Here is a 144,179-nt window from a genome sequence, read left to right as displayed (position 1 = left end):
TGATAAAAATACTTGTTATATTTTTCTTTCATCACATCGCCATTGCTCTTTCATGTCCTGAAAACTGCTCGCACAGTACACAGGGTCTGTAATGCTGGTAATTGTGGTTGTCTGATTTAATTAGGAGAGGCTAATGTTCAGTTAAACAGTGTCTTTGTTTTCTACACCCCTGTCCTTCTTCTGCTCTCATCCGCCTACTGTATCGCTGTCTCTCTTGTGCATTTCACCATGGTTACACTCGGTAATGCCCTTGTACCTCCTGTCTGACATTTTATACTCCTCCATCACCCTTTGCCATCCGCCTTTCCATCTCGCCACACAGGAATTACCCTGATTATGATTATAGCTGTGATGATAATGATAACCACTGCAAAATTGCACTCTTTCGCTCACATCCAACACCCAGGAGATTATGATTGACTGAAAGGCTGCCTGCAAAATGTTTCTCCCACCTCATCTTTTTTCTGCTCTCTGCAATCTCTCTTTGTTTCTTTCTTTCTTCCTTCTTTCTTTCTTGTTGTGTTTTATTTGGCTTTTTTTTTTTTCTTAGTTTCCTTCCTCTGTCCACTCACTGCCCACTCCCTTTCCAGCTCACCTTTTGTCTCTCTTCAGTCTTTTTCAATTTTCTGGCAGTCTTTCATCTCTGTTGTTGTGCTCCTTTCAACCTTTCCTGGTCCATCTTACCTCTGCCACTTGTCCCCAGCTCTCTCTCTCCCTCTCTCTCTCTCTTTCAGCCCTTATTTGTTCTCATCTCCCTCTCACTACCCCTCTGCTCTCCTGCCTGCATTTTCTTCTCCCACAAAGGACCAAGATAAATGTGCTTTTTAGCCAGATTGCATTCAGGAAATAATTATAGAGTTGCCTTGCTTCTTGAAAATGTGAAGTGGGCAACATGAAACAGCTCTGTTAGTGTCCTTTGTCTCTTTTAGTTTTATGTTCTTTCTTGTGCTTTTTCTGCATTCATATATATATATATATATACATATATATGTTGCATGTTGCAAAATGTGATCAGATGCAGGTTCTCCCCACATTCAAAGGTCCAACATCCACCGAGCCGCAATCAGCCCAAAGCTTTGCAGGTTTAAGGAGGAGAAATCTGTGGAAGACTGAAAACTGCATCGCGCTGCCTCCCACTTCTCTGAGATAATCGACCTTTTTAACCTCAGTGATAGTGAATCACAAGCAAACATGAATGATGATGGGTTAGATCAAATTAAATTTGTAACAAAGAAGGTGCCTTAAAAATTGAGTCAGAGTAATTAGAGTAATTCTGTCTGACATGTTTGATTTTTTTCAGCCCTGAACTTTAACAGAAAAATACCACTGATGATAGTATTTTTCAAAATAATTTTAGCTGCAGTCTGCCTACGTCTACAAAGATACTGCTTTACACTTGTAGCATTGCACTTTACATAATATTAACTTTGAATAATTATCCTTCTTTGCTTGCAATGTCACATTCAGCGGACCAGCTGTAGCTCTTTTTCTTTAGATTGTGAAGTGCTACCATAATGTATTAAACTGAAAGAGGAAAAAAATATTTCATTCTGAAAACACAAGCAAATAAAGCAAAGTTTTCTTTTATTTTGAAAGGAAAACCATGAAAACTCACGAGCATACAAACAAACACCAGGGGAACACAGGGAGCTGGGGCAGGACTACAGTAACAGAACTATAACAGGACATGACAGAGAACTACAACGAGGCAAGGACACACAGCTGGGACTAAGCGGGAAAACTAGACAGGGAAGCAAAACTAAATACAATGCACACAACAAGAGACTACCAAAATAAAACAGTAGGAACTAAACAAAGGGAACATGAATGATGGAGACTTGGGAGCACCGGGGAGGCAGGGTACACTGAAATGAGGAATATCGTAAAGCAGTAACTAGAACAAAGATACACTCAGAGGTCCAAAAACACAGAATGCTGGGCCTAAACCTAAAGACCACAGCAAAAAGTAGCAATGTTCAATGTTTTGTCTTTTTATGCCCTTAAAATAGTATTTATTGATAATTTCAATAATACAGGATACATTTAGTTTACCAGATACACACTTGGGTCTCTGAGCAATGACAACTTTTGTCATTTTCTTTATTATTTTATTGTGCTTATTAGGTAGGTACAGTGAAGACTGACAGGAAAGAGGAGGGAGGGGAGGACATGCGGCAAAGGGCCACGGGTCAGACTCGAGCCCGGGCCAGCTGCTCTCAGCCATACGGTTGCCTGCTCAGCCCTGTGAGTTAAACCGGTGCAGACAGCCATGTCTGCACACAGTCTCTGCATTTTCAGAGGCTCAAAAATAATTACACAAACTTAGATTGTTTGAAATGTAAGGACGTTTATTGGTTGGTTGGTTGGTTGATTTTTTGTAATACCCAGTCAGTCACAGGCTGAAGATCTCCTGGATATCACCAAATTCTGTTTTGCATTTAATCTCTGTAAAGCATGCTCTGTTGGGTTGAGATCAGCTGGATGATGTCAACCCATCAGAGCAGAATATCCCACGTTTGCAGTATGTTTTCAGTCATTATCCATTTGAAGCACAATGGGATCAGTTGTTTAGAGTTGATTTTATATATTTCAGTTGCTATTACTACTCCATGTTTACAGAGGGTGAAGCTCATGTGTTGCTTAAAGCTCAGCTGCACGTGTAGTCCTTGTGTGGAGGCTACGGACTACAATATTCTCTCTTTCTCAATCCACCTGTCTCACTGCTCCTTCCACTCGCTTGTCCCTCCAGACTGGTGATACTGTCAGCTGAAAAAGTATCAGTACTTTATCAGCAGCCCCTTTTATCACTACTTGTAATCTCCAACCTTCTCCTTATCATGTAGCAGTACAATAACACAGGCATTGCGAAATCAGCACGATTCAATGGAGTATTTACATATAATAGTGTTGTCAAGCAGCATTAGGTATTCCGTTTTATGGCTATTTTTTATGGCTGATTCACTGAATAATTAGTTTTATTGCATAGCTATTCAGTTTTATCCATAATCACACACTGCATCACTGACTTTATGCGCTATAATTAGTGTACTAATGTTAATTTGTGTTTTTATTTGTTTAAAGGCCTACTAGTTAGATTTTAGGTTGCTTTTTTTTCTCAGTATCCAAAATTCAGAATGAATGAATGTGTGTTATCCTCTCTGTAGCTCTGCTTCCTTGTATTCGAGTGCCCAGTATGAACCGAGTGAGATGCAGACATTTGAAATTCCTCACCGCAGGCCTTACCATATTAATTGTACATTTACTGCTGCAATGGTTTTGTTTGTATTTCTTAGTTTACCTTTTCCCAAACCTTAGATGAAGCTGGGGTTAACTCAGCTCATAACATTAGCGTGTCTGGGCAGTATGCGTCACGTGATAGAGCGGCTGTGGCGTGCCAGACCTCTCCGTGGTCTGGTTGAGCATTTGGAGCCTCGCTACCAAACCGGCATTTCAGCTCCGCAAAAGTTATCCCAGAGAGAAGTAAAGCAAGTGTGTAAGTTCATCTCTGAATGTTTGTAAAGCATTCCCACGTTGAGCTTAACAACCGATATATGGAACGACTGCCTCTCATTCTCTCTCCCTCCCTCTCCTGCTGCTACTTCAATCCTGAAACTGCTAATCAATTGATCGGCTTTTCTGTCGCGAGTCCGTCTCTCTTGTTTGTTTTTGGCCCACTTTGCACCAAAAAGAGGAAACCAGCGGCTGAACAACAGCAGCACGTTTAAGCTTGTAGTTAGAATTTATTTAATATTACTTTCTACACCAGGATCCTTTTCTACGTAGCTGACGGCTGGTAACTGTGCAGGGGCGGGTCTAGCAAAGTTTAGCCAGGGGGCCAGGTAGGGCATTAACAGGGAAAAGGGGGGCACAAAAAATACTTTTCTTTCTTATTCTCATGTCTAGTTTAAAAAAAAATTATCTGAATCTTACAACCAAAGTTTTCATCTGATGTAAAATGTATAGAAATCCATTATTGTATATAGTAACTATTAAGTCTAATATATACCCCAGTAAGCTATAGTACTTTTTCCTTTGGGAAGGTACCATCTGTGCAGTCTACAATTCTGTTGAAGAAAGATGTTGAATCTATTTAATTATTGTAGAAAAATTATTGATTTCTGTGCATTCTTTTTACATGTGCATTAAATTAAAGTCGATTACATGGTTCCCTATTGTTTTTTTGCTGGGAGTTTGCAACCCTATTAGTTAGGTTGTTTAATACTGAGTGGCACTCTGTAAACTTCTCACTGGCAGTAATTGCCGTCTTGGTTATATGTAGGAGAAGGACTGGAGGCACCAAGCAGGGGGGATATTTTTTGATAAATGCAAATGGTGATTCCAATTGCATGGTCATAGACACCCTCCAGGTCGCCTAGCAACCCCAACCCAAATAGTGTTAAGGACTGCATTCTCTACCTGCTCAGCTGCATCTGCATCCACCTGCACAAGCCAGTGAGCACTGCGAGAGTTTTTTTACTTCTCCAGTGCCTTCAGCATCATCAGGCCACTTCAGCTCGGTGAGCTGACAGCGATGCAGGTGGATGCCTCCCTAGTGACCTTGATAGTTGGCTACCCGACTGTAAGACCACTGTCAGTGTGCGCCTGCAGCACTGTGCTTCAGACAGTGTGGTCAGCAACACCAGAGCCTCTCTGGGGACCACCCCCTCTCTCTTTCTCTCCACCCCCTACACCACAGACTTTGAGTATTGCACAGAGACCTGCTACCTTCAGAGGTCTTCTGATGACTCGGCAGTAATAGGATGTGTCAGAGACGTGTTTTTTCCTTAATATCTGCTGTATGATGTTCAGGATGTTTCTATGGTGCCTGGAGTTTGACTCTCATGTGTAACACTCTCACACCCTCTCCATGACATGCTAGACAGTCACAGGATTATGATCAGCAAAAGATTCCTTCGTCCAGAGAGCGCCAAAGTAAATCATTCCTACCTGTGGCCATCATACGTCACAATTCCTCCCCAGAACACGTGGACTATTTTCACATGCTATATTGTGTAGATTTTGGACATAGTATCATTAAACTTTGGAGTATTTGTTTTAAGACGTTGTACTTTGAAAGGAGTGCCTTATCTTTACTCGTTTTGAAGAATAGGCATTGCATTTTTCATATTTATATTTTAATTGAGTTTCTGTAATGAAGCACTTTCCCCCGTGGGATTAATAAAGAAACCTGATTCTGATTCTCATTGTGAAATTGTCATTTCACTGTGCACAGACAGATGTGTTTCATGCGGGTGTTTTTGTCTTTTCCTTGATTATCCTGTGTATCAGTATTCCTGGTTTGATCTTATAATATTAGTACCTCTCCTTTCGTGGTATTTCTCTTTTTGTCTTATTTTTTTCCTCGAGTTTCCTTTTTGCATGTCTGCGTTTCATTATTAAAGCTCTTCTTTTCCTGTTTCCTTTGCGCTTCCCTCTTTTGATTTTCTGCATTTGTGTCCTCATTTCGATGAAATCATAAAAGCTGCATTTAAATACAGCACCGACTGTTATTTTCACAGAGGCTGAGAGCACCGTCCTGTTATTAACTAGATGATAATCATTCTTTGTAAATGTCAGATTGTTTTGCAAGCTGCAGCACGAATGTTTTCCATCCTCAAGTGTGTTCTTCTCGCTTATTAGGATCTCAACCCATCAAATAACATTTGCTGTGTTGTTTCGAAACCAGACAAATTGTTGAATAGGTGCTTGGCAAGCTGGACGAAATTTTGCAATCACTCATATGGTCATTTTTTTCAAAATTGTTATAGCTTCTTAATGGATACTGTTTGAAAGTCGTTGATAGTCGTTTGGTTTTGGTAGGTACCGGGACGGCAGCGGTACTGCCTCCTGATTTGTCGTTGTTTGTGTCGAAGCGTAAAGCTGATATAATCTTCTTAGGCTCTTTTCATTTATGCTTATGGCGTGCCATTGATTGGATCTGCTTTACTCTCATATATGCATACGGGTTTTTTATCATTCCAGCTACGTGTTAATGTTGTGCAAATAAACTTCAGGCTGTACTTGGCAAGATCTTAATGCAAAAATAAACCCACTTTATCAGCCTAAATCAGAAACAGGGCTGCAACAGAGAAGAACATCCTTTTCTCTAATTAAAATGCCCCGCTTTCACCCCGACTGCTAAAATGAAATTCTGCTGTCAGGTTTGTTTCGCTGCGTAGGTGGAGATGATTTTTGACTGGTGTACAAAGTAAAACACACAGTCTGAAAGTAATTCCCACGCAGCGACAACTGATCACACTCAGTAAACCTTATTGTACTGTGTACTTTCCTGATTACATGATTCAAGATTTGGGAGGTTTCTAAACTTGAATAATTCACTTATGTCTTGTAGACGTGTGTAACCCTGGTTAACATAGTTGTCAATAAACAAAAGCCTGTTAGTAAAAACAGTCATAAGAAACATATTACAGGTGATAAATAGTCAATAAATAGAACATAATGGTTAGAAAATTCATTAAAAACATCAGCAATGATATAATTCATGGTATAGGATTTCATTTGTGTTTAAACATATGTTAAAAGGTTAAAAAACTTGCTAATTTATGGTGTTTTTATGTTAATTCAGGTAAAATGGCTAAAATATGTGTTCAGACTCTTATTGTGAAAGGGTACGCTGTAGCGTGACTCCTGTGATAGCCACACCCAATCGGGTTGTTCCTTTTTTTTGAAGCTGGAGAGGGAGAAATGCAGACAGTCCTTGTGGAGCTGCTGCCTAAACGAGTGAAAAAATATAAAAAAAAACAAGCCAGAAGTCTACATAAATCCATTTTTGTACTCTGGAGAATATATTTTTGTTTTTCCGACCTGTCTTTGCCTTAGTGACGTTGTGAACGTAACCGAACGGGACTTGGCCATTAAGGTTTGGATCGGGAAATGCCGAGCTAGAATCGGAGTTTGATCCGCTGAGCGAGAAACAAGATGGCGAGCCACCCAGAGACCCATTGAACTGTACCGAGCAGGAAAAAGGAAAACCGCCCCCTGCTGGACGTTGAACTCTTTCACTAAAAAACTGGTAGGATTAATCCATACACCTCTGCAAAAGAACAGTGGACTTTCAAAGCACTGGATAATCATTCAGAGCAATTCCAGGATTTATAGTTAAAGGACACAGAGACAATTTTCTTTTGTTTATTTGTTCGTTTAAGGGATTTGTTCAGCCTTTTGCTGAATTGTTTTCAGTTTTTACATGTTTTTGTAATTTATTTTGGACAACCAATTTTAATGCTGTAATGGTGTTATTGGAGATGTAAATAATTTTGTTGGGTTAAAACAAAATAAGGAATGGTTGAAATTTAAAGGTTGAACTTAGACCAAGATTAAATTAAATCTTGGGCTAAAAGAACTAAACTTGATTTAAAATAACACAGTGTTAATGACAATAGATCAAAAGATAAACTTGAACTTAGAACTTGGAATAAATAAAACAATAGCCTAGGTTGAAATTAACATCCCTTTAAAGCCAAATAAAAGGTTTTGAAATAAATAGGATAAATTAACAGAAATTACTGAACTAAAAAGGGGAAAGAAAATATCTTGTCTTCCTTAAATGTGAATTTGAATGTTTTATGTAATGTGTCTATAACTGTCTTTTCTCTGTCTTTTTCAAAATAACAAGCCGGCAATTTAAACGTATTTTCTGGTCTGTGGTCTTTATCACACACTACACTCATTACTACTCTAGTAGTCGAACCTAACTGGTCCTAGCATACTGTAACGACTCCAGAAGTGTTACAGAAGTGGCGAGCCAGCCAGGAGTAGTAATTGATTCCTCAAGGTTGTTTTCCTGACCCAGACCTCAAAAATAGGCCAAGTCCGGCAAAATGGAAATAGTTGACAGAGAGAATGTTAAAATCCCAAACTCAGTTATTGTTAGTGGGATTACAGGCACAGACGCTGATGAAGCTTTAAAAGACTTTTTAAACAGATATGGTCGAACAGCAAGAACCCTTAAGATAGATGATCCCAAGTCTTCTTACCACAAAAATGTTATTGTGGAGTATGAGAGTGGAGCTGCTCTGTCAACACTTGAACCCTTACTACCTTACACACTTGAATGTCCGAATGAAGTCACTTATCAGATACGAGCCCTGTCACCTGAGTACATCGCAGCTGTTACCAACGTCGCCACCAACAGTTTTTTCAATGAACTGCAAAGCATTGCTAAACTTAGTGGCAAATCTTTTGAAGCTGTTTTACATGAACACTTTTCCCAATGTGCTCAATCAGTCACACACAGCACAGAAGCTCCTACCCCAGACGCACAAAGTGAACCAACAACCCAGGTACGGGCAAGTGACCAACCAATCCAGAGTGAAACTCCAGAACCAATCAAAGCTAACGAACGCATCAGCGATTCTGAGTCAGTCAACCAGACACAACCAGATCTACAAACTACCATTCCACAGAGCTTTATGACACACCCTGAGGTGCAAAAGGTTGTAGTAGAGCACATTGTGCGAAGTGAAGCTCTTGTCTCACCAGTGAATGCCTCTTTCCGCCTCAGAAATTTTTCAGGTAAACTACCCTGTCCTAGTCATGAGGTGGACTTTGATACATGGCGCCACAGTGTAGAGCTCCTACTTCAAGATCCCAATCTGTCTGACTTGCAACGCTCGCGGAAAATCTTAGACAGTCTTGTACCGCCTGCTGCCAACGTGGTGAAACCTCTGGGCCCTGAAGCTTTGCCTTCAGCTTATCTTGAACTACTCCATTCAGCTTTTGGCACTGTGGAGGATGGCGATGAGCTTTTCGCCAAATTTCTCAACACATTGCAAGATGCAGGTGAAAAGCCTTCACACTACCTCCATCGCTTGCAAACAGCTCTCTCAGAAGCTCTGAAAAGAGGTGGTGTCTTAGCTGGTGAAGCAGACCGACACCTTCTGCGTCAATTCTGTCGGGGGTGTTGGGATAATGCCTTGTTAACAGATCTTCAGCTCGAAAGGAAAAAAGACAAACCCCCCTCATTCACCGAGCTGCTGCTACAGTTGAGAGTGGAAGAGGACAAGCATATTGCAAAAGAAAGCCGAATGAAAAAACATTTTGCTGCCACCAGACCAAAAGTAGCCTCTCACTCTATTGCTGCAAATGCTGACATTCCTGCGCTCAACATGCAAAATGATCTCACTGAAATGCGAACACAAATAACTGCGCTGCAGAGTGAACTGACAAGATTGAAACCCCAGAGAGTAGACCCACCAGTAGATGCTCAAAAAGATCTGGTCACAGAACTAAAGACACAAATCAGTCAGCTTCAAAGCCATCTTGCAACATTAACCCCGAACCCTCCTAGGAAAAAGTCCAACCCTTCAAAAGCTAATGCCAAGACCAACTCTAAAGTATCAGAACGAACCTCCTTGACATCCCAAGCTGCGAAGAGTAGGCCCAAGCCTGGATACTGCTTCCAGTGTGGCGAAGACGGCCATATTGCCTCTGTGTGCCCAAATGACCCAAACCCGTCTTTAGTCACTGACAAAAGGAAACAGTTGAAAGAAAAACAGTTACAGTGGGATAGACAAAACAAGCAAACACAGCCTTTAAACTAAAGGGAGCCCTCATTGCGGGACAAATGGGTGCTACGGATAAAACCAGTCCCACCGAACCTTCAGATAAGCCCAAAAACCGATTCTCAAACAGTAAATCAGCCACTGTGAAACTACCCAAAGGTCTAATTGGAGCTAAGTACACTGCTCAAGTAAAAATCAATGCTCAAGCTTGCAACTGCCTTCTTGATACCGGATCGCAAGTGACCACAGTGTCCCGGTCGTTCTATGAAAAGAATCTTGCAGACCTTGAAATCCATCCAATACAGGACCTGCTAGAAGTCAAAGCTGCAAATGGTCAGAATGTCCCATATTCAGGCTATATTTGTGTCGACATTACCTTTCCAAAGAGCTGTTTTGGTACTGAACTTACCGTGTCCTCTCTTGCATTAATTGTTCCAGACACACGCTCTAGTGTTCAGTCTTCTCTCTTAATTGGCACTAACACTCTTGACCTTGTCTTTGAAAGCCTCTCCCTGGCTGATACAAACCTCAGTATTCTGCCCTATGGTTATAGAGTAGTGCTGAGCGTGTTACAACAAAGACACAAGCAAAAAGAGGACGACAGCCTTGGTCTTGTCACTCTGTCAGGGAAAGAGCCTGAAGTCATTCCTGCAGGCCAAAGTCGAGTCTTAGAGGGTTTAGTCCACGCAAAAACTGAACCCTCAGGCAGGTGGGTAGTGGTCGAGACCCCCTCTGCATCGTCCTTGCCAGGTGGTGTCTTGGTCACCAACTGTCTACTTACCCTTGCTGAGAAACCCTCACAAAAGCTTCCAGTGATCCTGCGAAATGAAAGTAAGCATGACATAGTTATCCCTGCGAAAAGTGTCATTGCTGAAATGCATGCTATTCAAGAGATCATACCAAACAGTCAGATCACAGAGCAGTCTAAACAGACTCCCAGCTCAAACCCTGCTGAGCTTAATCTTAACTTTGCTGATTCTCCAGTCCCTGCTGAGTGGAAAGAACGAATCATACAAAAGTTAAGTGCTATGTCGGAGGTTTTCGCACTACACGATACAGACTTTGGTTGCACTAACAAAGTAAAGCACCAAATCAAACTGAGCGATGAAACCCCCTTTAAACACAGACCTCGCCCCGTACGACCACAAGATCTTGACGCTGTACGGAGGCATTTGCAGGAGCTAAGCGATGCAGGTGTCATTCGCGAATCCGAGTCGCCATTTTCCTCACCGATAGTAGTGGTAAGGAAGAAAAACGGAGACGTAAGACTTTGTGTAGATTACCGCAAGTTGAATCTGAACACCATCAAAGACGCCTACGCACTTCCTAATTTGGAAGAAGCGTTCTCCGCCTTGACAGGATCGAAGTGGTTCTCGGTCCTTGACCTCAAAAGCGGGTACTACCAGATCGAGGTCGATGAGACAGATAAGCACAAAACAGCCTTCGTATGTCCGATGGGGTTCTTTGAGTTCAACCGGATGCCCCAAGGCATAACAAACGCTCCCAGCACGTTTCAAAGGCTGATGGAGAAATGTATGGGCGACATCAACCTTAAGGAAGTCCTGGTCTATCTAGACGACCTTATAGTTTACTCCGAGACCCTCGAACAACATGAGACCCGCCTTCTCCACGTGCTTAATCGTCTCAAAGAATACGGTCTGAAGCTATCGCCTGAAAAATGTATGTTTTTTCAGACGTCAGTTCGGTACTTAGGGCACATTGTCTCCCAAAACGGTGTAGAAACAGACCCTGAAAAAGTAGCAGCATTAAAAACATGGCCAAGTCCCAAGAACTTGAAAGAACTCCGCTCCTTCTTAGGGTTTGCGGGGTATTACAGGCGGTTTATTAAGGACTTTTCTAAGATCGTAAAACCCCTTACCAACCTAACTGCCGGATACCCCCCATTGCGGAAGAGCAATGGCTCTAAGTCCAACCATGTCCAATACTTTCAACCAAAAGCTCCTTTTGGGGAGAGATGGACAGAGAGTTGTCAGAAAGCGTTTGAGGCGATTATAGACAAACTGACTTCTGCCCCAATTTTAGGCTTTGCCAACCCCAAGTTGCCTTATGTATTACACACAGATGCAAGCACAACTGGGTTAGGGGCAGCTCTTTATCAAGAGCAGGAGGGAGAGTTGCGAGTAATTGCATACGCAAGTAGAGGACTATCGAAAAGCGAAAGCCGTTATCCTGCTCATAAGCTTGAGTTTCTTGCCCTCAAATGGGCTGTAACGGAAAAGTTTTGCGATTACTTGTATGGCAGTCCTTTCACAGTAATAACTGACAGTAACCCTCTAACTTACATTTTGACCACCGCTAAGTTAGACGCGACGAGCTATCGCTGGTTGTCCGCCCTGTCCTCTTTCGAGTTCCAGCTTAGGTACAGAGCAGGCAAACAAAACATGGACGCAGATGGCTTGTCTCGTCGTCCGCATCTCGAGCCATTAAATGACCTTGTCTCCCTGAAGGAACAGGAGCGGATCCGTCAGTTTGTGCAACACCACTTGCCTGGCACCGATCCTTTCACTCACGTTCCCACTCAAGCTGTCAGTGCAATCTGTGAGAAACATCTAGTCCTTCAGTCTCTTGACACAGACCATGCTCTTGCCTGCCCACTCGTGACATCTCTGTCTATGTCCGTTGATGCTGTTCCCGACAGTTTCGACCAGTGTGATGCTTTTCCTGTCATTCCAAGCTTGTCAGAAGAAGAGTTAAGACAAAGTCAAAGAAACGATCCTGCTATCAGTGAAATCATACACCAGCTTGAAACAGGTGAAACATCTCCTCCTACTGTACGCAACGAGATCCCACAACTTAGCATCCTTCTGCGTGAACTAAACAAACTTGAGTTGCAGAAAGGGATTTTGTACAGAAAAAGGCAAGTAGATGAAGAGGCCCAGTACCAGCTGGTTCTTCCTGAAAGTCTAAGACCTATGGTGTTCAAAAGCCTTCATGATGACATGGGTCATTTTGGTCTTGACCGGACCCTTGATTTAGCCAGAACCAGATTTTTCTGGCCAAAAATGGCCTCAGACATAGAGCAAAAGATCAAAAGCTGCAGCAGGTGTGTTTGCAGAAAGACCCTGCCAGAGAGGGCGGCGCCCCTAGTAAACATTCAAGTCACCAGACCTCTAGAGTTGGTGTGTATTGATTTCTTGACAATTGAACCAGATCGCAGCAACACTAAAGATGTCTTAGTTATTACAGATTTCTTTACGAAGTATGCTGTAGCAATGACTACTCCCAACCAAAAGGCTAAAACTGTAGCCAAGGCCCTGTGGGAAAACTTTATAATCCACTACGGTTTTCCCGAGAAGTTGCATAGCGATCAGGGAGCAGACTTTGAGTCAAAAACTATCAAAGAGTTATGCGACCTAGCTGGGATTCAAAAAGTCAGAACTTCACCCTACCATCCCAGGGGAAACCCTGTGGAGAGGTTCAATAGAACCTTGCTAAACATGCTAGGTACACTCAAAGACGAAGACAAGAAACATTGGCGTGACTTTGTTAAGCCACTCGTTCACGCGTATAACTGCACCAAACATGAAAGTACAGGGTTTACGCCGTACGAGTTAATGTTTGGCAGGCAGCCTAGGTTACCCATTGATCTTGCCTTCAATGTCCCCCTGAACCATCGCCAGCAGCAATCTCACTCACAGTATGTTAAAGCCCTCAAATCTCACCTTCAGGAGAGCTACCAACTGGCTACCAAAAATGTTAGCAAAGTTGCTGAACGTAACAAAGCTAGATATGACAAACATGTAACCGAATCTGTCCTAGGTGTTGGAGATCGCGTGCTTGTAAGGAATGTTCGGATTAGGGGAAAACACAAATTGGCCGATAAGTGGGAGTCCATCGTCCACGTGGTTGTAAGTCAAAAAGACAACCTCCCAGTATACACAGTCAAACCCGCATCACCATGGTCCCACTAGAACTCTCCACAGAGACCTTTTGTTACCTTGTGGGTTCTTGCCAACGGCCCCTGGAGATCCTCCAGCAGTCCAAGTAAAGCCTCATCGGCCAAGCACACGTCAACACCCAACAACTGATCCTGATGAACCTGAACTTGAATACCACTCTGAGGAGGATAACTACCCTCTGTATTACCCTCCACCTCCTCCCAAGGAGATCTCAAGGTCGATTGAGGAATACAAAGTAGTCTTTCCTCCCAAGGCTAAGTCAAACTATGCTAATGAGCAACCCAAATCAGACAATTCTCAAGTCTCAGAACATGTGACAGTGCCTGATATTGCTCAAGAGCACATGGACATGACGGAAACTGTACACTTACCTGAAAATGACAAAATACCTGAAATGGAGAAACCACCTGAAATGGAAAACGTGCCTGAACCTGCAAAGGAAACAGCTCAAATGACTCAACAAAATGAAATGGACGATGCATCGGATTCAGCGAAAACTAATGATGAGGAAGCAACTCAAACTCAGGTGAATGGAACTGAACCTGTAAACAATGAAACTGAAAGAAATGACCCTGAAGCAGAGCAATTGGTCAGAAGATCATCCCGAGAGAGAACAAAGCCCAAGCACTTAACATACCCTCAATTAGGCAACCCTCTTGTTGGCATAGTTCAATCTTTGTTCCAAAGCTTAAGTGAAGCTGTGACAGGCTCTATTGAAATCCATGATATCCAGGTAGTCTGATCTATGCATTATGCAAAGGGGCTTGCATACATTTAAGAGGGGAGGGTGTAACCCTGGTTAACATAGTTGTCAATAAACAAAAGCCTGTTAGTAAAAACAGTCATAAGAAACATATTACAGGTGATAAATAGTCAATAAATAGAACATAATGGTTAGAAAATTCATTAAAAACATCAGCAATGATATAATTCATGGTATAGGATTTCATTTGTGTTTAAACATATGTTAAAAGGTTAAAAAACTTGCTAATTTATGGTGTTTTTATGTTAATTCAGGTAAAATGGCTAAAATATGTGTTCAGACTCTTATTGTGAAAGGGTACGCTGTAGCGTGACTCCTGTGATAGCCACACCCAATCGGGTTGTTCCTTTTTTTTGAAGCTGGAGAGGGAGAAATGCAGACAGTCCTTGTGGAGCTGCTGCCTAAACGAGTGAAAAAATATAAAAAAAAACAAGCCAGAAGTCTACATAAATCCATTTTTGTACTCTGGAGAATATATTTTTGTTTTTCCGACCTGTCTTTGCCTTGGTGACGTTGTGAACGTAACCGAACGGGACTTGGCCATTAAGGTTTGGATCGGGAAATGCCGAGCTAGAATCGGAGTTTGATCCGCTGAGCGAGAAACAAGATGGCGAGCCACCCAGAGACCCATTGAACTGTACCGAGCAGGAAAAAGGAAAACCGCCCCCTGCTGGACGTTGAACTCTTTCACTAAAAAACTGGTAGGATTAATCCATACACCTCTGCAAAAGAACAGTGGACTTTCAAAGCACTGGATAATCATTCAGAGCAATTCCAGGATTTATAGTTAAAGGACACAGAGACAATTTTCTTTTGTTTATTTGTTCGTTTAAGGGATTTGTTCAGCCTTTTGCTGAATTGTTTTCAGTTTTTACATGTTTTTGTAATTTATTTTGGACAACCAATTTTAATGCTGTAATGGTGTTATTGGAGATGTAAATAATTTTGTTGGGTTAAAACAAAATAAGGAATGGTTGAAATTTAAAGGTTGAACTTAGACCAAGATTAAATTAAATCTTGGGCTAAAAGAACTAAACTTGATTTAAAATAACACAGTGTTAATGACAATAGATCAAAAGATAAACTTGAACTTAGAACTTGGAATAAATAAAACAATAGCCTAGGTTGAAATTAACATCCCTTTAAAGCCAAATAAAAGGTTTTGAAATAAATAGGATAAATTAACAGAAATTACTGAACTAAAAAGGGGAAAGAAAATATCTTGTCTTCCTTAAATGTGAATTTGAATGTTTTATGTAATGTGTCTATAACTGTCTTTTCTCTGTCTTTTTCAAAATAACAAGCCGGCAATTTAAACGTATTTTCTGGTCTGTGGTCTTTATCACACACTACACTCATTACTACTCTAGTAGTCGAACCTAACTGGTCCTAGCATACTGTAACGACTCCAGAAGTGTTACACGTGCAAAGCCAGACACGTCGTTTATCTGAAGGGGGTTTATGATAGGTCGTGAATTTTAATAATGTGGATCAAGTTAGAGAAGCAAGGTTGAGATGAGCCTGTCTTTACTGTATGATCTGTAAATATATAAATTAGAATACTGTTTTATAGTGACTGTCATGTTTTTTACTTATAGCTTATAGCACATTTAAGCAAGAGAAGTGTTTTAAAGATAGATTTACATGCCAGGGCTCCAAAAATACCAGTTTCAAAATGCATGAAAAGCTGAAAGGTATGTTTTGTTGTTTTTTTAATAAGTATTGTGGGAAGTAAAGATCACAGTGATCTAGTGATCATCAAATTGTGTTCAGAATATGCCAAAATGATGATGATTCATCTCATAAATCATGACACTTCTTGGCCTTAGACATGCAAAGGATTGCTGTGATAGAAGAGAAGGAAGGATGCCCTGTCTAAAGCAGGGTTTTGTGGGTTTGTTCTCCTTCATGTTGAAAATAACACACACTTTGCATTAAAATGCAGCAACAAAAGGCTCCTCAGCAACTGTCAGTATGTGACGAGCCGGGACTGAGAATGGGTGTACATGCATGCAGCGGATTATCCTTGTTTTCATTGGTAGTTGTAGTTTTGTCGTTGATACATTATTTGGTACATTTATTGCAGTGATGGCCTCACAGACAGGATGATGGATTGGACGATGGACTGCGATTTAATAAGCGGTTGAAGTCGATCGATTGTAATATCTTAACTGACAGATTGATGAATACGGCAGGATGTGTATATGGATGTGTTTATGTGTGTTTGTGTCTCTGCGTGTAGGTGAGGTGAACTCACGTGTGATTTTTGTGCACGTAAAGACCTGCTGGAGGGAGACACATGGCTTAGTGCCCATGAGCTTGGTTTTCCTCCAAGATGCTGTATAACTCAACACTCATACATGCATGAATGTATTTGAAACACATGCCTGTGTTTTCTTGTCTTTTCCCCCGATACATGGTGCAGCAGATTCCCCTGACACAACATCAATTCCACGCTGAACATTCAAGTCCAGTCAATCCAGTACATTACCAAAATCAATAGAAGAGGTCCTCATGTGCTCTGCTCTGATGTGTCTTCGCTGCATTTGCTGTTTCCCAGTTTTATGAATCAGGCCCAGTTTGAAACCCCTTTGAAAGCACACAGCATGTGGTGCAGCTAAAAGCCACCCTGTAGAGGAAAGAAAGAGGGCCTCTCAGCACCAAACTCTACGCTCTGCACACTGCTGTCAGTGTGCCACTTTACCACATGCTACCACGAATCAATACCAGTGCATTACTATAGAAACAACATGGATCAACACTCTCTTGATGGCTTTTGTGTACAGTGCATTTCTTTCTTTACCGCATAAATGGCCTTCCATTAATGCTGAAGGCATTCACTCAAACAGTAGAGAATCTCTGAACCGATTCTGAAGACTGCAGACAGTTCCGCTGATTAGGGCGAAATGAACGAATTGCAAAATTAATTAGGTTTTATTCCAGACAACCTCTGAGAATTTTAAATGAGGAGACCAAGAACCAAGAAAAAGGGACCAAATTAAGCAAGATCAGATCAAACCTTGGGTTAGGTGTAGGCAACAGGTGGGTGATACAAACCATGGCTTTACGCTGCTCTTTTACTGACCCCATGCAAACCTAAAGTGAAACTTTCAAAAATATTATAAAGGGAAACTGTCGTGGCTCAGACTGTGCTGGAGAAGTTTGTTTTGCACATAATTGCAGTGAATTATGTTGCCGTGACGCTCTGAACATTAAATATTAACTGTCTCAGACTGTCGTCCTTATGTTGCTTATCTTCACTAAATGAAGCACTTTACACAGATGCCATTTGTCACAGTTATTTGCTGTCAGTTCATATTTAGCCCCCCTGCGCAAGGTAGCTCCCGTCTGCACCTCTGTTCAAGCCTCTAATGTCAACAAAGTGGAATTTTGAATGAGAGGACAGACGTATTTCTCATGTATTAATCTTTATGAGATAATCACATTGTTTTTGTTTTCCTTTAATGTTTTTGTCATCCAGCAAACATTCCTGCCGTACACAAGTATGTGGCTTCCAATCTCATTCACAGTAGAGACCTACCTCACAACAGCAGGAGAGACTATGCAAATGTTTAAGGTGCTGGCTGTCTAGCCCAAAGGCCCAAATATGTATATATTTTTTCTGTAATCTAAAAGATCCCTGGAAGACCTGCTCGGAAGACAATGGACACAATTTGCAGTTAATGACTTGTTCATTTCTTCTGTGAAAAACAAGATAAAGACATTTGGATTCAGGCATTCATTACCATTTTGATTAATTACCTCTACTTATCTGCCTTGGTACAGTTAGTTTCTCTCATCTTTTTCAGAGACCCACATGGAAAACAACTAGAAAACCTTACAGCTGATATCTATGTTTAAGATATACAGAAATGTGAAAAACATAATGCACTCTCACTGCCTCAGTAGGAAACAAGAGGGTAAGAAGTAGCCAGGTACTCAGTTAAGTCTCAGTTAACATATTGAATGTTAAAGTTCATGGCAATGCAGTTAGAGCAAGACTGAATAAGCATGGCTTGTTTGGAACGTTTGCAGGAGAAAGCTTCTTCTCTTTAGTAGGCTTGATTACTGTAACAGCATCTTTACAGGTCTACCTAAAAAATCAATCAGACAACTACAGCTCATTCAGAACTCTGCTGCTCGAGTCCTCACTAAGACCAAAAAAGTGGACCACATCAGTCCAGCTCTGAGGTCTTTACACTAGCTGCCTGTCCGTCAGAGGATAGACTTTAAAGTTCTGATGCTGGTCTATAAAGCTCTGAATGGTTTAGGACCAAAATACATCAGTGACCTCCTGACCCAGTATGAACCTTCCAGATCCCTCAGGTCATCTGGATCCGGTTTTTTATCAGTTCCCAGAGTCAGAACCAAACACGGAGAAGCTGCATTCAGCTTTTATGCTCCATATATCTGGAACAAACTCCCAGAAAGCCTCAGATCAGCTGAAACACTCAGTTTATTTAAATCCAGGTTGAAGACTCACCTATTCTCAGCTGCATTTGAATAAAGCACCAAATCCACACTTTTAAGCTTAAATTTCAAAACTTACATTTTAACTACTGATTTTATCTACTGTTCCTTTTTTTTTAAATCATACTTTTTATTTGTTTTTGTTTTTTAATGTCTCTGTAAAGCACTTTGAATCACCTTGTTGTTGAATTGTGCTATATAAATAAAGTTGCCTTGCCTTCTCTTGCCTAAAAAGAACATCCTAAGTTTGCAAATTTGCAAGTGAACAAATCCCAAGGCTTTCTGTAACAATGTCCTTTGGAGAGATAAGACCACAGTGGAGATGTTTGGCCAAAATACAGTTCCAGAAAACCAAACACAGCATATTAGCACAAACACCTCAAACCAACTGTCAAGCCTGGTGTTGGAGGGGTGATGATGTGGGCTTGAGTCATTGAGTCGAGCATGAACTCCTCTCTATATGAAAGCATTCTAGAGTCAAATGTGAGACCATCTGTCTGACAGCTAAAGTTTGGCCCAGACTGGGTCATGCAACAGTACAACGATCACGAGCGCACCAGAGTTCACAGAATCTACAACATAATGTCTGAAAACGAAAAAAACCAGTGTGTTTAAATGAACCAGAGCTGTGCACAAACTAATGTCTGCAAACCTCAATGAACTGAAGCAACTTTGTAAAGAAGAATGGAACAAATACTCCTCCACAACAATGTGTCTGACTCATTAAGTCACAGAAGGGCGTTCTACAAGCCACTGATGGGCTGTACTTAGCATTTAAAGGACTGAGCGTATTTAAGACCTACTGAGTCACTGCCAACTTTAGCCTGTTCTGAAACATGTTTAAGAGAGGTAACCTGTAAAACAAGTACACATAGTGTTGTTTGAGAAAACAAAAACGGGGGCACTATGAGAATAATTAATGTCATACACTTTATTTATCTCAGATTTGGAAAAATTATATTATAGTAATTTAAAAAGTAAATTAAACACAAACATACACTTAAAAAAGTAGAACGACTGATGAAATAAAATACAACGTGACAATAAAAATCACTCTATAAGATAAAAAATGAATTTGAAATTTAAAAAACAAAGTAAAATAGGAATTTAATTAAAATATATTAAGTAAAAGTGCATTTTTCAAAGTCAACAAAGCAAAAATAGCTCACTAAATATAGCAAAAGCAGCAGTGGCTCAGAATAACAGTGTAATAGTGCAGTGCAGCCTTTGTGTGTGTGTGTTGTAAGAGTGTTGTGTTGAAATAAAATGTTAAAGTTAGACAGCAGATGTATTTCACTGCAGAGAGTTCTTGCATGTATGAAAGGTTTTCTGAATCGGCGTGTTAGCGAAGGAGCTCCGCAGCAGGTCCGCCGAGCGGTGCAGAAGGTGGTCGGCATGATCCGTAATGGATAACAGTGTGTTCTGTGACCTCCTCTCCACCACAGCTGCCACAGCTGTGTCTGGTTTGCAACCAATCACAGAGCCAGCGTTTCTGATCGGTTTAGTCAGTCTGTCAGCGTCTCTGTCTCTGATGCTGCTCCCCCAGCAGACCACAGGAAAGTACACTGAACTCGCCACAGCTGATTGATAGCAAATCTTCATCATTTTCTGCAGACACTGAAGGATCCCAGCGTGTTTAGGAAACAGAGCCGGCTCATCCTCTTTGTGCAACACAGTCTCCGTGTTGGTTTTAGTTGAGCCTGTTGCCCAGGTACTCGTACCCCTTTTCAAATATCCTGCCCCAGCATAGACATATTTCTATAGCACATTTAAAACCAAAGTTCTTTACATTAAAATAAAACAGAATAAAGAAATTCTTTTAAAACATGCTGGCACACACATTCTCAGTGTTTACATTAAACAACTCAACACTGATCAATCTTCCAGAAGTCAACAGTTTCCAACAACTTGACAGAAAAAGGTTTGTCTTCAGCCCGGATTTCAAATAATAGCTTGTCTGAGGTCACCCAGGAGGTCATTCCAGGGTTTTAGTGCAAAAACAGCAAAGGGACGAGCTCCTTTTCAACAAGCTTTGACTGTGGGGTCATCGGGAGTGACTGAGAAGCAGACATTAACGATCTAAAACAGCGGTCCTCAAACCGACAATATTTTCACAGACCGGCCTTTAAGGTGTTGCGGATAAATACAACAAAATAAAACCAGTACCGGTACCAAAAAAAGAAGACTTATTCATAACAGACAGGAAAAGACCCAGGGAAACCGAGTTAACGATAAAAACGATTAAAAAAAATAACGATAAAACCCTGAAAACCATAAATTTCACACCCGTGCCCTTAACTCTGGCGGCCCGCTACCAACCGACTCATGGACCGATACCGGTCCGTGGCCCGGGGGTTGTGGAAGGCTGATCTAAAGGAGCATAGGGACGTATGGCGGTACAAGACCGTGTAAGGCTTTAAATACAAGCAGTGGCACATTACACTGGATTCTGTAATGCAGAGAGAGAGAGAGCACTGGAGTAATGTGATCTCTCTTTTTTTTATGAATTTTAAAAGAGAAAGCTATAATAGACTAACTTCAGTATATTTTTACAGTAGTCCACTTTAGATGCAAGACCAGACTTTTTTGTTCTGAGCTGGAAGAAACTGCTCTTCAGCACTGCATTTGTTTCTCTGTCAAATTAATGTCAGAGCTTATCGCAATGTTGTTAATCTGTGTTTTAGTGAATGGAGTTTTAAAAGCCCGGGGTATGCGTCAGCCTCTCAGTTAATAGCGGAGAGACAAACAGTATGACCTTCTTTAACTGTAAAATCCAGTTGTTTTGTCTCAAAAATACACTCATTGAGCCTTCTTATTTTTTCTGAGATTTAAAGGTAAACAAATAAAAAGATGCGTTAGGACAGAGAAGAAGCACACACAAGGAACAGGTTGCTGTAGCCGCTCTCTTCCTCCTAAAGCTTATCACCGTCTCTCTGCTCTTATTCACATTCAGACGCCGATGCTTCTCCCAGAGCACTCCACAATATCATCCACTAGCGCTCTGTACTCCTCCTCCTCCTCCTCGTGCACATTACATATACATCCAACCACTGCAGAATGGTCAGTCTATTTCTGTAGGTGGCATGACCTGGAGTTGTACTGAAAGTCAGAGGTTTGCAAGGTGAACAGGAACAAGTATTTGAAACAAACCTCGGTGGGAAATTCCTTTAAGTTTTTGTGCTTCTTTTTCAAAAGGAAGATTTTTTTGTTTCCTGAACCTTCGACATAACTAATTTCTTTATTCAGTTTTCCTGACCTGGAACAGTGTTTATGGATGTCAGGACCCAGGGTTTCAAGGTTGAACAGTTAATTCTAGTGCTGATTTAAATCTGTTGACCTTTGCATGAGTGACTCTCCAAGTCTGAATTCTGATTTCTTGTAACCTCAGAACAGCTGGGTTGTCGCTTAGTAGCACGATTATTACTGGATTCAGTTTTGTGTTTCAATGAATGCTGACAGCCAGAGAGGGAAACCACACAAATACACAGTACGGGAACTTAGTTGTTACTCGTTTCAGACTGTCTGCTTTCTGAACGAATGGACGTCTTCTGCAACCACTTTGAATTTGTTTCATGTAGCCTTTATTTAAATTTAGCTGTTTACCCAGAAGGCCATAAATGAAAAAGAATTAAGCATGCTAAGAGCTAAAAATTAATAGAGACAGGTGTGACTCATCTTAATGCACCTAGCTACTTATTACTGGGTAAAACGGCTTGCTGTTTAGTATTATACATGGCATATGCTGCATTTTTTTCCTGCTTTTAGCTCCATTAGTGCAGCGAGTGTGTGGGAGCCAGGGGCAGTTCAGTGTATTAATTGACTGAGGGCCTGACACTTGACTGTTTTGGAAAGATTCATTCATTTTGATTCATATAACTGTTGTCTGCTTACTTGTAGGCATACTTTGCTCTGTCAGAATCTGCAAGAAACAACAATGTGGTGGAGAAAGTTGCTCAGCTACCTGACAGAGCGAGTCAGGAACAATCTGCACATCGCTGTCCATGTGAATCTAGCGGGGAAACACGTCAGGTAGCTTCTGCTTCTTGCCGCAAACTACATCCGATATCAGCTGATGCACCGTATTTTCCTGTCTCCTCTTTTTAGCCTTCCCTCTCTCATCTTCTCTGTGTTGTTTCTTGTTTCACCCTATTCTGACCTGTATCCCTCAATGAGTGCGTTAACACAGATGAATAACCCTACGTGTGCAACGGCAATTAGAGCGGAAAATTTCATCTACTAATGTGTTTGGCTAGGTACTCACTGTGAACATACACCCGCTTTCAAGGCTTCGCTGCCACAGGTTTATGAGAAGGAGCTCTCTGTGATTCACACCGCAGTCCATCTAGACTGACGAGGGCTCGGTGCTTAATGGCACACCTTCTCTGCAGCAGCTCTATTTGTGGGGGCAATTTAATCATCTAATAAAAACTTTCCTTGAAAGTAAACATCTCAGCTGCAGCCTTATTTATTTACTATGTAGCGCACTGTAAATGGAAAAGTAGTCAAACAAAGTGGTTTACAGACTGTAGGACAGGCAATTTCAAAAATAGATGCAAAGTCACGAGACAAAAAGAGGATATAAATGTGTAATATTAATGTAATATGTAAAAAGCTAAACACATGTAACAAAAGCAAGACAGAACAACGCATACAAATAAGATATAATACAAAGAAACTCCAATCATTAGACACCCCCCTATAAGCAAGCGACAGTGGAAAAGAAAAACTCCCTTTTAACAGGAAGAAACCTTCTTGATGCATTCTCAATCATCCAGGAAAGTAAATCTCCAAAAGTTGATTCTGTTAGTCACTTGGATGAGTGACGAAACGTTTCTCCCACAAAACGCTACGTCCAGATGAACAGAATCAACTTTTGGAGAGGAAGAAACCTTCAAAAGAACCAGGCTAATTGAGGGGCAGCGATCTGCACAACTAGCTGAGGGGTCTAGAAAGGGAGACAGGACAAACAGCACATGATCACAAAAGCAACCAAAGCTCTTTGAAAACCTATACATTCTATTTCTTAAAAGTGTGAGAGGAAACATTTCATTGTGGAAGGAAGACTATCCGGTCTTTAAGCCTGACGTCCAATCTCTGCTTCAGGTCCCAAAGTCAAACGAACACGGCAGCATCACTGAGAGTTACAAACTGTCTAAATTCTATAATTTTTTATTAAAACAATCAGTGTGACCGCTCTACCAGGTGTAACAATTAAGTTTAACATCCAGGCATCCGTGAAAACAGAATTTATTAAATGTGTTATTAAATGAGTTAGAAGTTAGCAGCTAAACATAATATAGCATGTTCTGACTGACATCTATGCTATCACTTCTCACATAAATGAAGACAGGAAACTAAACAGCAGTGACTTTTGTGGGGTTACTTAAGTTGGGCTAGCTGGTATATAAAGACATGCTATGTTGTGGTTAGCTACACAGCTATGGTTAGCATAATATAAACACATTAGCATAGTGAAGCTGGAGGATGAACGCTAACTTTTTTGCACTTGATGAAAGTTAACATGAGTGGTTAGGGACAAATGCAATTGCATGGCAGGATGCTGTAAACAGTCCAAACTTCAGTCAAGAGAAAAACTGAGATAATCCATCCACAATACCAGGTTAGTCATTAATATACTGCTGCATGGGGTGGGCTGTAATAACAATGTAAGGTTTTAAAAACTGAGCTTTAAAATGAATAGTGGTAATAAAAACCGAGAGAGGCCGACAGTGATCACTGACTGTTTTTAGGGGCTTGTTTGGATGAAATAGAACAAGATACAAAGCATTAAAACATGTTAAAAACACAACAGCCTTAATAAATGCAGAGTAGTTTGGACCCAGAAGCAGGGTTCATACGTCATCACTTAAAGACCAGATTCCAGATTTTTTTGGAGCACTGTCTTCAATTGTTGAACAGGTACTGCAGCGGCAGATGTTCAACAGTCCAGCATGTCAAGGACTGCTTAGAGGGAAAAACTGCTCACAAATGCAAACACACACACAAACACCTTTTAAGAATTTTTCTCTTTTAAGCTGTGAAAGGGTTGAACAGACTAATGCACCACATGTCGTTCTAGTTGTTGAGAGTAAAAATCGGAACTGCAAAGAAATTTTAAAAGAAATAGTCATTGTACATTTAAAAAAGGTGAAACCGAATCCACGAGATGGAACCTTCTTTCTAAGAAAAGATGACATGATGGAAAATTGTGTGTGTGTGTGTGTGTGTGTGTGTGTATAAATTCAATTTTAATAAACCAAGCCACGGTTGCCTTTGTCAGCAGGGATGCACTACATCCCTACATGCACTACATGTGATCATTTTTTTTAAGTTAAAAGGCCTCGAGGTGCATAGCACAACAAAAAGATACACACAACAACATTCAGGAAAACATGACATGACATTTCAGAAATATTTTAAGAGAAAATATTCAGAATTAGGGCTTCAAAACTTTAGACTGTTAGGGCCTGATTCACTAGTCCCTGCACAAGTTGGGTTTTGGTAGGTAAGTACTGTCTGTATTTACAAAGAGAACGCAGAGGTGTGAACTGTTTTCTACCTGTTTCTGGGAGTTCCTTTCTCAATGTGCAAATTATAGAGAGTAGAGTAATTAAATTTAATAACTCTTTGGACCCAGCTTCCTGCTAACTGCTAATGATATATAGCCCCACCTCCAGAAACAGACATCTTATTTTTTGTGCTCTGTATTGAAATGAACTGAATGCATCTGTGCTTAGAAAACAGCACAACTTTCGCAATTCACCCATTTGCTCCATTTAATTAATCTGTCTGTTTTCAGATTTGGTCTGATTTTTGATCACAGTTTAGAAGTTGTTGAACCATGAATGTGGATTTTTGTTTGTGTGCTGTAGCAATGATGGTTAATTCAATTGGTGCGTTGTTGTAGCTAATGTGGAACTAAACTGAACTAAGCTACGCATGGCTAGGTCCCATGACTGCACATGCAGGTCTTGGCAAGCATACTGAAGAACATTAACTTTTCCATAAAGTGTTGTGTTGTTGTGTTGTCTGTTTTGTTTCCATTTTTCTTGTTTTGATTGTTTTTTTATGTTTTGCACCTCAGGCCACCATGAGCACAGAGTTGCACAGTTTGGTCATTTGGAGCATCCTCGGTGTAATTTTGCTCATGTGGACAGCTGCTGTAATATTAATGTAATAAATTCTGATGATGTTAAAATAAAGACTAAATTTTAAGTACAGAAGGGTTCTTACATTCCTCAGACACAAGTAATTATTCCCCACAGTACCTTTCAGCTGATGCTCAATATTACCCTGAGGACAGTGGGTTGTGTCTCGCCATGAATCAGCGTGTTAATGCAAGATTGACGCTCGGTGTTGAGCAAATGAGGTCTCGCGAGCTAGGTGATGCTGTAGCAAAGACCCGAGGCTCACTGTAATTGAAAATGACAGGGTGGATGCGGTGGCAGAGATGGGCGGTCGCCTGCACACACACGGGTGGAACACACGTGCACACACATTTCCTTTTTCTTCGCTCTCTTACCTTCTGCTGTCACACACATTCACTCCCCCGTCTTTTCTAAATCACTCACACACACTCTCGTGGCCTGGTTGTAATTAGTGGCACAGGGTAGTGGTCACACATAATCCCGCTAATTGGGCTGGCAGGCGCCATTACCCAGAGCTAATCACCATTCTCTGGGTGACAAGGCATCCTGGCCTTCTGACCACTAGCTGCTAGCAGGATCCATATCACATTGCCAGAGCTCAGTGAGCTCTACTAAACCAATTAACCCGCCAAACTCACTGACTCACTTTGTAGGTTTCAGGCAGACTTTGCCTTACCTTATTTACTGACAGCCCATTTGGACTGGCTAATATAGCTTAAGGGCTGTCCTCCTGCAAAGACCCTTGAGCAAGACAATTTACTTCATCGTTATCTGTGCTGAACATAGAGCTATTCACTGGGCTAATGTGGGAATTGTTGCAAAATACAATGAAATTCATAAATGGGGGGTGCTTCCTCCAACTTACAGAGCTAGTCCACTTCACCACCAATGACTAGTTCTGTGAGAGGCCTAAAAGACGCCCTGCTGGTGCCCTAAGGTTTTACCAGCTGGTGGTTCTGGTACTTCTCCTTATCTGTCCTCTGACATGATGAATCCTTTAAGTGCCCTATGAAGTGAATCTGGCCCATCAGAGCCTTGAGGCTTGTCAGCCTGTGAGTGGGGCAGTCCTTGGATGGGAGGGAGAGGACTGCTGTCTGGAATTAAGGCAGTAACATGAACATGCCTGAATGGGAACAGAGAGAGAGAGGAGGTTTTTTTCTAGCTTTCCACACCAGGAGGCTTTCATTTTCGTGCCCATTAAACATGACCCGACTTTAATTGTATTTGCAAGCTCCTCGACCAGACCTCATTTTCAAATTAGGGTTTTGTAATTCTTTCCCACAATGCTTGATTTAGCATTGGCTGGCTGTAATATCAGAGCAGTAGCTTTCCATTTTTATTGTTTGCCTAATTTTGTTTGCACGATTTCATATTTTGTCTGTAGAAAGTACATTTAGGGAAAACCAGGCGTGGTCATTTGGAACGAGTTTTGGAACTTTCCATTTATTATTACCCACGTTACCATCTCATTTGCTTCATTTTGCATGTTTGTTGGACCACAGCACTGGTTAATCTGCAAAAGCAATTATATAAACACGCTGACATTTTAAATAGGGTTAACAAAACCTGTCCAGGTAATGGAAGGGATAATAAACTAATGATGACTTGATGAACTAACTAGACTACTTTATTTGCCCATCAATTTTCTTAACCACTTATCCAACCACAGTCAATTAACCCAATCCCAATTATTATATATGGCAAATGGCAGGATCCAAACTGGACAGGTCACCAGTCCATTACAGGGCTAAAGGCTAATTTAGCTATCCTTTAATTATCTCTGCACCATATTGATTGGGAATTGTGGGAAAGTAATGTACTATCACTTTTAATTTTAATCTCTATGAACTGATATCTGCTAACTTGCAGAGTCTAGGCAGCTTTTTGGCTACATTTTTGGTCTTGAACCAATCACGTTTGAAGGTTTAGTTTCATTCGGGTAAACGGTCCATGTGGCAAGAAAAAGAACAAATTTACAGATTTCTAATCTCAAAACCACTTTGATGATGATTTATCATTTTATATCCTTCATAATGTATATATATTTGTTACCAGCAATCTTTGGCAGTTGTCAAAGCTACATTGGATGCCCAGAAACACCGGCCATGGTACTTGAGCAATGAACTTCCCATGAAAGACTATTGTTGTCTTTGGTGGTCCTTTAATGGGAACATATGCTTTTCTTTATTGCATTTATTTTATTATTGGTACACCTGCTCTAACTACTTGTTAATGCAAATACCCAATCAGACAATCGCATGGTAGTGACTCACTGAGTTTAGACACGTAAACATTATCAAGACGACCTGCCGAAGTTCAAACCGAGAGTCAGAAAGGAAAAAAGGTAATGTAAGTGACATTAAATGTGGCTTGGTTGTTGGTGCCAGACAGGCTGCTCTGAGTCTTTCAATGCTGTTGCTGACCATGTCCATCCTCCATGCTTACAGTGTACCCACCTTCTTCCAGCAGGATAAAATAGCACGTCACAAGGTTCAGATCATCTCAGACTGGTTTCTTGAACATGACAATGAGTTCACTGTACTCAAACAGCCTCCACAAAAGAGCACCTTTGTAATGTGGATGTGGATTACATTATGGATGTGAAGCTGACAAATCTTCAGCAACTGTGTGATGTTGTCATTTCAATATTGATCTCTGAGGACCCTGTTGACTCTTTGCCATGAAAAATTAAGGCAGTTCTGAAGGCAAAAGGGGGTCAAAATGCACATCCCTAATGTAGAGGGAGTACAGCCTCCTGCACTGGGTCTTGCTTTTCAACAGGCTTCTAAAAATCACAATAAATATATTGCAATGAGGAGACAGGAGAGGAAATGACTTGTTTCAGACTGAGCATTATTAGGGGGCTGTAGAAAGGGCAAGAATAAATAAAATCTCTTTTCTTTTCTTTTTTCGTAACTGTGAATCATGCAAAGTATTATATAAGAGTATCATAATTAAAATGTGGAGCCTTTAATTCTGGAATTGAAATGTGCCTAATAGGTTCCTTTAACTCTTATCCTTTATATTTATCAGGTCAAAATTTGGTTCATGGCCAAACTCTTTCAAAGGCCATGATATTCTCATTGCTCAAAGCTGAAAATGTCCATTAGCAAATATTAGAATACGTGAACGTTACACACCAAAATAACAGACCTACAGTATAAAATCTACTCGGTAAAACGTGTCTAATAAGATGCATTCATTTTCTATAAGTAAGCATTATCCACATTAAAATGCTAAAAGCAAATTTAGTAAAATTTACATAACATTTTCAATACAATCCATAACTATTTATGACTTAAATGAGTAATATAACTCTCGAAATTACTGGTGAGCAGTGATTCACTCTTAATAAAAATCAGTGAGTGACAGTTGCTGGATTCAAGGTCCAGCTTGCCAGGAATTGGACCACCAACTCAGCGCTCCCTTTGTGGCTCATGTGAAGTGAAAGGGTTACAGCTACAGCTCATTAGTGATAATTAGTATCACACTATACAGCGATCTAATGCGGGTACCTTCATTAGCACAGCTACACACTACACTCATGATGTTCCCACGCACAAACCCACAGGACACCATAATAAAATCATTGTGGTCCATCAGCATTGACTAATATTACTAATTAGAATGTTACACTACTCATCACTTGATAATAATAAGTGATATATTTGATTTTCTCACTGTTATTGTTGTAGACAAGTGGAAGTCCTCGGCAGTAAAATCATGTAAAGTCTCTAAAAGCCTGGCTTTACTTTTACCAGAAAAACAAGCCTCTGAAGTAAGAAGAGTCAACGAACATCAAGCCCCTCGCCCCCAGCACCGCGATACAGCCCATCATCATCCTCCAGCGTGAAGAGTCCACCTGGGCGGAGGCCAAGAGCCAGCTGGGAAAGGAGCAGCAAGCACACACAGGATGAAGGGATAGAGAAGGAGACAACCGACACGAGATATGTAGGAATACAGAGCCAAAGAAAACAGGTGATGCACTGGGCCCTGACGATGAGTGGAGTCAACCCACTGATGAAGAGAAACCATTAGAATTGCTCAATTTTGTTTATTTTGGCATCTAAAAGGTCATTTCTCTTATTTTCAGGCCAGTTTTTGTGTTTTTTGTTTTCTTTTGCCCTCTTAATTTGCATATATTTGGCCAAACTGTTAAATTGCTGCCATTTTTTTCTGAGAAACAAAAGGAGACACAAAAATGTCAACTGAGTTATTAACTACAAATTGTTTTGCATTCATTGAACTCCTCTTCACTCAATTTGTTGGTACCGGGAGAAAGCTTCGGGAGTAGAAGGTAAAGTTGAGCTGTGGGATATTAATTCTGTTATCTTCACTGCAAAAAAAAAAAAAAAAAATAGTCTGCCTGAATTCAGAGTTCGTTTTAATCCAGTATTTTTCAGCCAAAATGGAAAATAAATAAAAAGGTGCTGTTATAGTTTGAGAATTACTGAGTACTAAATCTATAATTGTCCAAGTAGATCTGACACGTTTGCCTCATGTTTTATTTATGCTTGACATCTAATGAGTCTAGAGCATTTTTATTCTTTGCTTCCTCCTTGCTCATGAATTGGAATCACATGTATTTTCATTTTATTACTTTTTTTCCTTTTTTTTTCACACCAGATGGAAATTTACTGTTAAAGATGTTAAGATTTAAATTCAAATATTCACAATAACATCAGCTCAAGCTTCTTTTTTTAATTAGATACAGCTTACCAAAAAAAAAAGAAAAGAAAATCTGATTTGCAGAAAACAATTTTCTCAAGGGCTGTAAAGCATAATGAAGTTCGCTAGAGTGCATGTGAAATGTCTCCCCTCTGACTCGCTGAGCTAAAGTTTCATCTTGATGATCGCAGTCCTGTAACAGTTTCGCTGCTGAAAAAACAGATACGATCGCATAAAACAGAAAGCAGTGGTGTGATTTGAAGGAGATCACAAAGAAGGTCGCAAAACAAGGAAATATTTATGGCTTTATGAGAAAAACTTCCATTAGGAAATTAATCAAACTGGTAGTTATAAAAGAAAGTAGCACAGGAGAAAATTTTACTCCTGCCTTATCTGTGTGCCCTTGAATTTATTTCGCAGGGGAACTTCATCAAACTGGTAGGTAACTCTGACAAGGACGATATGCTAATGCCTTGGGTTGATGGTGGAACATTCAGTCTGATCATATAAATATAAATATACAAATTCACATCCCTGATATAAATGTCCACATCCCAAAGGAGCACTGTTGGATTTAGATCTGGAGACTATTGAGGTTGTTTGTGAAGTCATTCTCATGTTCAAGAAACCAGTTTGTCATGGGCCAGCGGCTCGAGGAAAATGAGATGGACACAAGCGCAGGAACCAAACCGGAAGCGAGGCAGTGAGCGAACAAGAGTTTATTTTCCCTCTACAGGGGTACAGCTGTGACTGTGGGGGGGGTGGAAGCTGGGCCGGGAGGACACTATGAAGAAACTGGGGCACTGAAATGAGAGGACAGCACAGTCAGAGTGGTCCAGCAGTAAATCAGCGAGTTCCCAAAGTCAAACTGAATCACCTTAATGGGTTACAGGTGAAGGGAAGCAAGAGGAGACGGGTGGAGCCCAAGGTCCAGGTGAGCTCGAGGCCGAGGCGCGGGGAGGCAGGCAGGTGAGTGAGAAACGAATTGGCAATGGTTTACCAGCTGCAGGTGACCAAGGTCCAGGTAAGCGGGGATGACTGAGGCGAGAACCCCACTCCAGGAGCCGACTATGAAAACAGGAAAAAATAGGTAAATTTTCACACAAGCTATAGACTGCGCGACAGTAACACCACTGACTAACATGGGATAGCAGATACTCAGGCGATGACTAATTGAGCGCGCAGGTCTTATATGCTGCTGGAATAATTGCCCACAGGTTGCCAGCCAGGGAGGAGCAACCAGTCTCCACCCAGAGGAGGAGGGCTGCTGCTGGATAACTGCAGAGACCCACCCAGACCATGACACCGTTTGAGATGGCTTGAGCGACTCATTCCTAGAAGACCCCCCACACTTAAATGCCCAATAAAATGGTAATTAAAAGCCAGTTTACAACATGGTACAAAAAACATTTTTTGGTCTTTGTGGATTTCTTTTTTCATAACAAGTCTGTTTTTGGATACTGTCTTCTGCTCATCTGGTGCTGTAGCCCATCAGAATCAGAATTAGAAAGGGTTTTATTGCCAAATGTTGAGAAGATTTACAACATTAGGAAATTGCTTCAGTACTTAATGTGAAACATACTGTAAAACAACACTTAAATAAATATAAAAATTAAAATTAAAAGTGCTAAGCAGATAGATATATACATAAATGCAGGTGATGATCAGTACAAAAATGGAACAGGTGCAGAGAACACAGTATAGAGTATAGAGTACACAGTATCATGTGTTTGTGGTGGGAACAGTCTTAGGGTTATTGTTCATGAGTCCAACAGCAGAGGGGAAGAAACTGTTCTTAAGGCGAGAGGTTCTGGAGCAACCATCACATACCTGGGAAAATAGGTGGGTCAGGGACAGGTACGGCCGGTGACTGCGAAAATACAGGCTATTGTTGAGTTTCCGGTCCCACAAACGAGAAGGGCGCTGCGCTGATTTCTCGGAATGTGTGGTTATTACAGAGGTTTTTGGAAGAACTTTGCCACTGTTATCGTTCCTCTCACCGATTTGATCAGTCCGGTGAAGCCTTTTGTGTGGATGCCTGTTTGTCAGACTGCTTTCGAGTCTGCGAAAGCATTACTATGCAGTTCCCCTGTTCTTACGGCACCTAATTTCACGTGCCCTTTCAAGCTAGAGGTTGACGCTAGTGCGTCTGGTGCAGGAGCTGTCCTTATGCAGGAAGACCATCGCGGGGTGGATCGCCCAATTTGCTATTTTTCCAAAAAGTTCAACAAACATCAGATGAACTACAGCACTATTGAAAAGGGAGCCCTTGCCTTGTTGTTAGCCCTGCAGCATTTTGAGGTGTATATTGGATCCAGCTCTATACCTGTTCAAGTATTCACTGACCATAACCCATTGGTGTTTCTCTCCCAGATACAAAACTCAAATCAGAGACTTATGCATTGGTCCCTTCTTTTGCAAGATTTTAACCTGCAAATCAAACATAAGAAAGGAACGGAAAATGTTATCGCTGACACCCTGTCAAGAGCAGTTTCTTAGTTTGGGAATTAAACAATAGGAGGGTTGTTTAATTCTTATGGAAGGGGGTGTTACGAACTTGCATTTTCATGTGTTTGTTTTGTGCAGGTAATGTATCTGTTTATGTTAATTCAGCTGTGCCAGTGTCCTGGAGGTGTACAGGCCCTGCATATATGGGAGTCTGCAGCCAATCACCTTCTCAGCAGAGCACACAACCCGCTGCAGTCCCTGGTGGGGGACCAGCATACCACACAGTGATGGAGGAGGTGAGGATGGACTCGATGAATGCAGTGTAGAACTGCATCATCATCCGTGTTGGCAGGTTGAATTTCTTCAGCTGCCTCAGGAAGTACATCCTCTGCTGGGCCTTCTTTATGACGGAGGTGATGGTGGGTTCCCACTTGAGGTCCTGGGTGATGGTGGTACCCAGGAAGTGGAATGAATCCACAGTGGTGATGAGGGTGTCAGTCAGGATGATGTGGGGGAGTGGAGTTGTGTGCTTCCTGAGGTCCACAGTAATCTCCACTGTCTTCTGTGCATTCAGCACCAGGTTTTTGCAGCTGCAACAACCTGCAACAACCATCTGCTTCAACATCCAAGAGTTGTGCATTCAGAGATGCTCTTCTGCATACTTCTGCAGTGGTTGTTTGACTAACTGTTGCCTTCCTATCAGAAGCAGTCAGGTTGTTCACCTCTAATCTCTGAAATTAACAAAGCTTTTTCACTCAGAAAACTGCCACTCGCCGGATAGTTTCTCTTTTTCAGACCATCACCTATGTAAACCCTAGAGATGGTCGTGCATCTTCCCCATTCTGATGCTAGGTTTGAACTTCAGCTATTTAGAAATTTAGTAATACTGAAGTATTAGTCAGTCAGCTAATCCTGGTAACTCAGATTTGATGTTTTATTGGTTTCTGCAGTAGAAATAGATTAGCCAAGGCATAAAATTAATATGCAAGACAGAAATAAATATATCACATCAACTGTAAGCTGACATAACCTAATAAAGCATAAAAGTCAGCCAGAAAAATTACAGTGAAGGGCAATCTAAAAGCTAAACTATGAAAAGCAGGGTCGAAGAATAAAACACCAAAAGCACAAAGACATGAAAAGAGGCAAATGCGTCACCTTTTTAGCCACAGTCACAGCTGCCTTTGTTTATCCACTGTGATAATGATCTTATCATTTTTACACCCTTATGATTTATTTGTTAATATTCAGAGCACACAGCAGCCCACTGAGCACAACAAGGAGCAAAAAAAGTAAATTATGAGCATATTGTTAAAAAGAGTGTCAGCTGAAAACTATTAATTAATAGGTCACAGAGCAATTAATGTTCTCTGTCCTTTAAAAGTAAATAGAAAGAGGGCAGAAACAGGGGGGAAATTGTTACTTATTACTATACATTCAGTGAATATGCTTCCTCCCCCCCCCCACCCCCAATTGGTTGTGGCAGATGGCCGCCCCTCCCTGACCCTGGTTCTGCTGGAGATTTCTTCCTGTTAAAAGCGAGTTTTTGATGGCCACTGTTGCCAAGTGCTTGCTCAAAGGGGGTCTTTTGACTGTTGGGAATTTCTCTCTATTACTGTAGGGTCTTTAGCTTACAATATTAAGCACTGTTGTGATTTCGTGTTATATAAATAAAACTGAATTGAACTACATTTTTCTGCACTGACTGCATTTTTTCTTCTCCAACTTTCTAATTTGTTCTGTCGGGTAACTCAGATATTATCAGTGGAAGTGGGCATACAGTCTGTGGGCCTGATATGTGGATTCTCAGAGGTCTGTCATTTCATTCCTGGCTGCTAGTTGCAGACCAAGTTGACCCTCAGGGCACCAGAAAATGTCCCTGCGCTCCCAGTGGGCATGCTCTCTTTTTGCCATCCGTTCAGGTGCAGAGGTTAGAGCTTTTCCACATGTGCTCACCTTTACAGTTTTCCTCACCAACCTAAAAGCAGTGAGGGACTAGAACAACCACAGCCTGTTCTCTGACACAATCTCCACTGAGTCAATGCATCTGCACACAACGTGTCATTAAAGGTTTATTGACTGAAATCAGCTCCAGTTCAGTGAGCACACTAAAGCAAGACAGATTAAAATTAAACAAATACAGCATCCCCTGTTGCTGCCTGGCTTTGTTTTTATTGCTTTTCTTGTTGAGAGTGTGACTTCCTAATATCAATCAGTATCAGTAAAGCAAACAGGAGCATGGCCTCACCGACATTAAATGCCAAAAAGTGCACAAATATTCTGTCACTCTGAGTGACAACGAGGCATGAAAAGAGGAGAGGAAGCAAAATATTTTAGTTTTCAGGCTTTAATATTAGGAGTCATTTGTCTTTGTGTGGAGGCATCACTGTTTGGCATGTCTCAATGAACATGTGTGCCTTGTCGCATTGTTGTCTTTTTGCTGTAGCACAGTTGCAAAATGGAAATTTGACTCCCTGTTCCCCAGTTGATACTCTTATAACTCTTATATGCAATGGAGACTGCAAATTTGAAAAGGCTGTATTATCATAGATTCCTGATATTTTTTAATGAAGGGGACTACAGTTCCCTTCTTCTCGCCTGCCCTTGTAAACACATCCACCTACTTTGTGTTACATTGCTGTCAGATGCAAATACTGCTTTCCTTGGATTATAGGACGACTCCATTTCTGCCACCTGTGGCTTCTGGTGGAGGTTTTCTGTTGCAATCATATAAGCATGTGGTGAAGTTTACAGATGCACTGAAAGGCATGTGTTGCATTTGATAAGTCACAGCCTTTTTTTGCAGTATAATCGAGGGAAGAGTATCGACTAGAAAGCCTGGAGCAACTCATATACATCCGCTAAAGAGTTTGCTTTGCCTTTTAAAAGCAGCTGAGCTTCAACCATTAGCAGGCTGAGAAAGTAATCTACATTAAAAACACGTTGCCTAACATGACAGCGCGACCCATATGCGGGCCTACATAATGGAATCCAGATTGTCTTAAACTGTTATCAGCTGAGAAGCGCATTGTGGATGGCTTTTTGTATCTGAAGGGATTTACTTTGACTGAATATCAGATAAGCTATAACTCATGGAAAGTCAGGCAAAGCAAGAAAGAAAGTTTGCAGGAGTTAAGATACCCTGCCTGTTTCCCTAAACTGCTGCAACTCCTCTTTGTGTTTTCTTCTGACTGAACCAAACCCTTTATAATCTGAACACCTTTCCCTTGGATATCCTTCTCTCGGCTCTCAGCTGCATTTATAGGGAGCAGTTTATTTTAGAAATGTTCTGAATTCAATTAGAGAATCAATTTGACTCATTTCAAAAATCCCCTATAACAAATGGAAATGTGTAATTTCCAATTACTTTCTGTCACTTTCCTAAATTAGGCCTTTAAATAATTATCATATTTAGTGATCACTTTTGAGGAGAAATCCTTTCAGACTGAGTTGATTTGGGATGAGAGAGATGGCGTATGTAGATGTGGTCTGTTTTATATTTCTGTCAGCGGAGTGACTCCACACCACTGTAAGTCCCTCTAAGCGCTGAATCAGAGCGAGACGGCTGCAAAGGTCTACGTATCAAGATGGAAGAGTAAAGAGGCAGGGTAAAGAATAATAGGCGAGACAGCCACCTCACTTTTTTCCCCCATTGCATCACTCTTTTTTAAAATGTTCTTTGTCTCCACAGGACTTCTACTCTCTCCCATTTCTTTTCTCTGGTCAATTTCTTCCCAGTGTGTGCCACTCAGAGTTTCTCCTCTTTGGTCTTTTTGACCTTTCTCACTCTTTTTGTGTATCTCTCTCACGCGCTCTTCGGGTCTTTGCCGAGCTTCATCGCTCCCGCCTCATTCGGTTGCCACTTCACAGCGTAGCCACAGCGTGACATTTAGGGGACAATTGAGTTGTGGTAGTTATAGATTGTGACTGCGACATTTTTGAGTGACTTTTTTTTTTTTTTTGTCGTCTGTTTGTTCTAAGCGGCCGATAATCGATAACCCTTCCGGTGTCTTTGTTCACCCATATACCGTCTACCACTGTAAGAGAAGCAGCTGTTATGGCTCTCATTAGCTGCATTTAATCAGAACAGGTTGAAGAGACAATAAAAATATATGTTGACCTAAATAAAAGTTAGTTGCTCTTGCTTCATTTTTCTACTACCATAAAATATTTTTTTATATAAGCATATAATTTTGTTATGTATTCTCCCCAAACCTCTCAGAGCATAGTCATCCAATACAGTGCTGAAACTGAAATTAATACCACAAAGATTATATGATTATCAGTGTTTTTTGTTGGGTTTTTTAGGTCGGGGAATTTGAGGTTTTGGTTCAAACCAAAAGCCACAAGCCATAAATGTCTTATCCAGAGTGAGAACAATTTGAGCCTAGGACAAAAACCGAGCACCAAATGGCAGAAAAAACACTTGGAACTTGCATGTTGATATTTCCTTCAGGAATTTTGAAATCTCAATCAAATTTGTCTTTTAGAGATAGCTGACACAACAAAAAAAACATTAACATTAGCTGTAGCCCTACAGTGCCAAGTAATTGTCCCCAAACTAAATCTAATAACTGGTTTTGCCACCATTGGCAGCAAGAACTGCAGCCAAGCATTTGTCATTGTTGGTAATGAGTCTTTCACATCACTGTGGAAGAATTTTGTGGGCCAAAATTCTTCCACAGTGATGTGGAAGAATTTCAAAATAGTTTTATTGAAAATTGCTGTTTCATGCATGAACAGCCTGTTTGAGGTCATGCCAAAGCATCTTGGTAGGATTTGAGTCCGGATTTTGATTAGGCCACTCCAAAAACTTTGTTTGTGTTTTTGTTATTGGGAATCATTAAGAGGTGGACTTTGCTGGTGTGGTTCAAATTGTTTTCCTGACTCATAATCCAAGTTCACTGAGTTTGGGGCACATACTGATCGCTGGATGTTCTCCGTCAGGATTTCTGGTAGAGAGCAAAATTCATAGGTCCATCACTCAGTGTTGCCAACTTAGCGACTTTGTCGCTATATTTAGCGAGTTTTCAGACCCCCTTAGCGACTTTTTTTCTAAAAAGCGACTAGCGACAAATCTGGCGACTTTTTCTGGTGTTATTGGAGACTTATTTATGACGACATTTTGACGTGAAAGCGTGTATCGCTTTTACTCTCAACAAGCAGCGGGTGCTGCCGTGGGCACCTCGCTCGTGCCAAAGCGCTCACGGGCGGAGGATAGTCCTCCCCCAGCTGCTATCAGGGCAGAAGATGTTCACACCTATGCGTCCAAACTGCAAATGAATCGCGCATGAGCGAAGCCGCTGCTCCCGCACTGACTGTAAGGCAGTCAGTTCTTTTACTCTTATGCTGTTTTGTGGATCACAAGGTTTAAAACTACTTATAAACACACACACACACAAAGTAACTCCACCAGAGTGCCTATTTCGGATCACTTTTGCCGGTCCAAGCCCGGGTAAAGGAGCAGGGTTGGAATTGTGACATTAAAAAAAACAATAATTGCTGAAACAAATTTAATTTGTAGTTGTAAATAAACTCTAAATGCATTTAGGACGTTTTTTACTCACTTTATGTCTCTTCCACGCTGTTATTTCTCTCTCCAACAACGTAGATTACAATTACATTAGCATGACCAGTTATGCAAATTAGGCGATGACGTCATTTAGCGACTTCTAGCGACTTTTAGGACAACCAATAGCGATTTTCCTTACTGAGGAGTTGGCAACACTGCCATCACTTATAGCCAGTTATACAGTTCCTGAAGCAGCAACGTAGGCCCAGAACATCATATTACCATCAGCAGGTTAAGAAATAATCAGGGGACAAATACTTTTTCAAGCCACTACATGTGCAAATATGCCTACTCCATAATGGTTCAATTGCTTAGTTGCTAAGGAAAGACAAAATGGCATGCATATAAAGCAAATCAGACGTAGTAGAGCAGCAGCTATAGGATTTTCTGTGCTACTGTTAGCTAGCTTGGCTAACAAGCTAGATCTGAGACATCAGATGCTATTTCCAGCTAGTAATAAACAGACTTAAAACAAATTGCACATATCAGGAAAACTGAATAAGCAAATCCTTATAATATATATTTACTGATGTAATTAACCAAGTGAAAAGTGTTGTCCTAAACTTCTGTTCAGGTTTTGCACACATATGTCCACTATTGATGTGATGTTAACTTATCCGCCAACAATCATCGTGGTTACCAGATGGTCCAGTAACCACCACTGGCGTATCACATCCATTATGACGGACAGCTACTGGGGTCAATATGCAAATAATGTCATAAAGGAGCTGCTGCCTGGTGGCAACTGGAAAGAATACAGGTTTGTGTGGTATGATTGCTGGGGTTTTATCTCTTTTCTCTGTATTCTACGGTTTTTACCTTACAATATAAAGCACCTTAAGGTCGTTGTCATTTGGCGCTGTATAAATAAAATAAAACTGAATTGAATTGAGTAGAATGAGCTGCTCTCTGGTGGCCACTAAGAATGCTGTTTTCTGCACTTTTACTTTGAGTTCAGATGTGAGTGGTCCCTGGAAGCTGATGACAGTCACATGGATTTGCTAAAGTCTCAGTCATGCGGGTCTACGGACTGGTCAGTGACCCACTGGAAAGCACCTGCCACTAGAGAAAAACATGTGTCCCCCAACCAGCTGGCAAAAAACTGGTTGCTTGAAAAGAATTGCCTACAACCATCACCTTTCTGAGAAGCTTCAACGTTTTACAAAAATGCTTGTTTTATTTAGGGGCCAATGGCAGCTCTGAAATTTGTCAGTTTGGAGAAAGTGGCCTTAATAATACTGATTATGTGATGTCATATGACTTATGAATGTTTTTGATGTTTGTGATCAACTCTATCACATATATTATATTTTTTGACTATTTGCTTTGGACATAAGTACGAGAGACGTTAGAAGGACAGGAAAAGATATAGTGGCAGTCAACAAAAGAGAGGCTGAACTGACAGAGCAGTCATTATGTAAGAAGTGAGACGGAATAGGAGAAATAATGAAAGGGAGGAGGGAAAACAAAAGCAAATTAGTGGAAAACAGAAGGCAAGAAATGGCAAAGAGCCATAGCAGGAGGACATACAGTAGGGAGAAGAAAGAAAGGGTGGAGAAAGGTCCAGAGATGATGAGAGTGCAAATAGTTTAAAAGCTAAAAGCGGAGAATAAAAAGAAGGAAATATTGACACAAACTGAAAAATACATGTATTGTCTCTGACCCAGTATACAAACCAGGGAAGCAGCAAAGAAGGACTGTTTAACACAAAAGGTTATTGTAGAAGTGTAGTGTGGGGGTGGAGAGTTGTCTAGAGCAGAGACTAATTTCCACTGCAGCAATGCTGACGGATGGACTAAAGGAACCTTATTTTACCCCATAAATTTTTTATTCCTAGATCCTCCAAACTATTAGCTGCTCCCCCTTTGTTCCTCTCCTCTGCCTCTCTACCTTTCTTTCACCTTACTTAACCTCCCCTAAGCTCTCTATTGGGACCAAACCTTTAAAATAACCGTGGCTTTGTTCTAAGTCAGCTTTTTCTTAAAATTACTGGAATCAGGCTGGAGCTTCCAGCCTGAATGATTAAACCCTAGACAGTACTAATAAACTACGCTCCATGTACACCACATGTACTGTTGCAGTACTACTGGATAATTGCCCAATTACAGTAGCCTTTAAATTTATGGGGGCAGTTATGATACTGTTTGTGTCTAATGCATTATTTAGCCGACTTAGTTTACCTTTGTAAGGAGAAATTTGTATACTGAATAGCCTAAATTCAGTGCTCTGTACTGAGGCAGACAATGCCCTCATGTACCCTTGATTTAGTACCAGTGGGCTATCTTTGTCAGTGTCTGACATGATTTATAACTTAACTCTATATAGGGAAAGGGAGCATAAATGGTCAAGACATTTCAGATATAACCTTAGAAATGTGTAGTATAAATTGGATGCTTTGATCTTAGAAACAATGTCTAATCTGCCAACTTAGTTACATGTGAAGCGGTGGGAGTATATAAGTATTACTTCTTCCCGCTGCTCTTCAAGCACTGTGTTGTACTAGAAAACAATGTTTTCCTTCCTGTATACATGCTCTATTTTGTATATGTGTACACATATGCTTAAAATAAATGATCAATCAAGCAAGCAAGGATACAGTCTGAGTTTAGAGCTATGGTAAGCTTAATAGTATATGCTTTTGGAAAGCATATAGTAGCATGTAGCATGTAGCATCTGTAATCTTGCAAAAAAAAAAAAAAGAAAGAAGAAAACACACACAAAAAAAATTTACTAACCTGCTACCTACAATCAAGGGCAGCCTCTGCACCATAAAAAGGGAAATCAGAGTTGAAGTGGCAAAAACTGCAGCTCCTCTTACAGAAAGCATAAAACACGGATGCTGCTTTACAAACGAAAAAATGAAGCAAATGGAGAAGTGCCTAAAAAGCTGCATTCTATTTGAAGACGGCCAGATGATGATAGCTGTGGCTGCAAAAAATGACTTTGGTCCTATGGCACTTTCCTGCTGAGTTTATGGGCTGAGTCACTCACTTGGGTCATAGTGAATAAAAAATTAAGTCTCTTTTACAAATCTCAGTTATACCAAGTTTCAAATTGTAAGATTAATTGTGGTATAAAACTGCACACTCAGTGGCTAATGAGTTGTTATTGAGCTTATCGTTTCACAGTCAGACCCACCCCTTCTTGTCAAATCCTGTTTTTTTCTTTTCTTTTTTGAACCAAGCAAGCAACCAAACAAGATGGCAACAATGGAAAAATTCATCTTGAGACTTCAGAACAGGACTTATAAGCTCCAGTCACAATCTTCTAGGCTTTATCTGCTACTTTGGGTCATTAAACTGAAGCTCTTTATCATGTGTTTGCTGTTGGTGCCTCTTTTTTTTTTTTAAATGTTTTTAATAGTTTGGGATAAATGGGATATTGCACAGTGGCAGGAATGAGCAGCAGTACAAACTGAACAGTACAACATTTTTTAGTGGCAGTTAGTACAGTATTGCACTTTTTTAAAAAATATAATTACCAATAAAGTGAAGTGCCCAGTGCAGATTATACAGAGTACTTGTGAAGCTGCAGGACAGCTTCTGAGTGTGTCCTGTGGAGTGTGTTGTGTGTGTTTAAGTGTTGTGGTTGAGGTGTCGTATGGCTTGATGGTAGAAACTGTTTTTAAGTCTTGTAGTCCGAGCAGACAGACTCCTGTAACATCTGCCAGATGGTGGCAAGGAGAACAGCTGATGTGCTGGGTGGCTGTGGTCCTTGATGATGCTGTGTGCTTTACGGAGGCATCGTTGAAGATAAATGTCCTGAATGGCAGGAAGCCTCATGCCAGTGATGTGCTCTGCTGCCTTCACCACCCTCTGTAGTGATTTACAGCTGCTGGCAGAGCAGCTTCCATACCAGACTGTAATGCAGCTCGTCAGCAAGCTCTCGATTGCACACCTGTAGAAATTTGAGGTGATGTTAGCGTTCATGCCAAACTTCCTCAGCCTCCTCAGGAGTAGAGTGGCTGGCGAGCTTTCCTGATAGCAGTGTGAAGGGTCCATGAGAGATCCTCAGTGATGTTGACTCCAAGAAATTTGAAGCTGCTGACCCTTTCGACCTTGACCTTGACACTATTTATGTGAATGGGCTGGTGTTCCCTGACTGGTCGTTTCCAGAAGTCCACTATCATTTCTCTAGTTTTGATGATGTTGAGAGAGTCAGGTTATTTTCCAGACACCACTCGTACAGTGCCATCACCTCCTCTCTATAGGCCGTCTCATCGTTGTCTGTGATGAGGCCTATGATGGTTGTGACATCCGCAAACTTGATAATGGTGTTGGACTCATGTTTAGCAACACAGTCGTGTGTGAACAGGGAATATAGGAGGGGGCTAAGCACACAACCCTGTGGCGTTCCTGTGTTTAGGATGAGTGATGATGATAAATGGTCTGCCCAATATTTAGGATTATTGCGTGTTATTGATCATCCTTGAAGTTTGTGCTTCAGTTTTGAAAAGTGTTTTATTAGTTACTTAGCACAAATCAAAGCACCAGGCAAGGCAGGCAACTGCTTGGGGCCACAGGTCAATGAAGAACCCATGTGGTCTGGCAAACTGCAGCAGTGGCAAGTTTTTTAGTTACAGTAGGAGAGACCCTACCACTCTCCTACCAGATGCCAGTTGCGTGCATGATTCAGTTTAAATAAACCCAATAACAACAAGCTACTCAGAGAAACTAGAGAGCAGTTATCATTCTGGGAATGAAAAGGAAAGAAGAAAACAAGGAAGAGGAGAAAAAAGCAAGACAGTGGTGAGTGAGGCAGATAATAGCAGTTAAATATCATTTTAAATAACTACATGCTGCTAGTCTGGCATTAACTGTGTGGGGTGAGACACTTAAATGTTTACTTTACATTAGCTAGCTAACATTAGCTTAGCTAATGTTTTAGTTAGCTTAGCTAGCAGAGCAGCCTTAAGTCTCCAGCTCTACTGACTGTGACAGGAGGGACAATCTGATATCTCTGTATTAGTGTTGTTCCTGCATCTCAATAATAATGTTGGTCCAGGATCAATATTGCAACTGACCAGTAGTTAGCTGTGTCCCAAAACGTCGGCTGCATCCTTCGGAGGACCTGGGCTTCGCGGTATACGTGAGCCGGGTCCTCCACAGACCAAGAAGGCCGGAAGAGCGAGGTTGTGAAATGGGACGGTCTAGCCTTCAGATTTGCGTCACCGCTGTGGTGGAGTTTAATAAACTCGGCCGTCTGCTCCTTGCTATCTAAAATATAACAGGCATAAATTCTCAACCGGCTCACACTTCTGTTTAATCAGTTTTCTGTTTAACGTTTATTCAGCTGTGTGAAAATCCCGGAGGAACCCACCCGATGGATTAATAAAGTTTTATTTAATCTAATAATCTAATAAGTTTGATCTCAGCCAAACCGATTTACTCCGGAACAAATAAAACACCGAAAAAGGCAAACAATTACATTTTTATGTTATCCGATTGACTTATATATCATGTTTAACCTGAGTAGCGAAAGAGCGAGGGTCTGAAAACGATGAAGCCGGGAGTCCGCTGCTCGCGCCGGCTGGAGTGACCATTGAACCCCCCGGCTTGCTATCGAGCGGGTGGGTAACAGACGTCTCCGAAAACGTCGGCACAGTTTTGCAAATATACGATGTCTTGATAAACCAAGCAGATATTTGTAATTTACACAGCAACTTTCTCGCCTGAAAATATGTTAAAAGTTTATTTTGCGACCCAGAAAGATTAATAAGACTAATTTTAAAACTTAGTAGCGGCCGCCATTGTTGGCAGCTGAAATTTGGCTGGGCCGCGCTATGAATTCTGGGATATGGTGGGCCGCCAAGGACACACCGGACCCATCCTTCAAATTCGGGTAAATGAAGGACGCATTTGTTGGCCGCATTTGAAGGAGTCGACGAATTGGGACAGCCTTCGTCGCCTGGCTGTGACGTAATCGGCCTTCAAATGCGGCCTCCGGAGGATGCAGCCGACGTTTTGGGACACAGCTGTTGTCTGAGCATTTGTTTAGCATTAACCAAGAAGGTAGCTAGCACGTTTAAAACTAGCAAAAGAGTTTTAAGGTTTTTCTTTTCCTTTTTTCCCCCCACAATAGATAGCTATGACATCAGTTCCAATGTTGGTCCTGGAGCAGCGTTATTATAAAGGAGACAACACAGAGACATCAGATACACTGTGACATGACTGAATCGAGTGTGCAGTTTTTGGCCCAATATATGTGTCACAGCACTGGACCTGTACTACAATGCAGCTTGCTAATCAAGCTTGCTAGTGTTAGCTGAAAACTAAGCACTACACCTACTCATCCATATGAAATAACGCCTGGCCTCACAAAACCAACACGGTACGAACAAAAACGCTTAAAACAGAGCCTAACTAATGGGTGTCGTCACAATGGCTACATCCATGTTTTATACTGTGTATTTTGCAGACATGTAGTAGTCTATGCAGTGGCTTATTGTGATTCTTGTCCATTACTGAAGCTAGGTGTGTTTGTGTGCATCTTCAAGTACATGTGCAGTATTGTGTTTGAACTCAATAAGCTGCTCTTAAGCCTCCAGATGTGTGCCAACACAGATGACTCCAGCTTCTTCCTCAGCAGGAGGAAGACTTGTAAGAAAGAACACAACAAACACAGACATCTTGTCTTTGTTGTATTTGATTTGAGATAAACCAACAGGACAAGTCTTTCATTTTCAAAGGCTTGGAACACACTTAAAGCCCCAAAAGGCAGCCCACTGAAAAGTGGAAGTTAATGTTTCCCTCAAAGACGGCCCATTCAGTTGTCTATTTCACAGCCGTTCAAAGATAGCATTCCCATGACTACCTTTATATCTGGGGAATTTCTCAATGTGACTGAGACAAGCTTTGTACTCTATGATCCATGTGTTGTTTGTTTGGTCTCGTCATTTAAAAAAAAATCATGGAACTGCTGAAATTGTTAGAAGCTTGATGAAGGAGTTCAGATGGACGACCAGCCTCGGCAAAGTCTGTCCAACTTTTGCATCTTCATCCACTTCCTTCGAACAACAACAATGAAACCTTCACTTTGCTGTGTGCTGTTGGAGTTTTTCATTTTAGCTCCATGCGAATGCTCTCCTCCACTCGTATCAATAAAGTTGAAGTGAAGACAGGTGTGAGGGCGGATGTTTTTTTGTGAAAGCCAGCGTGTGCGATTTCGGTATTTTCATCACATTTTTCCTGCCATACGCAGAAAAGTTTCAAGGTTTCGCTGAAACATGACGCCGAGGGTTGAGAACAACTGTACGCTTTCTGTATTTGATTAAGAAAAACAGTCCCCTGCAGTGCGTGCTCTTGTGATGATCAATACTTGTTTTATCCTTTTTCTTTTTCTGACAGCTGAGGATCTGTTCATGGCGGCTTCACTAAAGAGAGTAAGAGAGTGTGTGGGTTTGTGGATATCTGTCACTCAGCTTCCGTTGCTTTATTCCATCAGAGCGAATTAGATTCGACAAAGCCGAGTTCAATATTAACGTGATCACAGGAGGATTTTTTTTCTTTTCCCTTCAGCTCGGAGTAGAATCTGGTGTTTATCTAGTCTACTTTAGATAACGATGTGGGCCCATGATTTGAGACTTGTATTAACTTAGCAAGTTTGACTAAAGTTTCTCCTTTATAAACATACATTAAGACCTAACTTCCTCATCCTGTGCATTCACTCTCTCGTCACGTACTTTCTTGCTTGCACTTCTCTTCCTTTACGTCTTGTTCGAAGACGCTCTTAACAGCTGATTTCGTAGCTCTAATAAGCTGTTGAAGGTGTTGACGGTGCGCTCTCAGTATCTGAACTGCATGTCCTTGTGCATCATCTTCTTCATTGTTAACAACCTCAGTGTTTTCTTTGTGGAGCTGCCTGCTCTCCACCGTTCTACAAGCTGTGAGTGTCAGCTGTTATCCCATCAATCCCCGTTGCTTCTTCTGTCTTGTTCTACACCATCACTCTATCCATGTGGTTGTCTCTCTTTTTCTCTCTGCTTGTGGTTCAGGCCGTCCACCCACGCTCTCCACCGTAGCCGTCTTTTTTTGGTTTTTTGGATTGACTTTTCAGGCTAAAATGTGTACCAGACACTGAAGCAGTGCTAAAGTACTCTGTAGAGGTTTAGTTATTTGTTTTGCGCGTCACTTGTCTAGTTCACTTGGATTGAGGCGCACTTGAAAACACACGATTTCACAAAATACCATCAAAGGGTAACTGTCAGTTACAGTTAGTTACATTGTGTTGGCTCATCCGTCCTCACTTTCGTTCTCTGTCTTTGTTGACTCTATTCTCCAGCGCTAGGACTGCTCTGATCTTTGTTGTGTCTCTTGGAGTGGACCCCATGGGCGCGCTGATGGAACTGGCTGAGGCCTTTTGACACGAGCAAGCACTTGAGTCTTTCCTCTGTGGGCCAGTGCCAGGCCTGAGTTGCCAGGAACATGATAGAAGAGGGCGTCAAGAACAGTACAGCACCATCATCTTTGCTCCATCTTCCTGCCTGCCTCTCTGGGATTTGTTCTGCTGCTTAATAGCATTTTTTTTTCTTTCACAAGTGTTTTTTTTTTCTTTTTGGCTCAAGTGTCATCTGTGAATATTTGATTGATTTGGTTTGTTCAGATGAATCTTTCACTCCCAGTATCGACCCACTGTTTCCCAGCTCTCTCCTGCTCATCAGCATGATTTGCAGCTATTTATTATACCAGTGGAGACTTGACTGTCACTTTCTGTGGTTTGTTGCTTATCAGACACGCCTTTCTGTAACTAGGGAAATGTCACTGTCATACATCAAGCAATTTGTTTGTTTGGGGAAGTCGATCTTTATTGTCTTTCCTTTGATTCATTTTCATCCCTCCATATTTACCCCCCCCCCCCTTTTTTGACTTAGATATATAACAGTTGGCCACAAGTAGTACATTTTAGTCTTTTTAGTCCAGTTTGATTTTCATCACATTGAATGCATGATGATCCATTGCTCTTAAAATAGCTGTGGCGTGTGCAGAAGAATATATGTGATCTATGGAATATCGATGACTAGACCAATTCATTCACTGATCTATCACTGAGCTAGTAAAGCTAGCACCTACAAAAGAAAACATTGCATAGCACAAAACCCACAAACGAACCATCAGGACATCTGGTGGCTTTGTACTTCTGAGACATGCCATGACATTTGAGCATAAAATCCACCTATAAAACTCTAAAATTACACCAAGCTCCTCTCCGTGTGTACCTCTGGATCGATGTAATGTATACAGTACGTACCATAAACTGTTCACCATGTGGTTTTTGTAATATGTATAAAACAAACTGTATGTATTGTGCTAAATGTTAGCATCAACCATGCAGCAGCACTTTAATTCTATATACCTGCACTTTCTGCATTTTATATTATTCCTGTGCACTTCTTGTTAGATCCTGACTCAACTTCATTGGCTTTGTGCCGATATTTTGCACAATGACATCTAAGGCAGAGTTTTGGCCACACCAACAGAATTTTTCTTCACCACCCACCATACTTACCTGGTTTTTGTCACATTTAAAGCAGGTAAGCAGGTTTTTCTTTTATGGGAAGAGTTGGGGAACATGATGCTCGCACCTTGTACTGTAAGTGCAGTGTCCTCGGTTCATTTCCTACTAGGGGCCATTGTTGTATGCTTTAGCTCTGTTTTTCCTTTAATAGGGAAAAAGGGCAAGTCTGGACAGACAACAGAGTGTTTATATTGCTCTTAATAGCTATTGCCATGGTGTACTTGCGTGCTTGTACCATCTAATTAGTATTTATGTTGGTAGGAGTCGAAGGTTTGGTGGAAAGAGATGGTATTATTTAGTTAAAATGAAGAACCTCTTTTTTAAAAACTCATTCATCTAGTATGTTTATTAAACCTTGTTTCATCACCCGGAGCGCTTCACTATCGATGCAGAACAACACACAGTTTTGGTTTATTCTCCAGTTGGAGGTATTGATTGTTAGAGGGTAAATTTATTGCGATGAGATTTATGTCTGATTTCAAATGTAGGCTATATATCATATCAGTGCTTGTATGAAACACCGTTAAAGGTTTTGATGTAGCCTAATAAAGATTCATTAGGGATCATTTTGGCGGAGGGTTTTTGTTTGATATCTATTGCTGTTTTTAATTTAATTCTTCCTTGAAGACGATGCAGAAATGAAAAGACAGAGCAGTGCATGCACTATTATGTTTATATCACTGTAATTTAACCACACATAAATAAAGCAAGGTCAACAATTGGTATACAAATTTCTCCTCTCTGTGTCTGTCATAGATGTCTGAGCTAGACAAGCTCAAACATGACACATAAACTTCACATTTTACTTCATCTCTACCACCCAGACCGGCAAATGTGAGATGTCCAGATAACTTTAGGTTATTTGCTCATGCTGTCTTGCATTTGTCAGAACCAAAAAAGCCCATAACCATAACAAAATGTTCATAGAAGCATGAATACTTAAACTCAGAATCTCCTAACAAAAGTATTTCCAGAGCAAAAGGTTTCTACCTGTCCCCTTAAGCGTGTTTAAACCAAAATAAATGAAAATGACCTTCATATCATACTTTAAAAACAGCATCTTGCCTTAGAATAAGTTTGCACAGACTGGTTTGAAAAACAGTTCATGATAAAAACTTTGCAACACGAAGGAAACTATGAGTTATTGCCACACGCAAGATTAGATGGCATGCCATGAAAACAGTAGATAAGCTAATGCTGAAACCCAGCGAATGATACAGTGGAGCAGTGATTTTAGTTGTGATGGTGATGACTCAATGGAATTTATGCACGGCTGATGTTTCCTTGTCAGTAATCTGCTCTAAACCACAAATAAAGGCTTAACTCAAGCAGAAAGGTCATTTCATACCCTGTCAGAGTAAAGGCCAATTAGACTAATGGATAATGACAATCTCACTCAGATACATGAGACTGAAGCCTTCTTATGGCCTTTGTTGAAATGTCTTTCTCACCACTTCTATATTTACCACTTTAGTCTACACTCTGCTGAAGAACTGTTTCACTTGCCCTTGGCATGCTGTCTTGCATTTCAAAATCAGTTGCTTAGGATCCTCGTCTTGATGCCTCCCAGGTGAGTGAGAGTCTGCTCAGTCTGCACCTATGTGTGGAGAATCCCAGGGATCCACTGGACTATCTCATAGCAGAGGTCCCTAATAAGGTCTTGTCACAGATGACTGGAACGGACGTCTTCAATGACTTGAACCGAGAGCGGACTTAAAAGCAAGGATCACACAGCACTCACAGTGAAGGTCTGTATTCACAGTTTTGATCAATGAAGCAGGGGTCACACACAAGTAAGCAGCAACAACAAAACAACAAAAGGAGCACGCAAAAGGCAGGGTCAAAGTCCCAGATCCAAAACTCAAACACATACGCTTAGAGGGTACAGGCTGAAAACAGGATGCAGAAACAAAAGGGCAGAAGTAGAAGCGAAATCAATTCAACAGATGAGTAATTTCAAAATAAAAGAGGAAGTGATTATTTACAATCAGTTTATTTACGATCCACGATCGTAGTCATGTGATGCTGTGATAAAGCAGCCCTACTTTAAGAGAAACTGTGCCACACTGTTTATTCAATATGGGCATAACGTTACCCGATGCTATAAAGTCTCTTCTCGAGGCAGTTAACAGAGCTCAAATGTGAAAACTAGAATTATGAACAGCACCTTTAACCTCAGCCTACGCAATAATAAAGGTGCTACCATTTATTTCAAAGTACGCTGCTTCGCTTCAGATAAATTAAAGTACGTGTTTGGGTTCAGACGTAAAACCCATTTGTTTTTTTGAGGAAGGACACAGCTGCACTTGGAGCTGACAGAGGCCATTTCATCTCCTTGCAGAAGCTCCTCACGGCCGCAGAGTGCCAGCACCACCAAGTGGCTCCTCGGAGCATTTCATCCTGGAAAATATAGACACAGTGGCACCCTGATGAACAGTGACAGGAACACTTAGTCCTTGCTTTTTTTTTCTTTTCTTTTTTTTCATTTAATCACTTACACAAATACACACAGGCACTCGTGTCCACTCGTTTCATGTCCAACATTTCTAACCAGCCACTCTCAGATGATTTAAGACTGGGTCCATTCTAGTGGCAGAGAAGATAAAATGCAATTTCTTATTTACAGAACTGCAGTCTGCAGAGTGTGTTTGCACTTGATCCAGCTGTCAAGATGTGAGCGTAAATGCGTTGAGTGTACTGCGCAGTTTTATCCGTAACATGCTAAGAATACCCAACAAGAGCATGAACGTGGCAAATGATTATTAGTTTTCAGCTCAACACAGTTCAGTTTTATTTAGAAAAGCACCAAATCGCAACAGCAATCACCTAAAGGAGCTTTATATTGTAAGATAAAGACCCTACACTAATAGAGAAAACCCTGACAATAAAACAACCCACTTTGAGTAAGCACTGGGCAACACTGGGAAGGAAAAACTCCCTTGTAACAGGAAGAAACCTCCAACCGAACCGGACTCAGGGAAAGGCAGCCAACTGGCGTGACTGCATGGGGCTGAGGGTATAAAAAATAAAAGCTTTCATTACTTGGGATATATTTGTTTAATAATTTTAGTATTCTACACGTTGTTGCAATGTAGATTTTATTAAAAGAAATGGAATAATAAAAAGAACTGAAGACTCTTCAGGTGAAAAGATGTTTTTATGGGTTTTTTTAAATGTACCATAGGTGTGATTTACTTTTGAGTTGCTCAATTTGCAGTGGATTTGCTTTTGCTTGGGTCTCAGTGTGTTGATAAGGGTTGTTTGCTGTTTTTTTCCTGGCAAGTCTTCCTGTGGGTGTCTGAGTGTTGTCAAGGCAGACAACATCGGTAATCTATTACGCTGAATTTGTGAACGCGTCTCTGAAAACAGCTAACAGAGCGGCACAGACCATATGTCCTGTTGCTTCTTTAACATTATTTTTTTCATTATTCTTAAAAAAGCAAAAAATAAATCACAGTGCAATTTCAGAAGATCCAGATTAGACAGGGCGACAGCAAAATTTCCACTTTAAGTGGGGGTTATGATGACAGATTGTCAACTGAAACTGTGTTTGCGGGTCTTTTTTTTCGTCTCCTGTGGAGCTGAAGAAAATGGTCAAAGGCTTGGCGGTGATGTCATGCAGTTTTCAAAAGTCCTTTCGCTGCATTTGTCAAACTTAGAGGTGATGTCATTCAGTTTGGAAGTCCTTTCACTGCATCTGTGAAACTCAGGAAGCACTACGGTGCCAGGCCCACACACACAAACATGCACAGTACACACATTCCAGTAACATCATCCTCTCAGCCTATATTTTTCAAGGCTACTGCTACTGCTTTTATGTCTTCATTCATTCTTTCCCAACATATAATTATCAATTTATGCCGCTCCTTGAGTTTCTCCCTGAAGTGTTTGTGTCAATAATATCGAAACAGCTGCTCTTTGGAGAATGAGCCTTGAATAAAACAAACAATTTTGGGTGGAAAAAGTCATGATGAAAGCAACATTTACAAGTAAATCTTTTGTTTTTTTTACATTTTTAACACTAGCTACCTGATCAGTGCTTTATTACCAAATTCAGGCAGCTAATCAGCGTTTGTTATTCACATAAATAGAGTTATTCTTTAATTCGATCTCCTCCTTGTATACTGTTCTGTGGGATTTTGATCTGCTGTGATTTCTTCTCCATTCAGCCAGACAAACAGCTGCCTGTCTTTGTACTGAATCACTGGTCTGTTATTAAAGGTGTATTTATCCATCACTCTGCGTGGCTGCACAGATAGAAACTCATTGTTCCCATCACTCTCACTCGCACACACACACACAGAGAGTGATGGATCTCTGGCTTCATTATCACTGGACCTCTCTTTACAGTGGGGAGAGAGAGCGCAGGGTGCCGTCAGCCCGGGTCAAGGGGCTGGAAAAGATTCTCACTACAAGGGAGTGAGTGTGTGTGTGTGTGTGTGTGTGTGTGTGTGTGTGTGTGTGTGTGTGTGTGTTGACCGAGCAGGGGTTGGTCAGGGGAGTATGCGTTTAAATTCATGGGTCAGATTTTTTCCTGGCTATGCATGTACAAGAAAGCATATATTCAGATGTGTGTTTGTTTGAGTTGCACCTACCTGTGTATACTTTTGAGTCCCTGTTCAGCGGAGCGCACCTCAACCCTCTGCGGCTGAACAAAGCCAGTGTCTGTGAACAAATCGTAGTGTAATAAGCAAAGTAAACCTTCCAAGGCCTGCTCACTTTCCTAAAAAGACCCTGAGCTCATTGTACTACATGCGCATCGCTCTGCATGTATGTGTGCTGTCTTCACTGAAATACTGAATTGTTATCAAGGTTGCTGCTACCCAGTTGAGCTTCTCTATTAAACTGACCAATTGTAAACTAGACAACTCTTTTTTTCCCGTTATCATTTTTAAATTTCTTCATATTTGTGCTGCTCTGCACTCACGTCTTTTGTCATTTTTCAAACTAATGCTGTATATTTTCTGCCTTATCTGATGTAAACAGCCCATCATAGACTCCGTGTCCTATTTATCCTCCCATCCCTCACTTCTCCAGCCCTCCTTGTCCTGGCAGCCTGTCATTAGATCTGAGCTCACAGACTCATGGCTTTAATTGTGGCCTGCCTCTCTGCGTCTCTGGCAATTTTCTAGCTGGGTTCTACACAAGGGTGTAGTGTGTGTGTGCGTGTTTAGTGTTCATATGACGCATCCACTGTAGGTTCGGTCTGTATGGCAGGCATAGGTGCTTTCATCTGCCTAATCCACACGTATGCATTTGTTTCCATCTGTCAGCGACTCCCTACAACCTCAATGAAGGCTGGACATTTATCCAGGCTTGTGCTGGCAGACATAATTGACCAGGGAAACAGGAGCAGCTCTGTTACTGATCATTTTTTATATATATGAGGCACAGAGGGATGCTTTCATTTGTTAATGGCTCGGGTTTAATATTACCTAGGCACACCAGGGTCTGAAATTGTAAATGCATTAAGAATTTGAAGTTTTTTGAGTGGCACATTTCTATTCTGAGCAAGCCCCGAGTGGAAGTTATCTGATGGTTAATACTGCAGCTCTTACATGTGTAAAATTTAGTGCATGTTGTAGCAGAAACTAGAAATACCCCAGTAGTTATATTAAAATGCTGGCAGGCTAACCTGTGATGTCTACTGTTAGATTCTAGCACATAGGTAGGTACTTGGGGGATTTTGGCTATGCCAAAAGTTCTAAGTAGGTTGCAGTTTCACATAAAGGGTAATGTCAAGGGCAAGGAGAGTATTTACAAGCCTGATTGATTTGAGAATAAAAGTATTTAGCACACAACCAGCTGTGGTGCCCCTGAAGGGAAGCAGTATGAGTCATTTGTCTCCTGTATTGCCCAAAGTAAGTACAAGTTTGTATAACTGAAGAACATGAGCACATGGTTATTTCCTGGAAGAGGTGGTATTTACCAGTGCAGAAATGACAAATTCACAAAACTATCTGCATAAAAGATTCATTCATTCATTTCTGGTCTGCACTAATTACATCTCTCCGTGACTTCATAGGCTCATGTTCGGATAGAAATGTGACAAATACCCAGGTTAGCACACGTGCAAACGATTCAGTTAATCAAGTTGAAGTAATTAATTTTATACAAAGAGGTATTTTTCCCAAACTCAAGGAGGCAGTGACTGAAGGAGAAATTAACCTATTCAAACAAATGAATTCTAATGACGCTTCAGAGACAAGATGTTTGGAGTTGTTCATTCGGGTGAGAGACGAAGAGAAAGCCCAGACTTCCCCACTGGAAAGGACTGAAAGGGAGGAAAATAAAAACAAGAGAAGGGACCCTGAAGAAAGTAAGCTGGGAGGATGAATAATCCTGTAATGAGAGGAGCGGGGGTCTGAGTTCAAGGTTGTATTCAGATTTAAGGATTGTCGCCCTCAAAGACCAAACACAGGCTTCCTTGAGGTTTAAAAGCCTCATATCAGACAAAGCTTATTGTGACTGTGCACATACAGTCTATTGTTCAGTGGTGAAAGGTGTATGGGGCACATTCGACAGTATGTAGAATTTAAATGAAGTCAGGCTTATTCCAAATTTGAACTATTGTTCTTTACTGTGGACTTCATTAAAGTCTAATTAAGTTTCAAATTTAATAGAGAAAAAATAAGTGTTTAACAGTATACAAATACTAAACATTCTGTAGCTAATAGGCCTTACATAAAGTGAAGTTATTGTTAGAAATCTTTTTCACTTTTAAATTGTACATAATCTTCTTAATCTCACCATCGCTACAACATCAGTACACCTTTACCCATGTAAATATTGTCACTTTTTTACTTTCTTATATTACACTACATAAGTTTTTAGTATGAGCAGATCACTTGGACGTTGTTCCTAAAAACAGAAATATTCTGTTAATCCATGGAAATGGTTTGTTTATTTATTCACTGGCTCATTCATTCATACTGGTTCATACCGGTTTGTCAATAATTTATGCATTCCAGAAATTTAATAGAATACCTAAGGCGAAACAATAAATAAATAAATCTCATCTTCGGTCACTGAGTAGTTTATCTTTTACTTACTCCATATATTCTTAAGGAGAAAATACAGTCAAAGTCCAGTGTGTACATCTTCCTTCTCTGAACTTTTATTTTACAAAATCATGTTGTGGGTCGGATTTGACGGATTGGCACGCCATATTTGCCACCAATGAGGTAGAAAAACACATATTAGTAATTAAACGAATCAAGGTTTTATTTTATTTAGGCACAGAATTAATATGATTACCAACACCTGTGTGCACGTTTACCACATATAAACAATAAAGCTCTTGAATCTTGAATATATGAAAGCGCCCATGTGCACTGGCAATACGCTTCTGATCACACAGAATGTAGAAAAAATTACAAATTTTACAATTACAAAATAAATCTTCCAACAGCCCCAGAAAAACTAATTTGTAGTTTTATATACTGTGGGGGGGGAACAAAAAATAGTATCCCCAACAATATCGCTCACGTGTCTGCCGCGCTCAGCCCCCGTCCACGTGGGTTCCCCTGGCAACCAAAGGTTTCCAAGGTGACGAGCACACACAGCTACATGGTTCACTGTAAAGGGACAGGAAGGAGCGGATAGACGAACATTTGTGTAATTACCGATTTAAGTTTGGTCACAATGACCTCACGGAAATGTTTTGGGTTTTTTTTACCGGTTTACAGCTGTCATGTCGGAGGGTTTAAATAGAAAGGTGAAGTAAATATTTTTGCTGCCGAAGACTTCTCTCCAAAGGTAACGACGTCGCTAAAACTTTACCAACTGCCTAAACTACTATGTGGTAAGCTAGTCTGTAACACTCATGCTACAGTAACGTAATCATAATGGTTTACTAAACTATGTGTGTGTGTGTGTGTGTGTGTGTGTGTGTGTGTGTGTGTGTGTGTGTGTGTGTGTGTGTGTTAAACTTGATGCTTCAATTCACTGCTGCACTGTAGCCTGTGTCGTATATTCGTGTGCTTAATCTTTCACAGCCATATAGAAAGAACAGAAAGCTTGACGGAAAAAAGAAGAAATGGAAGAGGAATACTCTAAGGCTATTCGTCAGGTGACTGTGATTTAGAAATTAAACTTTTTCTTCCACCTTAACGAGTTGTGGCAATTATTAATCAACTTTTCCTCCCCACTCCTCTACACATACTCATCCTTTCATCTCACTATCATCTAAGTTGTTCATCGACTGTGTGGCTATTTCTGGTGTAACCGAAGAATCATGGACAGAGGAGAATGAGAAAGCTGTGGATCAGTTCATTGAAGACACCTCTATCACAACCATGTTAGTCTACCTGGACACCAAGGTTGGACTTCGGGTGGAGTACTCGATGCCCTTACTGGTACAACACTCTTTCCTCTCAGCATTGTGGTTGGTGATTTATTTCAGCTGATTTTACTGGTCTTGTAATATTTGAGGGGAAAATATAAAAGTGCCTTTTTTGTTTTACTGTGCAGGGTCTTTTCAGTCATTTTTTGTAACTGTACTATAACTACTAAAAGCAATGGTAAAAGGAAATACTGGCTAAAACTCTGTGAGCTGGTCGACCTTATCTGAAGGGTTGGAGTGCTTCTTCTTCCTAATGTTTTGTTTGTTAATTCAGTTCCCCCCTTTGCCTTCTTTTTCTGTCTTTTTCACCACTGCATCTGAATATTTATCTTCATAGGGAGAGGTGGTAGGGCAGTTGTCCTATTTTGTCCGTGTGCCAGAAGCCATAATCACACTAGAAACGTTTGATACAGCCATACAGTTTGGCACGGTGCGGGGCAACCCCATCCAGAGGCTGCTTCATGACGTGACCTGTTTGCACGCCCCCCCAGTTGCCATTAGCGCCTACAGGGAGCAGAGCACCAAGGACAACTATACCAAACACATGCACTTATATCTCGCCAGCCTTACAGGTGGGTAAATTATTTTTTTTAAAAAAGAAACAGGCATTTCACTCTTTCAACACTTAGTCTCACATTATACGGTTTATTTGACTTCTTTCAAGTTATTTATCTTTGCTTTTCGCACTATGATTTGTCATTGAGACTCTTTAGGGCTCATTAAAGAAGAGTCTACACAGGCAGTTTTGTTAACTTCCTTTGAAGTATTTTTCCTCATCTTACTTAACAGAAGTACTTCTGCTTCTACAAATATGTCCCCCCCACCCCCGCTTGTTTATGCTTCCAATCTGCAAATCCTTAATATAGGCAGTGAAAATCACACTAATCTTTTACTTCCGACTTTTTGCTGCTTTCCAGTTTGACTTTAGGCTTACATAGTATAATGTACGTTTGTACCAGTGCCTTGTACTCTTGATGATAAATACAGAAGGCAAGCTTAGCTTTTCTTGGATATGTCTTCCAATATTCCTGCAAAATCATTCAAGCTCAACCCCACTGGCTGGTGAGCATTGTTAAACAGAAGTGATTCAATCAAGCTCCTCTGTGACTGTGAATTGTCTATTTATAGTATGCATACAGTATTTCTTTAAATGGAGGGAAAGGTATTTTATGGGCCTCTGAGTACAGATTGTGCTGTATAACAGGATTATAGGTAGGAAGGATGAAAAGAATGGAACTTGTCAGATGACTTCAGTTGATGCCATGAGTAGTTGATGGTCACATATGAGCATTACACACGTGGTGTAATTTTATTTTATTTTTGAACAGATGATGTACATAAGAAGTTTGGGAACATTGTTCTCTACATCCCAATGGAAGGCCTGCAGTGCAGTGCTGAGGAGGCCAGCAAGGACAGGAAGCTGATACAGAGAATGGAAAGTAAGCCAGCGGAGCTATTTGTATGCATCTGCATGCAGCTGACAAGGGTTGCTTTTGGTTTCCATGTGTCTCTGAAGGGTATGGGTTAAAAGGGTCACACTTACAAATGTCTGTTCTCTGACTTTATACTGAAGACAACATTGAAACTGCACCATGAGCTTTCTGTCTCAGGCTCTCCAGTGATTTTATTTCATTCAGGGTCCAACTTACAAAATTTGCACCTGTTCATTTTTTTTGGCTGCTTCTTTCTATTTCCATCATCTATGTTCAGAACTCTGTTGCATTCTCATATCCATGACATTTCTGTAGTCATGCTTAGTAGTTATAGCATAGCACCACTAGTTTATGTCAACTTATTATGTGTCTTTTCTATATTGGTTGTTCCTACCTTAATTTCCTCAGTCCTCCATTCACATGTTCTACATGTTTTAGTTGTAATGATCCACTGGACTGATCAAATCAAGGAGCTACTAAATGCGCAAGACATTGTGAACATGAGAGACAGCTGTGGTCCACTGCAGGAGATATCCTTCTGGAAGACTCGCTCTACCCAGCTGTTGAACATCAGCCGGCAGCTACAGAAGCCAGGGGTCAAGCACATCCAGAACATCCTCCAGGTTGCAAAGTCTCTATATGTACAGCGCTTCTGTCAGCTGGCCCATGAAATACAGGTACGGGAAATCTGCGCAAAGTCAGCTCATAATAAAGATTTAATCAAAATAATGTCAACATTTTATTTACAAAACAAATAGCATCATAAGCGCAAAGTGTTGTGCTTCGTATGTTGCAGTCTAGCTGGAAGGCCTCAATATGTGAACATGAAAGCTTTGGTGAATGTGACTGAAATAATAGTAGTAATCATTAATTTCACCTTGACTTTGTGTGTGTGTTCTGCCCAGGATTGTTCTCTTCAGGCCCAGTCAAATCTGACCTTCTTGTCCATATTGAAGGAGCCTTGCGAAGAGCTTGAGCAGCTTAAACCAAGCCAAATTGCTTCCAAGTTTAAACACATTGTCAGTCTCATTCGAATCATCTGGATCAACTCCCCCCACTACAATACCAGTGAGAGGATCATCAACCTCTTCCGCCAGGTACCTGAAATGTTAAACTCTCGCTAGATTTCAACATTAGACTTAAACCAGTGTCCTTTTCATTATACAGTTCATTTTATGGATTTTATTTTGACAGGTCAGTGCTCATTAATCAACAACTGTCAGTACTTAACACTTTAGGCTAATTTTTATCTATTATCCCTGGCTTGTACTGTGTAATATCCTAAATATCAAAATGGAAAAACAATGTTTATATAAAGCTCTGGTACTTTCATTGTAGATTTGGTGGATTGTATCTAACTTGTCATACAATATATATCAAATGTGGAATGCTCATACTGGTTGTTTTTCATCATAGCTACAATAGAAGCTATATAAACTATATCAGCTTTATTTAAATAAACCTAAAACTGAAGTCCATCCGTGGGCCAAGAGAATCACTTGAAAGGCAGCTGACTGTGTTATACATTGTTCTGTTATTTACTTATCACATATTTTCATTTTGTGATAAAATGTTTTTCCAGGAGCACCTTTTTAAGCTGTATTATTTTCTGTTTTTGTGCCTTCTTTTTCTCACATACTGGTGCTCATCATCATCACCATGATGACTTGCTAGATATCAGAGTTCTGATATCTAGCAAGTCAATGGACCAAATAAAATATCTGATCATTTTCATTGCACGACTTATTTTTACATTTAAAATGACAGCTCCACAGGAAGAGGGATAAATTATAATAATTATAAAATTATTATGTTTTGAGTTAGCATGCTTGCTTTACTTTTTTTTTTTCTCAGATTCCCTTTGTCTGGTTAATATAATTCATATAATTTGTAAATCCTGAAGGCTGCAGGGTAATGACTTGTGACTGGGGTAATTTAACAAGTAGCAGACGGGCGATGCTTTCTTTGTTTTCCTTATAATAAGTTAATAAGAGCAAGAAAAAGCTTAGCTGCCAAATACTTAAAATATATGTCCCTGTGTTGCAGATGACTAATGAGATCATCCGTCTGTGCTCTCAAAGGATCTGTCTGGACAGGATTTTTGAAGGCTACGTGTTATCTAGCAAACAAATCCTCAGCGACTGCATGCAGTGTTGCCTGATCTGGAAGGAAGTTTACCTCCGTGCCTCAAAAATTCATCACAAGTAGGAGAAATTTTACATGCATAGAAATACAAAACAGAGTTTTCTTGATTGTTTTAAATTCCCAAATATGTTGTCTATAGATAGTCTGAACTTGAACCTAAATTCATATTTAGGTTCATATTTACTTAAATAAGTTCAGCCATGTTGGTTACAGTGATCATCACCTCAGATCTTCTTGTATTTTGTTCTCAACCTTGAAATAAAAGCTGAATTCCAAAAGGCTGGAGGAACATTTTGTAGCTAATTAGGTTAACTGATAACAGTCAGTCAGTAAAGTGGTTGAGTATCTTAGGGAGGCAGTTTGGTGGTCAGAGGTTCACCAAAGAACAAAAAAACTATCAAATCTGAAACAGTTTCAGAATAATGGTCCTCCAAGTCAAACTGCAAAGACTTGGAATATCTTGCCAACTACATAATATAATCAAAAGATTCAGAGGATATGGAAAAAAAAAACCTCTGTGCACAAAGGACAATGCTGAAAATCAATATTAAGCCTGTGTCTTTGGGCACTCGGGGATCTGCATTAAAGAAAACAAACAAACAAAAAAACAACAACATGCATGTTTCTGTCATGAAAATCACTACATGGACTCAGGAACGCTTCCAGAAATTACTGTATGTAAACACAGTTAACCGTGCCATCCACAAATGCACATTAAAGCTCTACCGTGCAAAGAAGAAGCCACTTGTGAACATGATGCAGAAATGCCATCTTCTCTGGGCCAAAGCTCATTTAAGATGGACTGAGGCAAAGTGGAAAACTGTTCTGTGGTCAGACGAATCCAAATTTAAAATTCTTTTGGGAAAGGCACCACATCCCCTGCACTAAAGAGGAGAGAGGGACCATCTGGTTATCAGTGCTCAGTTCAAAAGCCTGATGGTGCGTGGTGCCTATGGAATTGGTAGCTTGCACATCTGGAAAGGCACCATCAGTGCTGAAAGGAATACACAAGTTTTAGAGCAGCATGCATGCTCCCAACCAGATGATGTCTTTTTCAGGGAAGGCCTCGCATATTTCAGTAAGACAAACCACATCCTGCATCTATTACAGCATCGTGGCTTTGCAGTAGAAGTTCAGACCTTTCACCAACCAAAACGTTTGGCGCATCATGAAAGAAAAATATGACAAAGAAGAACAAAGAAGATGTAGAGCAGCTAGAATCCTCTATCGGACATGAATGTCCAGCAGCTGTTCTCCTCAGTTCACAGATGTTTACAGACTGTTGTTAAAAGAAGAGGGGAGCTACACAGTGGCAAACATGACCCCGTCCCAACTTTTTAGACACGTGTTGCTATCAAATTCAAAATGAATGTTTTTCTTTAAATGAAACACATTCTCAGTTTAAACATCTGATATTCTGTTCTATTGTGAATAAAATGTAGATTTTTGAGATGTACAAGTCCTTGCATACTGTTTTATTTACATTTTACACAGTGTCCAGACTTTTTCCAAATTGGGTTCATAGTAAGCAAACAAATTTTAGACAGTCTGAAGACTTTAGAGGGATTGGAACTCAAACAGAGGTCAGAGATGCCCTTCATATACACAGCTGTATAATGGTACATACCAGCAGTCCCCAACCCCTGGGCCAGTCCATGAGTCGTTTGGTACCGGGCCGCGAGAGTTGAGGCTCAGGTGTGAAGTTTATGGTTTTCAGGGTTGTTATCATTTTTTAGCGCTATTTTTTTTATTGTTTTTATCATTTACTGGGATTCCCTGGTTATTTTCCTGTGTGTTATGAATAAATCTTCTTTTTTTTGGTACCAGTACTGGTTTTATTTTGTTGTATTTATCCACGACACCTTAAAGGCCGGTCCGTGGTGCAAAAAATGTTGGGGACTGCTGGTATATACAGTGTCCTTTTTCTTTTTAAAGATTTCACAATTGATAAACTTCACTCATCCTATTTATAACCTCTAAAGATATATTATAAAATGAAAAACCACTTCATTTAGTGTTGCCCACCAACCTTCAGCCATCCAAGCCCATTTTCTGCCTTTTTTTCTGTTTCTCTTTGCTCTCTTTGCTCTCTTTGCTCCGTTGTTCTAGCCTTTTCCTTTATCTTTATCCTTTTTCATTCACATCAGGTATTCCCGAAAAGGCTGGGTCCTGGACAAAACAACGTTTATCGTGGTGATTGAGTCTTATGTTCAGAGGCTCAGAGACCTAATTGAGGTAAATATTTTCTCTCGGTAGCACAGAACAAGTAACACTGCATACTGAATCACAATTATCAGGTTAACCATCATGAGCAAAGGAACAATACTAAAAAGACATATTTCAAAAAAAGAAAGGAAAAAATGGCACCCACCTTGTGCTGTCCTACTCTTTCAGTAGCTCTTCTGTAGACAGAACTCTTCTATAAAAGCAGCTTGGGCTGCTGTAAAATGGAGACTAATCACAAAACACCCAGAACAAAAACTTAAAAGAAATTTAGTTTCTATTTAAATACAATTTCTTAAACAGTTTACAAAGTATAGTGACAGTTTGCTCATTTGTGTGAGTAAGGTGGCCTTTATTGTTGACAACTTTATAGATAGTCTTGAGTCAGCAGGTGATCACCTCCAATATAATTTCAGAAAATCCCTTGTGTGGGATAGATATATATGTTGTTTGATATGAGTTTATTAGCTTCTCTTGTCTGCTCTCAGATATGTGACTGCCAGCATCAGTTTGCCCGTTGGGAGGATGGTCAGCAGAGGGCTCTGCCATGCTTAGGTGGTTGCAAGGGACCAGGGTTTACTGGCACCCTCCTGAAGAATGAAAGCGACTTCCATCGTAGCCTGGAAAAACTACGCTCTGTTGACAAGGGCATACTTGATGTCAAGGATACCACGTGGTGCAATGAATTCAACAGGTTAAGCTTTGTTTGTTTTAAAATAATCAAATGAATATGGAGTATAATAGTTTGAAAGGGTTTTTACATGTTTATAAAATATAATTGTTGTTTGTGGGGAGCCACGGGCAGTTAAATGAAGGGAGCACCAGAACCTATACAACCCAAATGAGTGGTTTGGCAGAAGGTGTTTATATTGGTGAACAAATATAAAAGCTGTTTTTCTGATCTTACCTCTGCATGCTTATTATGTTAATACATCCCTACACGATTTTAACTTCTCCTCTACATTAATGCGTCTCTGCGGATATCAGTGTTAGTATGCGTGTCTACACTTCTGCTAGCGTGCTTTTGCTAAATTCATTAAGTATTTTGGCATGTAGACATGTTTTGGTGTCTGTATGCGTGTGTACAGGTTTTGTGCGTTTGTGAAAGATCTGGAGATGAAGATTCAGGGCCTGATTGGTTCAGTGTTTACGACAGGGAACACAGTTGAGGAAGGAATTCGGCTGCTGGACGTCTTTACGCCTTTGTTCGCTCGCAAGGTACTCTTTCACAAAGACATTCACAGAAACAGTTACACAAGTTTTACCATTGGCTAAATTTGTATTAAACAATGTAACACATTTTCATTTGTTTTAAATTAAATGTTACAGGTTAATATCTGGTCCTGTGTTGCTAATTCTAATAAATCAACCCAGTATCATGGCAAAACCTTGCTGTGACTGCAACTTCTGCATATGTGTCCATAGACACGATGGAACAGCGTATTACATGCTTTGCCATGATAACGGGGTGAATAAATTGCTGTGCTCAAGTTTGTGTGTTTGTTAGAGTAAAAGCAGTTGCACACATGGGTGAATAGTTTGCCTTTGTTGTACTGGAGACCTTCAGATTTGTTCCGATTACAGGTTTCATTCAGTGCAATGATCAATCAAATGCTATTTTTCTGTTTTCATTACAGCTAAACTTTTCTCTTTGCCCTATTTTTTTCTGTTACCATCATAACATGTATCTTTGAATTCCTCCATCACAGTGCATTAAGCGCACTGTAGAAGAGAAGCTGGAGGAAACCTGCAATATCTTTTACAAAGAGCTTAAAATGGGAAACAAAGAGCTGAACCAGACCTCAATGTTTTACCCTGATCATATGCCCTGGAAAGCAGGCCAGGTCTACTGGGTGACAGCCCAAAGACATCAGTTAGAGAGATTCATGGAGGTGAGGCGTTTAGACAATAAGAAAGACCGTTGATTTTTAGTACACAATTGTTGCTTTGTGCAATCACTAACCAACCTTACTTCCATCTCCTCTACTCTGTTTGCTCTCCTTTGCCTCCAGGTGCTTCAGAAGGCCCACTTAATACTGGATTCTCAGACCTGCAAGGAGTTACTTACCACCTGTGGTCAAACTATGCAAATTTTGGATGAGATTGTGAGGAAGAACTTCAGTGAATGGACTCAGAAGTTGGATGTGCAGTATCTCAAACGCCTGGAGCAGCCACTCATGGTGCGCTGCAAGGACAAGAAGCTGGACATCAACTTTGACAAGTGGGTCAAACAACACGAGCACACATGACTTAAACACAAGAGGTACAAAGCTTACATGCTAAACTCTGTGTAATAAACCTAGATGCACTATAACTGATGGTAAATACACTTTACTGTTAGGTGAATACACAAATGTGCTCTTACACAATAGATTCATGCAAAGAGAAGTTATACTTTAAATGTTTCCAACAAGATAGCTGTTTACTGGAGGCAGTGTATTTAATGTTTTAGCTTAAAACAGTCATTAAAGTTTATGATTTCCCAGGGGTCTCCAGAGATTTACGTACAACTTTACATTTTAATGTACTTACTCCGTATCGTTATTTTGTATCTTTTTTGTCTAGCGACCTGTTGAATCTGTTCTCTGAGATCCAGTGCTGGGATCGACTAAAGTTTGAGATCCCCCAGAGTGTATCTGACATTTACCAGGACAGAGATGACCTCAGAGGCCTGAGGCAGCAAGTACTGCTGCTGGTCCGCGAGTATAACAGGTCTGACTTGGAACACTTGCTTGCAGCATTACACAGCATCACCATTCATCTGGAGAGCTTGACCAGTTTTTGTGTTGTGAACACGTTTTGTGAATTAACATCCTTGTAATTGTGAGCACTATAAGAAGATTATTAATCAGTGAGCTAATTAAAATCACTTAAATTAAAGGTCCCGTGTTCTTCCACTTTTATACAAAAGCACAGAGATCATTTTTTACCTGGTTTGTATTAAATCAGTGTAGGAGGAGTAGGAGAGAAGCAAACAGATGTAAATGGCTAAAAGATTGCCAGATACGTTTAAATGTAGCAAAGCACATGAAGCACAAAACAGCGCACACAGATTTCTCCTCTATTGGTTATAAATTACTCTTTAAAGTTTCCACAGTAAATAGGCATCTGTCAGCATTACATATTCCCCAGAGCTCTGTCATCGGTGCATGCGATCAAAGATAATAATTATGTTAGCCACAATGAAGGCTAAAGGGATCTACAGCTTCATACGTTGTGTGCTTTTTTGTGTGTTTGTTTAGTTTTTATCTTTTCAAAAAGTGTTGTCTGACCTCAGCTTACATACATCCCACAGTTAAACTGAAAAGGATTTTTGTTGGTCAAAATATGTTTTAAGCTTCTTTTTTTTTTTAGAAAAAAGGCTTTTATATATCCAAAGCCTTTTTTGGAGCATTGTAACAAAATGAAAAGCGTGACACAAATACTGATCAACACCTGTAAGACTTTACAATGGATTCAAAATTTCGCACATTTACACACCTACAAGCACAGAGAAAGATGTACATGCTGTATTTGATAATCTTGCCTGTTCAGATATTATTCAATCAGTAAACAAAACATATTTACCTAATGTCCTTCTGATCTGTGGGTCCCGTCTGTGTGGCAGGATCACAGAAATGCTGTCTCCTGAGGAGTTGGGTCTTTTTCGGGAGAGAATACGTTTCATTGATAAGAAGATCCAGCCGGGTCTGACCAAACTCCTGTGGTTGTCTAAAGGAGCTTCTAACATCTTCATCCGTGACTGTCTCCTGCATGTTGACAAGGTTGTAAGATTGCAGTTCACCACTTACAGATATTTTTCTTTTGAGCCTCAGACTGGTGACAACAGTAACTAGACTAGCAACAATCACATTTTCCTTAACTGTAGCATATTTTTTTGAACCTGTAATAAACCTCTGTGGATGAGTCTTACTTAGCAGCTTCACTTGTCTTCTTCCCTCTACTGTCCTCTTATTCTCAGCTCCATGTGATAATTGATAATTACAAAGTGTCCAGTCAGTTCATCTTCAAACACTGTCATCGGATTAGTGAAGCACTTCTGGTTAAACTGGATGGAAAAACTGTGTACAGGTAAGAACTGATTTAACAACTCATTTTCATTACATTACAAGTCTGTCTAATAAATACATCAAATAAATTCAATGTAAAGTATTATTTATTTAATTCAATTCTTTTCATTTAGGAATCTGGAGTTTGAGGATGACCAGAAGGCTCACCAGCAGAACATTCTCCAAATACTTCGCTCAGCACACCAGGATATTGTCAATATCATGACCCGGATCTATGACATCTTGGCAGATGATGGACCTGAGGTATGTCCTCTGTTCATCTGCCATTAAACTATTTGGGGCTTTCAAATAGAAATGCTGACTCATTTATACCAAAATGCTCGGGTATTTTTGTGAAACGCTTTGAAAAACACTATGTGATAGGGTTAAGGTTATGGTTAGGGCTGGAATGGAGGGCTGGAGCCTCTGTTCGAAGTGTGTGTCAGCGCCGCGAGCAGAATTCTATTGCATTTAAATGGAACCCAGAGTGTCTCATAAGGATGTATCTTTCATGTGTGTATGTTACGCGTTAGGAATGTAAAATGCTCTGGATCAGCAGTGGTTTTTGCCTTGGAACTATCCCATGGATGCCATTTTTACCCAGTTACTTTCTTATTATTGAATCATGAACACTGACTCTTAACTAAGACCAGGTGAGGCCTGCAGTTCTTTAGATGTCGCTCTGAGTTCTTTTGTGATCTCTTGTATGAGTGTGTGATGTCCTCTTGGGATGATTTTGGTCACTGGCCACTCCTGGGAAGTTTCACCACCGTCCTGTTTGCGGCAATCACTTTGTTAAATCGATCTGGAAAGCTTTTTCTCCTAATAAATGAAATTGTCCTTTAAAAACTGCATTTTGTCCTTACTCTGGTCATTTTTGTCAGAAAAAAAAATCATAAACAAGTCTAATACAGTATAAAAGAAGTATAAACAAAAAGACACTTATTCCAAATCTTATTCATATGCCCTTAGTGTCTTTAACTATATAATAATAATATTAATTAATAATAATTAATAATATTAGTTTCTATTGCAGTATTTTGTATGTTAAAATTGTAAAATGGTTTTTAAGGTCCAGGAGCACTGGGTGAACTACATAGAGAGGGTGGATCATATGATCGAAGAAGCTTTCAACAGTAACATCAAAAACTCCTTGAAGAAGCTATCCAAAGCGATCAACGGTGACAGCAAGACTACACCCAGTCCCCTGTTTAAAGTCCTTGTTACCCTCCACAGAGCAGCTCCACAAATGGCTCCAAAGGTACTAGATTCCTGTTTTAATCCGGTTCAGTCATTGATATTGATTTGTTGACACTGTGAAGGGAGATGTCCATATATGTTAACAGTTTAAAACATGAGTATGTGGGTCTCTTTTAACAGGTAGAGTTTTCCCCAACTCTCAGAAAGCTGGCTCAGGTTGTGAATATTATGCCTCAGCTCATCAGTCTCATCTCAGAATTTAAACGACTCCAAGAACTTCTCTCCAACCAAGAGTCCCAGAAGGATCCCATACACATCATTATAGGTCAGAACATTTTTTAAAACATAAAAATACAGTATAAACATATATGTCACCATGTCTGTAATTCTATTCTTTACTGGGTGACTCTGATGCTGTTTGATCCACCAGGGCAAGATGAGGGGATAAAAAAGATTCAGGCTGCAATTGCCTCAGGGATGACAGCCAATGCCAGCCAATTGCAATCTCATTTAAAAAACTGGGACAAATACAGGGACATCTGGGAGATGAATAAGGATTCCATTATACAACGCTACCAGAGACTTAACCTACCGCTGTCTTCTTTTGATGCAGATATACAAAGGTACTGTGAAGTATAATCTAAATATTTAACGGCGTTCTCTTGAGTCATCCACAAAGTTTTTTTTCTGCAATATTTTGTCACATCTTGACTTCCAGGTACTCAGAGAAGGCCAGCAGTGTTCAACAAGAAGAGACGGTGCTTAACATCCAGTTTGTCATGCTGGACTGTTCACCGCTCAAGTCTTCCTTGGTGCAGCACTGCAATGAGTGGCAAACCAAGTTCACTCAGCTTCTCAGTGACATGGCCAGCATGCGCCTAAAAGAACTTCATGCCTCCCTGCATGACAGTGCCAGCAGGTGGGAAATCAGTGAAATAACCTTATCGTACAGGGGTTTTTACTTGTGTTAGAGCATCGCTGACTCTGGGACCTAGTAGATGCTTTCTTGTGAATATAATTAATCAAGAGTTAATGTTTGAGGACTCATTTCCTAGAAATTCCGTATGTTTTAAGGTCAATATTTAATGTTGTTTGAAGTGAAGAAGCCTTATAAAAGTTTACCAAAAATATAATTCTACTGAGAAAAAGACATCAGTTATGTAAGTGTTATCAAAGAGGAGTTCAGTTTGTGTGAGCTGTGCGCTATCCAGTACATGCTTTGATCATGAATTACGAATTGAATGTCAGTGCTTGTTTGCCTGAAGCCCATAACAGCAACATCTACAGGTCAGCCCACACAGTGCAGACTGCTTTGCCCACACACACTTGCAATCTTGTGCACTTTTAGCAGAAAAATGTAATTGTATACTACACTTAACCAGCATTTGATACAATCTTTTCCAAACTTAGCTTCAGAGCAGTCGGCAGCGCGAAGTGTATTTAATTAAGCAGAGACCTTGTGAAAGAATTGAAAATAATTTATCGGAGCACAGAGGTTGGGAAGTAACATGCAATTACAATCACACAAGAAGCAGTTATTTTAGATGTTTGGATGCTGGGTAAAATATAAATAGAGCAAAATACAATGATTTTATTCACATTAGAACACAGAAAACAAGTTAATGTTTAAACTGAAAAAATGTAAGAAAAATATTCGCTTGTTTATAATTTAATGGCAGTAACACATCTGGGACACAGACTGTGTTGTAGCCCATCTTCTGTGAATAACAATCCATTTACAGCTATAAAATAAGTAGACCAGCTGCTGGACTTCTAGGAGACGAATGCTGTCCAATAATATTGTAGCTGTTCAACAGTCGGTCTTCTTTGTGTTTTTCGTTTCATGATGCATCAAATGTTTTCAATTGGTGAAAGGTCTGGACTGCAGACAGGCCACTTCTGAACCCAGACTCTTCTACTGTGAAGACATGCAGTTGTATTAGATGCAGTATACTGCTTAACATTGCTTTGCTGAAATAACCACTAGATGCATTTTTCTTTTGCCCATGTTCATTTCTGAGAAACTGTCTCTCTAAGATGCTCATTTTACACCCAGTAATGTCAGTGACCTGCTGCCAATAAATCTAATTAGTTGCAAGATGTTCTTTTTGTTGCCTTATCCCATCTCAGTTTAAACATTTTATATGTTTTATCTGTTTTTAATGTATTAATGAGTATACAGTGTGGGTTTATGATATCACAACTTTGACAACTTTCATGCTAGTGGGGTTACAGTTATGCAAAACATCACATATGTCATTAATCTACTCTTAATAGGCTACCAAACTGTAGCCTAACAAGACTTTTAGTGGGTCTTATAGTCTATTGTATTTGGGTTTTCAGGAGTGACATGACATTTCATCTGTCTCTTCTGTCCTCTGAACACTTGCAGTCTTAATGGGCACTTAATTGACTGTTGACTTTTTACAAATCCTGCAAGTGTGACTATATCGTGCATATTAGGGCATGTTTTCGGGTACACTGTTGAGGAGTAGGTTGGCTTTATTTAAGTTTTGATTGTTTTAGTCTTCAGAACATGAAGATGAAGGTACGATCCAGTTAACATTGCCGAAATGAATGTTAATGAATGAATATAATAAAAAGCAAATCTGAATTTGTGTTGTATTTGTTTGTATGTACTATGTGTGCTTAGGCTGAAAAAATCTCCCCAGACACTGACGGAGCTCAGTGAGAGCCAAAAGCTCTTGGAGACTCTCCAGAGCAATTTGGCCAAGACCGAAGCTCAGATTCCTGTCATCCATGAACAGTTTGCTATCCTCGACAAATATGAAGTCCCAGTGGAACAAGATGTAGGTGCCTTGTTCATCCCTAAACAAACTGAAAAAGCATATGTTTTTGTGTATGTATTATATACAACCACATTGGATTTTCACATTGTCTTTGTATCTCTGTAAAGTCTATCCAGTTATCTCTCTCAGTTAGTGCAAGAGTACTGCTGGTGTTGCTTATGAGCGACATGCCAAATAAAATGTCTTTCATATTGTTTTGATATTAACAGTAACTGTGCAATTACACAGAGGGTGAAGTTTATCATTCATTGGCCTCAGATAGTATCAAAATATAGTTTACCAACCAAAACATATCTTTTCTAATCAAGGCCAAATTTATTTTGTATACCTTGAAGGTTTCTGAGTGTCTGCACACATATACACACTGTTGAAGCATGTCATGAAGAAATGCTTTCCCTCTAATCATGATTCAGTTCTGCTGATTGTGTTCGGTTTCTCTGCAGGTGCAGGAAATGCGTGATGTGCTGAATGAGGAATGGGTGTGGTTCCAGCAGGTGTTGATCGACAGTGACATCATGCTGCAGAAACAAAAGGAAAAGTTTAAGAACAGCCTCGTCCTCTCTTACGAGGAGTTGAAGAAGAAGATTGAGGCCACTGTGGAGGAGTTCAGTGCCAAAGGTCACAGTCTCTCTCTATCTCTCTCCCTCATTTGCTCTTTCACATATTCAGATACTTTATTTTCAAGTTTGTCATGATTTTTTGATTGCGCACCTTTCACTTGCTCTGTTTCTTTTTTTCTCATTAACAATCTAAGTTAAGCCTCTTTTGGAACAATACCCAGTTTCTAATCTTTTCTTGACCCTGTATCCCTATGCTTTGTTACTCATAATACTTCATCTTTATAATGCCCCTCACCTTTTCCACCTCTTCTGCCTTTTCCTGCTACTTTTATGTCCAATATTATCTTTTTTTCCTATTTAGAAGGTGTTACTTTTGTTTCATGTCCTATTTTCATTACTTCCACTCAAAGTCTTTGTATGTTCAGTGGTTGGTAAATAGACTAATAGACCAATATTAAATCCTTTGTAAGCGCTCTAAAAAATCTATAAAGCGATAAAAGAAATGTTTCCACAGTTACATAATATAAACAGAAATATTACATAAGACATACTACTGAGGACAACTTGGTAGAAACAGTATGACTTAATCTTTGCTCTTATTTTTTCAAGGCTTATGTCAGTCTTAGTGTGTTCGAACAATGTTTGTTTCTTCATTTTTTTTCCCAGTGCTAAACAGATGATTAATGTTTAAACACATAAGTGTCTGTGTTTATGTGCCTTCATGAGTGTATACCTCACTACGTTTTTACATTTGCATATCCAGGTCCATTTAACAGTGCACTGAGCACTGACTTGGCCTTAAAACAAATAGCAGAGCATCGTAGCCAACTGGAGACTCTGAAACAGGAAGAAAGCACCATCCATGATGGGCTGAGATTCTTCAAAATAGAACAAGCCCCCTCCAAAAGCATACGGACTCTGGAGAAGGTGTGGACCAGCACTAGGTTCAGAATGTTAACATAGCATTGGTGCAACGCAGTAGCATTTGATGACAATAAATTGTGCTATATGGTTTGTAGGACTTGGACCAACTGCAGCAGGTCTGGGATATCACAGAGGAATGGAACGCCAACTGGAATATCTGGAAGGCTGGCCAGTTTGGTACACTGCAGACAGAGAGCATGGAGACTGCCGCACAGGACATGTTTAAAAACCTCCATAAACTCCAGAGAGATCTGAAGGTCAGTTCTTCATTGAAGACAGTCTAGTGACTGCTAAATTTACAAAATTTGTTGCCAAAATCACAAAATGCAGTACTTAACAATACTTGACATTTTCATCACACAGCTGTGAGGATGTGATCTCTGTCTGATTGCAGGATAAACAGTGGGATATTGTAGATTTCTCCAAGAACAAGATTGACCAGTTTAGGCAGGTCATCCCGCTCATTGCTGATCTGAGGAACCCAGCCGTAAGAGACAGGTACTGACTGAAAACAAGCTCTCTTTTGTCATTTCAGTATATGTTGGATGTGTTAAAATGCATGAAGCATCTGTGTGCCTAATGGGGTTGGTTTACAACTACAAATGAGCATCATTAAAAGATTAGAGAATTAAGACTGTGAGCAGTTTATTGCTTATAGCTAAGTTGCTAGTGTCTCAAATCAAGAACTGCCACAAAGTGTTCGCTGACAACCCCTCTCTTTTACACTTTGTTTCTTTCTCTTCTTACAAACAGAAGATTTTCCTAGCTTTGTTTTTTAGATAGAACAGACATAAGTTACATTACTGCATCACTATTACCACACTGTTTACACACTAAAAATTCATGATTGCTTTTGAAATAAAGACGTGCGTGTTCTTGCAATTAGCCTTGCATATTTCTTCATCTGAGAAAAGTGGGACAAGAATAACTTAACTTAAAATGCTTCTTTCAGGCACTGGAAGCAGATCTCTGAGGAGCTGCAGTATTCTTTTGACCCAACCAGTGCTGAATTCACCCTGGAAAAGATCATATCTTTCGGCTTCAACATGTATACTGGCAAAATCTGCGAGATCTCTGGAGCCGCCACCAAGGAACTCTCCATAGAACAGGTGTTTTTTTACAAATATAGACAGGTGCTCAGTGGGAACTTTTGTAGCACTGTGAGTGAAAGCGAGCCTGAAGGGAGCAATTGTTTGATGTGGTTTAGTCAGTATTACCCTGTCAGAATCTGAAATTTAAATTCTCCATTAGGTTTCAGAAAGTGTTTCCTTCCAGGGGTTTTAAGAAGGAAATGTACTTTTTGTATTACTGATAAAATCTTTTCCCTTAATAGACATACAACACCAGAAAATTCAGAGTAAAATGAAGAAAAACTTAAGTCCAAAAAGTATCTGCCAAAAGAGATGTATGTGTGGGTCACACAATTCATCCAGCCATCCATTTTCTAGGTTATGGAGCCAGCACTCTAAGCCAAGACCTCCCTCTCGTCAGCCTCCTCCTTTGGCTCATTCGGATGGGAGATCATATCTCCAGGCCTTCCGAAGTCAGCCTAGAGATTTAATCGCTCTAGCGAATGCGATGCCCAAACCACCTCAGTCGGTTATAGTAGCAGTAACAGAGTCGCAGCTGTAATCTGAGTCCTTCCCAAATAGAAGAACTACTCACTTTATTGACAAGGGAGAGCTCAGCCACCCTCTGGAGGAAGCTCATTTCTGCTGCTTGTATTTCCAACCTCATTCTTTAAACCCTACCCAGAGCTCGTGGCCATGGGTGAGGGTAGGAACATAGATCGAACACACTCTTTCACACTCTTCACTACAACAGACTGCTACAGCATCCGCATTACAGCAAAAACAGCACCAATCTATCACTTTGCCCTCTCCACTCTCCGATCACTTATTCATAATACCTTGAGATACTCCTCATCTCAGGGCAGCACCTTGTCCCTGACCCGGCCTGGGCACTCCACCGTTTCCCAGCTGAAACCAGCTCGCACTCGGAGGTGCTAATTCTAATTCCCGCCACCTCATACCCAGTGATAGGAAAAAGAATCTCTTGTAAGAGGTCACAAAAGAGCGATTGGAAAAGAAATTTTGTCATTATGCAAATTTAAAAGTTCTCCATCCCCAGTGAATTCATACACTAAAACTCAAAGCTAAGATGAATTGTGTTCTGTTATTAATCAGGTCATATGACTGTCTCATCAATCAAGTTTGGTCAATATGAAAAGAGTGGAAATATTTCCTCATTATTTTGCTAGGTCAGTGTGGTTTTTCTCTTAACAGTACTTTTTATGTGTGACATTGAAGGGTCTGAAGGGTATCACCAAGACGTGGCAGGAAATGACCCTGGACATAGCACCTTACAAAGATGAAGGCCACTATCGACTGAGGTGAGAAAGTGAGCCTTGAAGGCACGGTTTAGAGAAGAAAAGAAAAAGAAGTTTTCCATCAAACTTCAGTATTCATCATACCTTTATGTATTTGCATCACCCACAGTTCAGTACAGCTCAGTACTGTCATGAGGTTAGGTTTTCATACTCTACACGCCTGTGTTACGTCTCTATATACTATAGAGCGTATATCGAATGGATCTGAGAGTAATGTGATTGTTTATGAAGTTAGAATGAGCAGATGTGTCAGCGGGAATGTTTAAGCCATCCACTGCATACAAACTGAGTCAGACCTCAGATCTAGTTTAATCAGCAGGCCTGAGCCATTGCCGCTGATCTGACAGTGCCGCTGATCCACACTGAACATGATGAAAGCAGGCAGAGGGGAAGATACACAGTGACACTGTAATTCAGCAGACTCTGTGCACGGCTAATGCAGAACAGGGCACCACAGCTGTGCAACAGTTTCACTGAAACATTGTTACTGCGTCAAACTAACAGAGTGAAGCAAAATTAGTCTTACAATCCAATTTAGGGCAGTCGTCAGTGGTCATGTTTACCCTCCTCTTGTCTCCAAGGAGCACAGAAGAGGTTTTCCAGGCACTGGAGGACAACCAAGTTATTTTGTCCACAATGAAGGCATCTCGGTTTGTCAAAGCCTTTGAACGGGAGGTGGACCGCTGGGAGCGTCAGCTCTCCCATGTGCTGGAAGTCACTGAGATGATCCTTAATGTGCAACGGCACTGGATTTATTTGGAGGTACAAGCAACCCACGCAGAGTACTTAACTTTAAAAAATATATTTGGTCATTTCATTGTATTTGAATACTAGTTATTTGATTTATACATGTATTATTTTTATGAATTATTTTGTGCAAGTAACGGATGAAAGTTTCTTGTATTGATAACAATTTAGTTGCATGTTGTCATTCCTTTTCAGTCTTTATCCATCGCTGTCTTGTTTTGTTTTCTCATTTCAGTTTTCTTGCTGCTCTCTTTGAGCATTTCATTTTCTTCTTTTTTCAGGATAAAATTGAGCTTTGTCTGTTCCTTAGTGTCTGTAACTATATATTTAAATGCTCTTTTATTCCCCCAGAACATTTTCCAAGGCAAGGACATTCGGGAGCAGTTGCCTCATGAGTGCAAAGAATTTGAAGACATAAGTTCTAGTTGGAAAACCATTATGGGTTGTCTCCACAAGGATAAAAATGCCTTGCAGGGAACACACCAGCCTGGTATGACATGTTACTTTAAAGAATGTGCTCTTATTAAAACTGTAGCACACAGTAATTGTTCTGAATGTCTTCAGGCCCTAAAAATCACTTAACAACTCTATAAGAATATTTCATGAGTTCAGAGCCCAAATTTAAGTTTGAAACTTTTTTGATGATATTGAAAAATATCAGTATAGAAGAGGTTAGCAAAACAAGGATTTGGATTCAGCAAAAAGACTTCCAAGTCATCTAATTTGTAAAATAAAAATGTGTTTTAAGTCTATGATCAACCTCTGTGCATTGCAGGTTTGCCAGAGAAGCTGTCACAGATGGGTTTTGAGCTGGAGGAAATCCTTAAAGCCTTGGACATATACCTGGAGACCAAAAGGCAGATCTTCCCGAGGTTCTATTTCCTGTCCAATGATGACGTGCTGGAGATCTTGGGACAATCACAGAATCCACAAGCCATGCAGCCTCACCTGAAGAAGTGTTTTGACAACATTAAGAGCCTGTCTACTGAAAAGGCAGGGACAATCATACTCTGTGATCAGTGCTGCACATTTACTGTTAACAAAGGAGTTAATTGAGCGCAGCCATGTAAATATGTAAGGAGCAGTAATCGTTACAAATTTTTCATGGCTTGTGTTTCTTCATATCTGCTTTTTGATGCAATTTCATACGTATTTAAATTTTTTGGATTGACCAGAGATAATTAAAGAGAGATAATTAAAAGCCCTTGTGCAGATTTTACTTGTCAGTGTCCTTAAGGAAACTGGTAAGATTTTCTAAGCTTTCTCTTTCTGTTGATTGTGCTTTAAATAATATAAAACCACATTAAGTGTACTGGAAACACTACGCTTTGTCCTAAATAACTGGATTTCCTTCAAAATGTGTGTTTTCTAGACAAAGCTTAAAACACTAGCTGCTGGGATGTTCTCTGCTGATGGGGAGTTTGTTTCTTTATATGAAAAAGTGGAACTGAACAAACCTGTGGAGGTACAGCACTAACAATGATCCGAATTATAGTATGACAGGGGTGTTGTGGTGATAAATGCAGTGGAGAAGATCATGATAATGAATGTGAGCACCAGTTTATTTGCATGTGTGCATGCAGGAGTGGCTGTGCGAGCTGGAGCATAGCATGCGCCTTTCACTAAAGGAGTCCCTGAAGGACTGCCTTGTAGATTTGAAGAGGATATCAGGACCAAGAGACAAATGGGTCCGAGCTTGGCCAGGACAGGTATGTCTGTTTTTGGCTTTCCTGTCCTGCTTTTTCTTTTTCTCTTATCTGATTTTCTCATTCACTGGCACCGATGCAGTTACTGCTCCTGCACATCCTGTTAATAATGTAGAAATCCCAGTGGCTTAAATAAAACTTATTTCTTTCCAGTTTAAAAGAGATTTACTCACCTTGTGTATTTGGATAGTTTAAGTAATACGCTACTTTACTCTTCTTATATATTATTTGTATCAAATTTATAGCATTGGCCTTTTAGTTTATAAAGTTAATAAGTCATTACATTTGCAACCTGTATAATTTTAATATTAAAGTAAGATTAAAACAAGGATTATTTCTTCCTGTTTTAGATGATAATCACAGCTAGTCAGATCCAGTGGACTGCTGATGTCACAAGAGCTCTCATTAACTGCAAAGAGAGAGCTGACAAAGCCCCCCTGAAGTCCATGAAGAAGAAACAGGTTTGACTGACTTTTTGCCACTTCACTAAACTTTTCTGAAAGTGTGTAAATGTCATATTCTTTTTTGTTGGTGTCACACTATTTTATATCCATAAAAACATGTGGGTATTCAAATCAAGGCCGGTATTGTGTGCGGTTATAGTGCATAGCTGTCATGTTGACAATAAAAAATGACCATGCATCAAATAAATTTGTCAAATCTTTGGTACAACTGTCTTTCTCAGGTCTCCATGCTTCAGTGCTATTCAGAGATCATTCGTGGTAACTTGCCCAAAGTCCTGCGTTTGAAGATCGTAGCTCTGGTGACAGTAGAGGTTCATGCTCGGGATGTTATTGATAAGCTGGCCAAGACAGGTTGCTACGATGTCAATGCCTTTGAGTGGGTTTCTCAGCTGCGGCTTTACTGGGAAAAAGACCAGGTAAGCTGACTGCAGGACACTGATAGAATAGGTGAGTTGATAAATTGCTTTTATGAGTGGATTGTGGTGGTTAAAGGAACATTTATGCAGGTGGTATAAGTAACATTTAGTAAAGATGGGATTAAATTAGCATCTTGTTTGTTAAAAGTTAAAAAACAGTACTTAGTCTGCACTGTTAAAAAAAACATCGTAAAACAACGGTAATCTTCCGGCAGCTGGGGCGCCAAAATACGACCGTATAATTACAGAAAATAACTCCCGCATGAAAATACGGTTATTTCCAATAATGAAAATACAATTAGTTGCGCTAATTTGACATGGGATCTCGCCTTTTTCAAGTGCCGCTAAACATTAAATTAGGAACATGTTAATGTCATTAAACAGTGAAATCATCTATAAATAGGAAAAGAAAACATCTCAAAAAAACGGTAATATCCCGGCAGCTGGGGCGCCAAAATACAACCGTAAAATAACAGAAAATAACTGTCCCGTAAAAATACGGTCATTTTCAGTAGTGAAAATAGAGTTTGTTGCGCTAATGTTACATGGGATTCTGCCTTTTCCAAGTGCTTTTAGACATCAAATTAGGAACACTGTAATGTGATCAAACAATGAAATTACCTATAAACAAGGTCAATGAATGTGGCAATATGAATCATAATATGTAAATGTCCAGAAATATACCGTTAACAGTTGGTTTAACTAATAATGGATTGCATGCCCTGGGACAGACTGACAGAGGCGAGGCTGCCGTATCGCTCCATCTGCCCCTCGCCAGTAGGTGAAGAGTCTTGACCACGGACACAACGACGGAGAGTGTCCGAGCTGGGGCTCGAACCGGCAACCTTCTGGTCACAAGGCGAACGGCCAACTCCTGAGCCACGATCGCTGATAATAATACTTATGTGATGTAACACAAGCTTATAGGGATCATGTTATATACTTAACCATAGCATTACATTTGAATTCAACAGTTCAATCTTTCAAATAACGGACAGATATTTGTGGAATCATGACACATTTGTGAATGTATTTTGACAATCAAAATATGCATATGTACAGACAGATACATTTAATAATCATGACAATTATGTTTCATTACATTACAGTGATTTAACGTTAATTTACATTTGAAATGTGAAGTCTAGGTCTATTTACGTAACTTTAATGATATTCTAGAAGAACAGAACAGAACTGTAAAATGCACGATTCTTTCCTACGGTCGCAGCCATACCCGCGCCCTTGTTGTTGTTACTTCACATTCATTGGCCGATGCTTAGCATCATGTTATTATGTGTCCCAACATCCAATGGCATATCACATTGTTTTCATGGCCACACCCTCACCCCAGGTGCAGAGGCCTATTTTTGTTCAGGAATGTTGTGAATACTTTGAGAGTTATATTAATTGCAATTCCTACCTCTACATTTACTTTTGAAATAATATAATTAGCACATTGTGGCATGCAAAGGAATCTTAACCAAGAAGCTCAAAGAGAGAGAGTGAGCTTGTTATTCAACCCCAAGCTGGTAGGGGGAGCTCTTTATTTAAACACTTTTCCGGTGCTTCCATGTGCCTCAGTGTTCAACAACAGCAGAACAGAAGTCAGTCATGGTATATGAGTGACATCCCGCTACAAGACAACAACTGTCAGTGACTCTGCACCACGGTGTAAACACAACATTCAAGATAACAGTTAAAAGTAACTAACCATAAACAATAAAACAAGAACATCTAAACAGCAGCACATGTCCCAAGGCATGATGGGAGAGAACTAGCTGTTTCTGGATGTATTTTTACGGTCTAAATATGCATATGTACAAAAAAATATATTTAAAAACAAGTAAATTGTGTTTTACTATATTTACAGTGATGTTATGTTATTTTACCTTTGACATGTAAGATCACAGTCTGCTTATGTAAATTGAATGATATCCTAGGAAGACAGTACACAACTGTAACATACACAGTAAAATACTTTGACATTACTATTTTTTGGAACAGTGTGAGCTAGCCTGCTGTGCTATGTTGGTATATACAGCTTCTCATATTGAATAGACAAATGAAAGTACTAGCTAATCACTTTCATTAGTTTAATGTAAGCTTAGTAATTTAGTAAAAAATATTTAAACTCTTTTTGTTTCAGTTTTGTTTTGTTTTGTTTTTACTCCAGGGGAATGCAATGACTTGTATAATCCGACAGACCAACACAGAGTTCAACTATGGATATGAGTACCTGGGCAACTCGGGACGGCTCGTCATTACTCCACTTACTGACAGGTGACATCATATTACTCAGTTAATGCACATCCAGACATACAGAGTATAATTATTTTCACCTTGAGCATCTTTTTGGTCCTAGAAAAAAAACCTACTGTAGCACGCACTGGCACTAAAGTGTTTGTCAAAAAGTGGGCTGGAGTCAAATTTTCACTTCTTCAAATATTTGTTTTTTGTTTAGCATTACGTTTTCCATTTTTTTATTTGGCTAATATTTGTAAAAATATGGAAGAGATATAGCAATTCAACTTGGATGCCTTGGAAATGATGACTAATGCTCACAGCACAGTTCCCTAACCCTTGCTGAGCATCAGGTACAGTGGCTGTGTAAAAGTTTTCTGTTTTCTACATTCAATGATCAGATCTAATATATGCCGAGGTTGTGTTCTCCCACTACAGGTACACGTCTTTCCATCTGTTCTTTTCATTGGCTGACAGAGAGACGCACATAAACGAGTTCTTGGATAGTCTGATAGACTGTGTGTGAAAAATAAAACGGAAGACATTCTGTCTGTCAAGATGGTCTCTGAGTGCTATTTTTGCATGTAAATGTAGACAAAACCACAGCATAGCTATTATGTGGTGCATTTCGGTCATATGTCCTTACAAGTCCTTAAGTACAGATTATACAAGACAGTCACAAAATTTTACAGGTTATCAAGACAAAAATTAAATTTACGTTTAAACGTGGCTGTGGTTTGACTACTAAGACTGATGATGATTTTTGATAATTTCTGACGATTCTTCTAGAAGCGCATTTGTGAGGTCAAACACTGATGTTGGACGAGTAGGCCTGGCTCACAGTTTTTGCTCTAATTAATTCCAAAGGTTTTCTGTCAGGTTGAGGTCAGGACTCTGTGCAGGCCAGTCAAGTTCTTCCACACCAAACTCACTCAGCCATGTCTTTATGGACTTTGCTTTATGCATTGGTGTGCAGTCATGGTTGAACAGGAAGGGGCCGTCCCCAAACTGTTCCCACAAATTTCGAGCATGAACTTGTCCAAAACGTTGGTGCTGAAGAATTAAGAGTTTCTTTCACTGCAACTAAGTGACTGAATTCACTGCACTCCACTCTTTCACCAATCTTTGTAGAAACCGTCTGTATGCCTAGTTACTTGATTTTAAACACCTGTGGCCATTAAAGTGATTGGAACACATGAATTCAATGATTTGGATGGGTTAGTGAATAATTTTGACAATATACTGTACATATTAAGTAAGAAACACCATGATTCCATTTCGTATGGAAGCTTGTTTTTGCCACTGGAAAAAAAATGGCCTGGCAGACGTAACCTGAGATTTTGAATTATTATCTCACAATTTCAACTTTATGTAGCTCAAATTTTGACTCACTGACCAAATTTCTTGAAATTTTGACTTCTGAGTGACTTTTTTGAAAGCTTTTTTTTTTTCATGATTTTGCATCTTGTGTGTGTTACAAAAATATTACTACCATGTTGCACAATAGTTCCAGTATGTGTTTAATACTTGTATTACGACATTTTTATTTGTCTGTAAAGTAAATGGCAGTGTTTTACTTCAGGTGTTACATGACACTGACCACAGCACTTCATCTCCACCGTGGAGGCTCTCCTAAAGGCCCAGCTGGTACTGGAAAAACAGAGACAGTAAAGGACTTAGGAAAAGCTCTAGGCATGTATGTCATCGTAGTCAACTGCTCTGAAGGACTGGACTACAAGTCCATGGGACGCATGTACTCTGGCCTGGCTCAGGTAGGGAGTAGTAGAGATGATGATATCAGGTGACCACAATAATTGTAAAAATTGGTACATTAATGCTTTTCATGCCTTGAGTAATTACCAGCTGTGATGCTGTATCTAGTGCATGACTATATGAAAAATATCTAGCTGAAACTTTTTTAGCTTCAGTAAATTCTGAATAGCGTTTTCTTTTTGTGGTATTGACCCTTAGGCAAGCCAAAGGTTTTGCATGTCAGCTAAGGAAAAAACATAATCTACATAATGTGATTTCAAATTTGTGTGTATTTCATTATGTCCTCCTCAAATAGACAGGAGCATGGGGATGCTTTGATGAGTTCAACCGTATCAACATTGAAGTGCTGTCGGTGGTGGCCCAGCAGATCCTTTCCATCCTGTCTGCTCTCTCAGCTCTGCAGTCCAAGTTCTATTTTGAGGGACAACACATCCGTCTGGTCTCGTCATGTGGCATCTTTATCACCATGAATCCTGGTAGGTCAACAAAATTGTTCAATTGTCACCATATGTTGATAAGATAAGATAACCTTTATTAGTCCCACGCGTGGGAAATTTGTTGGGTTAAGGCTGCCGACCTTTGCCAGCGCCATCTTATCCTTCCGACCATACATACATTACAACATCACATGGGGAAGAGAGGTCAGAGAGGTATAACAATGGAAAATGCACAACATGAGGAAAGATGAGGAGAAAAAAGAACTCACCCCAGACTGAGCTCCAACAGGGAGATCAGTTTGAGAACAGAAAAAAAAAAACACCTCAGCACATGAATCATCATATCTCACAACATAGAAGACATAAGCTTCGAAGGTGGGGGGGGGTGAGTGTAGGTCTGTGTCAGTGTACATGCATATGTGTGCGTGTGAGTGTGTGTGTGTTCCGTGTTCAGCCGAGAGAAAGTGTCCCTTCACCCGGTTAGGCAAAAGTGGCCTTGAATGAGGAGGGAGAAAGTCACAACACTGTCTTGTTATTATGTAAGGGAGAATTGTTATTCCCGTCAGCTTTTGCCTTGAGCATCCAGCTGACGCCAGGGGGGCCGCATGAGATGAAGATGGTAGATGTTTTGGTTAGTGCAAACAAACTGCATCCAATTTTACAGTTGGTCTAATGTCCGTCACTGGTCACCAGGTCTCTCAATTCCCGTTGTTCCTCTCCAAGATGTTATCCATATAGCAGAGCCATGAGCTTTTCCAAGATCTTATCCATACTGTCACGGCTGCCGAGGCGAGCCGTGTGGTGTTGGAGGAAAAGGACCCAAAATGCAGGCAATGACTGATGATATGAGTGAGAGTTTATTTACAAGTGGCAGAGTGACAAAACAGGCAATGAGGCATGACAAATAACTGAAGAAACCTAAACTGGGAAAACTAAATAGCAAACCTGAGATCATACGAAACGGGGTGAGGGGCAGAGAGATGCAGACTAAGGAACAGAACACCATGAAACGCAGACGAGCCGACAAGGAACGCAGACCGACACCCACTATATATACACACACAAGGTAATCAGGTAATCACACACACACACCGGAGGGAAGCACAGCTGATCCTAATACACGTGATGACTGGAGGACACACGCTGAACACAATGACAACAGACAAACCTTCAGAATAAAACAGGAAATCCAAAACGCAAACTCAGGGACATAAACCGTGGCTCAGGGGGTTGGGAAGCGCACCTGTAACCGGAAGGTCGCCGGTTCGATCCCCGGCCTTTCTGTCCTGGCCTTTTTGTCCTGGTCGTTGTGTCCTTGGGCAAGACACTTTACCCTACCGCCTACTGGTGTTGGCCAGAGGGGCCGATGGCGTGATATGGCAGCCTCGCCTCTGTCAGTCTGCCCCAGGGCAGCTGTGGCTACAACCGTAGCTTGCCTCCACCAGTGTATGAATGTGAGCGTGAATGAATAATGGCATTGTAAAGCGCTTTGGGTGCCTTGAAAAGCGCTATATAAATCCAATCCATTATTATAAACCGGGCACAAGGGGAGGACACAGGATACCAAAATCAGAATAAACTAGAACAGAGGAAAATAATCATATTAAACACAAAACGCTGGGTCAACGACCCAGCACCATGACACATACTGTGTTCAAAAAAACACAGTCTGAGTACTCACAGCCCTGCCCATCGTCTATCATGTCGGCCAGCCTTGTGGGATTTTGAACAGCTGTAGCCGCTTCTTGTTCTTCGATAAGCCAGGTCCGCGCCAGCTCCAATCAGCCAGAACTCTGTTATCGTGGTTCCAAATTGGTAGATGTCGTTCAATGTCCTCCATCGAGAGTGTCCCCAGACACACGACGCAACGACCATCGAGTATCTGGCAGCAAACGTCTCCGCAGGACAATCAGGCTCTCCCAAGCCCAGGAGTTGTCAGTTTCGTTAAGGGACCAGTTGATCAAATCCATAATTCTTCTTTAGGTTTTAAGAGAACAAGTCTGGGAGACTCTCTTAGGTTTAGAGAATAAGCGAGACTATACAAAAGACATGAGAAGCCAAGCAGGAAAGATAAGGGAGAGGGAGAAAGTTTGACCGCCTCCGTCAAGAGCCAAGAGAAGAACATTAACCTATAGAGCAAGAGTTGACAGAAGAGGGGACCTGTACATGAAGATCTGTTTTATCCAAATCTAATCTATTTTCTCACTTTATTTTCTTTTCCTGAGGTTATGCTGGTCGTACTGAGCTTCCTGACAACCTGAAGTCCATGTTCAGACCTATATCAATGGTGGTGCCTGACTCTACTCTAATTGCTGAGATCTTGCTCTTTGGTGAGGGCTTCAACGACTGCAAGGTACTAACACTGTATGGAAACTGTATCCCAGCACTGTTCTGGAAAGGTAACAGAAGGCATTAATGCTACAAGCAAAATAACGCCAAGTGATATTTGCATTTAAGACTGAAGTGTGCTCTTTGCTAAAAGCATTAGATTTGTTGCTCTACAGGTCTAACACAAATATGTTGCTTTGGTTTTAGTGCAACAAAACTGTAATATATTCTGCAGGAATGATGCTGCAAGCAAGTGTTTGAATGGTAATGTTGTAGTCTTAGTTGCTGCTTAAAAGAGTTGGAGTTTATCCTGGAGCATGAAGAGATTACATTACAGTATGTAACTGTTGGGATAAATTGAGATTTATGAGGTGCAAGAACGAAGTAGGTCAAAGACAGTATTGCAGGTAGTTTTCATCTATCTATGTATCTACTTCAGGGTTGTAGGGGGGCTAGAACCTATCACAGCTATCATAGGATGAAAAGGCAGGGTACACTTACGTACAACACAGGTTGGCAGTATACCTTAACACAGAGAAACATTCACACTTATGGCCAATTTGAAATAACCAGTTAATTAATCATGTATGTTTTCAGACTGTGGGAGAGAGCCACAGTAGCTAGAAAGAACCCATACAAACTCCACACAGAAAGGCCAGAGCTGTGAAGTGGATTTGAACCCAAGACCTTCTTGCAACCATTGTACCATCATGCTGCTAAGATGCCATAGGGACTATGTTTTTTCTGTACCAGAAAGCAGTTCCAGTGAAAAATGGCACTATTTTGAATTATTGTTACTAGTATGCCTTAAATTTACTCTAATTTAATTTTCCCAGGGGGCCACAGGAGAAACTGGAACTGTTGTGGAGACCTACACTAATAAGCTGAACTCAGTTCTGCTCATTATTAATTTTATGTCTTTATAAAGTGCTACTGATAAGAGGATATGTTACGTTTAGGCAATGGAAATGTGAAATGCACAGTAACAACACCAACGTTTTATCACAATTTAATCAAAACTCCATAAAACACTTGTGTGGATGTTTTTGAAAAATCTAAAAAACTGTTAACTCGGGCGCTGGTTTAGCTCAGTGGGATGAGCAGGCGATCATATGCCGCACAGCTGAGAGCGGCCGGCCCGGGTTTGAGTCCGACCCGTTGCACCAGGTCTTTCCTGTTAGTCTTCACTGTTCCTAAAAAAATAACATTAAAAAAGACAATTAACTTTATACAAAATGCTACTGTTATGTTGGTTAGAGTGTAATTACTTCATCTGCTATGATATTTGCAATGAAAGTAGCTATAGTGCTTTCATTGAGTGCTTGGGTGCCAGCTCCTCCATTATCTTAAACTCTTCAAATATCCCATATATAACGATGAGTAACAGAGCAATCTGTAAACTAAAGCAGGTGAAAAGGAATAAACTGCATGATATATACTTCTTTATTTTTGAATACTAATTTTACATTGACCTCACATGTGGATGTGGACCACAGGCTGTACAGTGCCGGTCTGATCTACAGTAACATATAAACAAGTGTAATTATCATGTTTCATTTTTGAATGACTGTTGCCTTATTCTTTATTTGTATAAGTAATTAGACTGTTTGCACTGATGCCACTGTAGCAAATATTATTGAATTTCTTATTGTATACACAAAACTAAAATGCTGTAAGAGTCCTGATGATACACCAGATTGGATTTCTTTCTTGCTTTTTTTGTTGACAAACCTCACTTAAGCCTCTTTAGTCTAACTTCTGTGCAGGTTTTATCTGCATACCTCAGGTGTCAGCCTAAGAAATGCTATCTGTGCGGTAGTTTTACCCTTTACACAGTTCTGAATGCAAACAATAATTTCTGTATCGTGTTAAACTATCACAGCTTAAACGAAGAGCTGAACCAATCAGCAGATGAGATATTTTTACACAGATAAAGATACATCTTTATTACCAGTATTGCCTGACCTTATCAAGTTCATCACATTCTACAAAGCCACTCGGTTATTCAAAGACACGGCATGTGGAGGAGGTGGGGGGGTTAAAAACCCATGTAGCTCCAAAATGATGCCTCACATTTTAGTGGTACCTGTTAGTGTATTAGTGTTTTTTTTATTTGCATCTACCTAAAGTGAAGCCTTCTTTGCTGTGACTTTGCTGAACACATGTGATCTCCCTCTGGTAAAAGATGAGTGCTCTCTGACCTTGTGTGAGCATTGGAGAGAGTGGAGGGCCACTGACTCCAGGTGTCTGTGTTTGAGGGTTAATATGCAGGCTCTGCATTCCATAGTCAGGGATGTGTTTAAACATATTGTAATGTTGCCTCGTACACACACACGCACACACACACACACTCTTCACGCTTTCTAGGTAAAATTTTTCTTTTTCAGTGCTGAATCCTGTTGGGAGCTGCAACTAACCAAAGGTCTAGACAATTAAGGATACTGACCAAGAAACAAGGGCAACAAAAACACACTTGTACTGAAACAGCACAGCTTCTCAGTGCTGCTAAATTTAGAAGTGCATGTTGTTGTTCTGTGTATGTGCAGACTGGAGAGTCATACATACATAAAGGACACCAACTCGGGCAGGTCTTGGTTCCTGTTATCAAAAATATTTTCATATAATGCTTTAACAAGTAATGATAAGTATGCAAATGAAGCATTAGTGAAGCTTAAGTAAATGAAAGTGGTAATTGTGCATGAGCTGTGAATACTCACATCCAGTACAGTACACACAGACACAAAAAGGGTTTCCACAGCTACAGCTTTGGAACATTTTAAATGGACATTTTATTTTATTAACCTTGTTTTCTTGCAGCATGAAGATTACATACCCATTAATGTTTTGTCCCACAGAAGAAGCTGCTGGTGTGGTTAAATACACACGCTGCATTTTGTGGATTGTCTCATTTCTGTCACACTGTAATTTTAATCCTGTGTACCCTTCTTCCCTTTTCCTCCTTTTTTCTGTGTGTCTTTATGCTAATTTTAATTTCCCTCTGATGTTGTCCTTGTAGGTCCTTGCTAAGAAAGTGTTCACTCTGTACTCTCTGGCGGTGCAGCAGCTGTCCAAACAGGACCACTATGATTTTGGCCTTCGTGCTCTCACCTCTCTGCTTCGCTTTGCTGGAAAGAAGCGGCGCTCTTGCCCAAATGTTCCTGATGAAGAAGTATGTATCTCTCTCTCTGTCTCTCTCTCTCACACACACACATACACTCTCTCTCTCTGTCTCTCTCTCACACACACACACACATACACACACACACACGTGGTTTGAAGGAAATTGAAAAGAATAAAAATATAAATACTGGAACTTTTATCTTTTAGGAACTCTTAGGCATCTACAGCCATACACACTACAGAAACTAAATGATATTGTTCACAAAATAAGAGATAAAGAAAAAAAACAAATATTTGATTTATTTACACTGCTTTTTTTTACTTTAAAAATGTGTCAGGTTTTTCCAAAAACACTGAAAAGGCTTGTTTTCTGTGTTCATATGAGCGCATAACTATACACCGCGTTCCAAATTATTATGCAAATGATATTTTTCTCTGTTTTTCCTAAATAGTCGATTCAAATGACAGTTGGCATAATTTTCGAGTCATCGACCAATAGAGTATAATTCAAACGTTACTGAACAAAACTCCCAATGAAAAGTATGTTTTTCAGAAATAAAATACTTAAAATGCACTATTCCAAATTATTACGCACACAGAGTTTCAAAAGATTTTATAGGTTGTAGAGAATTGAAAATGGCCATTTGTTGAATTTGCAGCATTAGTAGATCAATTTCATTGAAATCAAAAGCTGTTTCAATCAAAAACATCTTAACAGGTCAAGTTACATATTAACATAGGACCCCTTTTTGATAGCAGTTTTACAATTCTTGCATCCATGGAACTTTTAAGTTTTTGGAAAGTTTCTACTTGAATGTCTTTGCAGGATGTCAGAATAGCCTCCCAGAGCTGCTGTTTGGATCTGAACTGCCTCCCACCCTCATATTTTTTTGCTTGAGGATGCTCCAAAGGTTTGCAATAGGATTGAAGTCAGGGAAGAATGTCGACCACACCATGAGTTCCTCTCCTTTTACGCGGATAGCAGCCAATGATGCAGAGGTATTCCTTGTAGCATGAGATGGTGCATTGTCTTGATGAAGATGGTTGCGTTGCAGAAGGCACAGTTCTTCGCTTTCTACCATGGAAGAAAGTGGTCAGTCAGAAACTCCACATACTTTGCAGAGGTCATTGTCACACCTTCAGGGAGCCTAAAGGGGCCGACCAGCTCTCTCCCCGTGATTCAGGCTCAAAACATGACTCCACCACCTCCTTGCTGACGACGCAGCCTTGTTGGGACGTGGTGGCCGTCCACCAACCATCCACCACTCCATCCATCTTGACCATCCAGGGTTGCACGGCACTCATCAGTGAACAAGACTGTTTGAAAATTAGTCTTCATGTAGTTCTGGGCCCACTGCAGCCGTTTCTGCTTGTGAGCATTGGTTAGGGGTGGCCGAATAGAAGGTTTATGCACAACTGCAAGTCTCTCCAGAGGCACCAGCAGCTTCAAATATGTGTTTGCTGCTTTGTAATGGCCTTTTAGCAGCTGCTCTCTTAATCTGATGTATTTGTCTGGCAGAAACCTTCATCACTGTGCCTTTATCCACATGAACCCATGTGTGCTCTGACTCAGCCACAAATCTCTTAACATTATGGTGATCACGCTTAAATTTTCATGAAATATCCAAGGTTTTCATTACGTGTCCAAGGCATTCAACTATTTCACGCTTTTCAGCAGCAGGGAGATCATTTTCCTTCCTATATTGCTTGAAAATAGTGGTCTGCTTAATGATGTGGAACATCCTTCTTTAGTAGTTTTTCCTTTAATCGGGCTCACCTGGCAACTAATGATCATAGGTGTCCGAGAGTCTTTTCAGTGATACAAAGGGTCCTGAGACACAATTCCATCCATGGGTTTAATTGAAAAACAACTTATTTAATCTTTATGACACTTAAACACAATTTGCATAATAGTTTGGAACGCGGTGTATGTGTTTGCTGTGACTGGAAATCAGTGGCGTGCAGTGAGTTATAAAGGAAGGCGAACAAAGACCCCCATAAAATTCTACATAGAGTAGATAATATTTATTCTTGAGAAAAATGTTCCCCATAAGTGTTGTTATAGATCAGTATTACTGGTGCAGATGTTTAAGGTTGAGCTTGTTTTAAACACTTGATATTCTGTTTACTCTGCAGTAGTGCATCATTAAAAAACAGTCACAGCTGAATTAAAAGCCTTGAGCATCATATCATGTGGCATAGTTAACTGTATGTATCTACAGGAGGATGAAATATTAATAAAAACTGAAGTTGGTATATTAGCAAAACACCTGTTTAAACTTTATCCATTTGGTCAACTAAGTGATTTTTCAGATATGTTAATCTGAAAGTGTTGGTGAACCTCATCGTGCCCGTTTATCCATGGCATAAATGGCAGAAGTCCCCCTCTCCATCATTAAAGGTTTCATTCCTAATGTGCTAAATGAGTTATTAAAAGTTTCTTACAGCACACGAGATGGTTACAAAGAGAAAACTCATCTGTTACAACCACAATTGAGAGTGCTAACTTACTTGCTAATGCTAACTGTGTTTCTACACAAAGTGCAGTTCATAACTGATCTCAGATCAGTAAAAGCAGAGCCAGCAGCAGCTTGCCTTGCACGCGAATCTCCCATCGGAGAGTCAAAGTCTGAATGTGCACACCACTAACTGCAAACTGCTTGTCTCTGAGTCATGAACGTGCCCGTGAGAATGTCAACCACATACAGATTTCTGTGGCTCTGTTGTCAAACTGCCTTAATTCTGCTTCCAGAGATGGTAGCCAACTGCGGTCACAAAATGGCAATAATGTAAAGTATGGATGCAAACATTCATGAATGAAGCTTTATGACAAAATGCTTTCTTATGAAAGGAGAGCGATCGCTTTACTGTGTGTTTTAATTAATGCCTATTTTTGGATTTCACTATACAAGCGCTGCTTGCTTCTTGTTGCTGTCCTGTTATTCCATTCCTATCTAGTGAATAAAGATCTAAAAAATAAGCTGACCATTGGGAAATCATGAGTAACTCTCTTCCTGTAATTGTATACTTAGGTCCTACTGATGGCTATGAAGGATATGAACATTGCTAAGCTGACCTCTGCTGACCTGCCATTGTTCAGTGGAATCATTCAAGACTTGTTCCCTGCCGTAGAAACACCTGTAATAGACTACGGCAAAGTAAGTTAATCTAATTCAGCAGTCAAGATAAGCACGGATTTGATATACAACTGGTAAAAAAATGGAAACATTGCAGGAATGTCTTTGTGTCCCTGTGTGCACAAAGCCAAACAAATAATATAATATCTCTTTTGGTCAGTGTTCTTGTGCAATAAGATGTCAAAAATACGTTTAAAAAATGTGACCCTATGATCTTTCATAATGTATCATTTTTTTCTGATATGTGCAGTCTCACTTAGTGCATCACCGATCACTGACTCCTTGTCTATCTTTGGTCTCTTTATTTTCACAGTTAAAGGAAGCCGTGGAGGAGGAGCTTAATCGGAGTGGTTTGCAGGTGACACCCTTTACCGTGACCAAAGTCATCCAACTTTATGAGACTAAAAACTCTCGACACTCCTCCATGCTGGTGGGCAAGACAGGCAGTGCTAAGAGTGTTACCTGGAGGACCCTACAAAATGCCATGACTGCTCTGCATCAAAAAGGAGAGCCAGGCTTTCAGCAGGTCCAGGTTAGTTAGGATAGAGAAGAAAGCATTTCTTTTTTCTTTTTTTTTAAATTGTAATACTGCTTGCTTTTTTAATCAGAAAGAATGTTTTGTTGCCGGACTTTGAAGTTTGTTTTCTTAATGGTAAAAATGCATGCAAACTGATGAACCTAAAGAAATACAATAATGAGTGAAGTTTCTTGGATGAGCAGTTTTGGAAAAAAACTAAGTACTGCATTGCGGTTGGTGTCACTTATCAACATGATTGCATAGATGGCTCTGTTCAGCATGGGTTTCCCAGGAGAGCACGCTGCAACTATGATACTTCAACTACTGTCACAGGATTCTTTTTTTCGTTTTTTCATGCAGTTACAGAACAGGCAGTAAGCATCACAGTGATTAGATCTAAACAGGCAAACATGAATTAAAGGGACTGAAGCTGGCTGCTTGCTTCAGTTTGATTAAATGAGGTCAAAGCCTGTGTCCATTGTACATTTTTGTCCCAGACAGACAACTTTTTGTCCAGAGTTTGAACCCTCCCTCTTCTTCCACATTAGACACTGAAGCATCATTTCAGCAGAGCTCTTCTCAGTGAAGTAATTGGAAGTCACATAAGTCTCTAAGTGTGTGACCTTTTGCTCCTCCAAGCCCATCACTGAGAGAAACACTCACAGTATGAACTCCCTCTGTAACAGATCCTGTAGACTCACTCTCCACCACCACTGGCACTTTTTTAATATTTATCATAATGTAGCTGAAATCCAATTCTTACTAAAGCTTGTGTTATGCTTGAGAGCTGACAAAGTGTCATATTAATATCTAAACGGTTCAATATTTCCCAGATTCAAATGTTGCATTAAGTTACCAACAAAAAAAACTTGCTGCTGGTTTAAACATTAATGAGTAAAGAGCAAAACATAAACAAAATTAGAACACTGTTGCCTCATTTACATCAGTGTGTATTTCATCTTATGACTGATCTGTCTTCAACTACATTCACTTATCTAGGTTTTTTACAGCCTATAAATGATACATGAGATCCTCATGTGGCAAACTCTGCTGCATGTGCTGCAAACAATGTAGCAGGACTATGATCTGCTGAAGAAAGAACGCAATTTTAAAATGAGCTCAGACATTTTTTCTTTTCTGTTCTATATATATAAGTACTTATGCAACTGGTGAACATTAGTTTGGTTAAATTCATCTAAATAAACCCTTGCATTTCTTTACAAGCTACTCTCCATGATTTTAAAACAGAACAGATGACTCCATTTTTACCATTCATGTCTCATTTGACAGGACTATCCTCTGAATCCCAAAGCCCTCAGTTTAGGAGAGCTGTATGGCGAGAATGATCTCTCTACTAACGAGTGGACTGATGGAGTGCTGTCATCCCTCATGAGATCAGCTTGCGCTGGTGCGAACCCCAGAAAAACACACACACTGTATGGATGATTCTTCCCCATAGCCTGTTCTACCTTCTAAACTGACTGAAATTGAACATCACAGGGAAGTTTTTTATATGCTCAGTTTTTTTAAAGTCATGATGAAAACAAAGTTCTTTGTTCCGCGTATGCATACTGCCACTTTGGAGCTTCACTGAGTACTGAGAAGCTACAGCATGCTGTGCAGCTTTATCTGCTTAATCTTACATAGGGTGAGCTCATTTACAACATTTATTGGCTTCACTTGTCACAATAGTCAAAATTTAAAATGAGATCCAGCACTAACGAAGGATAATTCCTTTTTTTTTTGAGCTGTTAGAGAAATAATTAATCGATCTTGTTCACAACACTGGTTTCAAAATGTATATTACATAGTATTGATTTTAGAGTTTCTTGCCATCAGTGTCAGTGTGAAGCCAGTTTACAAAGGAGAGATCTAAAGATTGAAAGTCAGTGCTTCTATTTTTATGAACTATTAAACAATACATCAACTTCTTACTGTCTTCTTGTTGTGAGTGTGAATGTTGCTATCACACACGTCTCTGTCAAAATATCTCCTTTCCTCACTTAAGATGAGAAACCAGATGAGAAGTGGATCGTGTTTGATGGGCCAGTTGACACACTTTGGATTGAGAGTATGAACTCAGTTATGGATGACAACAAAGTGCTCACGCTCATCAACGGAGAGAGAATCTCTATGCCTGAGCAGGTGAGAACAGATCATGAAACAACACTCATGGGCATTTTTTCATTATTTGACCTTTGACTTTTTCTAATATCATTTATGGTCGCACTCTTCAAGTGCTCCAGTGTGCTGGTGAGAAGGCCAAGTTTTGAATCAGTTTCTGCAAGGAAAGCAGCAAAAATGCAGTGGCTAAAATAGTTTTGTTCAGCCAGACTGTTTTAGATTCTGTTCAGTAAATCCAGAAAAGCAAAAGCTCAAACACATGATAAGATTAGTTTTATAAGACAAAGAAGCAGCATTCAAGTGGCTTAATCCTTGTTATCCGGCTCACATATGAAATGGAAGAAAATTTCAGCTTATCATCACCCAGAATCGTCTGTGCTTTATTTGATTAACTGAGGGACGGAGCTGAATCACACATGCTGACAATAAAGCTGTGCACACGCTGGAAGAGATTCACTTGTCCACATAGCTTTGAAGCTGACAGCTGGCTGCTTGCAAACATTTCAAGCTTCGGTTGCCTAGGTGACCCTAGGTGTGTTTACTACTGGGTTATATGTCAAACAGCGATTGTCACTCTCAGTGGTAGTCACTTTAATCGGTTGACTGGAAGTTGGGAAAAGTTTATCTCAGGTCATGCTTACTTCCTGTTGCCAGCAGTTATTTCACCTGCTGAGTCGCAGATCTCATTCAATTACTGTGGACTAATTACTGGTTGCCACATTGCTACCATATTGCTATTATGTATGCAGCTTTAGTGAATATGTATAAAAACTACAATTCATTTGTTGCAGGTGTCTCTTCTATTTGAGGTGGAGAACCTAGCAGTGGCTTCTCCAGCTACGGTGTCCCGCTGTGGAATGGTCTACAATGATTATACTGATCTGGGATGGAAACCTTTTGTGCAGTCCTGGCTGGACAAGCGACACAAAGTACAATATAGTCACTCATAATAACTCTCATTAGGACATGCATTTCAGTTAAGAGTATGTATAGTTAACGAGTATGAGGAAACCACGATTAGTAATGTTGTTTTCTTTTTTCTGGCACCGTTCTCTTTACTTCCATGTGTCACTCTATGTCACTTCACAGGCTGAAGTGAACCATTTGAAGCCCTTGTTTGAGAAGTACATAGAGAGCACGATCAACTATAAGAAGAGCAACTGCAAGGAGCTGATCCCCATCACCAAACTTAATGGCGTCACCTCTCTCTGCCGCCTCTATGACTCCCTGGCTACATCGAGCAGTGGGGTATAATAAGCAGAGTGCAAATGTAGATTGTAATCCCATCCATGGGTAATTGCACCACAACAGTGATGAATTGTCGATCTCTAATAGGTGTAACTAAATGCATTTTTCTTTTGCTCTATCTTTAGGTGAATCCTTTAGACACAGATAACCTGGGTAGGATGGTGGAACTGTGGTTCATCTTCAGCCTTATCTGGTCCATATGTACCTCTGTCGACGAGGATGGACGCAAGAGGATGGACAACTTCCTACGGGAGATGGAGGGAACATTCCCTGCCAAGGTCTTCCAGAGAACATTTTTGTTTACACACTAATGGCATATGAAATGAGTTAACTTCTATTCTATAACCTCATTACATTCCCCAATAAAGGTAGGGAATTAACCAGTGTCAAGTGTACTTATTTTCTAATTGTAAATAAACTATTTTTTTACAAAAATTTTAACAAGTAGACCAACACAGTAACCTGTTTTTCCCCAATTATCACTCAAACCTTTCAATTCTATGAATTTGTTGAGTAGATGGTTGCACACCTGCAAGCCTGTGTCAAGTGTTAAGGTATATGAATTCTTGCAGGACACAGTTTATGAGTACTACGTGGACCCAAAGAACAAATGCTGGGCTTCATTTGAAGATAAATTGCCAAAAGGCTGGCGCTACAATGCTTCGTAAGTAATCAGATGTTATTATGTGATCTGGATCTATGACATATTTATGTATCTCCCTGTCTTTTCCCTCAGAGCTCCATTCTATAAGATTATGGTTCCAACTGTGGACACCGTTCGCTATAACTTACTGGTTAAGGCTCTGGTGTTGAAACACTACCCTGTGCTGCTCACTGGGCCAGTGGGCACTGGTAAAACTTCAGTGGCCCATAGTATTTTGCAGGGCTTAGATAACAAATGGAAGACCCTCACCATCAACATGTCTTCACAGGTCAGTTCATTGTATAGTCTGTGTCCAGCTGTGTATGCCATGTGTGTGCTGATGTTTATCTCTGTGCTTTAATTAGGCCTAATTAGTGCCTATTTGTTCTGGTCACAGTTATAAGCTGGTAGATCCTCTGAAGAAATATTTTAAAGTTTTATGATTATTCACGTCGTTTCATCTTTCGTTTGCTGTCCAGACCACCTCTAACAACATCCAGGACATTATAGAGAGTCGCATAGAAAAGAGAACCAAAGGCGTGTATGTGCCAGCAGGTGGGAAACACCTGCTGTGTTTCCTTGATGACCTCAACATGCCGGCTCATGACCTCTTTGGCTCCCAGCCACCCCTGGAGCTTCTGCGCCTATGGATTGACTATGGCTTCTGGTATGATCGCAAGAAACAGACCCTAAAGGTTGTCAAGGTGAGAAACTGAGTTTTAATGAAGGCAGGAGTTAGGCATGTTATAATTGGAGAGATAGTTTTTCTGCTTTCTAAGGGCCTTGGTTTAAACTGTGTGACAATGTGAAATGTTTTCTGTTTTATATGCAGAGGACACTACACTTTTTCTGTTGTATTTCAGGACATGTTCTTGCTAGCATCAATGGGGCCCCCTGGTGGTGGGAGGACTCACATCACGCCGCGTTTTCAGAGTCGATTCAACCTCATTAATATGACTTTCCCTAATGTAAGTGTTGCTCTCTTTATGTCTTCTTGTCTTTTCTTCCAATAATTAAGCAGCGTGATATTTTAGCACACAGTTATGTTTTACTTTCTCTGTGTAATGCCTTCTTCATTTACACAGGCACATTTTTGCATTTCTTCAGTGTTGACTGTGGTTTTGCTCCTGTTGGCGTTTTCTTCTTGATGCTATTTGTTAGTGCTTTTTTCATGGCACCCTACAGGAATGACCCTGATTGTAATTATAGCCACGATCACAAATGCTGTAAAATTGCGTTCTCTTTCACATTTCTAACACCCTCAAGTTTACAATTGTGTTCTAGCCTGCCTGTGCGCTGCCCTGCTAATTTACCTCCTACCATCTCCCCCCTCCCTCTTTGTTCCCTTATGTGTTTGTTACTCTTATTTTGTAGTTTTGGGCATGTTTATAATTTCCTCGTTTTATTGTTCACTCCCTTCTTCGCTCCCTTCTAATCACCGTCTCTTTTTAGTATTTTCATTTATCAGCTAGCATCAGTTATCTGACTCCAATCTCAACCCTGTTTTCTGTTGCCTTAGAAGAGCTAAATTAAATTTGCTTTAGAAATTGCTGGAGCCATGCTGCATTCAGGATCTAAACACTTGAAATTTTAGTTGCTTTGCCTGGTTTATGTGTGAATTGGGCAGCATAAAATTAGATTTTAATCTCTAATATGTAAGAAATTATCTTGCTGTTGTAACCACTACACCTGCATTATCCTGGTATGCTACTGACATGCCTGCATGTTGTGTTTTGGGAATATTGTTGCCTTTCCTCTCTGCATGCAGGCCTCCCAGATCAAGTGCATCTACAGTGCCATGATCAACCAAAAGCTCCAGGAGTTTAAGGAGGAGCTGAAGCCCATTGGAAAGATTCTCACTCAGGCAACCTTAGAACTGTATAATGGCGTCACTGCCTTTTTTCTTCCCACTCCAGCCAAGATACATTACCTCTTCAACCTCAGGGACATCTCCAAGGTACATTTGTGTACATCAATATGAACTTCTGTTGTACGGCACATAAATAGTACAACCAAAGACTACTTAAAATGCATTTTCCATAAAACACTTACTAACTAAACTTCACCTTGGTAAGAATAACACATATCTACTTGGTTACACATTTTCTTGCCTAAAAACAGTTTTGGGTAACAGTCTTCATGAGTTCATTCAGATTTTAATGAAAACTCTAAATTATTTAGTACCTTTGAAATTAAAATGCTCTGTGATATATCTTTTTCCCCCCTGTTTATCTCTTGTAGGTGTTTCAGGGTTTACTAAGAGCTCATCCAGACTTCCATGATACCAAAACCAACATTACTAGACTGTGGATCCATGAATGTTTCAGGTGATCACAGTATTTGAATGCCTTTCTGCAGTGCTTTATAAATTAAAATGCACGGGTACTTTTGTCATGTATACAGAGAATAATATCTGGATGATGTGATTTGTCAATTTCAGGGTTTTCTCAGATCGGCTTGTAAACCACAGTGATATGGATACCTTTATTTCTCTCCTAGAGGAAAAACTGGGTTCACTCTTTGACCTCACCTTCCACAGCATCTGCCCGAACAAGCAACCGCCAATATTTGGTACTTAATTATTTGCATTCTGTGCATAAACATTGTTTCTCCAATATGTGTAAAAATACTCCCACAGATGAGTTCATGGGTTGATGGCTAATTTCTAAGTCCATTACCAGCCCAGGAAATGTGAAACTGTTTAAATGCGTTTATTGTTGTTCTGTGGGGTAGGTGATTTCATGAGTGAGTCGTCTGTCTATGAGGACCTGCAGGACATGAAGAGTCTCAAGAAGTTCATGGAAACACAGCAAGAGGACTACAATCTGACACCTGGCGTGGTGCCTACAAACCTGGTGCTCTTCAGAGATGCCATCGAACACAGTACATCTGAAACGCAACACACACAACCACGCACATTTGTATGCATGTTTAAAACAGGGCAATACACCTGATGCATCAACCCACAGTGTCAGTTCCACCCACAAGTCAGTGTACTGTTGAACTGTTCTGATCTGTCTTTGCTGTGATCAGTTTCTCACTTTTAACAATCAGATCTATCTTGAAACTGCTTTGAAAAACAGAGAAAAAGAGCAAAACTAAAAGCTGAGAGACTAAGGACCTATCAGCACGCTCAATACTGTCAGCATGCTTTTTTTGTGGCGTGGTATTTAAGTCAGTAGCAGTGCACTATTGTCTAACTCACACTAATTTTAGTTTTTATATTGTATTTCCTCCTGGGATTTCCGGGCACGGTGAAGCTGATGTGTTATATCTTTGTGCTCCTTCTGCAGTTACTCGGATCATTCGAGTGATCAGTCAGCTCAGGGGCAACATGCTGTTGGTAGGTGTCGGGGGCTCAGGTCGGCGAAGCCTGTCTAAGATAGCTGCCTTCATATGTCAGTACCAGGTATTCCAAGTGGAAGTCACCAAGCAGTACCGCAAACTGGAGTTTAGAGAGGGTGAGGTCCGCCACACAACCGTTACATTCACAGACTTTTGAGAAACTGCAATTTATCTACTACCTTCCAGTTAAAATGAAAAAAGCTAAAACCAAACATGCCAATTTAATAATATTAGGAAATTCGTGGATGTCAGCATTGCATAAGTTGAATATGTTTACTAGTTTCCAACATACAGTGAGGGATTTTAAGTGTGCGTGTGTCTGTGTGTGTGTGTGGCTTCTAGACATCAAGAAGCTATACCGTTTGGCGGGTGTGGACAACAATCCCACAGTCTTTCTGTTCAATGACACCCAGATTGTTGATGAATCCTTCCTAGAGGATATCAATAACATCCTGAGTTCAGGAGAGGTGCCTAACCTATATAAGCCAGACGAGTTTGTAGAGGTGTGTATAGCTTTCATCTGACCAGTATGTCTTTCTATCTCTAGGGCATATCATTTGATTTCCATACCATATTTATTCATTCTATGAAGCCAACAGGTAGCATATGGGTAAATGAAATCGGTTTTCACAAGCGTAGATTCAAAATGCTCATATCCTCATGCAGTGTGTAATGCTGTCTCTTTGCCTGTAGGTATGCAATGCTCTTTCAGAGCCTGCCAGGAAAGACAATGTGGCTGAGACTCCTGACTCATTGTTCAGCTACCTGATCGAGCGAGTCAGGAACAACCTGCACATTGTGCTCTGTTTGAGTCCAGTGGGAGAGCCATTCAGGTAGAGTCTATTTATGTAATGTATCCTGACTGACAAGAAGTTCCTGACTCCTTTTGGGGGGGGGGGGGGGGGGGGGGGGTTCTCCAGGTTTTTTTAAACAACTGAATAAATGTGGGACTGGAGGAAGAAAGGGATGAAAGTGTTTTTTGTATTCAAACTGAGAAATCCACTTTGTGATTCCAAGTATAATGAACACAATAAACCCTCTATGATATCATTTTAGTCATGGAGATTTGTAAATAAATACATTTGAATACACTGGCAGCCTTTTACAGAGTGACTAGTCCCTACACCACTCCTCAAAGTTACAGCTAGAACAGTGAGTCATCTAAGATAAACAAGATCAAGTTATTTGAGTGATTCTAGAGCAAGGACTCGTGCTGAGACAGACGGCCAGCTGTCTGTACACACAAACATGTAGTGAGCAAACAGATGAACACACATTTTCTTTTGTTGATAAAAACAGCTCTTCACTGACAAGCATTAAGGGAAGAGCTTGTTATGAGTGGTAGGCCTTTTAACCCTTGTTGCGATTAGCGGTGCAGTGTAGCAGTCGCACAATGTTGAGAAGTGGCTGTTTGCCTACAGGAACCGCATCCTCCAGTACCCAGCTCTTGTTAACTGCACCACTATAGACTGGTTCTGTGAATGGCCCAAAGATGCCCTCCTGGAGGTTGCTGAGAGGTACTTGGATGGAATGGAGCTGGGCTCAATGGAAGGGGTGAGGCATGCACACACAAAGAGACATATGTGCACTTTTACCTTTGAGCATTAAAGCACAGAGGGGAGAAGATATTACATGATTTGTCTCAAGGTAACATTTCTACATTTTTGTGTGACGTTTTAGATCCAGACAAATGTTGCCAGTATCTTTGTGACCACACACCAGTCAGTAGCACAAGTCTCCCAAAGAATGAAACTGGAGCTGAGGAGACAAAATTATGTGACACCAACAAACTACCTGGAGCTGGTGTCTGGATACAAGAAGTAAGCAGCTTTTTACCTTTGAATTCCTCCTTTGCTTGTCTTCACTTTTCCTACCACATTGAAATGCTTCGTGAGTGTTTTACGCTCACTTAGATAGCAATGAAGATACACTGCACTGTTGTAGGTTATGAGTTTGAGGGTATTTACAGTTGCAGTCTGTCTGACTCTTCTCTACTGCGCTTCCTTGGTGGTTAAATAGCTCTGCTTGCCCGTTCCATTCCCTAAATGCGCATCTCTGTTAAAATCAGCTTGTCGGGCTTCTGTTTGCGAATGTGTTTGTGCCGATCCAGACTGCTGGCGGAGAAACGCGGTGAGTTGGGAGAGCAGGTGAGCAAGCTGCGTAACGGCCTTCTGAAAATCAGTGAAACGAGGGAGAAAGTGGAGGCCATGTCTATAGAGCTCGAGGAGGCCAAAAAGCAGGTTGCCGAGTTCCAGAAACAGTGTGATGAATATTTGTCCGTCATTGTGCAACAAAAGAAAGAAGCCGACAGCCAGCAGAAGGTATGTGCTACAGTACATGAACATAACTCACTGCAGAGATTGAAGTAATATTTGCATGGGTTACTTCCACGAGTCACCTAAAGATCCTTTTGAATTAAAACTGGTTTATGTTTGAAATGTTGTGTGGTAGATTGTTATTGAAAAAGCTGAATAAATAATAACAGTTGAGCTCTAAAACATGTTCACATTTGTGTGCTTGCATTCAGACGGTGAGTGATGAAAATGAGAAAATTGGGGCAGAAGAGTTGGAGTGTAAAGCCATGGCTGAGAATGCACAGAGAGACCTGGATGAGGCCCTGCCTGCCCTGGAAGAAGCCATGAAGGTATATTTGTCCCGCTGACTGCTCTCATGGAATAAGATGTATGCGCTTACTTGGTTCATTATATTGTCTGGTTGAGGCGTTTTGGTATTTGGTGAGTAATTTGCTATGAGTACCACTCAGCATGTGTTTTTTGTCTTATTTGTATTGGATTTTCACATGACTGAGCCTTCTAACAACCACACATTGATGTTTTTGCACATAGGCTCTGGAGTCTCTGAATAAGAAGGACATGACTGAGATCAAATCATACGGCCGTCCTCCTGCACTGGTGGAGACAGTGATGCATGCTGTTATGACCCTTCTGGAGAAAGAGCCAACCTGGGCAGAAGCCAAGAGACAGCTGGGTGAGCGACAGCAGCAGTGCAGAAATTAATTGAAGAGAGAGTTTGGCAAAAGAACAGAAATAACAGGCAAAACTGTAGTGTAGTGAAAATGAGTACAGCACAACCAGAGAATTACAGTCCACAGTTACAATCAGCTTTTTTGAGGAAAAAGGGTGATTGTAGATGTTATATTAGTGGTTAAATGTACTCATTCTTTTTCATGTTTAATACAGCAACTGATCGTTAACTGACTGTCATACGGTTCTGGCAGGTGAGGCCAACTTCATCAAAACATTGGTTAATTTTGACAAAGATAATATATCAGACCGTGTTTTGAAGAAGATTGGCCAGTACTGCAAGCAAGTGGACTTCCAGCCAGAGATCATCGGCAAAGTATCGCTGGCTGCCAAGTCACTCTGTATGTGGGTCAGAGCCATGGAGGTAAGAGGTCACTACACACGGTCACACACACTTTTAAACATACTTACAAATAACAATAGTCACCGTGGACCTGCTAGCATATGGTAAGTGGTAGTTGGTTATAGTTAAACATGGCGATATATAATGGATTGTAGATAAACAAAAGACACTGTCATCCACAGTGCAGTTTAAGCACACTACAACAAAAGAAGAAAGCACATGCCCAAGAAAGTAGAATATAAGAACAGTAACAAAAAAGTAGCTTCATTACATATGAAGAGAAAAAGTCTGGAGCAAAACTAAATCCATGAATGTTTATATGGTTTTTCCAGGTGTACGGTCGTGTCTACAGGGTAGTAGAACCAAAGCGTGCACAGCTGAATGCTGCCATGGCCCAGCTAGCAGAGAAGCAGGCCGCACTGGCCGAGGCTCAGAACAAACTACGAGCAGTATGAAGAACCAGTACATCATGGAACCACCAGACAGATATAAGCGTTTAATTGATGAGAGCTGAGTTTGCAAAAGAGCATAATGGCGTTCCATTATTATAATCGTTCTGTATCTGCATGTGTTTGTGAGCAGTTGGGGGAAAAATTGGAGCAGCTGAAAAAGCAGCACAGTGAAAAACTGGCCATGAAGGAGAGTTTGAGGAAGAAATCAGATGAGATGGAGGTGAAACTGGACCGTGCTGGCAAACTGGTGACTGGACTTGCTGGAGAGAGGGTCCGCTGGGAGGAGAGAGTTGTTGTACGCCCCCCACCCACACAAACACACACACACACACAGCAGTGGAAAGAGTACTAAAAAAGTGTACTGTAACTTTATGTGCATTGAATTTAAAAAAGCAGCACCTCATCGTGTTCCCAGGTGAGCTATATCACCTGTGTCTAAACTTAAAATACTACTTAAAATATGGCAAAGAACAATACTTAACATAAAAACCCACATTCAGGTTTATGTAATCCAAATCTGTGTGTTTTTCAGGGCCTTGAAGAAAATATGGGGTATCTGGTGGGAGACTGTTTGCTGGCAGCTTCTTTTCTCTCATACATGGGCCCCTTCCTTTCCAACTATAGAGAGGAGTTGCTTGAAATCTGGATGAAGGAGGTCAGACAGCCAAAAGCACACTGTTAAAACACCCAGTAAATCCTACTGTTCAGTAAACTTCTAGTGAACGTCTAAGAAAAAAATGCCCTCTTAAAATGTTTAACTGAACAACTGAATAACCCATGTATACTGTACTCTTTTATTTTTCTTGTTTTTTTATTTCTTCTCTCTTTCTTTCTGTATCTGCTTACACTCTTTTCAGGTAAAGGGCTTAGGGATCGCATGTACACCAGGATTCAGTTTTGCAGTTTTTATGTCCAAACCCACAGTAGTGAGAGACTGGAACATCCAGGGCCTGCCCACTGATGCTTTTTCTACTGAGAATGGAATTATAGTCACCCGTGGAAACCGGTCAGTACATCATTCGGTATCTTATTATAAAGTTTATTATTATGAGTTTTGGGAAATCTCATTTTATTTGTTTTTTTCTGGATTTAGATTTGTCTATGTATGTTTTACATTTTACAAGCAATGTGTGAAGGTGTAAATACAAATTCTTATATCTTTCTCTGCTCTTTTTGTCAAGATGGCCACTGATGGTGGACCCTCAAGGCCAAGCTTTGAAGTGGATTAAAAAGATGGAACTATCAAGGGTAAGAACTGGGTTCTTTCTATCCCACCAAGTGCTGGGTGGGAACATTACATCCTCAAATATAACTCAAAATACATTACTAAACTTTGTTTGACTGCCCATAAAGGTTTAGTAGATACATTTTCATTAACTCTAACTGTCCTCTCTCTTCTTTCTTTTTTATTGCCGTGCCTGGTAGCAATGCATTTCCCTTATTTGAGCTGACCTTTTACTTTTCTGAGTATATCACAACTCATCTCAGATTCACTGCACCAACATACTCATGATCCCCCTCAAGTAATTACTGAACCTATGAAGACTGCCTGCCAGTACTTTTTACAAAGCAAATAAGATGAACTTCACTGACATTTAAAAATCTCAACTCAGATGAGTTTATAAAGAAATACATTTTTAATGATTATGAATGAGGAATTTTTTGAGATTATTTCTGAGGCTGTTGGTATGTTTTTGTGTTTGACAGGCTGTGTTGTTGTTGTTGTCTCTTATCTGCCAAACTCGCAGGGTCTCAAAGTAATCGATTTTCAAATGCCAGACTACCTGCGGGTTCTGGAGAATGCCATCCAGTTTGGGAATCCTGTTTTGCTGCAGAATGTCCAGGAGGAATTGGATCCCTCTCTCAACCCAGTTCTCAACAAGTCCCTGACACGCATAGGTCTGATGCAAATGCATGCACACACACACATAGGCAAAGTCACACTTTAAAATAGCAGCTGGTGAAATAAATTTTTACCTGGTTGAGTGGTTTCAAATCCAGGTGGAGACTTTTCTGTTTGGAGTTGCATGTTCACCCTGTGTCTGCAAGGGTACTTCCACCCATAGTCTAAAGACCGCATGGGGTTAAGTTCATTTATAATTCTAAATGAATGTGAGTGTGCCTCTAGGACAGGTGGAGGAAACTGGATAGATGGATGGATATGAGGTGCATGAATTCCTTATGTTTATGCGTCTGCGTGTTTGCAGGCGGCAGGTTGCTTTTGAAGCTGGGTGATAAGGAGGTGGAGTACAGTCCTGAGTTCCGCTTCTATATCACCACCAAGCTTTCTAACCCCCACTACACCCCAGAGATTTCTGCAATGACCACTATAGTAAACTTTGCTGTTAAGGAGCAGGTGAGCATGCATGTCTGTGAAACCATATGTGTCCTCTGTATGTTCTGGCTACTTAATAACTCCATATAACTCCTAATTTTTGTCTATATGCAGTTTCAAGTATTAGATGTCGTCTTAATTTACCTGTCACTGGGATTTTTGTGTATTTTGCATGCATGCACACAGGGTTTAGAAGCCCAGCTACTGGGAATTGTGGTGCGTAAAGAGCGTCCAGAGCTGGAAGAGCAGAAAGACTCTTTGGTGATTAGCATTGCCTCTGGCAAGAAGAGCCTGCAGGACCTGGAGGATGAGATTCTCAGGTTTCAAACATTGACCTTTGTCTTTCTTCATCAATATTTTCCTCACATAATGGACAATGTTCAGTTTAGATCCAGTCTTTTATTACCACCAGCTGTACCAATAATAGTAATTGTAACATTTTTGTTAAAGTAGCCATACCTACTGTACCTCCATAAGAACCAGGGATTATATAAAGGAACAGAAAAAGTGTCAACTTCCATTATTCCCTTATTAGTACTTCAGGCAAAAAGTACTTTGAGGAAGAGCAACTGATTAAGACCCTACCCAGCATTAAATATCTATATACATTATATATATTAATATCTTAAAGATCACAAGTTGTACATATCAGCTTGTTATGGTGATCACTCATGTTTTCAGCCATGCAGTTCTACAACAGCAACTCTGTGTTTAGTGAGTAGCTCTCCTCATAGCTCCTCTTTACACTGCTACAGCTGTTTATTTTAAAGCTCGAAAGGAAATTCTTTCCAAGGAATGAGATGGTTTTCTACCCATGAATGAGAGCAGGTTTTTGTATTTGGGCTGGGGGGTTGTTTTATTTTTATTGTTGTATGTTTATGTCTATTCTACCAGACTGCTGAATGAGTCAACTGGCTCGCTCCTGGACGATGTGCAGCTGGTAAACACCCTGCAGGCATCCAAAGTGACAGCCACTGAAGTTTCAAAACAGCTGGAAAGCAGTCAACAGACCGAGCTCAAGATCGACTCTGCAAGAGAGGTCAGATCTCAGGAGAGTGGCAGAGGGGATTGTCCTCCTTTGCTTGGTCTTACAGTAAATGTAGCATTTCTTTATTATTGCATGCTATTTGGAAATGATAATAAAAAGTATTTAATATTTTTGTGTTGACAGGCCTACCGTCCATGTGCTGAGCGAGCCTCTATTCTCTTCTTCATTCTAAGTGACATGGGCCGCATTGACCCCATGTACCAGTTCTCATTGGATGCCTACATTAACCTGTTTAACCTCAGCATAGAAAAGAGCAAGCGCAGCCAGAAGCTGGAGGAGAGGATCACCAACCTCAATGATTATCACACATACGCAGTGTACAAGTAAGCATTGTTTTGAAATCACGTCTGCTTCTATGTGTTACATGATGTATACGATGCATAAATAAACAGTTCTACTTGATAAAAGAGCGAGCTGATGTAGTGATATGCTGCACACTGGGCATGTAATATGTATCTGAACTTGCTGTGGAAAGATAGATCTGTACACCTGTGTGATTTTGGTACTGATTATGTGATCTGCATTAAACTATGAATCTCCATCAGTTGTAAGATTTTGATATAATTAATCAGAAACTTACACTTCATCATTTGCTACTGCTGCTGTATCTGGGTGAGTCTTCCTAACGCGTGGTTTTGTGTTGGGCAGGTACACGTGTCGTGGTCTGTTTGAGGCTCACAAGCTGCTCTTCAGCTTCCAGATGTGCGCCAAAATTCTGGAGGTGGCCGGAAAACTCAACACGGATCAGTATAACTTCTTACTTCGAGGTGGAATTGTAAGAAAAACAGAACAGACACATTCTTGATAGTAAAAGCTTTCCTCACCAGTAGATTTGCTAATATCCCTCAAAAAGACCTGTAGGGTGTATAAGTGTGTTTAGTATATGCTATATATCCTATATTGATGAGATAATTAGACTACTGACTGATGATTGACTGATTGATGCTTGTAGGTTCTTGATAAGAAGGGGCAGATGGATAACCCATTTACCAGTTGGTTGGCAGACTCCAGCTGGGACAACATCACACAGTTGGATAAGCTGCCCGGCTTCCGTGGCATCATGTCCTCCTTTGAACAATCCTCTCGAGACTGGAACGTTTGGTTCACCAGCTCTGAGCCAGAGAATGCTCCACTTCCAGGTCTGAATGTGCTATAGAGGGTACATTTTTGTTCTTATGGAGGAAAGTCTTCTCACTGTGAGCAAACTGACTGAGCGTGCTCTCCTGAGAGGCTGGGTGAACTGATGTGCAAGAAAGTCAGCTTTTTCTTACTGCTGTGCAACAGTTTTAATTACTTGACTATTTGTATTTCTTCTTGTCTTTATGCATCACTCCTAATAAATTGTATAATTACAGATTTACATTTTTCCCCCTTTAGGTGATTGGGAGAGTAACTGTAATGAGTTCCAGAAAATGCTGATAGTGCGTTCTCTGCGTCCTGACCGTGTCTCCTTCTGCATTACCTCCTTCATCATTAAACACCTCGGCTCTCGCTTTGTGGAACCACCTGTACTCGACATGAAATCAGTGAGTTTCAGGTCTTTTTAAACTAATTCCTGATATTTTTCTAAGTATCACGATTAAAGGTTTGGATTCTTGTTAATATAATTTTTCTAGTTGCGATTGAATTTTTGCTTGAAGTGTCAAAATCTCCAAAACTCCCATTGCAGAGTTACTGTTAGGTGTCAAGTGAGTTGCCTTTTTTTTAATCATCTCACTCTCTTCCAGCTTTTTTGATGAATGTGCCATCTTTGTCTTCTCCTTAGGTTGTGGAGGAATCAACCAGCTGTACTCCTCTGATCTTTGTTCTGTCTCCCGGGGTGGACCCTACAGGCGCTCTGCTGCAGCTAGCTGAGGCTTCTGGGATGAGCAACCACTTCCAGGCTCTGTCTCTGGGCCAGGGACAGGCTCCCATTGCCAAGAGCATGATAGAGGAGGGCATTAAGAACGGTGCTAGACCAGTTGCTATGTTTGTTTGTTTGTTTTTTAATGATCACCGTGTCTGATTTCTCAAACAGGAATCTACATATAGAACTAAATCCTAACAGGTTATATCAACTTACTTTCTCTTTCAGGTCATTGGGTGTTCCTGGCCAACTGTCACCTCTCTCTGTCATGGATGCCTGAGCTGGACAAGCTGATTAAGCAGCTACAGCTGCAGAAGCCCCACCCAGACTTCAGGCTCTGGCTCAGCTCTTCACCACACCCTGATTTTCCCATTACCATCCTGCAGGCTGGCATCAAGATGACCACTGAACCACCGAAGGTACACACTCACAGACACAGCTTTGTGTCACTACAGTCACACAATATATACATTCTTGTATGTGTGAGTTTTACTTGTCACTACATACACGCTACACGTAACTGAAACTATAAGCTCTAAACTCAGCACTTCCCGTTCTCATTCTCAGGGTGTTAAAGCCAACATGAAGCGTCTTTACCAGCTGGTGACAGAAGCTCAATTCAACAGCTGCAATAAACCCGTATTCTACAGGAAGCTCCTCTTTTCCCTCTGCTTTTTTCACAGCATTCTTCTGGAAAGAAAGAAGTTTCTACAGATGGGCTGGAACATTGTGTATGGCTTTAATGATTCTGACTTTGAGGTGAGAGATTCATTTGATACAGGAAAAAACACTGTGACAGCTATTGGAAAGGACAGAAAAACAAATCTTTAGTGCAGTAATAATGTTTGTGTTTACATCTGCTGATTGATGTAGTGAAGATCACATGGTTTTATATGTAAAGAAAAAGATTGATTGATTAGGATAAATGTATGTGGTATCTTTATTAAAGCCATTTAGAGTAATTAATAATAAGTATGTAGGTAGTTGATTTTATTTTCCTAACAACACAATGCTCTCCTGTGTCAGAGAACAATAATGTAGTAAACAAAAGTACAACAAAATGCAAATCACAAGAATTTAGTTCAGGTGTGTGAGACTGATTCATTAACATTTCTTTTTTCTTTCTGCACCAGAGAGTTTTGCACTTGTCCTTGGTGTGTTGTGTCAGATTTCAAATCCAGTCTGTTAAGCTCTTTGTCTTAATACTTCCCAGGTGAGTGAGAAACTACTCAGCCTGTACCTGAATGATTATGAGGAGATTCCCTGGGATGCACTCAAGTACCTCATTGCTGGGGTCAACTATGGAGGTCACGTCACCGATGACTGGGACAGACGTCTTCTGACCACATACATCAATGACTACTTCTGTGACGCTGTCATAAACCAGCCATTCTTCAAGTAAGATATTATTCAGCGTGCTAATGCAAGTGTACTAGTAACTGCTTTAAACCAGTGCACTGTGCTAATAATTTAAATATGTTTTGGTAAACAAAAGCACTTTTGCAGAAGTACCGATGCCTAAACATTTCCCATGTTTGATGCAAACTGTTGCTTCAAACTGAGACTTTCTGAAGCACCTTTTTGCTCACAGAGTGCTAGCACCACCAAGAGGACAGCAAGGTCATCACTTCTTAAGAAAAGCAGATACACTGAGTGCTGTCAAGATCTCTTACTCTGTTTATTTACTGGCTTCACAAATTGTGTGTTTCTATCATTTCTAACCAAAGACTCAGATTTCCCCTTAGATAAATGTCAAGTGAAATCTTTGAGGCTTAGAATACAAACCTTCTAGTGCTCCATTCACGCAGGAGTAGTTGTAGAACGATTGTTTGCTAATGTGGTGAGGCAATCTGAAGCACAGGAAATTACTACCACTTCATGTTGCTGCTCCCAACAGAACACTTAATCTTATCATATGTATTATGATGATGTTGTCTTTTTTGCACTATTATTATGCTGATGGGCATTTTATATAATATATATATAATTATTAACCCCTTTTTCTCTGTCAGGTTATCAACTTTAACCAACTATTACATCCCCCGTGACGGTTCCCAGGCTTTATATAAGGAATATATCGACAGGATGCCATCCACAGAGCATCCAGAACTATTTGGCCAGCACCCTAATGCTGACATTGCAAGCCAGATCGCTGAGACTAAGACAGTGTTTGACACCCTGCTCTCCCTGCAACCCCAGGTTACCAGCAAGACTGCTGCTGGGGGTAGTAGAGAAGATAAGGTGAGGGTGAAACAAGGTGGGAGGAGGAGAGAACAGGGATGACTCTATGAGTGAAACTACAAAATGTAATAATGTGCATATTGAGTAAAGTAGTTTTGTTTTGTTTTGTTTTTGTTTGTTTTTTAACGCTAGGCTTAGTAGTTAATCAGTGTACTGGGCCGTATAGCCTGAATGGCATCATCTCTCTTTAAAAGTATGTGTAGTAGAACGTGGGAAATGTAATGTTCTTTTTTCCAGTTAATGGTTAGTAATTGCTTGAAAAAAGGCTGTCTGCATGACTCCAGCCAGCCATATTTGACAGATTTCTTCCCAGCAATGCTTAGACATCCATATAGTTACATAACACTGGCTAACAGTCATCAGTGTAATAAGATACAGATCTGGGAATCTGTGCTTTATGGCTTATGCTTCACCCTGAAGTTTAAGGAAAGGACTCAGAAGATTTGTATTCTGTAAAACTGAAACTGTGTTATTAGGACATTATACTGTTTGTTTGGGGTTTTTTGTTTTTAATAAATTAAATAAAAAAACAGCGTTCTGTTAGTTATTAACAGAGTGCTGTTGTGATCAAGATCAGAGCATTTATCACAACTTTAAATTGCTTCTAACAGTCCCACATGCTGGTCCCGCTTAGGTGCTGCTTTTGAATGTTGATGGATCTGATTATATCTAATCACCTGTGCATGGATTTGCTTTCAGATATAGCTCTGTTTATTATTTCTGTTTTGTTTAAAGTCAAGTTAAAGGCACATTATCTCTTAGGATCCCTCTTGGAGGTATTGGCAGTTTGTCTTTGTGCTTTAAATGCTGTAGTTTTGTAGTAATGTGAGCAGTCTAACTGGTAAAATCTCATTGTCACCACTTTTATATTGGTTCTCCTGGAGTGTGTACTTTACTATTGGGAATGAACCTGTTATATCTGCTTTATTTGTGTTTCTAGGTGTTAGAGCTGTTGACAGATGTTCGTGGAAAGATCCCAAAGTGCATTGAATGCGAGGGCACGAGAACCCTCTTGCTAGACAACCCTTCACCCCTTAATGTGGTCTTGCTGCAAGAGATCCAGAGATACAACTCTCTGCTGAGCACCATTAAGTATGAACTCTGTGTGTGTGTGTGTGTGTGTGTGTGTGTGTGTGTGTGTGTGTGTGTGTGTGTGTGTGTGTGTGTGTGTGTGTGTGTGTGGCTGTTTTATTGTACCTTGATGTGTAAATCTACAGTTTCAAATGAGATGAATGTAGGTGTCATATGCCATCAGGTAGAAAAACAAATCTGAAGCTAAAATTGTGCAGTTTCACAGCTGAATAATTGCACTTTATTTTCACTGAATAATTCAGACCCTGCTAACAAAAGTGCTTTCTCTCACGTGTTTGATTTTTTTGTTGTTGTTATTTTTTTTCACTCCTTCCAATTAGCCTCTGTACCAGTTTGAAGGTAATAATAATAATAAATAAAAAAGCAGAAATTCATATTTATTTTTGGCTGGGTCAGCTATTCATATTTTTTTAAGTTATAAAACAATGCTATTTATTTCTATTTTTAACTTAATGTTGTGGCTCAGGAGCTAAAGCGTACTAATCCTGAATTCCTGATGCATGCATCAGTGTGAGTGAGTCTATGTGGAACAGTTAAGCAGTGGGAAGTAGTAAAACACATAGAATGAAGTGCAATATAAATGTGGTTGAGTGCTTATTTAGAGTACAAAAGTGCTGTATAGGTATCAGTCCATTTACCAGTGTTGTTAAAGACAAATCAATAACAGAAAGTTGTGTACTTGATAGAATAAGTTAAGTATAACATGGTGTGGTCTTGTTGCAGAGCGCTAATAATCCTAGATGTATTTTAGGCAGTGCTGGGGCCGTTATTCCAAAAAAAAAGTCATGTATTACACATTACTCGTTACTTGTCTTAAAAGTAACATAAAGTACATTACGTGATTACTCACCAGAAAAAGTAATTAATTACGGTACTCATTACATTGCTTTGTCATTATGAGACGATGCGTTTCAGATCAGTTTACAGAATAATTACCAGTTAACAAAATAAACCTTAGATGACAGTTACATGTACCAGCACAAATCCTAATGAGGACTCAGAGGCAGCATTCTTTTAGTGTTTGCATATGAACACGAAGCCAGCAACACAAAGCAAAGTTGAAAACCAGCCAAAGACACCTTAAAGTGATACTACTGTAGACACAGATAGAAATGGATGCTACAACGCTGCAAGCCTGACTTCTTATCACTCCTTTTGTTACCTGCTAAAGTTCAGGCTCTGTGTGCTGAGTTGGGTTCAGCATGCGCTCAACTTTAACATCAGTCTAGGTTCTTGGCTAGCTTTGTGTTAGCATGCTGTCTGTGCAGCTTTCCCAGCTGAAGTTGCGTTAGTATTACAGCACAGTTGTTTCTGTCCTAGACGCAGTTTGGATTTCACCATCCTGCTCTTGTGCTTATGTGCAATAAGAAGAGTAATTTCAAAAGGCTCAATGCTAGTTACTGCTAAACACCTATCAATCGAATGTTTTACACATTTTGTCACAGTTGACACAGTTTTACTGTAACTGTGTATGTTTGTGTTTTAGATCATCTCTGGTGGAACTGGAGAAAGGGATCAAAGGCTTAGTAGTGATGTCACCCAGCTTGGAGGAGATCTTCAACTGTATCCATGATGCCCGTGTACCATCGCTCTGGGAGAAGGTGCAAACACACACATGCACACAGTTTATTACAGCTACCAGTGCAGGCTAGTTAGTGCCAGTTGGCTCCTTCTTGGGTCAGAGAGTCACCATAGAGCCGTGTCATTATGCAGATGTATTCTTCTGTATATGTCTCTGCTAGCTCAACAAGAACATTGTAGATTATCAAATGCACTTTTCTTCAACTGTGGGTCAGTTTTTTGGGGTTGTAGAAATGCAAAGACCTGTTATGAGATTAGACTTTTAGACTGCCTTGTCACCAACAATCACTCACACAAAGCTTAAGTCAAACTTTTAAACAAGTTCATTGAGGTTACAAAAAACATTAACCCAAATATGCTCCACTGTCTTAATGTGCATTCACTGGTTATCTTTCCTCAGCTGCATGAGGCGGCTTCTCACTTTTTAAAAATAAATGATGCACTCACACGTCCTATGTGTGAAGCACACGTTCTAAGTCATGACAGATGTGAAACTGCATGTGGTACTTTCTGATTATCTTACTTCATAAAGTTGACAGACAGACTACAATGAGGATGGACTGCTAAGATCAATAGTGTTGAGAAAGCTACTTATTGGAAAATTGGGCGCACATGAAAAGCCAAAGAAGATTTTGCTGAATCAGAACTGAAGTAAAACTCTGAAAAGGAGTAACAGAATGCGTGATTAAAGGCACACAGTGAAGAGAAATGTAACTTTTTTTCTTTTTTTTGGTTTGGCTGTGCTGTACTGTATAATCAAGCACTGACCAAGCATTTCTGAATAAGGGTCGCAGATAATATTTCAATACTGACAGAGTGCTATGTTTATTTTTCCATTACATATTCTGATTTAATCTGCATTTTAAGCCTTCCTCTCCCTGAGATAGTTACCACAGATTCCTTTGGTGTGTTGCTGCTTGACAGAGACCCTTCAGATGTCTGCTCTGGACTCATATCACATATTGATCCCTGTGATTGTGATCTGATCAGCACGGATCTAATCTGCTTTGAGCCACTGAAACAGCTGCATGCCTGTCTCTGTGCTCACTCACTGGTCTGTTATTAAATGTGTATTTATCCGTCACCCTGCCTGGCTACGCAGACATACATTTATTGTTCTGGTCTGTCCACACAGACACACACACACACACACACAGATGGGCTCAGTGTGGCTCTGGCTGTATTCCAGCTGTGATTCTGTCCAAATGCTCCATTCTGGCTTCATTATCACTGGACCTCTCTTTACAGTGGGGAGAGAACACAGGGTGCTGTCAGCCCAGGTCAAGAGGCTGGAAAGGCTTCTGACTACAAGGGAGTGTCGGTGTGTGTGTTTAGAGTGTGTTTGTGTGTGTCCACTGACAAGGGTCAGTAAGGGCAGTTCATGTTTATATTCAAGTGTCTGACTTAATGCTCTTTAAGAGCTGTGGATGAAAAGCATGTATGTATGCATGTATGTGTTTTTGCTCATGGGTGTATTTGTGAGAGGCTGTTAGTCAGGTGGAGCATACCTCGGCCTTCAGCAGCCGAACAAAGCCAGTGTCTGTGAACTAATCGTAGTGTAATAAGCAAAGTAAACCTTCCAAGGCCTGCTCCGCTTTCCTAAAAAGACCCTGAGCTCATTGTGCTCTAGCCAGGAGCTTAATACAGCTCAATATACCGTATGTGTCTGTGTGAGTGTGTGTATCTATTTCCTTTTATAGGAGTATTGGATGGCTTTTAGAGTTGCTGCCTCCAGCTGAGCGCCTCTGTTCTGCTGATCACTTGTAAACCTGACGACTCTCCTTATATTTCTTCCCATTCCTGGCTTTTTATTCATCTCTTCGTCCTTTTACTTCAGTTATGGCTTACTCTTTTTTCTCTTGCTCTCATTTTGTGCACTAGTTCAGTCATTGTCCACCTCCATTCTTCATCGTCTGTATCTCATTCCTGTTTATATGTTGGAAGTATTACCTCCATTCTGCTCTCTTTCTTTCTCTTCACGCTTCATCTGATCCAGGCAGCAACTACAGCCCCTCAAAGAGTGTCCTGCTTATTTATCCCTCCGTCCCTCCATCCCTCTCTTCTCCGCCCCTCCTTGGCATAGCAGCCTGTCATTAGTTCTGAGCTCTCAGACTCATGGCTTTAATTTTGGCCTGCCTGCCTTTCTGTCTCCGGCCATTTTGTATCTGGTTTCCTCACAAGCCTTTGCCTGTATTTGTGTGCGTATGTGCGACGACCATATAATGAATGTGTGTGCGCCTAAGAGACATCTTAAATTAATCATTAAATTGTATATTGTCAATAAAGGCTTGGTGGCTTTCCAGGCATGAAGCCTACATTTTGAAAGCATTTAGCTCGTCTGTGAACGTGAGGACCAACAAGAAATATATGTCAATAAGATTTATGCTTATCAGTGTTGCTAAGATGGTATTGTACAGTGAAATTATTACATCCATCTTCAACCTAGGCATCTGTTTGGTCTTTTTACTCTATGACAGCCCTTCTTGGCAGATATGCCAGCTTTAACGTCAGTGACAATGCTGAAAGGTTTAATAGCTAGTTTCTCTGAAATGGAAAATTACTAAGTCATGCTGATATTTATTGTTTTGGAAAGTTACTAGGCACGAGCCATTTTCCCAGCTATATCTTTACTGTTACAGCTAACACACGTGTTTTGATTATTTTCACTCTCTGAAATTATAGAGAACTGTGACGGTGTCTGTCACACTAACCCATTGTTGTAATTGTTGCTTTTGAATAAAAGGTTTTTAAATCAGTGAGTAGACTGACAGAAAAAGTGGTTTGCGAGCATTTATTCTTTTGATCTGAGGCATTAATTTATACGTGACACGCCTTTCATTATACAGATATTTTTGTTTGTAAAGCTGTGTTTGGTATTTCACATTGTGCTTGATGTTACTGCAGATAAGATGACTGATAAGGTACTGAAAAAAACGGATATGAGGGGATATGACTAATAGTGAAAGTAATTACTACAGGAACAGTTCGTCTGTTCTGCTTTTCCTTATTTTCTGTCGTATATAAAATTGTGGATACTCACATTAAACAAAATCATAGTTTCAAATATTAAGGACATGATGTCTTTAAAATGATTCCTTCAAAGATGGTGACCAGGTTTGATTGCACTTGAGGTTTGATTGCAAAAAAATGGATATAGCTCTTTTTATTGTTATTGTTATAGTTTATTTTTTATAGTTGAATCATTAATCAACATATTGATGGGTGAAATCAACACCCCTGAGTTATACTAATTGTTAGAATCATCGAAGCACAGGTGGGGTTTGTGGCAGAAATCGTCCACTCCAGCTTGTTAATCAACCAAAGACCTGGACAGAGTTTACATTCATTTGAAAGCCTGACTTGTCCACCCTAGCTGGAAAACTGAAAAACCAGTTGTTAGAGCTCAGCTCAGATAAAATGATTATTGTGGGTGAGTAACTTTAACATCCATGTAGACTCTAACAGTGACAGCCTCAACATGACATTTAATCTGTTATTAGACTCAATTGGCTTCTTTCAAAATCTAAAAGAAGCCACCCACCACTTTACTCACACTCTAGATTTTGTTCTAACATATGCCATAGAAACAGAACATTTAACAGTGTTTCCTGAAAACCCTCTTTTGTCTAATGATTTCCCAATAACGTTACAATAATCGACTACACAGCAGTGGCAAATGGATTTCATCAAAGTAGATGTCTGTCTGAAGTGCTGTAACTAAGTTTAAGTATATAATTCATCCATTGTTATCTTCCTCAATGCTTTGTGCCAACACGGTGCAGAGCAGCTTAACACTACTCCCACAGATGTTGATCATCTTGTTAATATCTCTACTTCTTCACTGTGTACAACTCTAGATAATGTAGGTCCTCTAAGTACGTGACTCACTGGTATAACTCTCAAATGTGTACCTTAAAGCAGATAACTCATAAGCTGAAGAGGAAATGGTGTCTCTCTAATTTAGAAAATCATTATTTAGCCTGGAAAGCTAATTTGATGCTCTATTAAAAAAAGCTCTCTGTAAAGCTAGAACATCTTACTACTCATCACTGATTGAAGAAAATAAGAACAACCCTAGGTTTCTCTTCAACACTGTAGCCAGGCTGACAAGAAGTCAGAGCTCTGTTGAGCCAACAATTCCTTCAACATTAACTAGTAATAACTTCATGAAGTTCTTCACAAATAAAATTTTAATTAATTAATTAATTAGTTAATTAATGCTTCAATCTTAAATATGATCGACCTATCTCTAATAATCTGCTATGTACCACAGGCCTTGCCAAGCTATGCCAACCTGGCTGTAGTTAAACCGTTACTTAAAAGCCATCTCTAGACCCAGCTGTCTTAGCTAATTATAGGCCAATCTCCAACCTTCCTTTCATATCAAAAGTCCTTGAAAGAGTAGTTGTCAAACAGCTAACAGATCATCTGCAGAGGAATGTCTTATTTGAAGAGTTTCAGTCAGGTTTCAGAGGTTATCACAGTACAGAAACAGCTTTAGTGAAGGTTACAAATGATCTTCTTATGGCCTCTGACAGTGGACTCATCTCTGCTTGTCCTGCTAGACCTCAGTGCAGCGTTCGACAGTATTGATCAAAACATTTTATTAGAGCGATTAGAGCATACTGTAGGTATTAAAGGTACTGCGCTGGAGTGGTTTGTATCATATCTATCTAAAAGACTCCAGTTTGTACATGTAAATGGAGAGTCCTCTTCACACACTAAGGTTAATTATGGAGTTCCACAGGGTTCAGTGCTAGGACCAATTCTGTTTACATTATACATGCTTCCCTTAGGCAGTATCATTAGAAGACATAGCATACATTTTCACTGCTATGCAGATGACACACAGCTCTATCTATCTATGAAGCCAGATAACAGACACCAATTAGTTAAACTGCAGGAATGTCTTAAAGACATAAAGACGTGGATGACCTCAAATTTTCTGCTTCTAAATGCAGATAAAACTGAGGTTATTGTACTTGGCCCTGGAAATCTTAGAAACACAGTATCTAGCCAGATGCTTACTGTGGATGGCATTAGCTTGGCCTCCAGTAACACTGTGGGTTGGAGTTAAATCTCGGAGTTAGTTGCTGCAACTACTTGTAGTCGGTCGCCAAATGCAAAGAAATAAAAATCAAAATCAAACCAATCACCATGCAACCACTAATTCCTACTTCTGAGGAGGTGACGCTCCTGTTCCATAATAGAGCCGTTTCAGGCATACAGCTCTAGCTGTGAACACAGGAGGCCCACCCACCCGTGGCTTTGTGAGGGGCAGCCAGTCTAAAGGAGGGTTGAGGGAGCTAAAACAGCTTGTTTCAGACAGAGGATGAACCGAGGGGCTGCACTAAGGACCAGTGTAAGAGAAACAGTGATTATTTAGAATTGTGAATCATGCAAAGTGAGTCCCGGTGAGTTTAACAGGAAATATGTGGAGTTGGAAATGAGAACAGGTCATCCTTACTTACTTTTTATGTATTAGATAATAAAACCAATTATCACAATCACTTTTATGTTTCGGTCAGTTATTTTTAGATTCCAGCGAGTCTTTACGTATTATCAAATCAGTCAAAGCAAGTAAAAGTTTTCCTGTTGAGATTTGAAGATGCCAGCATGCTAAGACATCCTTGTACATTTCCTCTCAATTCTCACTCACCAGTTCAGTTTTCATGTGCTAATGAGACCTACAGGCCATCAGTGCTCAGTGTGACTGCACTGAACAGAACTTGTTCCTGTTTTGAGTAGCTGCCAACAGCTGGAAGCATGAAATGGTTGTAGATTTTCCACGTCTCACTCATCATCTCTCACACCCACCCTGTCCTCTAGGCATACCCCTCACTGAAACCCCTGGCAGCGTGGACCAGGGATCTTTGCCAGCGAGTCGATCAGTTTGCACGCTGGGCACAGACGACCCAGCCCCCCAACTTGTTCTGGCTGTCCGGTTTCACCTTTCCCAACGGTTTCCTCACTGCTGTTCTGCAGTCATCAGCTCGACAACGCAACGTGAGCATTCACACAACCACATGCGCACAGGAGACGGTTATGTAATCCCGCTCACTTTGTGATTGATGGCCATATATTTTTGAGTGTCTCAGCTTGTTTTAACAGAGGGTTTTGTGAGCTGAACCCAGTGAATCGTGATACCAAAACTGAAGATTAAACAGCGAAGATTAAATTTCACAGCACATAAAATACACATAATATAGACACCCTACTTTGCTTGCTGTGCAGTGTTTATTTGATGAAAACTAATCTATTGTGTGTCCCTGCAGATATCAGTAGACATGCTGTCCTGGGAGTTTATAGTGTCCACTGTAGATGACAGCAAGCTCCTTTACCCACCAAAGGTGAGACACATTTTATTTCTTAAAATTGTATAGAAAATGACACAAATCTGCCGCCGGGCTACTTTTTCTGATCCATTAGCTTTCAGCTGTCATTACAGCTTTACATTATATCTTTCATCTTCACTCAGACACTGGCTGTGTTTTTCCCAGAACAATCTATTTTCATTCAAAGCAGCATCTCTATTTTCATCTCTCAAATACACTCACGTTTAGATGTTTGGGTTTTTTTATAGATCATGTAAAATGTTTTGATTTGTCATATTTTCTTACATTGTAATTATTTAATTTCTATCCCTGATCTCTTTTCTCTCTTTTTGATTTTTCGGTGCCAGTCCACACTTCTATCATTTCTTAACTTGATGTTTTCCCTCATTTTTTTTTTTTTTAGCTTTGACTCTTTTTCCTTCTGTCCAAATGATTTTTTTTTCTCCGGTTTCTCCCCCGCCTTCCCTTTCTGTTCTCCTCCTTCACACCCTCCTTTTTCCTGTCCTCTCTGTACCACTCTTGTGTTCCCATGTTCTCTCTCTCATGACCTTTTGCTTCCCATTCACCTCCTTTCTGAGCCACCCTTGTTTTTTTATTATTCTTCTTTCTCTGCCTCTACTCTAGCTTCTTCGTAACCCCCGCCACCCAACCACCACCACCTTTTGCCATCCATCTTTCTTTCTGCAGCCCTGCTCTTTCCTCTCCTCATTTCATTATCTAATTCCTTGGCAGAGCTGTTAGTCATGTTTTCTTTAATGCAAGAAGTCACCTCCAAGTGAGTGTTTATATCACTCCCCCTTACCCTTACCTATTTATAATCCATTTTCTTTCCACGTTTTTCTGCTCATGGCCTTCCATACCTGTCTCTTTGGCCCCTCCAGGACGGAGTCTTTGTCAGAGGTTTGTATTTAGAGGGAGCAGGTTGGGACAAGAACAACTCCTGTTTGGTGGAAGCTAAACCCATGCAGATGGTCTGTCCTATACCCACCATCCACTTCAAACCAGTGGAAAACCGCAAGAAGATGGCCAAGAGTGAGTGAAATTCCTTACTTCATCTCACAAACTTTTTTTTATGTTCCACTTTATTTACTTTCATTTGTTTTTTTGTCACCTGTGTTATTATGTTCATCTATAAATCGCTTAGTTTGGGTTCTTGTTTTTGTTCTCTGTCCCGCTTTGTGGTTTCTCTGACTCAGTTGTGTGTCTCTGTGCGAAGGTGTGTACCTGTGTCCGTGTTACTACTACCCGGTGCGTGCTGGTGGGGCAGGCCGAGCGTCTTTTGTTGTCGGCGTTGAACTTAAATCTGGAGCTGTGATTCCAGAGCACTGGATCAAGAGAGGAACTGCTCTTCTCATGAGCCTGGACAACTGAAGGCTTTAACAATCACACACACACTGACTGTAAAACTTTTTTCTGTGCAAGGTTCAGGTATTCATTTTGTATTAGTTCTTATTTTATTTTTTATTATCTGTTTTTGTGACTGAAATGATTTCAAATGTGAGTTCTACAGTAAAGTGAGTTCTATATAAAGTAGGATTTTACACCTGGGCTCGACTCGTTCTTTGACTCTTTGAAGCAGGTCAGACACATTTCTGGAAGCTCTCCTTCTCTTATTTCTTTTTTTACCTTTTTCTTCTCTCTGCTCTTAAAATGACCGACTGTGCACTCCTCTCCACAGACCTCCATCAGTCTTTCCATGCTGACCCCCTCTTACCCTGCTGAAACACACACATTAACACACCACCGTCTACATACACATGCACAGGAAATCTCCGACTGTGAGGTATCGGCGCTTACTGGAAACCTACTTCTTTGTAACATCTGGATCAAGTGACTGTTTGGTCACGTAAGCGTTTGACTGTGTGCTCAGTGGATTCCTTGGTAACATGATGAGCTATTACATCTATTTTATGTGTTTTTAAAAAGTAGACAGGTCTGGTCTGTAAGTGCATGAGCAGAATAGCATGATTGGAAGGAATAGTGGCTGTTTGGATTCAGCTGTATATCCAAAATTGGCAAAAAAAGGTCAAGAAACCCTTTTGACCCCTCAGGCTAATGGGCTATTGTTACCCCGCCACGGTGATTTGGGGGGGGGGGGGGGGGCATAGGCATCCAAATTTGTGAATGCAATAACTCGAAAACGAAGTGATGTAAGATTTACAAATTCATACCATAAGTACATCTACTAAAACTCTTTCAGTTTCAATCCTGGTGACCTTGATATCAAGGTCAGAGGTCAACTTTTTTATCAAAGTCACTATTGAGGAAAATATGAGTTTACTAGTGAGACACAAATGTGTTGTATTTAATGTTATCTGTATTTGCTTAATAGGCCTTGGGAGAGTTCTATACCATGGTGCACGGTTGCATGGAAAATAGTGTCATTGGCAAGACAACATGATTTAGATGTAAGCATTTTTACAGTATGATGTCAGAGTGGCTATCCTCCGCCTGAAGCTCAAAGTGACCTGATGACCCCACGTTTCAAAGGTCTTACTGTATAGTATGTTTATCACAATATAGAGGCTGTGGAATGACCTCAAAACACCAGACACCATGACGATGTGGCCCTGCTGAAGCAGTCTTGAATAAAGTAGTGGTTCAGAGTTTGTTCTGAACATTGTGCAGGTCTGATAGTCCTTTAAGTTATTAAGTGGAAGATTTGACCTCATTCCTCCACGTACCCTGCAAATTTATTTTAATAGTTAGTGCAGATTAGAATTGTTTGTGTTATTGGCTTAAGCGGGCTGTGTATATGTGAATGTAGTACTAAATGCTTCACATATTTTCCACTGCATATTTCCAGTGTTTATGAGGAGGTCATAATATATTCCTTCTCGGCTTTTTCACACTTAGTGCTCTAACAGGCATGAAAATATGAACCAATTGCGTTCGTTTTACAACCTTTAAACCAAAATGACGTTGATAGAAATGTGCAAGAAATTAAATTTGTCTTGTTTTTGCATGCACGTATCCAGAAACGTGTCCACAGTGTAAAAAATAAAAAGCAAGAAAACAATGCAGTTACTCAAGGTGAGGCAGAGGACATTTTTATGCTAATATGCATGTCTCCCGAGCTTGGAAAAAAAAGGGGAGGGGAGGGGGGGGCAGTGGGTGAAGGAGAAATGAACCCATTCAAACAAATGAATTCTAATGAAGCTTCACAGACAAGACGTTTGGAGTCAGTCAGCGTTGTGAGAGGGAGAGAGAGGGAGAAGCCCCGGACTTCCCCACTGGAAAAGGACTCGGCCCAAGCTCCTGAAAGGGAGGGAGAGAAAAACAAGAGAAGGGACCCTGGAGAAAGTAAGCTGGGAGGAAGAATGATTCCAGTAATGAGAGAGGGGGAACCAGTGAGGGGGCGGGGGGAAGCTGAGTTCAAGGTTGTATTCAGAATTAAGGACTGTCCCCCTCAAAGACCAACACAGACTTCCTCGAGGTTTAAGAGCCTCTTTATCAGACCTAGGTCTGTGTGTGTGTGTGTGTGTGTGTGTGTGTGTGTGTGTGTGTGTGTGTGTGTGTGTGTGTACATTGGTGGTCTCTAGTTGGGTGGGAGTTGGAGGGTGAGCACATGGAATTCAAATTCAAATTGGCTTGTTCTCCATCCTGACTGTAACAAATATCAGGTTTGGGAGGTGTTTGGGTTTTTTTTTTGTTGTTGTTGTTGTTGTCTTTTTTTATGAGAGCTTAAGCTGAAGTAAACTTGAATGTTGATGTGCTGTGGAGTCGTTTTAGAAACACTGTACAAGTGGTACTAATTAACCCTCCTCACTGATGCGATGTGTGCAGACAGGGATTCAGATCATATTGCTCATCTTCCTTGCCAGACCTGGTGACACTGCATCACCACAGTGGATTTTAGAGGCAATGTTCTTGGAGAAGGAGTATTAATTAAGAAGACAGCTTTTCCATCTGCCCATCCCCTTAAATGTAAAACACTTTGAAGAAATGGTGGGAGCATTTATTCGGCGCGGGTGAAAACAGGATCCAGGATCCAGCACCTTTTTTTTAAAAACTCTTTAGACGACAAGGAAGGGAAGTGTTTAATCACACGTCTTGCTCTTGAACACAGACTGTTGCTTGTCTGCGTTTGGAGAAGCCCTGACAACAGCTCAAGAACTCCTGAGAGCCAACCCGATCTCAGCTGGCTTTATTTGACTTCGCCTTGTGCTAATTTGATTTCCCGGCATGCTTGCGCGCAACTTTTCCGTTTCTTGGGAAGTGTAAGGCACCTGACAAGATTACAACTACGAGTGGCTCTTTGGGCCCCATTCGGTTCCAGCAACTCTTCCCCCAGCTGAGAGCTGGACTCTTGAACCAAGAGGAGGGGGGGCGGGAACTTGCGGCTCGGTTGTTCGCAATCGAATAGTAGTTAATAATGGAATTTGGGCAAGTTGTACAGTGTGTTTGCCAGTGACTATGGAGGCGGGGCAGTTAATGTCCAAGACTCTTCCACTGAAAATAAACCTGCATGAGGGAAGAGAGAGAAGGAGAGAGAAAGGGAGCGGAGGGAGAGGAGGGAGGGAGGAGGAAGGGAAAGAGCCTTTCAGCGGGGACAGAAGGGAAAGAGTCTCCGTTTCAATGGAATAAAAACTGCGCAATTTCTTTACGCACTCCCTGCTCGGATCACTCGCACCGTTGCTGTCCATGAGACGGATATCAGCAGCGCTTTCTGGATGATTGTTGGCGGGGGGGGGGAGTCCGTTCCCCATTGCAACCCCCCCGCTGTCTTTGAGGCTTTTTTTAAGGCTTCACCAGCTTGCGATTTTTTTTCTTAACCCGATGGTGTTCAGATGAAGGAAAAAGAAACGCGATATGACTGTGCAGATGCAACATCACTGATGAGTGTGTTCGTCATGCCTTGCCCATGGGCGAACGCATCCACATTTTCTGTGCCGGAGGGGGGCGGGGAGGGGGGTCTGCGATCCCTGCGTGCGCAGTGCTTCCCCGTGTCATAATTTGCGCCTAAACGCGTTATTACGGACGTTGAATGGAAAGGCTTAGTATTTTATTTTTCGTCAGTGGGGGAGATGAGAGGGCTTTTAAAGGTCTGCGTCATCCCGTGGCCGTGGAAGGAGATGGGCTACTTTGCAGATTTTCCACTGTTTTCACAGCCAGAGTCAGCGCGGCACCTCCCCAGCACGTTTTGGATCACACACAGAAGGTAAGCTCTCCGTGCCTCTGTCAGGCATGCTGGCCTTATACCTAATTGTAGGGGGGGCGGTGAGACTCCATTGAAAACAACCTGAACTACAATGTTCTCTTTCGTTAATAAACCTTGTAAAAAAATGCGAGCTGCTTCTAGAAAATGAGTCCAGCAAACTGAAAATGTTGCACAGCAGAAAGGCGGAATTTCTGTGGTGTCTGTAGGCTGTAGTAGCCTCACGTGTCCTTCTTTTTTTAACCATAAGGACACAATTTGATGGTATTATGTAATTGCTTATAGAGCAATAGGCTGCACCGCTCCAAGTTTGCAGTGATAAAGGTGGAGAAGTTTCGATGTTGTTGCTGATTTGTTGCGTTTTTCCCCTTTTTTATGTTGCAGACAGCTGCTTTAAAAAAAAGAAAGAAAGACCCAATTTCATATACAAACTAAAGTTGGTGATGTCATGTTTTCTACGGTAAGGAAGGCAGAGTTTACAGGAAGGTACGTCTGGAGTTGGTGATGTCGCAATCGCCGTGTGCCGATTTCCGTTAACACATTTGCAAATGTAAGGAAAAAGACCACGGAGCGTGTCCGTGGGTGTGAAATGCAGCGCGTCAGTGGGATATGTTTTGGTCATTAGTACGGGAGGGGGGTGGTTGATAAGAGCCAGCTGAATGAAATGGGGGGGCTCGCTGCTGTCGGCAGAAGGAGTGTCGCATTTTCTTTCTGAGATGTCATGTGGTGAAGTTGTGGCGGGTTCTTTACTATTTCCAGGAAGAGCGTTTGAATTTTCTTCCCCCTTGGATTTTTTTTGTCTCCACCCCTCTCCCTGTTGTTCCTCTAGCACTTTGGGTACTCCGCCACTGGAGGGCAACCCAGGACAGAGGTTCACCTTCGAGTAGGTTACTTTTATGTCCGTATGGAAATGAATATATTTGCGTGAGAGGACCTCAGCTATGACTGTTTGCATACAGCGAGGCGAACCAAGGTCACCCAGGGACCTGCTGTGTCCGCTAATGAACCATCCTGAAGCAGGCAGGCTCGGCTGTGTTAAACCAACCGAACATATTTATTATTGTTGTTGTTGTTTTTTTGTTTAAATATGGGGACTCAGTTCAGTTTAAGTTAACTTCCAGATTGGTGTCATGTTACACTATTTAGCCTCAATAACTGTAGATGTTGATGCTAGCTTTAATGCTAACAACTTTGAATTAAAGACTAAAAACAGTCTAAAAATAGTTATTTTTTTTATTTTTTTTAAGGAAAAAAAATTATTTTTTCTCCTAAAAGCATTTTTTTAAATCGTTTACTAAAATGGTTTCCCCCCCACAACTAACATCAGCCCTTTTTTTTTCTTGGAAACCTGCATGAGAAATAATGTCTCTATTTGTATGATGCTACACTTTTCACTATATGACTTTAAATCCCATGATGCACTGAGTGTTTCTTGTTCACTTTTCACTGTTCTTTTTCACTCCAAGGTTATTGTAGTTAACTAAAAGTAAACTAAAACTCAATATGAGTTTAAGCTTTTATGTCTGTGAGACCGTGAGTCACTGTTTACCATAAATACAATAATAATTAAAAAAGACTAAACCTAACACTGAAATTGTGCAAACAATAAATTAAACTGAAAAAAAGAAAACCCACTTTGAAAACTAACTGAAACTAAACTGAATTAAACACAAAAATCAAAAAGAAAATGAAATAAAACTAATAAGAAAATACAAAACTATAATAACTCTGTTTCACTCACTATGTGCTTACACCCCACTCTGCGTTTAATCATTAATTATTATTATTTTTTGCTCTTTTCCTCAGTGTGTCTTTTTCCTGTCTTCCTCCCTTCACTGCCAATCAGATGGCCGGCCATCCCTGAGCTCGGTTCTGCTGAGCTCTCTTCCTGTTAAAAGGGAGTTTTTCCTTCCCACTGTTGCCAAGTGCTTGCTCATAGGGGATCGTCTGATTGCTCGGGCTTTCTCTGTATTATTGTGGGTCTTTACCTTACAATATAAAACACAGTGTTGTTTTGTTTGAATTGAACTGAATTTAAATTAGGTTTAAATATTAACTCCCACAATGCAATGCATTAGAGAGGGTATTAGAGGTGGGAATCACCACACACCCCCGGATCTGATTTTGCAATTTTTAACATTTTACAATATCCCAAGTATTGCAAATCATATATTGTGATTTATCCCCTTTTAAACAGCAAATTATATCCTCAGAGTAAAACTTGGTCAGTCGATTTTTTTTATTCAAGGCGTTATGTCACTTTAAAACCTGCCATAAATGTTGCCATATGTTTGCTATCAGTCTGCCATTGAATTGGATCAAGTTTGCAATTACATGGAGTCTGTTTCTGATAACTGACTGTGATAAATCATTGAAAATCACATATCTGTTGACATCTACATGGACAAAAATTCATATTTAACAATTACATTTGTGCTCTGCAACCTTCCTGTTCTGTAGGAATATAACCAGAATACAACCAACTGGCAGTCCGCTGAGTCGAGTCTCTTCACGTTGTGCTCACTCAGACTGATAATAACATGTTGGCAGTCTGTCCTCATTAATATATCAGCGTACACTTATTTATGAAACATTCGACAGCCTTTCTGAGCGTGATTGCAGTCAGTCCAAGTCATACTGTGACTGTTTGTAGAAAGGTCACCTCTGCATTAGTTTTGCAATCCAAAGTGGATGTGATTGAGTCTTCCTCCAAATCTGGGCAACCATTTACCAATTTAGTAACCACGAGTTGCAATCAGTTGTAGAATGTTAAAACAAAATCCATCCTTCACATGCCATCGTCATCCATGAAGTCAACATGAATTTAAAGCTTTATGTCCATACTGCAGTTACATGCTTGCAGAGAAGCAGTTTTTCCAGTACCTCAGAGGTTCTGTCACTTTCTCTATGGACATTGCTGTTCCAAGCTATTTTTTGTACAAATTGGTGAAATGTAAGAGCGTGTTTTTACCTCTAGATGGTGCCACACTTTCAGTCCAGGTCTTACTATTTATGGGCTTTAATAACATCTGCTAATTTCCCTGACTTTAGGGTTGGAAAGGCAGATAGGCCTCTCTGAATCTCTGTGTTAAAATGCTGCTCTGCTCTGCTCTCTCACTGATCTATGTATACCCCTCCTGTTCACAGAAACAAAGTGAGGAGCATGGCTAAGCCTTGTCGTGGCATGTTTAAAGAGCCGCCGGCGCCCGACTGAGGCCATGAGTTTGGCTGGCTACACTGCAGGCAAGAATGGGCAAGTGCATCAGCCCCACAGCATGGAAATGGTAAACACCCCTTAGTGATGAAGGATGCTCATAGACACCTAATAGTTTTATGCATGGTTATTGCAATTAAGAGCAGTTGCTAAAACACTGCTGCCACATGCAGTTTTTGATTATTCGTGGAACAAACTTCCAAAAAATATTTTAATAGTCACTTTTATAGACTAAAATGACTCTAATATTCACCCAGTATTTGTTCATAGTATCTGACTTATAACCCGCTTTAAAATTCTACTGCACTATGTTCTGTCAAACCATCAACAGCACTAACATTGATTGGTATCTGAGAAGGCTCTTAACAGAAATACTGCTCTGATCTATACTAGTATCAAAGTTTTTGAGTAATTGGACAGATTCTCGTCAGATCCATTGTGTTTATCGGCATGTTTTCTCCTGCAGGGAGGGAGTCTGGGAGGCAGTCTGCACCTGGCCTCTGCAAGTGTCCACCTGCTCAGGTAAGACTTTTCACCTTTTACCCAGAACCTGAACTACCAGCGCTAGCTCTACCTGCCAGCTCCGCAGTGACAAATGGGATGTGCATGACTAAACCGTTTAGCCATGATGGAAACCTCTCTCTGTGTTCTGTTTGTCTGTCTTCCACTAGAGATTTTACGTTGTAGTCGGCTATTGTTTTGCATGTGTATAGCTTACATAGGCTGAACCAGAGGCTAAGTGGCCTTGAATACGCTTTAACTTCCATACATTTAAAGGCTTTCTTCTCTGTTCTGCCCTGCTGTTCGCCTGCATTTACGAGGCGTGTACCAGGCAGAGAAAAAAATGTAGTTCTGCTATTTTACTGATATAAATCTTTCTCTGTTTTGCCGTTCTCACCACTGTCAGGGTTGGGGCCCAGGCTAGAGCCATGCACACATAAGCTTCTCTGCTTTACAGATGTAACACCATTATTTAGGTGTACACGCACCTAACCCCGCACCAGTTCTGTTTCATTTTCACACTTGAAACACTCTCTAACATACATCTCAAACACCCCCACTCATCTAGGGACAAATGCAAACATGCTCGCCAAGCCTCACACACCTGCGGTGTTTTTTGTGATTCGGCCAGCTCTGCTTTATTGCATGCATTTATAGCTGGCAATGAATCTGATCCATTAGAAACATGAATTCACTACACATTACACGCAGTCTTGCTTAAGGCCGCTATTCTTGCACACGCACACGCACGTACATGCTAAGCAAAGTATAGCTGCAAGAGCCTCAGAGAAGGAAGCGAGACAGGAAGGTTTGTAGTTCAAATAAGAAACAGCATCGCAGCATCAAACCCAGAGTGGTGTCAAGAAGTTATAGTCAAACTTCAGATAGTACTAACCAAGGAAATGCAGAGATTACTGCTGTATAAGAATCAAAACATGAATGGATCAACCTGTGTGAATTAAGCAGATTGTGGTTTGCAACAGGTAGCTGACACCGCATGTGCAGAACCAGAGAAGCAGTCAAATATAACATCTAGACAATCAGAAGATGTTTTTTTAGTAGTTTTTGTTTTCAGTGTCGTCACTTAGGACTTGATTGTCGGGGAGATTGTGCTGCTGTATACCTGTGCAGATTCACGTGTACTTAGTTGGAAATGTGTGACATGTGCAAAAGTGATGAATATTGTGGTGCTGATGTACAGCCAGCTCTGTTTTACTGCTTTATTTTAACAGGTTTAACATCTCCAACAGAAGTTTTTTCAGTTCCAAGATAATCATGGCTGCCAGACTCTGGGACTCTTGCACTCTTGCACTTGCCCCTTGCATAGATAATAACATCGGTGGTTTGAATTTTGGGCCCAGCAGTTATGTGGTGTAGTACTGGAGTTAGAGTTTTGGCACCGGCACCCTGCCGCTGTAAAACAGGTGAAAGCCTTGCAGTCGTCTTTTTATTTGCTGTATTGTTTTTGGTACGTTTGGTCACCTTCCTGAGGATGACCGTGTATCAGATGCAGTTGTACTATCTTATGAAATTCCATCCATAGTGAGTGCAGGTCTATCTGATACGCTTGTGTTGGTGTTGTTCCTGTATCAACATAATAAGGCTTGTCCAGGATTAACGTTACACCTGACCAATCACATTGTTATGATGTCATAGTTTTTTTTGGGATAAAAACCTGCTGATGTCCACTCAGGAAAAAACCCCAAACAGGGAGTGTTTAGGGTCGGGGGTTAGGATGTGATTGTGGTGAGGGTTACGGTTATGGGGTTAGGTTTACGGTTTGCTGTGCGGTGTCACAGTGTTTCCACGTTGCAAAAGTGTGACAGCACTGCACTGTGATTGGTCACTTGCAGTGTTGAACCAACATTAGTTTTGTTGATGTTATTTTATTATGACATTCTTTCTTTACGTCCTTCGAGTTTATGCGTCTTTTTTCACGCCAAGTTGTTTGACTATTATACAAGCCCCAGAGGAACAGGCTGGGTGCTGTGTGTGGAGGAAGGCTGAAAGTGTACTGTGGCCCAGGCCCAGTTTCGGCGTGACTGACAGCCTTTTGTGTGAATTCCCCCCCTCTTAGTGTTGGTTTGATTCCAAGAGAGCCACCTCCAATAGTAATAATAAATCTAACGCTATGATGATGTCACCACGCTTCACATATAGAGCTTGGCAGCACCCTCTCCACTTTTTGGCTGATTGTAAGTGAAACAATTCCACATGGAGCACCTGGAACCAGTTTTGCCAGATGGTTTATTTGGACAGGGATCTAGTTTAAGACCTGGTAGATGAGTGGCACATGTTCGGCTGCAACCCCACAGAGAGAGTGCACCATAAAAGCACAGCCCTGCAGACGCTGATGGAGTGGAATAAGCCACAAATTTAATTTTAACAGGAATGACGGCTCAGATATGTCCACATTAGAAAAAAGAAATGCTTATAAAGTGAGGTGAATAACAGACGTTTCAGTTGGATAGGCTTGGAAAAATTCTGCTTTTACTACTCAGCTCCATCCTTTATGCAGCAGGTGACTATTTGATACTGGGTTTAGGGTAGGCCTATCAAAGGCTCGTGTCCACAGGCCTTTAATGTATTTTCTTCCACCTGCATTCATCACTTTCACTTTTCTCTCACCAACCAATCAAAATGAAAAAAAAGAGGCGGTTGGCCTTTGATATGCGTTTACTGTCCTTTTGGAATATCACCGCTGTAAATAATTGAAAATACTCTGACGAAGAAGGCTTTTGTAACCTAGCAACAATAAGTGGTCTGAATTTAAGGTCATGGGCACAAAATGAAATGCTGTCTGTGGACACAGACGCTAGGATTTGGCATCTTTTCACCACCATCGTACTCCTCCGCTTCTTTCTTTTACACACAAGCAAACATGTGCAATCCACATATGAGTGGCCCAGCACAGACATGTTAAATTAAACATGCTGACACTGTTTAATTTAACTTCAACTGGGATGAAACTAAAAAGAAATGATGCTTCTGGTTCAAGGGAGAGCAGACTGTGAGACAGGATATAGAGGAATGGAGGAAGAGAGGTGGTGAGAGCTGAGTCAGGATGCCCGGGGGTAGGACAGCAGGAAGCAGTGGGTGAGGAGGAGGAGGACAGGAAGTAAAGGGAGGGGGAGAGACTCCTCTTCATCGTCGTTGTTCTCATCCTCCTCCTCCTCCTCCTGTCATCATCAGCAGTGTCATTGAGGGAGGAGTGGCGTAGGGAAGAACAGTAGAGGTGGAGCTGACATCATCCACTTCCTGGAGGTCTACGAGGGTGTTTTGCCGCTGCATAAAGCACATTAAACACACACATTTACAGCATCAAAGGGTTTTTAATGCTTTTAAATAACAGTTGGTAAGGGGGGGGGGAATTATATTTCTTTCTTTTTACTACCAGAGACTGAAGGGTGAAAAAGATGAACGAAGAGAAATCTCACAGTGGAAGTCGAGATAAAGCCAAGATAAAGATGTGATGAAACAAAGTGTTCCTCTGCCTGCCGGGTTATATAACGCTCATGTGAAAGGAGGGCACTGGGTTTGTGTGTGTGTGAACTCTTTTTTAGGCTGTGTTGTTATTTGTGTTTGAGTGTGTAGAGAGTGACAGAGCCATAAGATGCCTCTCCTTCACTGCTGGGCTTGTTGTTTTGACCTGCATTTCGCAACCGCCACAATTCTCCGGTGGTAGGCTGCATATTTGTGTGTCTGTGTCTTTGTTACTACACGTTTAATAGGCCAGCTACTTAAATACTTGAACGTCTGTTGGTGTTTGTGTTAATGTGTGCACCTGCGTCTGATCCCCCGCAGTGTTTTTTCTTTTAGGCAGTTAGGGGTGGTTAGATGGTGCAAGATTAGTGTGAGGTTGTGGTAATTTAAGCAAATGGAGGCAATATGGGGAGGGTTGCACTAGTTTTTAAAAAGGATTACATGGGGTAGGTGCTGACATAGCTTTTTAATGCAATACAACAGCCGCCCACAAATAAAGCTACAAATGAGGAGAGCTGCTGAGGAAAGTGACTAGATGTGTGATTATTAGACAGTTTTGTGCATATGTGTGGTTTGATTACCTTCGACTTTACTTTTTCTGCAAATGACCAGTGTAATATCAATAAAAATACAAGACATTATACAGTTACTTTCGATTTGAAATCTTGACAATAGCAAAAGGCCTTAAAATTCATGTTTTAAAACTGGGGAAAGTCTGCCCTGGGCCACTCCAGCTCAAATTTTTTGCTAATTTTAAGTTTTCTGTTCGACCGTCTCTAAGTTATGCACAAATTTCACAGTTAAAACATAGTTATGAGTGCTATAGAATTTTAGCTACATATATCCATATTTACTACTCAATATAAAATTTCACTTTCAGGCCTTTTTTTCACACAAATCTGAGGCGATCTTTGAACATGAATATTTCAAAAACTAATTAAGATAAAAGCCTGAAGTTTTCACTGGTCTTTCTTACTTTCAAAACAAATTAGGATCTGTAATTTGTTATTATAAATCATAATTGACCTCCAAAACACACATCTGAGGCGTCAGTTATAAAGGCCTTGAGACTGGTCAGTGACCAGTTGGCAACCCCTGGTTGCTAAGTAAAAATTAGTATTCCCAGAGTGGTTCTGGCAGGTGAAATTGAGCACTGCCCCAAAAACCTGTTGATTGCTTTCATTGCTAGCAGATTTCCAAAAATGCCCATAATTTGCAAGAAAAGCATGACTACAAACACAACTACTCAACAAATGGTAGAAAAACTGTGAAAAGTGCGACACAAACAGCTTTCATTTTACAGGTAGAGTGTCTCCCTTTCTGGTTTGTTTTTTACCTTTTTGAGATTTACTACCAGTGGCTAGTAGGGAGTCATTCACCAGTCTCTAGGCCTGCATGACTGGAGCTTTAGTGGTTGTTTTCACAACAATTGCCATTGCCTCCAGCATCCACTCTCCATCCGCTCGGGAAACACACATTTTATCCCTTATGACCAGTGTTTGCTAGATGGTCAGTGACTGCTCTCTAGGCCTGTGTGACTGCAGCCTGAAAGACCAGTAACTACACAGACAGTAGCAGGCGCTCTCTCGGGGTGCTGCAGGACGTTTGAAAAAAATGCAAATGAGGGATGTTAAATCTAATATTGTAACCAAGGGAGAGACGGCGTCATAGCATAAACAACAATACTGATTTATTTTTAATATCGTAACTTAGCATGTGCTTTAGTTGTTTTCTTGCCGGGAGTTCAACATTAAAGACTTCTGAAAGAGAAATGTTTGATAGAAGAACACTGCACGGACAAGACAAGTATCATCGATTAGCTTATTTCATTTCAGTTTTTTGAAGTTAGCTTGGTTTGTCAGAGGTGCTAATTAATTTTCCCAAGTAGCAACAAATAAAAAACTGGGACTATTTTGTAGGATCATGCAGATAAACTTATAAAGACATAAAATTAATAGTAGGCAGAATTCAATTCAGTTTCATTTATACAGTGTCACATCACAAGCCCCGATTTCACATGTCTTCATATGAATTGAGCTGCAACACTAAGCTAAAGTGATTTCAGCATATCGGTGCTACAACAGTCCCAGTTTGCCTCGTTGGGAAAATCAATTATTTATCTGTGCTCTAGAGCATACTTGTCGGATCCTTTTATGAAGTGCAATTTGTTGTTATTGGCGAAATCATAATGACTGTAGTCACACAAAGTTCACCGGCAGACAGTCGCCTTTAAAAGTGTACATGATCAATAAACACCTGCACTCATGTTGATGCTGAATATGGTGTTTTTTTATATCACTCTCTGTTGGACATCTTGAACTTGGCTTGTCTCCCACTATAATAAACCTCGATAGCTGAACCACACGCAAAGTGAGAACTTTAATTGGATTTTTAGCATCTGATCATTGGTTGTGTTGTCTAGCGGGGAAAAAAGGACACATTTGTCTGTTTGTCTTTGTGAGGACTTGAGAAAAAACTTGGCTGTAGCTTTTGTTGCTGCCTTAAAAAACTCAGGGCAGAATATGGGAACGGTCTCTGACTAAAAAAGCCCAAAGAGATGTGGCTAAAACGCTTACACAAGCTTTAGTAGATGGTGGATGTGCATTCCTGTTGAAGAAAAAGTGTAAATCTCATCAAATCCTAGCTTCTTCTGACTCTCCCAAACCAAATCCCTTTCTTGAACAAATCCACTGCCAACCCCCTTCAAAGTGGGGGGAAAAATCACTGCAGCTATAAGCTTTCTTATGTTGTGCTCTCTCACCCTCAGACCCTCCCTTCCCACCGTCGCCTCCCCATCTTTCTCACCCAGCTCCTGTTTTGGCTTTCTGCCTCTCAGGTTTCTCCCCACCCCCAGCTCCTCTAGCTACCCCCCACCCCACCCCTCTGTGGCCCCCCTTTGACCCCCTGTTACCCCACATATACCCCCCTCACCCTCCCTTTCCCCAGGGCAAGCCCACAGCTCCCAGTCCTTTGTGCCTTCTCTTCCCTTCCCTTCCCCTCCCTCCATCCTCCACCTCTGTCTCCCCCTGCCTTTGTGTGCGAGAGGCCAGCAAAGGGAGAGAGAGAGGGTGTAGAGGAGGAGAGACGGAGCGACAGGAGCTAGGATGGAGAGGGATCCTATAGATGAGATGTGAAGCTGGAGCATGAAGTCGTTTATTTATACATGTTCTGTCTTGACTTTTGGGTTTACACTGAGAAAGGTGGTGCGTCCACCTTTACCCTGCAGAAATTTTCAGTGTCTTTGGTCTCTTTCTATAGTATAATGTGATATGTGACAAAAAGACATAAAAAAACCAAAACACTCACACCATCTCATCTAGAAGGCGTGGCCTAAATAGATATACCTTCAGTTCTCTCTCTCCTTTTCCATTTAGGCACTTTATTGAGTTCTTGCACAGCTGTAAACACAATCGCTGTAGTTAAATGAGTGAAACGGAGGAAAATAGCCTATGTTTGTGGATGGAGAGTACAAGAAAAACTCTGGCTCTCATGTCACTAGTACAGGATAACTGGATTGACTTAAAATATGAGTGTATGTGGTCAGTTGAAACACACAGCTGAAATATCCTCTGTGGTTAGAGCTTTACAGGTTCTAGTAATTTTTGCTAGTTTGGTTGGACTTACAATAATATACATCGGTCACTGTGGGATGGACACAGGACCTCTGGGGTTGTCCTGTGGTATCTGGCACCTGCAGATTGAGAGCGGATCTCTTCAGATCCTGTGGGTTGCGGAGCGGGAGTCTGTGGATACGGTTCGTTCCAGTGCATTCCACGGATGCTTGATTGGATGTGGATCCAGATTGTTTTGGAGTTCAGGTCCATGCACTGGCCTCTTTGACTTGTTCCTCAAGTTGTTTCTGAGCAGTTTTTGCTATTTGGCTGGCACATCCTCTTGTGGGAGACGCCACTGCTTTTGGTAATTTCAGTTGGTCTCCAACATTTAAGCGAGTGGATCAGGTCCAACTGAAACCCAAATGATTGCAAAGGTTTCCTGGGAGAGCATTACACTGCAATGTGATGATCAATGTTGGTCGCTTCACTTTTAACTGGTTCCAGTGTTGTAGCAGATCAGTGCGTATATATTATGTCCAAGTCAACAGGGGGCGATATGTAGCAGATGTAAAACAGACAGTATGAGAATCCAGCATACTGTAAAATCAGACTACAGACAGTGTAGTGCATACACAGGTTTTTATTATCTGCCGTAAACAAAAACAATGCTAGATTTTAAGTGAGTCAGTATTCTTGAAAATCTTTCGAAGTGCTTGTATGTGTGTCCGTACATATTTATGAACGAGAAACTTTGTCATTAGAAACTTTGTTGTAGAAGTACTCATGAGTAATTGAAGTCATAGTTGACTTCCCTAAGCTTTTAAGAGCTGTATTTAAAATCACGTGTCACCCTCACAAACATAAACAGAACAGAAAAAGACACAGGTCGCCAAACTTAGATACTGGAAATAGGTCATTACGCAGCTAAGAGGGCGTGTTTGTCTATTTATGTTAACCAGACGAGATGGCCAGACACCAAAGGCAGCATTCACCTACTGACCTACCAAAATGACTCGCCAGAGCTGCTAGAAGCTTTGGCAAGTCATTTAAAAATCTGCAGAAAGAGGAACAGGTAAACTCGTGTGAAAGTGAAACCTATTAGACTTGCGTGTACAGAGCAAGTGAGCGATGGCAGCCCGTGAATGTCGAGATGAATGTATTAATAGGTTTGCCTCAGCGCGTGCACATGCATTATACATTTACCATCCAAAGACCCACAGCACTGTGCATGCATTTTTAAAACGCAGGAAACAGAAAGGTGCGTCACACTGGGTGCGTTTGTGCGTGCTTATCTGTGTGCAGATGCATATGTGAAACCCACTTGCTCAGAGTGCACGCTCAGAGGAGACCATGTTCCTGGAAAGCTGGTTGCCACCCCTGTTATCGCAGCTAACTCGATTAGCGGAGCTTCTGCCGCCAAGCATTCATCTCAGAGCGCAGCGACGAGCGCGCTCCCACAGCTGAGGAGCCCCCTTCGCTAGATTTAATTAAATCCGCCAAAATAATATACACCCAGTTCCCAGCTAATGCAGCATCACAAATGTGGCACTTACTGTTGCGCAAATATGGCTCTATCAGCGATGTGTAATATTCGAAACATCAGCATGAGACACATAACAGAAAAGCTCCATTTACCATTGTTTTAGTGACTGACTGAAACATAAAAACATGCCTTTATTCTTCAGGAAAGTGTTCTGCATTGGTTCTTTAAATTCACCGCAGCCTCCACGATGGCATCCTAATACGTACTTAACTGAACTGTTTATGGAAAACAGCACTTTGCTACTGCCGTACCAATTAACCGCAGCTAAGCAGGAATGTCAGTTAGGGAGCCAGCCTTTCATGTGAGGTCCTGACCTTTCCCCATGATCACGCTAATCACTGATCACTTAGATAAACACTCGTTACCGTAAGATGCCATTATTGCCTCTCCCGAAGCCTTCCTATGGACAGTAGTAATAATTATGCCCCCGGGTAATTGGCTGACTAATTGCTGTTGGTGGGATACATACATTGCCTGGCGTCAAACCCAAGAGGAAGCTGTGCTATTACTTTTAATTACCTGCTGTTAGGTTTGACAACTGACCCTGAGTGCTGTTTTTTGGCGCTGATGGGTGAGTTTTGGCTTGTGGGAGGGGAAGGGATACTGGGTATCAACCTCCGCTCCACTGTGGTCACTGCAACAAAGGCCCAGATGGATCGCTTCTGTCCTCACACACACACATGCTCTCGAATACACACATGCACACACACTGTGGGATGAGCAGACACACTTTCCTTGTTGTCCTCTGTGCTCTGGCTTTTTAGGCAGCAGACCCATTCATCATGTGTCTGTCTGTAGAGGAGCTACTATTCATCGTCTCTCCTCCCTCTTATTCTTCAGGAGCCGGCCTGTCTCATACTCTGTCTCTCTACCTTTCTCACTACTTGGCTCTTTGTCTTTTGCCCCCCCTCCATCTCTCTCCTCCTCTTTTTATATCTTTGATTCCCTCCCTCCCTCCCTCTCTCACACCCTCACTTACACTCGCCTCGCCAAGAGAACAAAGGGGACCCAACCACTTACCTTGTCTGCTTCTGCTTGCGTGCATGTGTGATGCTGAGGGCTCAACCCACAGCGCTGGTTTCCTCCACTGACACAGAAATCACTAGAACAGTTTTTGGCCTTTTATGGGTCACAGAGAGCGACAAAGCCTGGACGCCCACCTGCTACATAGCGCATTAGTTGCCATCAAGCTTATCAGGACTGGATGCCATACTGTTGATGTGTAAGGAAGATTATATACACAAACAGTAAAAACATTATCAGTGACTTGAGGTGGTCACACATTTTATTAGAACAAGTAATCTTAACAATATTTACTATATTTATTTATTTGTGTCTATGTTGTTTGGAAGGAAGAGTGGTCCTGTACAAAAAAGGAAAAAAGGATGGACTTCCCATTATTATTTTTTTTTAGTTTTCTTGGTATTATCCTTGTGTTTTGAAACCTAGTTAACTTTTTCCCTTTCTTTTTTAAAGGGAGAGCCTTGGCAGAGATGTGTTTTCAGTGTTGATTGATTGCTGAGTCAAGATAATCTAAGATCTTTGCATAGGAAGAGCCCATTCTTTCTTAAAATTACTAGATTTGGCATTGGTGTTGGCGTTGTTGGTGGAGGCACTCTGAGCTCCCTTCTAGTTCCATGTGACATATACCTTCTTTAAAATAAGGCGTTGGTGCTCTGGTGCAGAGCTGGCTGATATCTTCTGAGAAGCAGCCTACATTTAGACAGCTTTGAGAAATGAACCTTCTGTTGGATTATGTAGCAAAAGATGGGATATTTTGAATTCATTCACTGAATTCATTGGAGAATTTCTTGTAGAGGTTCTTTCCAAAGTCACAGACAAGATTAATGACATCTTTGGGCCCAACAAGTTTGTGGTTTTGCACATGGAATCGGGTCTAGATAGGGAACTGACACTGCCATGGGGGGCGACAGGTGGGGTACACCCAGGTAAGGTTGCCAGTCTGTCACAGGGTTAACAGAGAGACAGACAACCATTCACAATTACATTTACAACTGTTCAACATTTAACCTAACTCCAATAACAGAAAGGCCCGGGCCAGACGATGGAGTCAAACCCAGGACCTTCTTTTTGTGAGATAATGGTTAGACCTTAACCAAGTCCTTGTAAAACATCTTAAACAACATGGCGACCAGAGACCACAGAAAGCGAAAGATATTTGGCAACTTGGAGCAACTAGGGGTGAAATAACTACTGGCAATGTGAAGTGAATGAGACCTGTGATAACCTTTCAGACTGAAGAGACAACAGTGAGTGAAGAATATCGTTGATTGACACATGACCTGGTAGTAAATACACTAGAGGCTCACCTAGGCAACCAGAATGTCTCCTAGCGACCAGCTGGCAGCCCGAAAGTGCATCACTTCCACTATGTACAGGGCTCAGGACCACTCTTTTTAAAACCCACGCCCACTCATGGTACATTCTTTGTGTCGTGATTAGCCCTGATGAATTCCGTACCATTCTCTGTGGCACATAAAAGCAATAAGCTTCAGTGTTCAGCGATCTTCTGCTGGGTCATCACCTGTGCCAAGCTCACAAACCATATCATATCTTTTCCTCATCCACCTCCGCCTGCTCCCTGCACAATAAATTCATTACACCAAATGCTAAACTTTAAAGTCCTCTATAAACTACCTTTTAGACCATCCTCCCACCCGTCCCTGTGCTTTACGATGCTCTCCAACAACTTTTAAGACTATGTTAACCTGGTTTTTTTTTTTTAGCTATGTATGCAGTGGTATGCCAACTATCATCATACAAATTATTTTTAGCAGTTTTAGACAGCTCATTTTACCAATCTTGGCATCATAATTGAAAATGCGTGTGCTGTTTTAGAGGGTAAACGATGCAGTTTTATTGTTTCATTTGGAGGAATTTTTGAATTCACGCTGTAATACAGCAGGTCTGAATGAGTAGTGTTTGGCAAATCGCTGTGGTGTGAAGTGTATGTTTGCATGTTTTAGCCACAGGCGTGCATTAATCTGGAAAACAACTGGCATGTCAACTGGCCATGAAGTTTCCACACTTTCCATATTAATGATATATATGTGCGAAATGAGCTTTAACTCTTGCACTTCGTGTGTATGCGTATTATTTTTTTTATACATTTTATAGAATTTTGTGGTCTGCTCAGGGGCCATGTGTGTAAATTAGCATTTTTGCTAACTGTTAACGTGCACTGTCCCTGTGAAACAAAGAAAACTGCGAGGATAGTTTTGTTTCATTTAAGAATACAGAAGAAAAAGTGGAGAGGTTAGTATGGTGTTTCTTCTGTGTGTGAATTTATGGAGTGGTCTGTGTAGGATCTCACATTGTTCAGACTCACTGTGTGCCTCTGTGTTTCAAACAGCTGGGCACATAAATTTTACAGATGTGGAGACGGTGCTGAGTTAGCTTGTCTGCTGTGTGCCTTTTGTTTATGTTCTTGATGCTTTCAGACTCATTGTTTTGCCCGAGTCAACTTTTTACGGTATGTACATTGTGTACAAACTTACAGGCCACATACAGCGCTAAGGCCAGGGTTGTGTTGCCATGGTGAAGATGAAATCCAAAATGCAGAGTTGTAAGGAAGCCTGCAATTGGCTTAGGAGCCATACATGGGATTGTGAGCCGGCCAATGGGATACAGGCTGAGCTAGGGCTGTTGCTAAGGGGAGTAGCTTGTAACAGAGTCAGCTGGGTGTTTTCTCTCTCTCTCTCACAGTCAGTTTCTCGCTCACTTACTCTATCTCTCCTGCTGCTAGCTCTGCCTTTGCCCTCATTGACTCCTTTCCCTCCTCCTCCTCCTCGCCTCCCCATCGCTCTCTCCCAGCAGTTTTTTTTTGCACTTGTACATGTGCAAAAGGGGAAGGAGCACATGTTGGAAATTTTACTGAATATTTCATGCAGCTTGTTGTTTGTTAGAGCCGTCGAAATCCTATACATGAAGCAGTGTGTGTGCATGTGTTCGTGTATGGCAGTGCTCACTTGAATCTGTGAAAGTTTGTATGTGTTTTTCCTGTTTATTTTATCATGTATGTTTTCTGAGTACATGCATCTGCCTGGGTTGTTCTCTGGGAGATTTTCCTTCCCTGTTTTTTTCCCTTCCATTCTTTTCGCGTGTTGTCTCTTTGAGCCTCTTTTGGCAGCATGCCGTCGTTCACCAAGTGTTAATATCTTTGTTGTCTTGTGGTTGCGTGATGAGGTAGCATGTTTTTTTGTGTTTATTATCTAAGTGTTGTGGATCTCTCCGGGAACTTGTGGCCCAGTAGCTAGGTTGGTGGGGGTGGGTTTGAATGCCAGCCAAGTAGTATTGGGTACACACCTGGTGTCACATAGGGCTGAACCCCACCCACTACCACCATCTTCACCCTTTCTTTACTCCATATGGAACTACAAAGTGATAACACCGTTAACTTCACTTTATAAATTGGTCCTAAATTAAAGTCCTTGGTTTTTATATGGAAGTGTGTCGTTAAGGGTGTGATCCAGTCATAAGCAACATGATGTAATTTCACTTACCTGTTTCATGCTGATAACTCCCATAGTTCATAGCTCTATGTGCTTTGGTGGTTGAGATACCAGCTTTACAGTCAATGCGTAAGTTCACAGTCTTTGTAGGTTTCTCTGGCTTTGTAGCTTTTAGAGGAACCTGAACATGCATAAGTAAGATATGTGCTTTAATGTGGCATTGTACTTTACAGAAATAAAGCCAGCGTGCGAGGGCAAAGACTTCAATGTTAGAATGTTGAACATTCATGGCGTCTCTAAATCATTTCCCTGTTCTTGTCACCTATATTTATTAACGTTTGAATAATGAAGGGCATCGCTGCAGGTTAAACTGCAGGGAGGTCTTAAAGTCACAAAGGTCTGGATAAGCTCTAATTTCCTTCTTCTAAATTCAGATAAAGCTGAATTCAGTCCTTAAAATCTTAGAAACAGTTGCCTAGCCAGTTACTTTGTTCTCCAGGAATACTGTGAGGAATCTTCGAGTAGTTTTTGACTAGGATATGTCCTTTATATTGAACAAACCTCGATGCCTAATTTCCCCACATCCAAAATGCAGCATTATTGTTGCCTGTTACTTTGTGGTTTCAGTGAACTCAGCTGTGAACTTTGAGCTAATTTACTCATGCAAAGTGTGAACCTCCACAACCCTGATGACTTCATTTATCTCCAGGACCGAGTGTGTGTTAATGACAAGCATGGACAGGGAGTAGGACGACTATTGCATGTTCATCTACTTATGAAACTGTTGGTCAGCATCAGTCACAAAGTCACCATCATTATTTATTTATTACAGAGTTGCTGCATGAGTTATCAGCTAACCCCTTTTATATAGAGAGCGTTTTATTCGTGTGTGCAGGTCTCCCACTAGAGTTTAATATCTAGATCATAGACACTGGACTGATTCATGGCGTACGTGGGGATAGTGAATGATCTGTACCAAGAGGCTAAGCTTTACAAAGAACGCCTTTTTTGTTTTTGGACAAGCGGAGTTATACAGCACGTCATCCCACAAGTTGACAGAAGCAGAAACAAAGACTCTGCTCTTCCTACATTATTTGTGTCTCTCCCCTCCTCCTGTTTCCTTCGTCCTCACATTTCCTCCCTCCACGCTTCCTGCTTCCTGATTCTCATCCTCTCTTTGTTCATATTTCTCACTCGCAGGCACATTTTTCACCTTCTGCTGTCATTTCGAGCCTCTTTTTCCCCTTGTGCGTGTGTCTGTGCGTGTTTAATGGATCAACGTGCCTACTGATGCCAGGGAAACACTGACCTGACGCTTCCTACTTATGAATCAAACTCCCCTAATAGAGTATGGCTGCCTTTGCAATGACATAACACACACATTCACACACGCCATGGCCATCCCATAGCCCCCAAGCATTCATTCATAATAATCTTCACAATCAGTTATTCAGAGCCAGAGATGGAGAGAGATGAGTGGGAAATTGGGAGAGGAAGGGAGACGGTGGACCGCACTTCATGTGAAAACAAAGCAATTACAGGCATTATTAGTAGTGTTAGCTGTGTGTGCGTGTGTGTGCGTGTGTGTGTGTGTAAAGAGGAGATCAAAAGCAGGAGCCCCATCTGGCTCTTAGCTCTCCCACTGGTTCCATTTGGGTTATCACCACGGTTCTCGTATTGATACTGTGTGAGTATGTGTGTGTCTCTTTTGTGTATGAACACAGCATAAACGTAACAGGTTTGTTCAAATGGTAACCAAATGCTCGAAATAACAAAAACTGACCATTTGTAGACACGCTTTAGTAAACAGGAGTGACTCTTGAAGAGCACATGCACACACGCACGTGCTCCACCTGAACAGTCGGAACAATGGAAAACATTATACACATGTGCACGGGCACAGACTGAGAAAGTTTCCTAGTGTGCACTTGTGCAGTCAGGGGGACTTACTGAAAAAGAAGCAAGGAGTCAGTCGCTGTGTAGAAGTTTAAAAATAGCAGTAGCACACACACACACACACACACACACACACACACACATTGAGCTTGCAGCTCAGAAATAGAAGAAGCAAAAAGCATCTGACTGGCTGAGCTCAGTCTTTTCTCCCCGCTTTCCTCCGTTTTCAGTTTTTTCCCTCACTGCAGTCTCCATCTGAAAAAAAAATCTAAACTAAAAGAGACAGCACAGAAGAAATGGCAAAGAAGAGGTAAGTGAAAATGGACCGAGAGCAGAACGAGTGTTAAGATCAAAGCATTCAAGTATCTGTGGAAGTGTCAGACAGTCTAAGTTTGCATCGCCACATTTCAGCGAGCATGTGTTTCAGTCATAGTCGCTTGTGCATATTCGGTGTCTCGCCTGCGTGTTCCCATGCACGTTCTGACTCTTCGGCTCTGCACACTCTGAGACGTCTGAAAGATGGATTTTCAGTAATCTCTCTCTCTCAGCTTCACAGGCAAGATTTTGAGAGAAGCAGAAAAAAAAGATTCAAAAAGAAGGAGGAGGGGGGAAAAAGAACAGCGAGTAAAAGACAGTGTGAGGGTAGAGCAGGTGTCATGGTGAATTTACAGAACTCACTGTTACTGCCAGTATTTATCTGTGTACACAGAAATTCTCTTTGCCACTCCTGTGTGTTGCCATTCGGTGCAGTGACAGTTTATTATCTCTCTGATCACTGCTGACTGCCCCTCCACAGAGACCCACAGAGAGAGAGAGAGAGACCGGTGGAGGATGAAGAAGTAGAAATGTAATGTCAGACATGAAAAACATGGAGGGAGGGGAACGATGAAAGCAAAAGATCACACTTTCCATGTGCTTCACTCTTTTTCCTTCCCTTGCTCTCTGTCTCTTTGTCTCTCTGCTACAGAGTTATTTTTGTCTCTGGCTTTCTGTGAAAATGCCAAGCTACCCTCTGCAACACTGCAGTAGATGGCAAATTCACTTCTCTCTCCTGTATTAGTCTCAGGATAGGAAAGACTTTTGAATTCAAGCGCAGATAAGACTCTGCCTCTGCCTTGATGACTGCTGAATCTGTAATTATAGCAAGCTGTGCATGAATTAGACAAAAAAAAGAAGTAAATACAGATGTGCAGGTCAAAGTTTCTGTGGCATCTGAGTCACTAGTTTGTGATATTTAGAGAAAGGAGAATTTCAAGGGCCACAGTTTTCCTTATTTACACTGCAGCTCACATTTGTTCAAATGCATGCTGTGGGAACAGAATGCATTATACAAGACTTTGAAAGATAAAAAGACGAAGCTGTCATGATATACCGTCACACACTGGACATGTGTAGCTCTACTGCATGCTGGCTACACTGTAAAAGTCCCTCAGTGTTAATGACATTAAGTGGACTACAGTGCTGTTGTCCTCATTAGCATATGCTATAGTCTGCAGTGTAGTAACAGACACTGTTCAATTGTACAAATACCTTCATTTAAAACAGCTGTAAGAACGGTTATGGAGCAGGCAAGGTGCTGTGTGATGACCCTTTTAGATAAAATGCTTAACATCTGCCCTTTTTTTATTTGTAAAATAGTGACATTTTGAAGCTGTAGAACAACTGTTTTTACATGCAGGTTTTATAACGCTC

At 40.7% G+C, this 144,179-nt stretch overlaps 1 protein-coding gene across 1 annotated transcript; it reads left to right on the top strand.

The window, feature by feature from the left end:
- The first annotated feature begins 56,064 nt into the window (after positions 1-56,064).
- On the top strand, positions 56,065-120,037 carry dnah2 (dynein, axonemal, heavy chain 2). Its single transcript, XM_063465490.1, has 87 exons — positions 56,065-56,097; positions 56,219-56,383; positions 56,708-56,942; positions 57,699-57,809; positions 58,242-58,480; positions 58,709-58,900; positions 59,850-60,007; positions 62,096-62,183; positions 62,660-62,865; positions 63,260-63,389; positions 63,881-64,063; positions 64,184-64,392; positions 64,737-64,883; positions 65,779-65,935; positions 66,133-66,242; positions 66,355-66,484; positions 67,293-67,481; positions 67,601-67,745; positions 67,851-68,043; positions 68,139-68,339; positions 70,074-70,230; positions 70,674-70,848; positions 71,554-71,717; positions 71,810-71,971; positions 72,109-72,212; positions 72,667-72,823; positions 74,024-74,106; positions 74,685-74,865; positions 75,202-75,340; positions 75,626-75,843; positions 76,223-76,315; positions 76,434-76,559; positions 76,907-77,017; positions 77,242-77,436; positions 79,610-79,716; positions 81,260-81,449; positions 81,746-81,926; positions 84,113-84,240; positions 87,232-87,384; positions 90,368-90,493; positions 90,786-91,004; positions 92,280-92,397; positions 92,998-93,134; positions 93,905-94,042; positions 94,203-94,361; positions 94,487-94,639; positions 94,934-95,025; positions 95,098-95,293; positions 95,484-95,708; positions 95,868-95,972; positions 96,773-96,961; positions 97,246-97,331; positions 97,445-97,575; positions 97,738-97,887; positions 98,298-98,465; positions 98,692-98,852; positions 99,043-99,182; positions 99,771-99,903; positions 100,030-100,169; positions 100,460-100,670; positions 100,877-100,993; positions 101,196-101,337; positions 101,588-101,757; positions 102,069-102,185; positions 102,319-102,483; positions 102,721-102,843; positions 103,046-103,194; positions 103,370-103,436; positions 103,937-104,087; positions 104,396-104,544; positions 104,710-104,843; positions 105,418-105,562; positions 105,695-105,894; positions 106,220-106,346; positions 106,524-106,710; positions 106,949-107,097; positions 107,337-107,520; positions 107,646-107,836; positions 107,985-108,176; positions 108,631-108,815; positions 109,430-109,658; positions 110,599-110,750; positions 112,237-112,351; positions 118,161-118,337; positions 118,607-118,681; positions 119,548-119,698; positions 119,883-120,037. The coding sequence occupies exons 1-87, from the start codon at positions 56,065-56,067 to the stop codon at positions 120,035-120,037; spliced, it is 13,320 nt and encodes a 4,439-aa protein (XP_063321560.1).
- The last annotated feature ends 24,142 nt before the right edge of the window (positions 120,038-144,179 follow it).

This window comes from Pelmatolapia mariae, linkage group LG3_W, assembly GCF_036321145.2.
Source record: "Pelmatolapia mariae isolate MD_Pm_ZW linkage group LG3_W, Pm_UMD_F_2, whole genome shotgun sequence".
Lineage (NCBI taxonomy): Eukaryota > Metazoa > Chordata > Actinopteri > Cichliformes > Cichlidae > Pelmatolapia > Pelmatolapia mariae.
The sequence above is the reverse complement of the archived record's forward strand: the minus strand, read 5'-3'. Positions and strand labels throughout refer to the sequence as shown.

What these genes read in the sequence shown, in the direction of transcription:
- dnah2 (XM_063465490.1), top strand. Translation starts at nt 56,065, where the DNA reads ATGGAAGAGGAATACTCTAAGGCTATTCGTCAG. An exon ending in TTTGATGCAGATATACAAAG is followed by an intron (nt 68,044 to 68,138) that starts GTACTGTGAAGT and finishes CTTGACTTCCAG; the next exon opens with GTACTCAGAGAAGGCCAGCA. An exon ending in AACTGAACAAACCTGTGGAG is followed by an intron (nt 76,316 to 76,433) that starts GTACAGCACTAA and finishes GTGTGCATGCAG; the next exon opens with GAGTGGCTGTGCGAGCTGGA.